The sequence below is a fragment of the Mobula birostris genome, chromosome 32, assembly GCF_030028105.1.
Source record: "Mobula birostris isolate sMobBir1 chromosome 32, sMobBir1.hap1, whole genome shotgun sequence".
NCBI lineage: Eukaryota > Metazoa > Chordata > Chondrichthyes > Myliobatiformes > Myliobatidae > Mobula > Mobula birostris.
In genome coordinates, this window is record NC_092401.1 from 18038261 (window position 1) to 18154126 (window position 115866).

Here is a 115866-nt window from a genome sequence, read left to right on the forward strand (position 1 = left end):
TTTATGCATTGAGTTGCTGCCACATGATTGGCTGAATAGATACTTGCATTAATGAGCGGGACTACTAATAAAGTGGTTGCTGAGTGTGTACATATGTAATCTGAGCTTTTCAAACGGAGACAGGGAGGAAACAAATCATGTGCAAAGGTGTGTGGTATTCTGGCAAAATAATTAGTTCACCGGGTCAGGTTTATAATGGCTGTAGTCAGTTCAGAAGTCAGGTTTATTGTGGTAGGAGTTAGTTTAGAGGTCAGGTTTAGCGATGGGAAGGTAAAAAATCCAAACTAGACAACATTTGGAGAACCGGTCAGGTCCTGCTGCATTGATTTTGAATGGATATATGGGTACCTGGGGAGATTAGGGAAACTAGAGTTCTTAGTGCAGAAGAGGATGAAGAAGAAGAAAGCCCTTAACTCCAAGTGGTGTCATTGGGACGCTGTCGTGACAGCGCTTTTTTTTAGCAGGCTTTCTTACTTTTATGAGGTCGAGTTGCTAGCCCAGCATGGATGGAAAGTGTGCAAGGGAGCCGGCTGGATTCGAACTCGGGAGCCTTCACTCCGAAGTCTGGCGCTGATGCCACTACGCCACCAGCCACCAGAAGAGGGTGAGGGAGACATTTTTAGTGTTTGAGCCATTAAACACCCAGAATCTGGTTTAACATCATTGGTGTTTGCTGTGAAATCTGTTGTTTTGTGACAGCACTATAGTGCAAGAAATTAAAAAAAGCCTATATATTACAATAAGAAATCTATGTATATAGATATAGAGGTAGATAGACGTATAAATAGTATAGGCAGAGTGAGGTAGCATTCATGTTTTTTTTTGTCTGTTCATTCTCCATGATGGAGCTGGCTGAGTATACAACTCTCTGCAGCTTTTTCCAATACTGTGCAGTGGCCACTCCCGACCAGACAATGATGCAACCAGTTAGAGTATTCTCCATGTTGACGAATTGTATTGGATTAAATAGAGGTTATATTCAGAAATCAAAGGGGCTTCGGAGTTCTGTGAAGGGTAACCTGCAGACTGGGTGAGTAGTAAGGATGACAAATGCAGTGTTAGCATTCACTTCAAGAAGACTAGAATATAAAAGCAGGGATGCCCTGCTGAGACTTTATAAGGCAATCATTAGACCACATTTGGAGTACTGTGAGCAGTTTCGGGCCCTCTATCCAAGAAAGGATCTGCTGGCATTGGAGAGGGTCCAATAGAGGTTAACGAGAATGATTCTGGGTTTGAAAATGTTAATGTATGAGGAACATTTTATGGCTTTGGGTCTGTACTCATTGGAGTTTAGAAGAGTGTGGAGGGAGGGAATCTCATTGAAACCTACCGAATATTGAAAGGCCAAGTTAGACTGGGCATAGAAGGGATTTTTCCTCTAGTGGGAGAGTCTAGGATCAGAGGGCACAGCCTCAAAATAGAAGGATATATTTTACACAGAAGGAGGAATTTCGTAATTCAGAGGGTGGTGAATCTGTGGCATTCAATGCCACAGCTGTCTGTGGAAGGCAAGTCATTGGGTATATTTGAAGCGAAGGTGGACAGGCTTGTGATTATAAAGACGTCAAAGATTATGGAGGGAAGGCAGGAGAATGGGTTTGAGAGGAATAATAAATCAGCCATGATGGAATGGTGAAACAGGCTCAATGGGCTGAATAGTCTAATTCTTCTCCTATTTCTTATGGTCTTATGATCTAGGGGTAACAAATTAATCTATCAAGTGGCAGGAAATTGGCGCACTCAGGAAACCACACAGTCACTTGATAGTCATAGTCATACTTTATTGATTCTGAGGGAAATTGGGTTTCGTTGGATGTCAGGATCAAATCAACACAATCTACTCTGGAACATGACACCTGCCCTTGCCTTTCTTGATGAGGGAGTTCACATGTTATATTGTTATAATTTAAAGAAGTTACCATTAGTTCATGTCACGTTCCTTCAGGTGTTCTATTTCTGATGAAGCCTGAAAATAAAGTCTTCACATGACTTGCTCTACGGTACAACTTAACTGGTTACAGTGATCTTCCTTATTTCCATGCTGTGCCTTCCTTTCAAAGTGGATTCCATCATCTTCAAGCGAGCAGCAACACTTCTCTGTGGTCACTGCGCTTTAACTTTTGACACTATGAAGACTTTCTGTTTTCTTTTAAAACAGGTGCTCTTGTCGGAATACAAAAAGACAGGACAATTGTTTGCCATCAAAGCCTTGAAGAAAGGAGATATTGTTGCAAGAGATGAGGTTGACAGGTGAAAATTTACTTTTCTTTTAAAACCAGAAGTACACTGTATCTTTGTAGAAAATGATATAAAGAACTCAAGTGTTAACAACTGTTATTCAGGCTGGCAGACATTTTGCTGTACTTGCTCAGTCATCTTAACCCTTCGTTTTGTTTTCCTTCATGGTTGCCCCAACTCTGGTCAAGTGAATCCATTCTCTTTGCCTCAACTAGCTTATACAGTTCAGAGTTCCCATCTTCCAAAAATTAAAACCTGTAGATACTGGAGCTCAATAATCCTTCAGATTTCTCTCTGAAACCAGTTATGTCCACAGTTCCATCCACTAGTGTATTTTCACTGTCCCTCCTGATCTTCCCCTCTCTGATCCTGAACTCATTTTTAGGAGGGAGGTCAGTTTTGCTCCCTCTTCATCCCTCCCTCACCCCAGCTCTCTTGATGAGCACTAAAATCCCAGAGCAAAGGAAGTTACAGAGCAATGTTGGTGAGCAGGAAGAGTATGAAGACAGTGGGCTGAAGGAGCTAGTTGTGTGCTGTTCATGTGTGTTCACCAAAAGATAACACATTTCATTGATGTTAGAATTCATTTGCCAATACTATGATTTTGCCACCAAAATTATTTGGACAAAAATGTAGGCCTGATTAAATTTGCAGCAATACAATAAAATGGTGGAATTATGGATAGTGAGGAAGGTTACCAACAGATGCAGCAGGGATATCGGAAATGTGGGCAGACACATGACGGATGGAATTTAATTGGGAAAATGTCTGGTGTTGCACTTCGGGTGGTCTAATGCAACAAGTACACAATCGATGGCAGGATTGCTAACAGCATGGATGTACAGAAAGATCTTGATGTACAAGTGCGTAGCTTCATGAAATGGCAAAACACGCGGGTAGGATGATGACGAGGACATAGGACGTGCTTTTCTTCAATTACTAGACGGCATGCATTTAAGGTGAGGAGGGAGAAAAAGAGTATTTTTGTTTACAAAGTGGTGAGTGCCTGGAATGCACTACCAAGCAAATTTGAAAGAAGAATTTAAGAGGCTATTAGATAGATGTGAAAGTTCAGGGAATGGAGGGATATTGATCATATGCGGGAAGATAAGAGTTCAATTCTAATAAGTGTGAGGTAAATTGTTTTGGGAGGTCTAATCAGGATAAGATAGTGCCATGACTGGTGAGGCCTAGGGGTGGCATGCACAAAAATTTTGTTTGCATATGGCATGCTGTGCAGCCCCTTGGTATCTTTTTAAACCTCACCCATAATAAACAAGTATGTGAAGAGCAAGAGGGTAAGACGTGAGAGAATAGGACCAATCGAGTGTGACAGTGGAACAGTGTGTATGGAACCCGAGGAGATAGCAGAGATACTTGATCAATATTTTGCTTCAGTATTCAGGATCTTGACGATTGTAGGGATGACTTACAGCAAATTGAAAAGCTTGAGCATATAGACATTAAGAAAGAGGACGTGCTGGAGCTTTTGGAAAGCATCAAGTTGGATAAGTCTCCAACACCAAATGAGATGTACCCCAGACTACTGTGGGAGGCGAGGGAGCCTCTGGCAATGATCTTTGCATCATCAATGGGGACGGGAGAGGTTCTGGATGATTGGAGGGTTGCAGGTACTGTTTCCTTATTCAAGAAAGGGAGTGGAGATAGCCCAGGAAATTATAGACCACTGAGTCTTACTTCAGTGGTTGGTAGGTTGATGGAGAAGATCCGGAGAGGCAGGATTTATGAACATCTGGAGAGGCATAATGTGATTGGGAATAGTCAGCATGGCTTTGTCAAAGGCAGGTTGTGCCTTATGAGCCTGATGGAATTTTTTGAGGATGTGACTAAACACGTTTGATGAAGGTAGAGCAGTAGATGTATATGGATTTAATCAAGGCATTTGATAAGCCACCCCATGCAAGGCTTATTGAGAAGGTAAGGAGGCAAGGGATCCAAGGGAACCTTGCTTTGTGGATCCAGAATTGGCTTGCCCACAAAAGGTAAAGAGCGGTTGTAGATGGGTCATATTCTGCATGGAGGTCGGTGATGAGTGGTATTGCTTAGGGATCTGTTCTGGGACCCCTTCTCTTTGTGATTTTTATAAATTACCTGGATGAGGAAGTGGAGGGATGGGTTAGTAAATTTGCTGATGACACAAAAGTTGGTGGTGTTGTGGATAGTGTGGAGGGCTGTCAGAGGTTACAACAGGACATCAATAGGATGCAAAACTAGACTGAGAAGTGGTAGATGAAGTTCAACCCAGATAAGTGTGGGGTGGTTCATTTTGGTAGGTCAAGTATGACGGCAGAATACAGTATTAATAGTAAGACTCCTGGCAGTGTGAAGAATCAGAGGGATCTTGGGGTCCAAGTCCATAGGACACTCAAAGCTGCTGCGCAGATTGACTCTGTGGTTAAGAAGGCATACGGTGTATTGCCCTTCATCAACTGTGGGATTGAGTTTAAGAGCCGAGAGGTAATGTTGCAGCTATATAGGAACCTGGTCAGACCCCACTTGGAGTACTGTGCTCAGTTCTGGTCACCTCACTGCAGGAAGGATGTGGAAACTATAGAAAGGGTGCAGAAGAGATTTACAAGGATGTTGCCTGGATTGGGGTGCATGCCTTATGAGAATAGGTTGAGTGAACTTGGTCTTTTCTCCTTGGAGCGGCGGAGGATGAGAGGTGACCTGGTAGAGATGTATAAGATGATGAGAGGCATTGATCGTGTGGATAGTCAGAGGCTTTTTCCCAGGGCTGAAATGGCTAACACGAGAGGGTACAGTTTAAAGGTGCTTGGAAGTAGGTACAGAAGGGACGTCAGGAATAGGTTTTTTATGCAGAGAGTGGTGAGTGTGGGGAATGGGCTGCCAGCAACGGATGCAATAGGGTCTTTTAAGAGACCTCCTGGATAGGTACATAGAGCTTAGAAAAGTAGAGGACTATGGGTAACTCTAGATAACTTATAAAGTAAGAACATGTTCGACACAGCATTGTAGGCCAAAGGGCCTGTATTGTGCTGTAGGTTTCCTATGTTTCTATAATAAAATAAAATACGTAATGATTATCTTGCTACCAAATGAGGTAGTAAATGATGTTCTGGAACTCGAGAGCAGTGAGATATTTTTACATGTCAGCTCATGTCAGCTTGGCATCAGCTAGACAGTTACAGAAACTTGATGTTTGCTGTTACGTTTTGAAAATATTTGCTGAGCTAGTGTAGTTAGGTAGAAAACAGTGGAGCAAAGTGTGTTTCTGGGAACAACTCGGAAGGTGCAGAATAATTACATCCCAAAGATGATGTATTCGAAAGGAAGAATGAGGTAACCGTGGCTGACAAAGGAAGTCAAAAATGACATAAAAGGAAAAGAGAGGGCATATGAGATAATAAAACTTATTGGGAAGTCAAAAGATTGAGAAGCTTTTAAAAGACAACCGAAGACAACTAAGGCGAGAACAGATGAAATATGAAGGTAAGCTAGCCAATGATATCAAAGAGAATACCAAAAGGCTTTTCAAATATATAAAGAGTAAAAGGTAGCCAAGACTAGGATCACTAGAAAATAAACCTGGAGAGGTAATAATGGCAGATGAAATGAATAACTATCTTGCATCAATCTTTACTATAGGAGATACTTGCAATATGCCAGAATTCGAGTGTCAGGGGACAGAAGAGAGTGTAGTTGCAATTACTAAGGAGAAGGTGCTTGGGAAGTTAAAAGTTCTGAAGGTAAATAAGTCACCTGGACCAGATGGACTACACCCCAGGGTTCTGAAAGAAGTAGCTGAAGAGATTTGGAGGTATTAGTAATGATTTAGATTTAGATTATGAGGACACACAGTCCTCTTTTATTGTCAATTAGTAATGCATGCATTAAGAATTGATACACTGTTTCTCCAGAATGATATCACAGAAACACATGACAAACCGACTGAAAAACTGACAAAAACCACATAATTATAACATATAGTTACAACAGTGCAAAGCAATGCCGTAATTTGATAAAGAACAGACCATGGGCACGGTAAAAAGTCTCAAAGTCTCTCGAAACTCCCATCATCTCACACAGGCGGTGAACCTCCAGCACCGCAAACTTGCTGATGCAGCATCCTGGAAGCATCTGACCATAGTCCGACTCCGAGTCCGTCCGAAAACTCCAAGCCTCCGACCAGCTCTCCAACACTGAGCACCGAGCGCCGTCTCTGCCGAGCGCTTTGACCTCGGCCCCAGCAACAGGCAATAGGCAAAGCTGAGGATTTGGGGCCTTCCCCTCCAGAGATTCTCAATCACACAGTAGCAGCGGCAGCGAAGCGGGCATTTCAGAAGTTTCTCCGGGTGTTCCTCCGTGCTTCTCATGGCTGTCTCTGTCAAATCAGGATTGTGCACGGCATCCTAGTTAACACATACGATATTCAGAACGGCCGTGCGCGCTGCATCGTGCCACCATCTTCTCCTCCCTCCTCTTTCAATGATCTTTCAAGAATCACTAAATTCTGGAATAGTTCTGGAGGACTGGGAAATTGCAAATATCACTCTACTCTTTAAGCAGGGAGGGAAGCAGAAGAAAGGAAATTATCGGTCAGTTAACCTGACTTCAGTGGTTGGAAGATGTTGGAGTCTACTATTAAGATTGAGATTTGGGTACTTGGAGCGCATGATGAAGTCGGCCAAAATCAACCTAATTTCCTTAAGGAGGGATCTTGTCTGACAAATCTTTTGGAATTCTTTGAGGAAATAACAGGCAGGATAGACAATGGAGAGTCAGTGGATGTTGTTTACTTGGATTTTCAGAAGCCTTTGATCAGGTGCCACACGTGAGGCTGCTTAATGAGATAAGAGCCCATGGTATTACAGGAAAGGTAATAGCGTAAATAGATGATGAGCTGACCGGGAGGAAGCAAAGGGTGGGAATAATGGGGTCTTATTCTGGTTGTCTGCTGGTGACTAGTGGTGTTGGACAGGGGTCTGTATTGGGATCAAAGTTGCTTTTCATATTATATGACAACAATTTGGATAATGGAATTGATAGCTTTGTGGCCAAGTTTGCAGTAGGATTTGGACAGATTGTGAGAATGGGCAAAGAAGTAGCAGATGGAATGTAGTGTAAGGAAGTGTACGGTTATGCACTTTGGTAGAAGGAATAAAGGTATAGACTATTTTCTAAATGAGGTGAAAATTCAAAATCGGATGTGCAAAGGGACTTGGGAGTTCTTGTGCAGAATTCCCTGAAGGTTAGCTTGCAGATTGAGTCAGTGGTAAGGAAGGCAAATGCAATGTTAGCATCATTTCGAGAGTACTAGAATGTAAGAGCAAGGACGTGATGCTGAGGCTTTATAGGGCATTGGTCAGCCCGCACTTAGAATACTGTGATCCGTTTTGGGCCCCTTATCCGGGAAAAGATGTGTGGGCATTAGGGAGGGTCCAGAGGAGGTTCATGAGAATGATCCCAGGAATGGAAGGGATAATACATGGTTCTGGGCGAGCAGAATAAAGGGGCGTCCATTTAGAACAGAGATGAAGAGAAATTTTATTTAGTCAGTTGGTGGTAGAATTATTACCATGGACAGCTGTGTAGGCCAAGTCATTGAGTATATTTCAAGCAGAGGTTGATGGGTTCTTAGTTAGTCAGAGTGTCAAATGTTATGGGGAGAAGACAGGAGAATGGGGTTGAGAGGGATAATAAATCAGTCATGATGGAGTGGCAGAGCAGATGGGCTGAGTGGCCTAATTTGATCCAATGCTTTTTGGTCTTATAGTCTTAAATGCTTATAATAACAATATTATTTAGAAGTGATATTATTTATCAATTGTCTTTTTAAATGATTAATATTAATAATTTTAAGCAGGCTTTCTAAAAGATTCATTTATTTCCATTTATCTTTTATAGTTTTATTAGTAAGAAAACCATGAATACATGCAAATAAGCTCTTTAAAAGTTTCTCTTTAAAATGTCCATGGTTATTGTTACTAATTTGTTAAGGAATGATAATCTCTGGCATGCAAGATTATTTTTTTCGAAGATTATTGTCAATTTGGGCTCACCCTCAAACAGTTTGCCACCCTTGCATTGTGGGGTCTTGAGGAACAAGGGATAAATTTGCAATCACAACCACTTTGCACACAATTGATGGGTGTAGAATTTAACTAGAACCTGCCACTATGTGATGTCCACTCTCAGCCAAAGTTCTCTTCCTTGATCTTCACAACCTGGTGTATAAAATTAAGGGGCACAGACAGGATGGATGCACTCAGTCTTTTTCCCAGAGGGCGTAGGTTTAAGATGAGAGGGAAAAGATTTCAAAGGATTTTGAGAGAGAACTTTCCATACACAAAGGGCAATGCCTACGTGGGATGAGCTCTAACAGAAACGGTTGAGGCAGATGCAATAACAACTTTTCAAAGACATGGATTGGAAAGTCCTAAAAGCTTATAGTCCAAATGTTAGCAAATGGATGTATCTTGGATGGGCATCTTGCTTGGCACGGACTCGCTGGGCTAAAGGGCCTATTTCTGTGCTGAAACAACTGTCTTTATGACTAATCCAAAGATCCCAGAAGTGGCAGTGGAGATAGATAGGATAGTGAAGGAGACATGTGGTTTGCTCGTCTTCATTAGCCTGGGCACAGTATATAAAAGTGGGGAAATCTTGGTACAACTTTGTGGAATGTTGATTTGGTCACAGCTGGAGTACTATGTGCAGGTTTGGTCTCCATAGTATAGGAAGAACATGAGGATACTCAAGAGGGTGCAGAGGAGATTCAGCAAGACTTTGCATGGGATGGAACTATTCAGTTATGAGGGAGACTGTTTGCTTTCCTTGGAATGGAGGAGGCCAACAGGAACCTGACGGAGGTATGTAAAATTATAAAAGGCATTAGATAGTAAGAATTTTTCCCTCATGTCAGAGATGTCTAAGGCATAAGTGTTAGGTAAGGAATGAGAAGTTCGGAAAGGATCTGAGGAATTTTTTTCCCATTGAATGATAAGAATCTGGATCATGCTGTCCAAGCCTGGTACTCATTTCAGAAGCATTAGTACTGAATCAGCAAGGCATAGTGGGTGGTGGACAAGAAGCTGATCAAATGGATTTGTAGTGATTAGTCAATTTGAACATGCTGGGTGAAGGGGCTAGTTTTTTTTTCATTGACCAGTGCAGTGGAAGATCTTTGATTTAATGATGTTGTCAGTTCAGTAGAAACTCAATGCACAGTCTGGTGACACTGATTACATTTTTTTTTTGCAGCCCAAGTGTACTGGTACCAATGCAATTTGTCAACCAACCTGTTCTCTTGCCTTCTCAGCTTAATGTGTGAAAAACGAATCTTTGAGACAGTAAACCTCTCCAATCATCCATTCCTGGTCAACCTATTTGCCTGTTTTCAAACTCCCGAGCACGTGTGCTTTGTGATGGAGTATACGGCTGGTGGTGATCTAATGATGCACATTCATGCTGATGTCTTCTCTGAACCTAGAGCTGTGTGAGTATTGGTAGTTTTCAAACATTGGTCATAAATGTTAATCTGGCACCTATTTACGACTGCTGTTTCAACTGGTATTCTCAAATTTTAGTTTAGCTTGGGCTGATTTGGTTATCTTTAAAATCAACAATAAATACAACTCATTTTGATGACTAAGTGGCATAACCATTTTTTTTTTCAATTTTAGAAAGAGGAAGGTCCAAAGGGATCTACTATTAAATGTCTTCAGAATTCTGAGTGGCTTTATGCAACAGGAGATGATAGATTGCAAACTGCGGGAAATGGAGACAGAAGCAAACCTAGTGATAAATTCAGATGGTCATTGACTTTCTGCTTTAATAAGTACAGAGCTGAGGTCAAAGAGAAGGGACTAATTTGTTATTGTCTTCTAGAACAATTTTATGCTCTTTGATTCTAATGGATATGATTGCAATAAGAAGAAAAGCTAAAAAGCTGAGTATCTGAATGTGTGCTGTTTTATATACAATATAAAAGTGTACAATAGTCTAATAGTTGTGCCAGCACAAAATGGAATATTTCTCCATGTGTTTTTATTTAGGAAGGAATAAATGCCTGCAAGGGCTTGAAATGGTCAAAAATATTTAAAAGAAAGTTGCAAAAGTTTTGACAAAGTTGAGGTTTTGTTTTAGAGAAAATAGTTTAATTATTGTAATACTTGGAGAGCATAACTTAAGGGAAATTCCATTAAAGTGTTGCATAAAAATTGATTAAGGAAGTTCAAAGAAAGACTGTGGGGTAAATTGGATGGGTGGCCACACTGAAGATGGATAAAGATGACACAATTTCAGTTGTGAACTAAGTTTGAGGAAAGGATGTTTCATAGACTGGCATGTGGTTTTGTTCTCCCAGTCTCTCACTGTGTCTATCATTCATGTGTTCATGATGAGAACTGGAATATGTAGGCTGCTGATTTAGAATTTTAAACAATGAAAACTAATAAATTTGTTGTGTAGAGGGAATTTGACCTTCTAAGATTTAAGAAACCCCAGCAAAGTATGCAGAGATTTGCTGGGATCAGACCTGCGGTATTGTATGGCTGCGAAAGGAAAAGCCTTTCTTGGCAATGGTGCAGCTGAGATTCACAAAACTTTTGGGTGAATGAAAGTTAATTCCTGTCTGGAGAGACTCAGTAAAACAACTTGAAGCTGAAAGCACAAGTTAAGTTCCAACTAAGTATTGCCCAGTTCTGGTCATGCTCTAGGATAGATGTAAAGCTGCTATGGAGGTTGTAGGAGATTCACTAGAATGGTTGCTGGGATGAGGAAGTTTTGGTTACGGGGTTAGATTGGAGAAGCTGAGGTTGATCTACTTGAAGCAACAAAAGTTGACAAGGATTTTATGGCGGTCATGGTTAGTGTGATGATATTACAACTTGGGGCATCAGAGCTTGGAGTTCAATCCCGATGTCCTCTGTAAGGAGTTTGTACGTCCTCCCTGTGGAATGTGTGGATTTTCCCCGGGAGCTCCAGTTTCTTCTCATAGTCCAAAGGTGTACCAGTTGGTAGTTTAGGTGGTCATCGTAAATTGTCCCATAGTTAGGTTAGGGTTAAATGGGGGGCTGTTGGGACATCACGGCTTGACGAGTCAGAGGAGCTTACTGCACTTGGTATCTCTAAATAAAATAAATGTGCTTAGGTAGGGTATGCATGGAGAAGGTATTCCCATTAGTGGACTTTCAAGCACCAGGGGCACAGATCTAAAGTCATGAGCAACAGGTGGTAAGGGAATATGATAAGGGTATGTGTACTGGAAGTCAGTTCTGCTAAGGGTGTTGGAAATGTAGTCAGTTGGTACCTGGAGAGTAAATAAGATACAGGACTCAAAGAGAAGTGACTGCAGACAGGACAACCAGATTGTGGTGCAGGACTGCTATCAACTCACTGGGTCCAATGTTTTCCTGCACCGTAATGATTCCATGGTTCCATAATAAATAGAAGTATTACATAGAGGGGCATTAACAGGGAGAAAACACATAGCCTTTGCCCCAGAGAGAGGGTGATGGTTTAAGATCAGAGGTGGGAGATTTAAAAGGGACATTATTGGCAGCTTCATGCGAAGGGTGGTGTGTATTTGGAATGAGCTGCCAGAAACAGTAGTTGAAGTGGGCACACTAGCAACATTTAAAAGCCATCTAGATAAGTATATTGATGAGAGATATCGAGGACAATGGACGGAATGTGGGCGGATGGGATATAATTGCTCTGTAACATATTGAGCATGGATGAATTGGGCCAAGGAGCGTGTTTCCACACCTGATGACTCAGTGACACTGCCCATGGCCTAAGGTGAAAATCCTGGTAGACATGCAGCCGAATGAGTGCAGTGATGCTCTCTTTAATGAATATTACAATTCTCATTCTCTTCTGCTTCTTCCCCTCTGATGGCTGTGATGCAGGACATATTTCCTAAGTTAGTTTCTGCAATAGCTCTCTCAACTTAGACACCAATTCTTAAACATTAGTAAGGAAATGGTAATAGTGTTTTTAGGTTGTAAGTCCTTTTTAAATGCCAGAATACAGTGTTTACGTTGATCTGTGCAGTCTACCAGGCTTTACAGTATTCTTAATGTATTATATTGTTTCGGCTTAGTCCTGTGACTTGCCAGCATTTCTAAGGACCGGTATTACTGTGTATCTAGAGTTACATCCAGGTCAGGGATAGTTTGTACCTAAAGGGAAAACGCGCCCTATCCTGTTAAGTTTACTCTTACAGGTACAGTCGATCAGTTCTGGTACCTTCATTGTGGATCTTGCATATTCTTCAGTCTCTATCATTGTACAGAACTGTAAGAACACATCGCCAAATTAAAATTAGCACAATGCTGGACACCTGGAATGAAATAGAATTCTGGAAACCTCTGCTAATCAGGAAAGGAAACACTTAACATTTAAAATCCAAGACTCCTGAGGGTTGTTATTCCTCGAAAAAAATTTGAATTTTACAGAAAACATGTCAAAAACTGCAAATGCTGGGCATTCCTGGTAAGGAAGCAGTCACAGACCTGGAATGTTAACTCTGGTTCTCTGCCCAAGTGTTTCCAGCATTTTCTGTTTTTATTTTGATATATAAGCAAAAATCACCTGACCGTTTCCATACCAGTGTAGTCTAATTTATCATCTTTACAGTTCCACACTCCTTGACGTGAAACCTGATCGTTTTCCATTTTATTTTTATTGCTGTGTTAATTCATGTGGAGATGCCACACAGGGATTTCCCCACCAAACCCAGCACTGAGAAAAGTTGGGAATATTTGAATGGCGTTAGGGGAAATGTAGCATGAGACAGTGCAAGACCTGCAAAGATAATACAGAACTGAGAGGTTTTATCTGCAGCAGAAAGATTGGGGTTCCTTTCTGCTTTATATGAAATTTCTCCCCTTACACAGCCTGACCTGTGTGCAGCTTGAGAACTTCAATCTTTTCAATGTACAGTGGAGATTGGTTGGAGCCATACATTATAGTGAAGAGTGCAGGGAGCAGTGTGTTCTCTCACTTTGTTTGATAATGGAATGTGACCCCAATTAAAGCTAATGTGCAAATGACTGTTTTCTTCTTTCCTGCAGGTTTTACTCGGCTTGTGTCGTTCTCGGGTTACAGTTTCTTCACGACAACATGATCGTGTACAGGTTAGATGGTTTCCGTGCTCCGGCTCGCAAACAAGTTTGATGCTCAGTTTAATCGTGGACATTGCTAGCTTTTAGAGATATTTGCTTCCAGTTTTAGGCTTGCTTACAAACTTAAAACGTGAATAAGAATGCCAGTAATTGCATGGGTAAAAAGATGGCCAAGAGATATAAAGCAAAGTTAGAGTAAATAACTTTCTTTTGTACTGGAGGTAGAGTTCCACAAGAATTGCTGATATTTTTCATGTGTATTAAGTGCATTCGAGGCTACAGGGGACAGCTTCAAAATTACAAATAACACAGAACCAAACTGTCAAATCTTGATAGATGGTGGAATGGGCAGTGCAGGTTCTCAAATTCAGATTAAAACATGGGAGCTCAAGGTACCAATCACTCATAAATTCATATGGAGTTAAACGGGATTGAATAGGAAAGAGTTCAGACCATCTGTACTGGACAAGGCTATTGGGTTGGACTGTCCTTAGATCATCTGTGAACCAGCATAGACTTGACAGCACGTAAACATGCCCTCTGGCTCTCCACGCCTATGAGCCCATCTATACCAACTCCATTTAACAGCATCTGGTCCATAGATGATGACTTGGCCATTCATGTTTAAATCTTTTCCAATTTGTGAGTCTCTGCCTCCAGTAGTGTGCTTCAGACTCCAACCACTCTGTGATTTTGAAGCTGCCTCTCGTAGCCCCAAGTCCAGCTAATACACTTCAAAATTCACATAATCGCTTTGGACCTCGGAAATCCCTATCCTAAATCTTTCCCCATTCAGTTTAGATGCCTCTACTAATGAAGAAACGTTTCCTAGGTATCTCATCTGTGGCCCTCAATTTTGTAGACCTCTATCCAGGTGCCATAAGCTCCCTTCACTCCTCAGAAAACAAACTCTGATACTGCATCCCTGGTTAATCTTCAGTGCAATCATGTCCTTCCTATAATCATCTTAGCAGAAAAATACAAAACACTCTAGTAATGTTTGAAACACACAATTACGGCTTAACCAATAAAGCATAGGAAGAGCATAGGAAAAGGCCCTTGGGCCCATAATGTCTCTGCTGACTGTAATGCCAATCCAAACTAATACCACCATTTTGCACATGGCTGATAATCCTCCTTTCCCTGCTTATTAATATGTCTGTCTAAACGTCTCATAAACATCGCAACTGTATCTACCTCCATTACTTACCCTGCTAACATATTCCAGGTACCTACCACTCTCCATTTAAAAAGCTGCCTTGTAAATTTTCATTAAACTTTTTCTTTCTGACCGTAAAGCTATGCTGTCTGAAATTTGACATTTTCATCCTCGTATCTATCCTGTTTATGGCCCTCATAATTTTACATACTTTAGTCAGGTTGCCCCTCAGTCTCTGAAGATCCAAGTTTGTCCAACATCATCTTATGTTTTTATCAGATTGTATCATAACCTCCCTGTGTCCCAGCTAGTGAGGGCAGAACTCGGTGTCTTTTTCACCACCTCCTTATCCAGCCATGCTGTCACCTGCAAGGACCTTTGGACCTCTATACTAAGATCCATTTGATCCTTAATACTCACAAGCATTCATTATATACATCCAATCCAAATGAATTATTTATTATCTTCACCACCTTGTTAGTCCTCTACTTAATACCTATCTCCTTTAAATTCTATCTGCCATGTCACTGATCATCCTGTCTATTGGTCAGTAGTAGCCTATGACTGTACTAATCTTCAACAGCATTGATTTTCATGATTTACTCAAGTTTTAGTAAATTGAATGATAAAGCTGTAAGTGGGATTTAAACAAAACAATTGTGAAGTGGAAGAGGATGCGAATGATTCAGTTCTGTGGAATGTTATAGAATTAGAGCGATATAATGAAGTGATATTGTAGGAATTAGTTAATGTGCATCAAAGTTGTATTGAAGAAATGTTAAATAATTAAAATTAAAGGCATAATATATCAATGTATGAAGCATCCTAGCATTAGGTGAACTTACAGTGGAAGTACAGTTAGATGTGTTTGATCAACTGCTCATTACAATGACAGTTCCGAGGTGATCTGTATTGGCAATTAGATATTCCAGGTGTTCTCACCTAGACAGAATGAAGGTGGGGTTGTAGTGCTGGTTAAGGGGAGGAATGTGGTGTAGCAGAAAGGTATGATCTAGGCTGGTACAACAGCCTAGTAATCATCACCGAATATCATCTCCCTGCTCCAGGGGGACGGATGAAGACCACAATCACTACTGCCTTCAGAACTTAGCCTCTCCATGTCGACTCTGCATTAACAAGTCTTGGACAGCAAATGACTCTGGAGATAAGAGAAGTTTGCAGTGAAGGAGTAATAGTTGGAAGGTTTAATATTTTTAATGAGGTAGATTGAATGGTCTAAAATCGATACTCAGCAGGTCAGGCAGTGGCTGTGGAGAGAGAATCTGAGTTAATACTTCAGGTTGATTACCTTCCATTGGAAAGACATTGACTGCAAGAGTCAGCGTGAAGCAACATCTGCAAGGAAGGAAACAGAGCTAAGTGCCAACCGCTGTTTCTGTTTTACAGCCTCTTGTTTATTTTTTTCCTTTGGTAAAGTTAAATAAACATTGGAGGGAGCATAGTTCAGCTGGGCTGAAGGGCGTGTTTCCAATTCTACGACTGTCAAGCCTTGTCTGTGTTCCAGAACTGCATCCACTACTGTTTCCTTTGAATATATCAGCCATGAAGAGAAACTGGACAGGCCAGCTTTATTTCCCTTGGAACCAAAAACTGGAGTCTTCAATTTAATTAAAGCCAATTGCAGAAGCGTACATGGTGAATTTTGTAAGAAAGGTTGAAAATTAGATTGAGGGATTTCAAGAGTTGATAGACCATATCAGTAACTTTGTCAGCAAGTGTGCATTACTTTGAAAACCTAACAAAAACATGTGCTATACTATAATCCATCCACAGCCAACAAAAGGATATTATATCATTAAGGATTTATAATTTTGACAAGAAAGTTTAAGCCAAAGTAAACTTGATGACCTGAATGGTCTAATTCTACTTCTTTGTGTTATGGTCTTCATAGGAAGAATTTTAGGAAAAAGCAATGGATATCCACAAAACTGATAAAGAGAAAATTGACAAGTCCAGTTGAGTTTATAGTTGTGTACGCACGTAGAGTGAGGTCCAGGTACCGTAGATAACAGGCAATACACAGGATATAAAAACGCAAACACGAGGAAATCTGCAGATGCTGGAAATTCAAGCAACACGCACAAAATGCTGGTGGAACGCAGCAGGGTCCTGACAGCATCTATAGGAAGAAGCACAATCGACGTTTCGGATCTCGGCCGGAAACGTCGACTGTGCTTCTTCCTATAGATGCTGTCTGGCCTGCTGTGTTCCACCAGCATTTTGTGTGTGTTACACAGAATATAAACTGTAATAAATTGTGCATATAGTGCTGTACAGTGGGGGGATAGACTACACAAATTAGCAAGAGATGTAAAAAAAAGTTTGTTGCAGGGCAGATGACATAAGTGTGTGTAGGGGAACACTTTGGATCTTGTGATCATAATTCTATTAGTTTCAAGGTAGCTATGGAAAAGGACAGGTCTGGTCCCCGGGTTGAGATTCTAAATCGGAGAAAAGCCAATTTTGATGGCATCAGAAGGGATCTGACGTGTGGATTGGGATAGGATGTTTTCTGGCAAAGGTGTGCTTGGTAAGTAGGATGCCTTCAAGGGTGAAGAATACAGAATTTATGTTCCTGTCAGAATGAAAGGCAAGGATAATAGGTCTAGGGAACCTTGGTATTTGAGAGATCTTGAGGTCCTGGTTAGGAAAATGAAGAAGCTACATAGCAGCTGTAGGCAGCAAGGAAGAAATGAGGTACTTGAGTATAGGAAATGCGAAAGAATACATAACGAGGGAAATCAGGAGGGCTAAAGGAAGGCATGAGGTTGCTCTAGGTGAAAGAAAATCCCAAAGGCTTGTACATGTATATTCAGAGCAAAAGGATGGCAAGGGGGAACATTGTTCCTCTTGAAGACTGAGCTGAAAGTGATGGAGGAGATCTTAAATGGATTTTTTTTGCACCTGAATTTACTCAGGAGATGGACACAGTCTTTTGAAATGAGGCAATACAGCAGTGAGGTCATGAAGCTCGTACGGTTTAAAGAGGAGGGGTTTGCTGACTTGAGATAAATTAGGGTAGATAAATCCCCAGGGCCTGAGGAGGTGTTTCCTCACACCTTGTGGGAGGCTAGTGGAGAAATTGGGATTTAGGAGAAGTATCCTTAGCCAGGGGTGAGATGCCAGAGATCAGAAGATAGCTAATATTGTTCCATTGTTTATAAAAGCCTCTCTAATGATAAGCTTGGGAATTATCGGAATGATGTCACTTGATTATCACCTTCCCCAGCCTCCCCCCCCCCCCCACCCCACACCACCCTTTCCTCTCTCCTATGGTCCACTCTCCTATCAGATTCCTTCCTCTCCAGCCCTTCATCTTTCCCATCCACCTGGCTTCACCTGTCACCTTTACAGGTATCCTCCACCTCCCCTCCACCGCCTTTTTATTCTGGCATTTCCCCCTTCCTTTCAAGCTTTGAAGAAGGGTCTCTGCCCAAAACGTGGAATTGTTTATTAATTTCCACAGATGCTGCCTGATCTGCTGAGCTCCATTAGCACTTCGTGTGTGTTGCTTTGAGTAGATTAGAACTTTATTCCCTGGAGTATAGCAGAAAAAGGAGAGATTTGATAGAGGTATATAAAATTATGAGGGATATAGATTGGGTACATGAAAGCAGGTTTTTTTCCTCTGAGGGTTGGAGAGACTAAAATTAAGTGATTGGTTAAGGGTAAAGTGCAGAGTTTAAAGGAAATCTGAGGGGGAACTTCAGAGAGTGTTGAGAATGTGGGCCAAGCTGCCAGTGGAATTGGTGAATGTGAATTTGATTTCAACATTTCAGGATCAGTTTTAATATCAGTGCCATGTAATTTGTTGTTTTGCGGTAGCAGTACAATACATAATAAAAAACTAGAAATTATAGTAAGAAATTTATTTTAAATTTTTTAATTAAATAGTGCAAAAAAAGAGCAAAAAAAAAGTGTGGGGGGGGGAGTAGAGGTGGTGTACATGGGGTCATCGTGGAGTGCGTGTCTTTAGGCTCCTGTACCCCTTCCCTGATGGTAGCAATTTGAAGACATGGCCTGGTTGATAGGGGTCTTTAATGATGGATACCAGCTTTTTTGAGGCATTATCTTTTGAGGATGTCCTCGATGGTAGGGAGGCTAGTGCCTAATGAAGAAACCGGCTAAGTTTGCAACTTTCTGCAGCTTATGAGAAGTTTGGCTAAGTGCAGGAATGGGAAGGATTTGGAGGGGTCTAGTCCAGGTACAGAATGATGGGACTAGGCTGAATAATAATTTGGCATGGATTAGATGGGCCGAAGGGTTTGTTTATGTGCTTTAGTACTCTGGCTTCAAGAAGGAGGGAAGAGGGTAAGGGGTGCAAGCCAGCAGATGATAGTGAGACCATTTGAGGAGGTAGGTGGGGAGAGGAGATGAAGTAAGAAACTGGAATATCATTTAGTGGAAGAGGTAAAGGGCTGAAAAAGGAGGAATTTAATAGGAGAGGACAATGGGCCATGGGGAAAAAAAGGGAAAGAGGAGGGGAACAAGAGGAAGGAAATAGGAAGGTGAGGCAAAGCTGACTGATGCACTGATGTCCTCCAGGAAGAGAAATCTGCCCTGCTTACCAGCTCTGGGCAAAATGTGACTTGAGACCCACCAATACAGAGTTTGGATGAATTGGACGTCCTCACTGAGACATGAGTATTTCTGTAAGAGGCTGACAGACTCTCCAACTGGAAAACCCAACATTGAGGACAAAGGCTGACCATCTAAATCAGAGGAAAAATTGCCTTACTCTGGGGCTATATAAATGCATAGCCTTGCCTATTGTATTTTTAATAATGACAATTATTCTATTATGTTTTGCTTAATAGATTATTTGCAAATTATTTCCATTTGATAGAAGTAATGTGTTTGTTGTTTCTGCAGAGACTTGAAGCTGGACAATTTGCTTCTGGATACACAGGGTTATGTGAAAATTGCTGACTTTGGACTCTGCAAGGAAGGTTGGTTGGTGTCACTTCTGCTAATGCAGGGTGACCTCTCTCTTTGGACCTGGTTCTGTATTCACCATTTATTTAGCACTGAGTTATTATGGCACCATATTCACACCTGTTAGTTCTGCCCCATCTGTCAGTCCTTGCCAGAATTAATCCTTTATTTAGACTTGGATAACCACAGGTATTCTCTCAAGGATCTTTTCTCCTGTTGGGTAAGTATCAAACTATTATTTGGAAGGATACTTTCTGAGCATTAAGGTCTTCCTATTCTGTGCACATCAGACCTGGAATAATCAGCTTTAGTCACCGCCTCGTTCCCGGAGCATTGAAGATCCTTGGAATAAAATATTTTCTCACCTTTGTTGTTTGGTCTAAAACGTGAAACTGGAACTACAACAAATTATTCTTTCTAAAAGGCAGCATCACTAGGGTTTCATTGTTATGAATTAGGTCAATACAGTTATATTCTTTAATATGGGAGTTATGTTCAGTGCTGTAATTCTGACTTTAGTCAGTACAATTCCTTTATTGAACCCTGAGTAATTGTCAGATCCAGTCAGTCTGCCTCGGAGGACTGTCCCTTTCTTTATCCCAACCAAGTGAATGCACTTCTTTATACTTCTCAAGTCTGTCCCCATGAACTCAGTTGAAGTCCCTGCTAAACATGCAGTCTTACTGCTGCTGAGATGGTCTCCTTAATGAATATTCCAATGCCCCATCTCTCATACTTCCTCCCCTGTTATTCTTGGAGATGTGGACATGTATACTAGGCACTTCCTTGGTTTGTCTGTGGATCATCATCACCATCATCAGGTGCCGTGCCCAGTTTGAGCTTTGACTGCCATGGCCCACACATTCCTGCTTCAGGTCAAGTGGATCAATTCATTGGTATTTATTTCCAGTTCTCTGGCTGCTGTCTCCATTGTCATTTGTCTTTGTCTTCCTCTTGCTTTCTTCCCTTCAATCTTTCCCATAATTACCGTGCATTCTAATCACATGTCCAATGAAGTTACATTGCCTTTTCATGATCTCATATATTATTTCTCTTTTTGTGTTTGCTCTGTTCATGACATCCTTATTAGATATTAGTTTCGTCCGTGATATTCTTTCCATCCTCCTCAAAAACCACATCTCTGCTGCTACAATTCGTTTCCTCATGTTACTAGATATTGTTCAACGTTCTGTGCCATATAACATAACTGAATAAACGTAACATTTCAGTACTCTGAGGCGGGTTGTCATGCCTAGTTTAGTATTGGTCAGTATACTCTTCATTCTCATAAAGGTGTCTTTTGCCATCCCTATTCTTCTTTTGATGTCCAAGTCACACCTGCCATCTGATGGCACCCAGCTTCCTTAGTAGCAAAAGTTCTGTACTTGTTTTATGTCTTCCCCGTTTATTCTCAGCCTGCAGATAGAATTCTTCTTTTTGGATATCACTATATATTCTGTCTTTTTGCAATTGATAGATAGACCCATCTTTGCACTTTATTCAACAACTATATCAATTAAGTTTTGTAGTTCTTCCTCCGTACTTGCAACTAACAGTGTCATCCACATATCTGAAATTATTGATGTTTTCACTGCCAACTTTGATTCCCAAGATCTCTCATTTCTTGTAATACTGTTTCACTGTACACATTAAATAAATCAGCGGAGAAAACACACCCTTGTCTAACGCCTCTCTTGATTTTTGTAAACTGACTCACTTCTCCATCTATTCTTACAGCAGCAGTTTGTTCCCAGTACAGATTTCTGATTAGGCGGAGGTCTTTCGAATCTAGATCTAGAGTTTTTTGTAATATTTCAAATAACTTATTGTGCTTCACTTTATCAAATGCTTTTGTGTAGTCGATAAAACAAACAAACAAATCTTTTTGCACTTGAATAGCTGGTTCTGATAGTATCCTTAGTAACAATATTGCATTTCTTGTACCTTTGTCTTTCACAAAACCACATTGTTCTTTACCTATTTCAGCTTGTATCTTACTTTTAGCTCTCTCTCAACTAAGACACTGATTCTTACATACCTTTAAGGAGACATTATCCAGGCTTATTTGGTTATGTGAGCTTTTGTAGCATTAGGATCCAGTTTTTAGTATGACGTGATAGGTCTGTCAGGCTGAATTATTGGTCCTACTGAATGGCTTGCCAGTGCTTTCAGGGGCCAGTCAAAGGTTATCAGCTTTTCTGTGTGTCTGGAGTCATATCCTGGCTGGGGGAAAGGAAAGGGAAGAGAGACAGAGGGAATGTTTGTATGTCTGGAGTCATATCCTGGCTGGGGGAAGGGAAAGGGAAGAGAGACAGAGGGAATGTTTGTATGTCTGGAGTCATATCCTGGCTGGGGGAAGGGAAAGGGAGGAGAGAGGGAATAGTGGTAACACAAGCAGATAAGGTGGTAAAGAAGGTGTACAGCAAAGTTCAAAGTAAATTTATTATCAAAGTACGTATCTGTCACCATATACTACCCTGAGATTCATTTTCTTGCGGGCATTCACAGTAAATGCAAGAAATGCAATAGAATCAATGAAAGACCACACCCAACAGGACAGACAAATAACCAATGTGCAAAAGACAACAAACTCAATGTTTTTCATGACATACTGAATCTTTGCAATCTTCTAAAAAAGCAGAGGTGCAGCTGTGCTTTCTTCATAATGACACTTGCGTGCTGGTCCCAGGACAGATTGACGAGCTCCACACGGGTGCAGAAAGCGGTGTTGTGGAGCGAGATGGAGAGCAGTGCCAGGGTAGATTTGATTCAAAGAACTCTATGTAGCCAACAAAAATGCTGTATTCATGTTGTACCTCTCTTTAGAAAGACGGGCATAACTGAGACCCAATGTAAATGTCCATGACTCCATCTTTGACTTGTAAGAAGCAGGAGGATTCAAAGTAGAAGTTGTTCAGGGTAAGAAAAAGTTCTGCTGGGTGAAGGGGGGAACTGGTTGGATCTGTGTTGCAGAAAGAAACAGAGAGATCCAAGGCCTTCCTGATGGGGTCTAGAAGTGCACAGGGGCCAGATATCCATGGTAAAGATGTGATGGTGGGTGCAGGAGTTGGAAGTTGTCAAAACCGGAGAGTATGTAAAGTGTCTCAGATGTCCTACCATCTGCCCCCACCTCTTTATTGTGGCTGTCTTCCCTCTTGAGTTTCAGCAATCTTCTCCTTTGCCTTCCCAGAGCAGCCTTTCAGATTTATCCACTGTCAAGACCAGTGAGGCATCTCCTTTCTCCAGCTTTTTATTGACAAATCTTGCTCCCATAACCGGCTAATGATATTTTGTATATTTCTGTTGCTTATTGTGAATTCTTCATTAAGTTCATCTTAAACTGTGCAACAGCATAGGCTCATAGCACCTATTTTTTTTTATCACTATAGGTATGGGCTATGGAGAACGGACAAGCACTTTCTGTGGTACTCCTGAGTTCCTTGCTCCTGAGGTTCTGACAGACACATCCTACACACGGGCCGTGGATTGGTGGGGACTTGGCGTTCTTATCTATGAGATGTTGGTTGGAGAGGTGAGAGGTTCAAAGATTATTATTACGTGGAATAAATTTTAAAACGTTTACATTTATGAGGGGAACAAAGAAATTATTACCGAGCTTCTTCCTCACCAAGAGTCTATTCCAAATACTTGTTCATTACACCATGAGCAAAGATGTCAACTGCACATAATCACAGGTGTTCCACCATCCCGATGCTGAGTGGGTTGAGGCAAGGATAGATCGAAAGTGATATGGAACCGTGGACCTCAACCCTCCATAACCTTGGCACAACATCTTCTGGGGCAGGAAGCCTAGTGAATTGTGGTCTGGCGGCTGGAGCCAGAAATAGGTCAAAGATGTAGTTCAGGATGTAGTTGCTTGAATTCACTAATAGAGCCCCCTTAGCTTAACCATTTCCTTCAGCAATCTCCTTAAATAAAGGTAAAAGTGCCCAGTAACATATCACCAAGTTAGCCATGGTTTGGATTAACTGACACTTCTGAATATCAACAAATTATTGAACAATAATTCTCTAACTCAATTATTTTGCAACATTATATGATTACATACCATTGACATCTGTAACAATGTTAAAATGTAGTCACTGAGCAGCAACAAGCACAGATACAGATATAGGCCCTTTGGCCGAACAACTGCATGCTGACAGTGTTGCCCACTCAGCTTGCCCCACTTTCCAGTGTTTGGCCCATATCCCTTGAGCTCCCTTCCCTCCATGTATCTATTTAAGTGTTTACTATCACCTACCTCAACCACTTCGTTGGGACCCCATTCTATATACTCACCTCCCTCTCCTTGGGAAAAGTTGCCCTTTAGGCCCTTTTTAAATCCTTCCCATCTCACCCTAAAACTGTGCCCCATAGTTTTGGACTCCCCTGCCTTGGGGAAAAGACCATTATCATCCACTTTATCTATTTTAAACAGTTTGATAAGGTCATCCCTTCTTTTCCTAGGTTCAAAGAAATAAAGACCTAGCCCGGCCATAAATTAGGCTCTCTAGTCCTGGCAAATCATTTCTGTACTCTTTGCAGTTTAACCACGTCTTTACTATAATAGGGTGATCAAAACTGAACACAGTGCTTGCAAGTGCAGTCTCACCAATGACTTGCAGCATATTCGTCCCAACTGCTGTACTCAGTGCCTTGACTAATGAAGGCCAGCTTGTTAAATGTCTTTTTCATCAGCCTGTCTACCTGTGATGCTGATTTCAATGAACTGTGCACTTGTACTCCTGGGTTCCTCTGTTCCATTACACTCTCTGGTACCCTACTATTCATAGTACAAGTCCTACACTGGTTTGACTTTACAAAATGCATCACCTCACTCTATCCACACAGTCCTCTGCCTACTTTCCTAACTGATCAAGATCCCGTTGTAATCTGTGATGATCTTCAATTAACAATACCTCCTAATATTGTGTCAACCACAAACTTAGTGATCAAGCCTGGTGCATTCACGTTCAAACCATTGATATAAATGAGAGCCCCAACACTGATCCCTGTGACACAGCATGACTTGCTGGTTTACGTTCTGAGTTGCAACCTTCAGCCACCACCCTCTGATTCTTCCACTGATCCACCTTTGACCAGCATCTTGTGCGGAAGCTTGTCAAAGGCCTTGTAGAAGTCAAAATTGTTGCATCTGCTGCCCTGACCTCATTTAGCTTTTTGGTTACCTCTTCAACAAACACTTAAAGGTTTGTCAAGCATGAATGTCCCCACATAAAGCCATTCTGACTCCTCCAAATTAGACCCTGTCTATCAAAATGCTTTTAGATCCTGTCTTTCAGAGTTCCCTGTAGTAACTGCCCCATGACTGATGTCTGGTCTGTGGTTCCCCGGCTTGTCTTTGCCATCCTTCTTCAAGATGGAGCAACAATGGAGGATGCCGGAGTAGCTGGGTATCTTGTATAGTCACAGAAAGAATTTGTAATGTTCAAGTGCATCTTGCTTCATGGAGCTGTGAGACAGCTATTCCTGCGCTGCTCCACTTTGAGGATGACAGATGCAATTTTCAAACCTCTCTCCCTTATTATATATATGTGTTGGCGCGTGGCCAAGTGGTTAAGGCGTTCGTCTAGTGATCTGAAGGTCGCTAGTTTGAACCTTGGCTGAGGCAGCGTGTGTGTCCTTGAGCAAGGCACTTAACCACACATTGCTCTGTGATGACACCAGTGCCAAGCTGTCCCGGCCCTAGTGCCCTTCCCTTGGACAACATCGGTGGCGTGGAGAGGGGAGACTTGCAGCATGAGCAACCGCTGGTCTTCCATACAACCTTGCCCAGGCCTGCTCCCTGGAAACCTTGATCTCATGAGACTAACGGATGCCGATATATACACATGGACAATTGTGAAGTTTTCTTGATTTTATCTACCAATTTCTCCCCCGCCCACCACCACAAACGTCCTTTTTGCTTTTCCATTTGCTTGATTTCACTCTTGCATCATCTGACCTTGCTTGGGGTTGGTATCTGTCAGATTTCCTGTTTCACTTTAACCTGTATCTGGAGGCTTTGCAATTAGAAGATTCCCTCTTTTTATTGTAACAGTTATCCTATTGTCCCGAGCATTCACCTCACTGAATGCCACCCATTGTTCAGAAAAACTTATTTTCAACTGGACTTTGCTAAATCAATGTTTATCCCTGTAAAAGCTGAAAATAGAAACCATAGAAACTACAGCACAGAAACAGGCCCTTTGGCCCTTCTTGGCTGTGCCGAACCATTTTCTGCCTAGTCCCACTGACCTGCACACGGACCATATCCCTCCATACACCTCCCATCCATGTATCTGTCCAATTTATTCTTAAATGTTAAAAAAGAACCCGCATTTACCACCTCGTCTGGCAGCTCATTCCATACTCCCACCACTCTCTGTGTGAAGAAGCCCCCCCTAATGTTCCCTTTAAATTTTTCCCCCCTCACCCTTAACCCATGTCCTCTGGTTTTTTTCTCCCCTTGCCTCAGTGGAAAAAGCCTGCTTGCATTCACTCTATCTATACCCATCATAATTTTATATACCTCCATCAAATCTCCCCTCATTCTTCTACGCTCCAGGGAATAAAGTCCTAACCTATTCAACCTTTCTCTGTAACTGAGTTTCTCAAGTCCCGGCAACATCCTTGTAAACCTTCTCTGCACTCTTTCAACCTTATTTATATCCTTCCTGTAATTTGGTGACCAAAACTGAACACAATACTCCAGATTCGGCCTCACCAATGCCTTATACAACCTCATCATAACATTCCAGCTCTTATACTCAATACTTTGATTAATAAAGGCCAATGTACCAAAAGCTCTCTTTACGACCCTATCTACCTGTGACGACACTTTTAGGGAATTTTGTATCTGTATTCCCAGATCCCTCTGTTCCTCTGCGCTCCTCAGTGCCTTACCATTAACCCTGTATGTTCTACGTTGGTTTGTCCTTCCAACATGCAATACCTCACACTTGTCAGTATTAAACTCCATCTGCCATTTTTCAGCCCATTTTTCCAGCTGGTCCAAGTCCCTCTGCAGGCTCTGAAAACCTTCCGCCCTGTCTACTACACCTCCAATCTTTGTATCATCAGCAAACTTGCTGATCCAATTTACCACATTATCATCCAGATCATTGATATAGATGACAAATAACAATGGACCCAGCACTGATCCCTGTGGCACACCACTAGTCACAGGCCTCCACGCAGAGAAGCAATTCTCTACCACCACTCTCTGGCTTCTTCCATCGAGCCAATGTCTGATCCAATTTACCACCTCTCCATGTATACCTAGCGACTGAATTTTCCTAACTAACCTCCCATGCGGGACCTTGTCAAAGGCCTTACTGAAGTCCATGTAGACAATATCCACTGCCTTCCCTTCATCCACTTTCCTGGTAACCTCCTCAAAAAACTCCCAACAGATTGGTCAAACATGACCTACCACGCACAAAGCCACGTTGACTCTCCCTAATAAGCCCCTGTCTATCCAAATGCTTGTAGATTCTGTCTCTTAGTACTCCCTCCAATAATTTACTTACTACTGACGTTAAACTCACTGGCCTATAATTTTCCGGATTACTTTTCGATCCTTTTTTAAACAACGGAACAACATGAGCCACTCTCCAATCCTCCGGCACCTCACCCGTAGACAGCGACATTTTAAATATTTCTGCCAGAGCCCCTGCAATTTCAACACTAGTCTCCTTCAAGGTCCGAGGGAACACCCTGTCAGGTCCCGGGGATTTATCCACTTTAATTTTCCTCAAGACAGCAAGCACCTCCTCCTTTTCAATCTGTACAGTTTCCATGGTCTCACTACTTGATTCCCTTAATTCCATAGATTTCATGCCAGCTTCCTTAGTAAATACAGACGCAAAAAACTTATTTAAGATCTCCCCCATTTCCTTTGGTTCCGCACAAAGCCGACCACTCTGATCTTCAAGAGGACCAATTTTATCCCTTACAATCCTTTTGCTCTTAATATACTTGTAAAAGCTCTTTGGATTCTCCTTCACTTTGACTGCCAAGGCAACCTCATGTCTTCTTTTAGCCCTCCTGATTTCTTTCTTAAGTATTTTCTTGCACTTCTTATACTCCTCAAGCACCTGATTTACCCCGTTTCCTATACACTTCATACAACTCCCTCTTCTTCTTTATCAGAGTTGCAATATCCCTTGAGAACCAAGGTTCCTTATTCCTATTCAATTTGCCTTTAATCCTGACAGAAACATACAAACCCTGCAGTCTCAAAATTTCCCCTTTGAAGGCTTCCCACCTACCAATCACATCTTTGCCAGAGAACAACCTGTCCCAATCCATGCTTTTTAGATCCTGGAAATACTGGAAATATTCGCCAGGTTAGCTAATGTGTTAGGGTGAGAAGCAGTAAGTAATTCTTCATAAGTTTCATGGACATGGAAGTAGAAATTGGTAATAAGAAAGTACCACCAGAGATGGTGCTAGCAGTGGCATTGAGGAAGTGATCTCTCTTGACCGTTTGACCACTCCATCTCAGAAGTGTGCCCACTTCATCTGTTGAACATTGTTGCTTCAACAGAAGATTGTTCATAGTGTCATGGAGACCACCCATCCACACTTAGTCTAACTAATCTCATATTCTTCCCACCACCTTCCGCCAGATTCTACCTCTCACCCACACAGTGGCCATTCCTTCTCCCAAGCTGCAGTTCTTTGGGAGGTGGGAGGAAGCCTGAGCCTCTGGAGAAACCCACCAAGTCACAGGGGAAAAACCTGCAAACACCACACAGACAGCACCTGAAAGCAAGATTGAGCCTGGGCCTCTGGTACAATAAGACAGTTGTTTGACCACCTGTGCCCTTGTACCACTCATAGGCATCCCTTTCCCAAGCATCAAAGACTGCAGACTTCACATCACGTTTTTGATTCTAATCCTGCTCTCCTCCCCAGTGTTCTCCTCCACCCTGTCTGTATTTTCACCGTAAATCTTCTCTGAACTCTCTCCAACATCCCTTCTAAGGTCAGGCCCAAAACTGCATACAGTATTCCAAATGAGGTCTCACTAGTGCCCCATAGAGCCTCATCAACACCTTCTTACTCTCATACACTATTCCTCTTGAAATGAATGCCAACATAGCTTTCGCTTTTCTTACTGCCGATCCAACCTGGTGGTTAACCGTTAGGATATCCTGCACGAGGACCCCCAAGTCCCTTTGCACTTCTGATTTTTGAATTTTCTCCCCATCTAAATAATAACCTACCTGATTATTTCTTCTTCCCAAAATGTACAACTGTACATTTCTCAACATTGTATCTCATCTGCCATTTCTTTGCCCACTCTCCTAAACTGATCAAGTCTCTCTGCAACCTTTCCATCTCTTCAACACTTACTGCTCCTCCACCTATCTTGGTGTCATCCACAAACTTAGCCACAAAACCATTTAATCCATAATCTAAATCATCGATGTACTTTGTAAAAAGAAGCTGCCCCAACACCGACCCCTGTGGAACACCTCTAGTAACCGGCAACCAATCAGAATAGGATCCCTTTATTCCCACCCTTTGCTTTCTGCCTATCATCCAATGCTCCACCCATTCCAATATCTTTCCTGTAATTCCATGGGCTCTCATCTTATTAAGCAGCCTCTTATGCGGCACCTTATCAAAGGCCTTTTGAAAATCCAAATACACAACATCCACAGCCTCTCCCTTGTCAATCTTATTTGAGATTACCTCAAAAAAAATTCCAATAGGTTGGTGAGGCAGGATCTTCCCTTCATGAAACCATGCTGCCTTGGGCCTATCTTGTCATGCACCTTGAGGTATTTCATAACCTCGTCCTTGAGGATCGACTCCAATAACTTTCCAACTACCGATGTCAGACTAATAGGTCTGTAATTTTCTTTTTGCTGTCTCCCTCCTTTCTTAAACAGCGGAGCTACATTTGCGACCTTCCAGTCCTCTGGAACTATGCCAGAGTCTATTGATTCCCGGAAGATCATTTCCAATTTCTCCACAACCTTCAAAGCCACCTCTTTCTTGCATCAACTTCCCCTCCCACTGTCCTGGGACTAAAGGACCACCTTCCAACTGAAGCAGTTGTATGTTTCCCTTTCTGCCAATTTAATGCTTTGCACTTGATGCTCATAATGTGATCTCTCTCCAGTGGAGAAACCACAAAACAGGTTGGCTGACTGCTTTGCAGAAAGCTCAATTGGATACTCATGTGTGACATTGACCTTTCAGCTTTCTGTTACTTTAACTCTCTGTTCCATTTCCACCCTGACCTTTCTCACCTTTGACCTACTCAAGCTTCAGCACTGATATCAAAATTGTGGCTAACAGAATTACCAGCTAATGTAGAACGGGACGGTTTCTATCAATATGCTGGAGGAACTCAGCAGGCCAGGCAGCATCAATGGAAGAGAGTAAACAGTCGACGTTTTGGGCCGAGACTTTTCATCAGGGCTGAAGGTGGGGGGAGTGGAGGAAGAAGTACAAGGTGGCAGGGGATGGGTGGGAAATTGATAAGTGAAAGAGACAAAGGGCTAGAGAAGGGGAAATCTGACTGGAGAAGACAGAAGACCATGGAAGAAAGGGAGCACCATAGGGAGGTGATGGCCAGGTAAGGAGATGAGCTGAGAGAGGGAAATAAGAATACGGAATGGTGAAGGAGAGGAGGGAGTTGCAATTACTAGAAGTTCAAGAACTCTATGTTCATGCCATCAGGTTGGAGGCTACACAGATGGAATATAAGGTGTTGCTCCTCCGACCTGAGTGTGGCTTCATCGAGGCAGTAGAGGAGGTCAGGGACTGTCATGTCAGAATATGAATAGGTAGTAGAATTGAAATGGGTGGCCACCCGGCGATCTTGTTTTTTGTGTCAGATGGAGAGATGGTGCTCGACAAAGCGGTCTCCCAATTTACGTCGGGTCTCAGTAATGTACAGGAGGCCCCAATGGGAGCACCGAATACAGTGGATGACCTCCAACAGACTTGCAGGTGAAGTGTCGCCTCACCTGGAAGGACAGTTTGGGACCCTGAATGGTAGTGAGGGAGGAGGTGTAGGGGCAGGTGTGGCACCTGTTTGGCTTGCAAGAATAAGTACCGGGAGGGAGATCAATAGGGAGAGATGAGTGGACAAGGGAGTTGCATAGGTGGCGATCCCGGTGGAAAGTGGGGAGGGAAAGATGTGATTGACTGTGGGATCCCAGTGGAGATGGCGGAAGTAGGTCACATGATCAGGGATTGTACATAGGTGAGCTCGTAGCTGTAAAGGTGTAAAGGTGGGTAAATGGATGAGGCTAGATGAGATGAAGTATCCAAGGCTGCTAAAGGGCAGGCATGGGGCTCTGGTGGAGATGTTTAAATGGTTATAGAGCACAGTTTAAGGGTCAGATGGTAAAGCATTGCAAATGTGGTAACTTTATTTAAGAAGGACAGCAAGGACAAGACAGGGTACTGAGACTAGTATCAAGGCTTAGGGAGAGTCCAGGATACTGCCTGGATTAGAGGGCATGTGCTATAAGCAGACATTGGACAAATTTGGGTGCCTTTCTCTGGAGTGGCATAGGCTCAGGGGAAATGTGCTGGAAAATTTTTTAAGACTGAGGAGTATAAAAGGGTAGACAGCAGGTATCTTTCTCCCGGGGCTGAAATATCTAATACTGGATGGGATGCAGGTTTGCAATTTGATCAAAAATGTGTGTTTTTAATGGAAGGCAAGGTGATGGTGGGTTGTTTTCCTGGTACCACAGGGAACATTGCTGGGGTCCTAACGTTAACGATGGAGTAAGTGTGACCAGTAACTCTGCAGATCGCACAAAAAATTTTAGTGCTATTAAAAGTGGGGAGTGTAGTCAGAGACCACGGGATGATACAGGATACAGTAGGCAGGATGAAGCGGTGTTAGATTGAGTTTAACCCTGGCATGTGCCCTGATGTATTTTGGGAGAGGACTGAAACAGTATTGGGAGGGACTGAGGAACAGGTGGACCTCAGTGTCCGTGTCTAAAGATCCCTGAATGTGACAGCACAAGTGTGCATACAGAACAGTTAGCTTCATATGACAGGACAAAGAATATATGAGTTAGAAAGTTATAAATCAAGTTTAGAAAACATCTATGAAGGACTGCGGAAGGACATGGTTTTATTACTATTTATTATTTATGGAGCAACTGTAACGAAAACCAATTTCCCACGGGATCAATAAAGTATGACTATGACTATGGGAACTCCAGTTCCCAGGTAGGCATTGAATATTGGAGTTGGGACATTTTGCTGCAGTTGTACGTCATTGGTGAGGCCACTCTTGGAGCACTGTGTTCAGTTTTGATCACCCTGTTTTAGTAAAGATGTGCTTAAACTGCAAAGATCGCAGAAAAGATTTACGAGGATCTTGCTAGGACTAGAGACCTCAAGCTTTAGAGAGAGGCTGGCCAGCTTGAACATTGGAGAATAAGGGGTGACTGCTACAGGTCGTATTCAGGAAACGGGAATGGAAGTGGTTAGGCATCCAGTGACCAGCTGGTGTGTCCAAGGGCCTGTTTCCTTGCTCTGTGACTCTATAACTCAGTAATTATGAATTCCTTTGATAGTGTTATGGTTCAAAGTACTGTGTTTGGCTCTGTTTTGTAGTCACCGTTCCCTGGAGATGATGAAGAGGAAGTTTTTGACAGCATTGTCAATGATGAGGTTCGATATCCACGATTCCTGTCTTCAGAAGCCATTGCAATAATGAGAAGGGTATGTGACCAATTTGTTTCATTGTTCTTTGAATTTTTAACTTTAGCACCTGAGCCAGTTCAGTGAGGGAAAAGTAGTTGATAACCTTGCTTATAAAGGTGGAGATTCATAGATTCACAGTTATGCATCACAGAATCAGACTTTTTGACCCAAGTCATCACCGAGATACATATCTAAGTTAATCCTATTCCCATTTATATACTTGTCCAAATGTTTTTATTTTGTATGTTATAATTGTACGCACCTCTGCCACTTCCCCAGCAGCTTGTTCCACAAACCCATCACCCTCTACGCACAAAGCTTGTCCCTCAGGTTCTCTTTCAATCTTTTCCAGCTCACTTTAGCCCATTCATTTTTAACGCATTTAAGCCCACTCATATTTGATGGATTTTCAGCCTGCTTGTTTGAACCCTCTAGAGCCTCGCTCATTTGAACCCACTTGAGCCTTGCTCGTTTGAACCCATGTCTGCTCTCCAGTTATCTTTGTATCCTCTCTGCAACCTCTTCATGACTTGCTGTCCTCGATGTTTAAGCATTTGAAAGCATCGGCGTACAAAACCGAGTAAGAATGAAGAGGTTTAACCATGGAGTATGTGGATTTGTATTAACTTACACAGCCTGTAGTGAATGTCTGAGTAATGACAAAGGTTGTGTTCGTGCCCAGCTATTACGGAGGAATCCAGAGCGGCGGCTAGGATCCAGTGAGCGAGACGCAGAGGAAGTGAAGAAACAGCCATTCTTCAGAGTGAGTAGAGAGCTAACAAGCTTTGTCTCACAACCGTCGCTTGCTGTGTTGCTGTATATCTGTATCGTTTGTAATCTTCAAACAAGCCTAAGTCACACCTTTGAAAGAGTAACACATAGAAAATGCTGGAGGAACTCCGCAGGTCAGTCATCATCGATGGAAGTTAATCAATAGTCGATGTCTTGGCCCGAGACCTTCATCAGTATCTTGATTTCATGTGATGAAGCCAGGGGAGAGGTGAGGTTGAGAGTTTGATTCATGATGCTTTGTCATTTTATCTGTCCCTGAGCTTGTCAACCTCCTGCAGGTTGGCTGAGGCCCTCCATTGGTTGGATTTGACCGTGGATATTTTGTCCCAGCTGTCTATGTGATGTGCAAGCCAGGACAGTAGGATATGGAGAGCAAGCCGTTACCATGCAGCAGGCTCCTCCTCTCCATGCAGAGACAGATATAGCTTGGCACCTGGCACAGGAGTTGCCAGACAGCGTTAAACTCAGTGCAGGATCTCTGCTCTGGATATTTCCTCGGGGTTTACTCCCAAAGCCTTCCCCGTGAGTGAGTGTAGCCACAAGCAAGCGGAAGTTTGAGATCAGAGTTTTCCTTTTGCCTAGTTGAGCTGCTAACCACAGCTGATGAGCGAAAGGCTATAAGGTGCCAGTAACCTGCCTTTTCCCCTTCTCCTGTCAGTAGAAACGGTTCAGCTGGGCATAATAGCTAAGCCACGTGTGAAGTCCAGGAGTTGGACTAGGTTGTCAGAGGCTATTTGAGGCGCAGGCCATTGAGTGCATTGGTAAGGTAGCGAGAGCTTGTCCCCACTACCACCCCCAACCCCCGGCTATGACAACCTTAAGGAACCAAACTGGTGTTTAGGGCACGGAGCCAAGGACTATCCTGTGGTGCTCTTTGAGTGATTCTCAATAAGCTTATACCAGGGTTTTCCACTCAAGAAACTGGGAAGATAATTTCTACATTTTGCCACGAAGAGGCATTTCAGCCCATAAAGTCTATACCAGCCCATAGTCCAATTCCAATCCCCATAAATTTTATTCCCCTTATTATTATCAGGTCTCCCCAGATTCTAACACTCACCTGCACATTGGGGGAATTAACCTACTATCGCCAACGCAGAGTGGAGCACTGGGAAGACCCACATGCTCACAGAGAGAACATGCAAACTCCACACAGACAGCACTGGAAGTCAGGGTTGAACTTGGGTTCCTGGAACTGTGTGTCAGTGGTTCTTCCCATTGTGCCATTGGTCTGTCTTCTAAAGATAAAAAGATGAGGCTTATTTTTCACATGTATATCGAAACATACAGATTGCGTTAAGTCAAATCAGCAAGGGTACCCGGTCCCTTAGAATACCTTCCTGTATCTTTCCCACTACAGATGCCAAGCTCAATAGCCAATAATTTCCTGGCTTATTCTTAGACAACAGAACAACATTAACTACCCTCCAATCCTCCGGCACCTAACCCATGGCTAAAGATGTTTTAAATATCTTAGCCTCTCACGGGGTCCGACGGAGCACCTTGTCAGGGCTGGAGGATTTATTTGTCACCCTTCTGTCAGCTTGATCCAATCTGCTCGTTCTCCTCTGACCTCTCTCATTAACAAGGTGTTTTCACCCACAGAACTGCCACTTACTTGTAAATTTACAGATCATGCCAACAACATAGTCATTCAGATTGTTAATACAAATGATGAGAGTGGACCCAGCAACAATCCCTGTAGTGTCACAGACCTCCAAAGGGAATAGCAGTCCTCCACAACAACCCTCTGCCTCCTTGCAAAATCCCCTCCATGGTTGTGATGTTAGGCTCACCACACTGTAGTTCCCTGGCTTTTTCTTGTAATAATTCTTAAATGCACAACCTCCAGTCTTTGGGTACCTCATCTATGGCTAAAGATCTCTGCAAGGGCTCCCCTCCCAGTGTCTTCCACACTGTAGTTCCCTGGCTTGTAATAATTCTTAAATGCATAACCTCCATGTTGCCAGTTTCCTTTCATAATTCATCTTTTCCTTCCTAATGACCTTCTTAGTTTCCTCTGCAAGTTTTTAAAAACTTCCCAATCCTCTAGCTTCCCACTTTGGGTACCTCGTCTCTGGGTAAAGATGGTGCAAGCATCTCTGCAAGAGCCTCCCTCCCAGTGTCTTCCCAGTCCTGGAATAAGTTTAGTCCATTTAAGTGCCTGCCAAAATGCCTCAAATTTTACCACTTCCTCTAGCAGCTTATTACCCTCTCTCCGTCTCAAAATAAAGCTTACAGCCCAGGTCCCCTTTAGAACTACTTCCTCTCACCTTGAAACTATGCCCTCTTGTTTTTGTTATTCCTACTACTGGGGAGAAAATGACTTTCTACCTTACCTGTGTCTCTCATAGTCATATAGACGTCTATCAGATCAACCCTGAGTCTCCCTTTGCTGCTGGGAAAACAAGCCCAGTCTTCTAATCTCTTCTGATAAGTAAAGACTTCCAGTCCAGGCATCCTCCTGCATCATCTCCAGTGGAATCTCATCCTTTCTCTCACATATCCTTCCTAGGAATTAGATACTTCATTCTGAAACATCTGAGATATCCTTCTTTCAAAGAAGAGTGTTTCCCTTCTGCCACTGTCAGTACTGCCCTCATCCACATCTCCATTTCCCACACATCTGCCCTTATCCCTCCCGCCTTCACTCTCCACTTTCCATAGGGATCACTCTCTACGCCACTCCCTTGTCCAGCTGGCCCTCCCCACTGATCTCCTCCTTGCCATTTATCTCTGCCAGTGGGACAAGTGCTATGCCTGCTTGTACACGTCTTCCTTCACCACCTTTCAGGGCTCCAAACAGTCCTTCCAGGTGAGGTGGCACTACGTGCGATTCTGACAGGGTCATCTACCGTATCCGGTGCTACCAGTGTGGCTTCCTCTACGTTGTTGAAACCCGACCCAGATTGACTGACCACTTCATCGATCATCTTCACTCTGTGTGCCACAGAAAACGGGGTTTCTCAGTAGCCACCCATTTTAATTTGACTTCCCATTCCCATTCTGACTTGTCGTTCCATGGTCTCCTCTACTGCTGTGATGAGGTCACTCTCGGGTTGAAGAAGCAACTCTTCATATTCCCTCTGAGTAGCCTCCAACCTGTTGGCGTGAACATAGAATTCTCTAGTTTATGATACTTTCTTACCCCTCCCCCCTCCCCTCTCTTTCCATTTCCTTTTCTGGCTCTCCTCTCACTGCTTCTCTTCTCAACTGCCTATCACCTCCCTCTGGTGCCCCTCCATCTTTCCCTTTTCCAATGGTCCACTCTTTGCTCCTATCATATTTCTTCTTCAGCCCTCTACCTTTTCCACCTAACATCTCCCAGCTTCTCACTGTATTTCTCCTTTCCAGCCACCTACCATCCCCCTTAACTGTCCTCAGCTTATTTTGGCTTCTTCACCTTTCCAGTCCTGATGAAGGCTCTCAATTCAAAACGTCGACCTTATTCCTTTCCATTGATGCTGTCTGACCTGCTGTGTTCCTCTGACACTTTGTATACATTCTATCCTGTCTGACTTCCCACAATGCATCAGCTTGCACATTGGGATTAAATTCCATCTCCTCACACTGTGCCCAGCTTCCCACCTGATCCGTATCCTGCTCTGGCTGTGGATATCATTCCACTATCCGCAATGGCACCAACTTTTGTGTTGTCCACAGACGTGGTAATCAGCCCTCAGACATTCACATCGAAGTTGTTAATATCTATCGCACATTGCTGCTTCCTTTCCCTGAGAAACCATTTCTCCTTCGGTACGGAAGGTGGCATGTCTGCTGGAGATGTGATCCCGTCACTATCACAGCTGCCCCTACCAACCTGGCCATGACCCACTACATGTCAGGCTGTATCTCATTCACGGACATGTAAACATTGTAGGATCTCCAGGGTGAGTCTGTAAGGTGGTTAACCAGTGTCTCAGGCTGACACACTGCACAGGTTTCCATTGGTACTGTCTTTGGTCAGAGGTCACGTAGGTCAAACCAGGTATTTGTGGCAAGTGCTTGACTCTGAACCACAGGTGCAAAGCCGGCTGCCTTCTACAAACATTCACTAGTTTTGAGGTCACCACAACTGAAGCTAGCTCCTTTATTTTTAAACTAAATTATTTGGTCATTTTAATTGAATTTAATTTCAGGGGTGCTGTGGTGGGATTTGAAGTCGTATCTCTGAATTTAGAAAGTTCTGTAACAACTTTTTAAGGAAGGTAGTTCCAGGGGTTTCCTGCAATGCGCTGTTCAGAACTGTTTGTAACATTTTAAAACTCTGTGCGGATCTTAAATCAACTTATATCCCAGCTTGCCTGTGGTATGGCTCACTTTCAATGTTTAATGTTGGCCTTATGAGAGATGTATGTAAAGTTGAAAGACCGTTGTTTTGTTATAAATACTTTGTATATTTACCTGTATATGATCCTCTGATTATAATTTGTATATGCCTGCTGTCACCTCAGTTGTAACTGCTGTCTTACCACTGCTCCTTCCTGAATCTAAAATGTAGACTATATTCACACACTACAGACCATTCAGCCCAAATGTTGAGCCGAACCATATACAGTGCTTTGTAAAAGTATTAAGCCCCCAACCTTTTGTTCACATAATGAGTATAACAACTAAGGATTTTGATTAATTTAACTGAGAGTTTTTATTTCTGAACCTCACATGTTCCTTTTTTCACAGTAGAGCCAACAAAAGGACACAAGAAAAATTGTAAAGCATGAAAAACTTAAAAATTCAAAAACTGAAATGTCAGCAGTTCAAAAGTATTCATCCCCCTTCACTCACAGCTATGACAACCTGGAGTCTTTGTGCAAAGCTGATAGAGACTTGTCTAAAATATGATGGAGCAAGATTTGCCCATTCCTTCTTGCAAATTGTTCAAGCTGTGCCAAGTTAGTTGGGGAGCGGCAGTGGGCAGCAGTCTTGAGATCTTGCCAGAGATGTTTGATTGGATTAAGGCCATGAATTTGACTGGGTCACTCAAGGACATAAATTTTCTTCATTTGAAGCCACTCCATGGTTGCTTTGACAGTGTGCTTTGGGTTGTTGACCTGCTGAAAGACGAACTTCCTCTGCAGTTTAAGCTTTCTGGCAGAGACTAACAGATTTTTATCTAGGATCTCACTGTATTTAGCAGTTTTCATTATTTTCCCATCAGTCCTGACCAGATTTCCAGTCCCTGCTGCTGAAAAGCATCCCCATAGTATGATGCTACCTCCACCATACTTAGGAAGGGTGGTGTTACCTGACTGAAGTGCAGTATGAGATTTATGCCACATGTACCACTTAGTGTTGAGGCTGAAACATTCCACTTTAGTCACATCCAACCACAAGACCTTCTTTCCTATCTTTGCAGCATCTTCTAAGTGATGCTTTACAAAATCTTTACAGACAAGTGTGTGCTCTTTTTTTAGCCAGGGCTTCTTCCTTGCCATTCTTCCATAAATAGCCTTTTTATGCAAGGCCTTGGCGATTGTGGAGCCATGAACTTCATCCCCAGATATAGCCACTGACTTCTGCAGCTTACTGAGTGTAACTTTTGTCACCGCAGCAGCCTCTTGCAAGTGTCATTCTTCCCCAGTGGCTTAAGTTCTGAGGGGTGGCCTGACCTGGGCACTGTGGCTGTGGTTTCATATTTTTTCCACTTTTTCATGATGGACTGCACTGAGCTCTGAGGTTTGTTCAGTGCCTTTACTCTTTGGTCCTATACTCTTCCCTGGATCTGTGCTTCACCATTTTCATTTCCCCGACCTGCCTTGAATGGTCTTTTCTATTCATTTTGGTTTGGTCTGTTGAAAGTCTACCATGCTGTTGGACCTTGCAGGGAGAGGCGGTGAACCTCCAATTTTCTACTTGAAAGAATTGGGTGAGTTGGTAAGATAATATACAGCATTGCACCTGAGGAAATAGTAATTATGAAGGAGGTGAATACTTTTTCAACCTCACCATTTAGGTTTTTAATTTTTAGTAAATTGTTGACAGGTTTTGGAATTTTTCTTTTGATTTTACCTGATGCACATTGTTTTGTGGGTTAATTCAAAAAAATCCTACTTCAATATATTTTATATTTAGAAAATCAGGCAATGAAATGTGAAAATAGTTGAATACTTTTTCAAGGCACTGTAAACCACGATCAATCTAACCCTTCCCTCTTACACAGCCTATAATCCTTCAGTGTTTATACTATATAACCTTTCTCAGAAATCCTTCACTTTGGTTTAAAACTCTGTAATAAAACTTCCTTGGCGGTGCATGTAGTTATGCAGTGGTGGTTAATTTCTCAGTCATTTTAGGGAAATTTTGCTTACCCCCTCTTCTCCAAATTTTTGAAATGAATGTTCATTTTTCACTTTATTTCCAATGTTGAACTCTTAACATCTTAAAATTCTCAGGAAATAGATTGGGAAGCCTTACTGGCAAAGAAAGTGAAGCCACCTTTCGTACCTACCATTAAAGATTCGGAAGATGTCAGCAACTTTGATGAGGAATTTACGGCAGAAGAAGCAAAACTGACACCCCCAAGGGAGCCTCGCATTCTCAGTGAGAAGGAACAAATCATGTTCAAGGAGTTTGATTATGTCTCTGATAACAATTCATGTTAAGTGACCTCTTTGTTCAAACAATTCTTGAGACTGGTTTCATATTAACAGAATGTTAAGCCTTAAAAGCAGTGGATATGCGATCAGTGCTCTGGATGCAATTATTTGCCTTCTTTTTAAAAAAGTTTTTATTTATAAATATATATACATAGGTGTGTATTTCTTAGTACACTGTATACTTTTCAAGGCTTTACGAATCAAGATCTTGTAATCAAACTGACCAGATGTATCAGGAACCTGGACCATTTTGTCCCTCCACCCTCTGTTTTGAAGGACTCCCACAGCCCATGCATCCCATGAGCAAATTGCACTCTCCCTTTCCCAGAGCAAAGGTCCTTGGTTTCTGTGACACACCTTTTTGCACTGTCCCAAAGTGTCAAGCATTCCACCTACCTCGGTCAGTTCGCGAACAACACAACAGTAACACTGTCTTCCCTCTCCTCATCCACCCCGCCGCCCGACCTCTGCTTACTTCTCATCTGTCACACTACAGTCCTTCTGGCAAATCGAACTGTGTGAAGATGGATGTTGAAGGAAAATATGAATGGATGAGCCTTGGGGAGTACTGAGGAACAGAGGATCTGTACAAGCCCAAGAATTTATGTAATGCAGGTCAATGGTGAAGAAGGCACTTTGGACGCTTGTTTTCACTACTCAGGTCCTGAAGCACAAGCAGGGAGGTTGGATACACCTTTATATAGCGCTGGTCAGGCCTGCATTTCACTGTGGAATGGTTATTCGGTGCAGTTCTTATGGCTGTCCCACGGGAAGGAGCTGATTACACTGGAGAGATTTAGCAGGGAAGTAATCGGGCTGGAATGTTTCATTGAGAGTTACAGCAGGAAACAGGCCCTTCAGCCCACCCAGTCTGTGCCAACCGTCGATCACTCATTGAAACTAATCCTACATTTACCTTGAGTGTGATTCTTCCCACTTTCCTTCCCTTCACGCTCCCTCGAGGTTCTGCCACACACCTATACACGAGGGGCAGATTGCAGAGGCCAGTAGTGTGGGATGTGGGAGGAGACTGGAGCACCGAGGGGAAAAGCCACACAGGTCCAGGGACCACCTGAGGTTACGGCTGAACTCAGGTCACAGGGGTTGAGAGACAGTGGCACCACTATCCCACCTGTTTCATTCACCGGGAGAGGATGGGATGCTGAGGGATGACTTCCTGATAAGAGGTTCACAAAATTTCAGGCTAAAGGATTGGAAAGATGGTGGGAAACTTCAATATCAGAAGTAAAACTAAGTAGCACTTGTTTAGCGTGAAGGGTCAGGGGTTTGAGGGGATCTAAGGAAGAAAGTCCCCTCTCTGAGGGGTGTTGGAATTGAACACACAACCTGAAGGTGTGCAGGCAGAGAGACTCGCTGCGTTTCAGAAGGACCTAGAGATGCTATTGCATCCCAGGGCAGTAAACAATACAGACTGGATGCTGGTAAATGATCTTGCGATGGCTACTGGATGAGTCGTGTAGACTGTCTCACCTGCACAGAGTTACTGCTCACTCGCCATTCACATCATGACCCTCCTGCACGTAACTCTCTATCTCTCACCTTTCAGACTGGGACCCTCCTGCACTGAGCCTTCTGTCTCTCACTGTCATTGCTGTGGTCTGCCTGCACTGAGCTCCCCATCCCTCACTCACATCGCATGCTGTGGTCTGCCTGTAACGAGCTCCCCATCCCTCACTGCTCATGCTGCGTATGGCTTGTGTGCCTTATTAGTCGAGACACTGAGTTCAAAAGTCAGGAAGTTATGTTGCAGCTTTATAAAACTCTGGTTAGGATGCATCTGCAGTATTGCATTCAATATGATCACCCCATTATAGGAAGGGTGTTGGAGGCTTTGGATATGGTGCAGCAGAGGTATACCATGATGCTCTCTAATAAGAATGCATGTCCTCGAAGGAGATGTTGGACAACATTTGTATTGTTTTCTCTTAGCTTTGGAGGCTAATGGAAGACCTGATAAAAGTTTATAAGATTATGAGAGGGTTAGATAGGTGAGATGCTGATATATTTTGGCCGTGGTCAAAATGCTTAATACTAAAGGGCCTACATTTAAGGTGTGAAGGGGTAAATTTAAAGGAGGTGAGCTACACAATTTTTTTTTAACAAAATGGCATGTGTTGGAAGGCACTGCCAAGGTTGGTAGTGAAGGCAAATACCGTAGTGGCAATTAAGAGGCTGTTAGATAAGACATATGAATGTGCGGAGAATGGAGAGAAATGGACATGTAGGTAGCACGGACTAATGTGATTAGGCATCATTAGTTCAATTAGTTTACATATTTTCATGAGCCAGAAGGCCTGTTCCTGTCCTGTACTGTTCTGTTTTAATTCTTTCACTCAGAAGGGGCTTGGAACCTGAAACTCACCGCCTGAGGGGTTGTGGAAGCAGGGCCTCTCACATTTAAATAGTGTCTAATTGAGTACTCAAATTATCATAGAATAAATAGCTCTGGACTTAATGTAGAAGTGAAGTTAGTGTAGATGGTTACAATGGGGTGAAGGACCTCTTTATGCACTGTGCAACATCAAACACGGCCCCACAATGTCCATGGTCCCGGAAGCTCCCTTCAGCCACTCTGCTATAACTAAATGCCTGGTACCTCAGTAGTCAGCTTAAAGTTTTGGCATCTTGTCAGTCACATGGTTGTTTTGCCTAGTCAGTGCTTCTCCCTGAGCTCCCAGTGCTCAGTGCACCCTGACACTTTCCCCTGTATGCGATTGTACTCACTGGGTGAGTTCTCGGCTGCGAGCCATTGTGCTGGGTGGAGAAGCTGTAGGTGTGACTGCGTGTGTGAAGATGCCCTAGTGCCAGACCGGGGGGGCAACAGTGTTCATAACAGTCTGGTGGTTTTGAGCTCACGGTATCAGACGGAGGCATTGTGCTGTAGCTGACACATTAACAAGGCTCGGGACCAAATGCAGGTAAATGGGTCTGGTATTGACGGGGATTTTATACAATGTGTGACAGTGTGTTTCTGTGCTGTGTACCCTGTAATTGCCGCCACTGTGCAGTCACAGCAGAATAGCGCTGTGGACCCGAGTCACCACGGGCATGGAGGTCTTCAACGTGTCGGGGTATCACCTCATACACAGGTCCACCACCACTCCCATTCACACCTCAGGTACCTTGTTACAGTCCCACTGTGGCCTAAAAGAAATGCTGATCTATGGGAGTGTTCTGGCTGCTGGGACTTCCATTTTTCTCTCTCTAAACACTGCTGCCTTACTAACGCCAGGTGGAGAACACAGCCGGATGTTGGTATAGTCAGATATCTACCTGGTTCCAACTCTACCCGGCTGTTGCACTGTGAGAACTGAGCAGTCAGTTGTGGCTTTTCCTGTGGTGCCCAGCTCCAGGAGTGCATGAAGAGCTATCTGATGTCCCTACTGGATTTCCAGAGCCTGAAGACCCCTGTCACCGAATGGGTAGTGTGATGGCGAAAGGCCATTCTGTCCACCCAGACACTGTCACCTATAAGAGATGGATTTCATTAGTTCCACTGGCTGAGCCTTGTACCCCTCCTGCAGATTATTTCCTCTCCACCCTGATGGGCCCAGTGTCTACAACCTCACCAAGTTTTCAGTCCCAGGCCACACTGCCTATGGCAGACAATTCCTCATGCTATAGTCACACTGGCCCACTGAGTCTGCGCCAGCCATTACCCATCTACGTATGGAAATCCTATCCTCATCCCATTTTTCTCCTGATATGCACCTCAACTTCACCCTCTCCCACTACCCCCAGACTCTACCACTCTCCTCCACATGAGGGGCAAGGTAAAACAGCCAGCTTACCAATCTACAAATCTCTGGGAACGTGGGAGGAACCCTAAATAGTCAGAGAGAGAACGTAACGTATCAGCTATACCACTTGTATTAGATGGCCTAAATATTAAATCTGGGCCCCTGGTTGTTGAACCTTCTGCAAATCTGAACTGCCTCTTTCTTATGTATTTTATAAACTTGTCTTGATTTTGTCAAAACTTTCACTTTATTGCAAGATGAACAATCATAGTTTCTGCAGACTAACCTTGCAACAAGATTCAAATCCTTGAATCTCACCATGCCCTGCCAGTTGCAAGGATTAGTTCACGTCTGCATTCGAATCCCTCTACTCCTGACTTCTTTTATACCTGTGCCATATCGTCAATATTACCTCTTTTTATGCCAAACTCATTGCAAATTTTACTCTGCACTTTAGTGTCCAATTACTTGCATACGTCAAAGAGTTTGGTACTAGCATTAACCCTGGGATCACCACTGTTTTCCACTACTGTCTCTTTAACTCCACTGTGTTTAGTTTTGCTGATAAAACCTTTATATAGAACTTTGAGGTATCTCACGTAAACCACAGTTGTTTTTCCTGCGGCAACTTCCATCAGGCAACCAAACACAATTTGCCTTTTAACACCTTTGTGCTGAATCTTTATCATCAACAAACATCTCCAAGTGCCTGATACTGTTTCTCTGGTTATTATTTCTGACAGTTTCCCCCACGCCTGGTGTTAAATTACCTGGCATATCCTTACTAAAGTTCTCACTTTCCAGCTCTGTATCACAGGAGATAGAAAGGTTTTGCAGGCCCTCTTGTAGCTTTCACCAGACCTTCCTTGTGTCCCACACAAACCTGGTCACCTGGTTGCACAAAGCCAACCTTTCTAAATCTAATCACTCTCACCCCATTCACATTTTTTCTCCTGAGGTTCTGACACAGCATATTCCAGCTATGCCTTCTGTCTCTGCATTTTCATTATTTTCAGATTTCTCAGTCCCAGCCTCTTTACGGTACATTTTCTTCACCTATACCAATAGGAGACTCAGGTTTTGCTCTCAGTTCACTGCTCGTTCCCATTCTCTTTGTTTATTTGTTGTTCTATGTCCCCTCATATGGCTGTGAGCTACTCTCTCCTTTGTGAGCCCAGGGGCTTGGGCTTTAGCTTTGGTGTGCTCCCTCTTCTCCCCCCCCCCCCCCCCACCAAACCTTTGAATGTATTCAGCTTGTGCCTAATGTGTTTGTCATTAAAGGTCAACCACTCTTCCTCCATACTTTTACCTGTCTATTTTTGGTTCCATAATATCCGAGATAGATCTGTTCTCACCCCCTCTGATGTTAGAAATCTTTTAATTTACAAGTTCCTTTCTTGACCCTCAGCGTTTTTAGCCTAAACTTTATGATCTCATGCTCACTGCTCCCCAAGTGTTCCTTACTGACAATTTTTTCACGGGCCCTCAAGAACCAGAACCAATAACGCCTCTTTCCTAATTAAGTTAATAAAAGTTTTGTCAGTGCTCTTCTTCTATACTACTGTAACCATTCCACTGTAGAGTTTATTGTGGCAAGACTAGGCTGCTTTATTGCTCCAGTCTGCTCCAATGTCACCCTGTGAATATATCACTAATTATTATAGATGTTACTTTGAAATGAGCCAAAGGGTAGCAGCTGGTGTATATTAATGATCCTTCTTAAATTCTGTACATTAAGTGGTCAGATGACCATCCCAGATCCAGCTAACGGCCTATGTGTTTCCATCAAATGTACCCTTGCTTACTTAGCCAACAAAGACAACATTAAATGAAAGGTTATCGGAGGAACAGATGTGAGTGAAGGGTGTAAGGCTGAACATGCTACTCAACTCAGAGCTGTTAGTATTATGTTTCACTTCATGGGGTTTCCCGCCTCGTTTGTAACAATAGCACAGCCTGTTTAGGAAACTTAACTATTTTGTATGCATAGAGGTGTATTTTTTAAAAAAAGTCATTTTGTTATAAATAGCCTTTTGTCCTACATTTATTAAGCCTGATGTTTAATGTGTCTGAATAATATGCTTTAGCCCACAGTACGGTCTGGTGTCCGTTTATTGAAATCTCACTTGCAGTCAACTTCACTGCAAAATACCAAGGTAACAGGTTGTCTAATGATCTGAAAATCAAAATCAGGTTTAATATCACTGGCATGTGTCGTGAAATTTGTTTTGCAGCGGTACATTGCAATACGTAATAAAAACTATAAATTACGAGAAGCATATTAAATAAGTAGCGCAAAGGGAGAGGATAAAAATAGTGAGGTGTTAAACGTGGGTTCATTGTCCATTCGGAAATCTGAAGGCAGAGGGGAAGAAACTGTTCCTGAAACATTGAGAGTGTACCACCACCTTAACCAGGGCATGTCTTGGGTGATGGCATCCACGGTGTGTGTAAGCAGCAGCTTGCTAGGCGTAACTGGAGACACGGATCACTTTCCAGGCAGTCATAAACAACAGAGATCCTGCAGATGCTGGAAATACAGAGTAACAGATACGAAATGCTGGAGAAACTCAGCAGGTCAGGCAGCATCTAGGAACAAAGGAATAACCAGCTGACGTTCCGCGCAGAGACCTTTCATCAGAACTGGAAAGGAAGGAGGACAAGCTGGACAGGACGGATGGAGAAGCCAGCTGGGTGAGGGAGGTGCAATGAATTGAAAAGGATGAAGGTAAAAGGCGGAAAAGCTAAAGAACTGAAGAAGGAGTCTGATAGGAGAGCTCCATGGACCAAAGGAGAAAAGGAAGGAGGAGGTGAAACTTGGGTGAGGAAAAGCCAGAGGGGGGAAATGGAAAAAAAGAGAGAAAGGGAGTGGGTGGAAAAGTACTAGACGTTGGAGAAATCTATACTCATGCCATCAGTTTGGAGGCTATCCAGATGGAATAAGAGGTATTGCTCCTCCAACCTGAGAGTGGCCTCGTTGTGGCAATAGAGGAGGCCATGAACTGCCGTGCTAGAATGGGAGTGGGGATTGGACTTAAAATAGTTGGGAAAAAGCCACTGGGAAATCCTGCTTGTTGCAGAGCCTCCAACCTGTTGGCATGAACACTGATTTCTCTAACTTACGGTAACTTTTCCCCTCCCCTCCTTCTCTCTTCCATTCCCCACTCTGGCTCCCCCTTGCCTCTTCTCATCTGCCAACCACTTTCCCTAATGCCTCCCTCCCTCATTCCCTTTCTCCATTGGTCCAGTCAGCTACTCTCTTCATCCCCCTCCTCCAACAACCTGACTTAACCTAACACCTTCTAACTGGTACTCCTCCCCCTCCCTCCACCTTCTTATTCTGGCTTCTTTGCCCTTGCCTTCCAGTCCTGATGAAAAGTCTCGGCTCAAAATGTCGACTGTTTATTCCTCTCCACAGGGCCTGACCTGCTGAGTCTCTCCAGCATTTTGTGTGTGTAGTTCAGTTCCAGGCAATGATCAACCAGGAAATTCAAAGCAAAGCCCAGCAATTGTGTGCTGGGACACAGACCAGTATGTAGGGTGTGTGCTGGCAACAGACCAGTGTGTACGGGTCAACAGATCGGTGTGCTGGTTGTGTACGGGACAACAGATCGGCGTGCTAGTTGTGTACGGGACAACAGATCGGCGTGCTGGTTGTGTACGGGACGAAGGATCGGCATGCTGGCTGTGTACGGGACAAAGGATTGCCATGCTGGCTGAGTATGGGATATGGACCGGTGTGCTGGCTGAGTATGGGATATGGACCGGTGTGCTGGCTGAGTATGGGATATGGACCGGTGTGCTGGCTGAGTATGGGATATGGACCGGTGTGCTGGCTGAGTATGGGATATGGACCGGTGTGCTAGGTGAGTATGGGATATGGACCGGTGTGCTGGCTGAGTATGGGATATGGACCGGTGTGCTGGCTGAGTATGGGATATGGACCGGTGTGCTAGGTGTGTATGGGATATGGACCGGTGTGCTGGCTGAGTATGGGATATGGACCGGTGTGCTGGCTGAGTATGGGATATGGACCGGTGTGCTGGCTGAGTATGGGATATGGACCGGTGTGCTGGCTGAGTATGGGATATGGACCGGTGTGCTGGCTGAGTATGGGATATGGACCGGTGTGCTGGCTGAGTATGGGATATGGACCGGTGTGCTGGCTGAGTATGGGATATGGACCGGTGTGCTGGCTGAGTATGGGATATGGACCGGTGTGCTGGCTGAGTATGGGATATGGACCGGTGTGCTGGCTGAGTATGGGATATGGACCGGTGTGCTGGCTGAGTATGGGATATGGACCGGTGTGCTGGCTGAGTATGGGATATGGACCGGTGTGCTGGCTGAGTATGGGATATGGACCGGTGTGCTGGCTGAGTATGGGATATGGACCGGTGTGCTAGGTGTGTATGGGATATGGACCGGTGTGCTAGGTGTGTATGGGATATGGACCGGTGTGCTGGCTGAGTATGGGATATGGACCGGTGTGCTGGCTGAGTATGGGATATGGACCGGTGTGCTAGGTGTGTATGGGATATGGACCGGTGTTTGGCTGAGTATGGGATATGGACCGGTGTGCTGGCTGAGTATGGGATATGGACCGGTGTGCTGGCTGAGTATGGGATATGGACCGGTGTGCTGGCTGAGTATGGGATATGGACCGGTGTGCTGGCTGAGTATGGGATATGGACCGGTGTGCTGGCTGAGTATGGGATATGGACCGGTGTGCTAGGTGTGTATGGGATATGGACCGGTGTGCTGGCTGAGTATGGGATATGGACCGGTGTGCTGGCTGAGTATGGGATATGGACCGGTGTGCTGGCTGAGTATGGGATATGGACCGGTGTGCTAGGTGTGTATGGGATATGGACCGGTGTGCTGGCTGAGTATGGGATATGGACCGGTGTGCTGGCTGAGTATGGGATATGGACCGGTGTGCTGGCTGAGTATGGGATATGGACCGGTGTGCTGGCTGAGTATGGGATATGGACCGGTGTGCTGGCTGAGTATGGGATATGGACCGGTGTGCTAGGTGTGTATGGGATATGGACCGGTGTGCTGGCTGAGTATGGGATATGGACCGGTGTGCTGGCTGAGTATGGGATATGGACCGGTGTGCTAGGTGTGTATGGGATATGGACCGGTGTGCTAGGTGTGTATGGGACTCCTACATCCCTCTGTTCCATTACACTGCTTAGTGCCCTACATGTGCAGTATAAGTTCTGCGCTGGTTTGACTTTCCAAATTGGATCACCTCACAGTTTTCTGTATTAAAAACCATTTGCCACCCCTTGGCCTTTTGTTCTTGCACCTTTCTTCCGTAGGTGGGCATCAGGGGTTTGAACTGATGGCCCAGACCACCATGGTCTGTCTAGGATCGACACCAGATATCTGTATACCGATGGACAAAATTCTCCTGTCCACTTCTCCAACTGCTTCTCTCCCTTCTCTTGCTTGTCACGCCCTCATATCATTTCACTCTCGTTATTGCTCTTCCTCACTCCCCTCTCCTTCCTCTTTCCCTCCCTCTCCTTTTCATCCACCCTTTCAAACTGTCAGCCTCACTCCCTCCTCCTCACTTTCTCCTGCTTGTTCACTGTCTCTCTGCCTGCCTCTCCCTCTGCCATATCTCCTTCAGTCTCGTCCTTTTCTACTTCTCATTCTCTCCTCCTCCATTTTCTTCCCTCTAGCTCCCAACCTCACCACCACTTCATCCCTCCTCTATATTAATCTCTCTCACCCTATTAGTCTTGCCCATTCCCCACCACTATTTTCCTGATACATCCCTTTCTCACCTCCATCCCCTCAATGCCTGCTCCCCCCTTCTTTCACCATCCATTCCCTCTCACTGACCCATCCCTCCTTCTCTCACCCTCTTGTTTTGCATGGTCCTTCACTTCCCCTGTTCTACCTTTCCACCTCCCCCAACGTCTTCCCTTCTCCCTCCCCATTTCTCTATTCCCTACCCTCTTTCCTCCATTTTATCCACTTCCAATCTCCCATTCCCTTCTCACTCTCCTCTCCCTGTCCAGCCCTTCCCTGTCTTTTTCCATCTCACTCGTTCTTACCTGTCACATCGCCTCCCACCCACTTTATCTTTCTCCTCTCCTCCTCAGTTTTCAATTCCATTCTCTTCTCAACATCCATCAGTTCCTTTCCCTTCCCCTTGAAACTGTCTCTCCTCCCACCCCATGCTCCTTCTTCTCCTTCCTGCTCGCTCTCCTCCATTGTTTTTGCCCACTGTTACTCATCCTCATCTTCCCCTCTCTCTTCTACTCCCAATCACCTCCCTGTCTCCTCTCCACTGATGCTCTCCCCACCTCTCTCACACTCATCCTCCACCAACCTTCTCCTTATTCATCTCTCCTGCATTCCTTTCTCCCCATCATCTTTCTCTTCCCACTCTCACTTTATCCCATTCTGACCCCCCAGCCTCTTCTTAGCTCTGCCTTTTGACCTACTCCCTTCCGTCACTCCCTCTCTTTTCCATTATCACCCTTCCACTCTCCCTCTCTCTTTTTCATACTTTTTCTACTTCTCTATGCTTTTCCTTCCTTTCGGGCTCTCTTTGTTCATTACATTGCTTTGGCATCTATATCAATAAGTTAGGTGAGAATGCATCAGACATGGTTAATAAATTTGCAGATGACACTAAATTTGGTGATATAAGCATTGAGGATGGTTAGCAGGAATTACAGAGGGAAAGCTTGGGTAAGTAAGGAATTGCAAGTGGTTTAAATTGGATATAAATGCAAGATGTTGCACTTTAGGAAAACAAAGAATGGTAGGACAGTGAACAGTAGGACCCTGGGGAGTGTTGTAGAACAGAGAGACCCAGGAGAGATGTACTTGGTTTCCTGAAGTTGGCGTCACAGGTAGACAGTGATGAAGAAAGCTTTTGGTACGCTGGCCTTCGTCAGTCATGGCATTCGATATAGAAGTTGGGATATTATGTGACAATTATACAAGATGTTGGTAGGCCACATTTGGAATACTGCGACCGATTTTGGTAACCCCGCCAAAGGCAAGATGTCATTAGGCTGAAAAAGTGCAGATTTTTGAAGAGGGATTTACAAGGAAGTTCTGCAAGTTGGGTCTTTGTTCATTGGTACATAGGAAAGTGTGGGGTGATTTTATAGAGATGTATAAAATCACGAGGGGCAGAGATAGGGTGAATGCACCATCTTTTTTCCAGGGGAGGCAAGAACTCTAGTGGACAGGTTTAAACTGAGAGGGGAGAACTTAATAGAAATCTGAAGGGCAAACATTTTCTCCCCAAGGATGGTCTGTATATGGAATGAGCTGCCAGAGGAAGTGGTTGAGGCAGGTTCATTAACATTTAAAAGATATCTAATAGGAAAGGTTTAGAGAGATATGGGTCAGGTATGGGCAAGTGGGATTCAGTTAAAAGGGAATCTTGACCATGATGGAACAGTTGGGCCTGTTTTTATGCTCTATCATTCCTGCTCACCTTTCCTCTCACCTCTCCCTCTGACCGGCTCCTTTCCCCACCCTCTCCCTTCTCCCTTTGTTCCAAATCCACTTTCTCCCCTCACTCCCTTGCCTCTCTTCTTCAACTCTCCCTCCTCGCATTATCCCCCTAATGTTTGTCTTCACCTCTTTATCTCCCTCCTGCCTTCACATGGTCTTTCTCCTCTACTCTCCCCATTCCCCAAATCTCTCTCCCTCATTACTGTTCTCTCTGTCCCGTCCATACTTATTCTTTCCTTTCTCTCCCTTCTCTTCCTCCTTCCTCTTTCCCTCTCACTCCACCTTTCCACTCTGCCTTCCCTTTCCTGCTCCTCCACACACCTTCATCTTCTCACACTAATCCACCCCAGCCTTGGGAGGCTAAAGGAATTTGGCACATTCCATTGAACCTCAACAATTTTTACAAATGCACCATAGAAAGCATCTGATATGGAGGCATCTCAGTTTGGTATGACAATCATTCTGCATGGGACCACAAGAAACAGCAGAAAATTGTGCACACATCTCAGAAAATCAAGGAAAAAGCCTCTTCTCCGTGGACTCTAACTACAGATCCTACCACCTTAGTAAAGCAGCCAGCACAAAGACCACACCCTTCCCTGACATTCTTTCTTCTCCCCCTCACCTCAGGCAGAAAATGGAAAACTCTGAAAGCAAGCACTGTGAGGCTCAAGAACAGCCATTATAAAATAACTGAGTGATGCTATAGCTCAATTGTTCAAAAGAACATGGTAAGTATATTATCAAATAACATGTATGTCACCATATACTACCCTGAGATACATTTTTGCAGGCATTCACAGTAAATACAAAGAAATACGATGGAATCGATGAAAAACTACACACAAAGACGGACAAACAACTGATGTGCCAAAGATAACAGCTCGTGCAAATACGAAAAGAAAAGCAAAATAATAGATACAATAAATAAGTGCAATGCCCTGGTTCGTTTTTTTTTTACTGTTATGCTGTATGAATTTCATTTTGTGTTCTGTGAGAGCTGCTTGTTTTCAGCTTATGTTTGGGTTACTGTTGAAGATAAGAGATGAAGAGAAATGTTAGGATGGTGGAATTGAAGGGGAGGTTTCTCTGGCGAGGGACACTAAGGTTGGGCCTGGGGCTCTTGTGCGAGAGGAGATGAAGAGAGAAGATGCTGGGGAGAACCGGTTGTAGCTTACGATCCAGCGGGAGACCCGTTTGTTCGAGATGGATAGCGAGCGACGTTTGGAAGGTGGTGTGTGGTTTCGCGTTGACTGAGGTGCCCAGTGCATGAGTGACCGCGAAGTTCAAGTTGAGCTCCAACTTGTGCACATTTGACTGTTTAATTAGAATGGGCCATTTTTCTTTCTGTTATTCTTTACTAACCCTTTAGTTAAGATTCATAATTATAATTCCTTTAATCAGTGCAGTGCCTGTTATTTCATGGCATTAATTTGTAACAGGGTGGTAAATGACACAGCATCCACACAAACGGGTTTGGGGTGGGATCGAGTGCGCCTCAATCTTACTAGTCTGGCGAGGCCAGAGGTTGTCTTCCCTACGCTTAAGCGGCCCAGGAAACTGGGGTGTTTCACAAGTTATAAACTACATTTAGAATATGAGTTGTAGAGTCCTTGACAGTGAGTCCATAGGTTGTGGGAACAGTTCAGTGATGGGGCAAATAAAGCTGAACATAGAATAGTACAGCACAGTACAGGCCCTTCGGCCCACAATGTTGTGCTGACCCTCAAACCCTGCCTCCCATATAAGCCCCCACCTTAAGTTCCTCCATATAGCTGTCTGGTAGTCTCTTAAATTTCACTAGTGTATCTGCCTCCACCACTGACTCAGGCAGTGCATTCCACACACCAACCACTCTGAGTAAAAAACCTTCCTCTAATATCCCCCTCGAACTTCCCACCCCTTACCTTAAAGCCACGTCCTCTTGTATTGAGCAGTGGTGCCCTGGGGAAGAGGCACAGGCTATCCACTCTGTCTATTCCTCTTATTATCTTGTACAACTCTATCATGTCTCCTCTCATCCTCCTTCTCTCCAAAGAGTAAAGCCCTAGCTCCCTTAATCTCTGATCATAATGCATACTCTCTAAACCAGGCAGCATCCTGGTAAATCTCCTCTGTACCCTTTCCAATGCTTCCACATCCTTCCTATAGTGAGGCAACCATAACTGGACACAGTACGCCAAGTGCGGCCTAACCAGGGTTTTATAGAGCTGCATCATTACATTGCGACTCTTAAACTCTATCCCTTGACTTATGAAAGCTAACACCCCATAAGCTTTCTTAACTACCCTAGGTGTGAAGTAATCTCCCTGGTTTAGGAGCCTGGTGCATGAGGCATAATGATTTCCTGAACCTGGTGGTATGGGTCCTGAGGGTCCTGTCCCTCCTTCCTGATGGCAGCAGTGTGAAGACAGCGTGGCCTGGATGGTGGGGGTTCTTGACGATGGCTGCTACTTCCCTGGGCTCACTGGTGGGAAGGGCCTTCACCTGCGATGTACTGGGCTGTATACACTATTTTTGTAGGCTTTTCCATTCAAGTGCATTGGTGTCTCAATAGCAGGCTGTGATGCAACCAGTTAGTATACTCTCCACCTTGTATCTTTAGAAGCTTATCAAAGTTTTAGATGTCATGCCAAATTTTTGCAAACTTCTAAGAAATCAGAGGTGCTGCTGTGCCTTCTTTGTAAGGGCACTTACTTAGGAGCTGGACCCAGGACAGATCCTTTGAAATGACAATGCCAAGGAATTTAAAGTCTAACTCCACATTTCTTCCCCATTCTGATGTTTGGTCTGAGTAACAGTGACCCTCTTAACCATATCTGCAGGCTTTTATGCATTGAGTTGCTGCCACATGATTGGCTGATTAGATATTTGCGTTAACAAGCAGGTGTACGAATAAAGTGGCAATTGAGTGTATATCACAAACAGCAAAAATCCCAGTACCGATTCCCGTGGAACACCACTCCAGCCAGAGAAAGTCTCACTGATCATCACCTTCTGCTTCTATGGGGAAGCCGGTTCTGAATCTAAACAGTCAAGTCACTGTTGATCTTTATCATGCATGAGGAACCTGGTCAAATGCTTCACTGATGTAGACAACATCCATTGCAATATGCTTACCTTTGTCACTTTTTCAAAAAAAAACTCAATTCAACTTTGTGAGAAAGGATCTCCCCTGCATAAAACTAGGCTGACTTTTTCTAACAAGTTCACGCTTTTTCAAATGTTATTAAATCCTGTCCATATGTATCTTCAATAATTTCCCTACAGTTCACTAGTCTCTCGTTTCCAGTTCTCTCCCTCTCCCCCCCAACCCCAGGAATATCATTGACTGTTCTCCTACTGTCTCGAACCATGTCTGTGGTTGAAGAGGATACATGGATCTCTTTTGAGGGAGGCTGTATATAGTGTATACAGCCTCCCTCAATATCTTGCAATGAATCTCAACAGACCATCACAAAGTACGTACCTCATGTTTTCAACAGACTGAATGAACACCTGCTCTTCCTCAATATTGACGTGCCTCTCCTAGATTGCACTATCCTCCATGTCCTTCTCCTTGGTGAACATTGTCAAATTTATGAGAGGTTTATGAGGGAGGGGTATGCTGATATTCCAGAGCATGTCAATATTTAGGAGGAGGTGCTGGGTCTCTCAAAATAAAAACTTTAAAGTGGATAAGGTCCATGGATAAAACTGATGCAAAGCACTTGCTTAGTACCTTGACCACTACATCTGGCTCTAAGCGTAATTTTTTTGTCTTTAAGTTGTGCTATCCTTTCCCGAGTGACCCCCTTGTTTTTGTTGTATTTATAAAATGCCTTAGGATCTTCTTCATTCTTCGGGCAACTTTAGCTATCAGAATTCCCTGCCTGAGTTCTTTCCTACTTTCTTTCCATTTCTGAAGGGCCCTGTCTGATTCCAGTTTCTTCACCCTCCCATGTGCTCCCGTCTTTTTCACTAAATTTACATCTCTCATCACTTGATGGCATGAACATCAATTTCTCCAACTTCTGGAAATTTTTCCCCTCCCCTCTCCTTTATTACTCCACTCTGACTCACTTTCAGGATCTCTGCAGTTATCGTTATTTGTTCACTTTTTATTGTTTGCATGATATATTCTTTTTTCTCACATTGGGTTTTTGATGGTCTTGTGTGGGGTTTTTCTTTAAACAGTTTCTATTGTGTTTCTTTGTTTTTGAGGCTGTCTGCAAGAAGATAAATCTTAAGGTTCCATAATGTAAACATACTTTGAAAATAGATGCACTTTGAACTTTGGCCTCTTTTCTCTTCACCTGCCTATCATCTGCTCCTGGTGTCTTTCCTCCTTCCCTTTTTCCCATGATCCAGTTTTCTCTCTTAATCAGATTCCTCCTTCTCCAGCCCTTTGCCTCCCTTCTTACTTCATCTCCCTCCCTCCCCAGCTGGTACACCTATCACCTTCTAGCTGGTACAACTTTCCCTCCCACCACCTTCTTATTCTGACATCTTTCTCCTTCCTTTCCAATTCTGATGAAGGGTCTTGGCTCAAAATGTTTACTGTTTAATCTTTTCCATAGATGTTGCCTGAACTGCTGAGTTCCACCAGTACTTTGTGTACGTGTGTTGCTCAACATCTCTCATCATCCAAGTTTCCTGAACCTTGCCATCATTGTCTTTCTTCCTCACAGGAACCTGTTGGTCTCGATTTCTGACCAGTTGACCTTTAAATTACTCCCAACTACTTTAACCTACTGTTTCTGACACCATCAGTGCTCTCATCAACTTCGGAGAACTGCCACCTAACTCATAGTTCCCTTACCCCACACTGCTTGCTTCTACCTCTTACTGAAGGTCCACTAGCCTGACTGTCCAGGTTTCTCCCTGCTCCTCATATCTTGACTCAATTCAATTCCATTCCACCTTGGTTCAGTCCCTTCCCACCTACATCATACTCTTGACCTTCTCATTAACTTTTTATTCCCTGGCCCTGACTGCCTCATTTTTACCATGCATGTTCAGTCCCTGTACACTTCTTTCCCCTATCAAGAATGCCTCAAAGCTCTCTGCTTTTTCATAAAAGAACCAACCAGCTCCCCTCCGCCAATACACTCATCTGTCTGACAGAACTGTCCCTCACCATCAACAATTTTCCCTTTGGTTCCTACTGATTTCTTTAGACTTGAGGGCTAGCCATGGAGACCTTCCTGTGCCCCAGCAATGCTTACACCTTCATTGGTAATGTAGAACATTCCATGTTCTAAGCCTTCCCTGGTAATGCTGCCAACTCTTCCTCTGCAACATTCACGACTGCACTGGTGCTGCTTCACGTAGCCATGCAGAGCTCGTCAGTTTAATCAATTTTGCTTCTAACTTCTACCCTGCCCTTAAGTTCACTTGGCCCTTCTCTGACACCTCCCTCCCTTTCTCGATCTCTCTGCTTCCATCTTTGGAGACAAACTGTCAACTGACATTTTTTATAAACCTACCGATTCCCATGGGTATCTTGACTATACCTCTTCCCACCCTATCTCCTGTAAAAAAAAATGCTAATCCCTTTTCTCAGTTCCTTTTCCTCTATCGCACCTGTTCTCAGGATGCAGCATTCCATTCTGAGACATCGGAGATGTCCTCCTGCTTCAAAGAAAGGTGTTTCTTTTCCTCCACTATTTATACAGCCCTCACCCCTCCACTGTTTCCGAACATCTGCAATTACCCCATCTTCCTGCCACTTTAACAGTGATAAAGTTCCTCTTGTCCTTACCTGCTATCCCATGAGCCTCTGCATCCGACACATTATCCTCCGTACCTTCCGCCATCACCAAAGAGATCCTACCACTAAACATAACTTTAACTCCCTCTTTGCTTTCCACAGGAATCACTCGCTCTGTGATTCCCTTGTTTGTTCATCCTTCCCCACTATTCTCCCTCCAGGCACTTATCCCTGCAGGTGGCCTATGTGCTACACCTACCCATTCACCTCCTCCCTCACCTCCATTCAGAACCCCAAACAGTCCTTCCAGATGAAGCAACACTTCTCCTGGAAATCTGCTGGGTCATCTACTGTGTCCAGCGGTCCCGATGTGGTGAGACTTGTCGCAAATTGGAGACCACTTCATTTTGCACCTCTGTTCCATCTGCCAACAGCAGAACTTCTCGGTGGCCAAACTTTTTAATTCTGATTCTGACATGTCGGTCCTAGATGAGGCCACCCTCAGGGTGGAGAAGCAGCACCTTTTATTCCATCTGGATATATCCAACCTGATGACGTGAATACTGATTTCCCCTTAGTAAATATTTCCCTCCCCCTGCCCTCTTCTTCTATTCCCCATTCTCGCCTCTTTTACCTGTTCTGCTCGTCTGCCTAACACCTCACCCTGGACCCCCTCTCCCTTTCCTTTCTCCTATAGTCCACTCTGCTCTCCTATCAGATTGCTTCCTCTCCAGGCCTTTATCTTTCCAACTCACTTGGTTTCTCCTATCATCTTCCAGCTAGCCTCCTTCCCTTCTGCCTGCCTTTTTTTACATCAACTGTTTATTCATTTTCTTAGATGCTGTGAGACCTGCTGAGTTCCTCCAGCATTTTCTGTGTGTGTTGCTTTGGATTTCCAGCATCTGCAGAATTTCTTGCATTGATACTTTAACCTATTGTCTTATATTATTGTAATTAGTCCTTGTCCCAATAGCCAGTCTTATCCTTATATCTATCTGTAAACTTACAGAGTTATGATTACTCTACCCAAGAAACTCTCCCGCTGAAACTCTGATCACTTGGCCAGGCTCATTTCCCACTACAAGGTTTCTTATGACCCCTTCCCTGGTGGGATTATCTACATATGGCATTAAAAAACCCTCCCAGATGCATCTACTAAATTCAGCCCCGTCTCATTCTCCGGCACTAAGGGAGTCCCAGTTAATAGTGGGGAATTAAAGTCATCCACTGCAAGAACCTGTTGTTTTTACAGCCTCCCATAATCGGTCAACATTTCTGTCCTTTTATCTTCCTCAGACCACTGGGAGATCTATATGGGAGGTCCCATTATAGCGACTGCATCTCTCTGACTACTGAGCTTTATCCACACTATCTCACCAGACGAGCCCACCATGTGCTCTTTAAGTGCCGCTGTGAAATTGTCCCTAATCTAATGCAACTCCACCTCTTTTAAAAACCCTGTCATATTTGAAGCATCTAAATCCCACAGAAAAATACATCACAGGGATAGTGTCACAATGATATTGAGTGGAATTGTATATCAAGAATAGTGTCACAGGATTGTTGAGTGGAATTGCTAATCAGGGATAATGTCACAGGGATGTTGAGTGGAATTGGGAATCCGGGATAGTGTCACAGGGATGTTAAGTGGAATTGTATATCAGGAATAGTATCACAGGGATGTTAAGTGGAATTGCTAATCAGGAATACTGTCACAATGATGTTGAGTGGAATTGCTAATCAGGGATAGTGTCACAGCTGTAGAAAGGAAGACATTGTGGAAGGGTTGTCGACTGAGTCAGTGTGGTTGGAAGTCAGAAACAGAAATGGAGCAATCAGTCAATTGGGGGAATTCTATAGATTCCCCTCTAATAGAAACAGAGGCACCTGTACTTTATTTCAGTGTTCACCAGAGAGATGGACAGCTTAAAAGAGGCTGATGTGCTTGAACACATTGATGTTAAGACAGGGAATGTGCTCGAGCATTTGAAAACATTGGGATAGATATGTCTTCATTTCTTATTGAAATGCACCGCAGAGTAGTCCCTTCTGGCCCTTTGAACTGCGCAAACCAGCAATCTCCCAATTCAATCCTAGCCTGATTATGGGGCAATTTATAATGACCACTTAATTTACCAACCGCTACATCTCTGGAGTGTGGGAGGAAACTGGAGCACCCGGAGAAAACCCATGCGGTTACGGGAAGAACATACAAACTCCTTACAGACAGCAGCAAGGATATATCCATGTCGCTGGTACTGTATAGGGTTGTGCTGACAACTGTGTTACCGTGCCACCCCAGGTATACACCAGGTTACCACTGGGAGAAAGGAAAGGAATTGTTGTGCCTTTGGTGATGATTTGTGTGTCTTTGCTGGCCACTGGAGTAGAGGTTACAGGGTGGAAAATGTTATTCCCTTGTTCAAAAAAGGGAGTAGGGATGACCCTGGGATAGTCCAGTGAGTCTTACTTCAGAAGTGGGCAAATTATTGGAGAAGATTCTTAGAGACAGGATTTATGTGTATTTGGATAAGTATAGTCTGATTAGGGATTGTCTGCAAAGCTTTGTGAGGGGTAGGTCATGCTTCACAAGCCAGATTGAATTCCTTGACAATGTGACAAAGCCCATGGATGAAGGAGAATGAGAGGTGACTTGATAGAGATATACAAGATAAGAAGAGGCATGGATTGAGTAGATAGTTGGAGACTTTTTCCCAAGGCAGAAATGGCTCAGACAAGGGGACAGAATTTTAAAGTGATTAGAGGAAAGAATAAGGGGCAAAAAGTCTTTATACAGAGAATGGTGGGTGAATGGAACATCTAGCCAGGAGTAGTGGTAGAAGCAGATACATTAAAGGCATTTAAGAAACTTTTAGATAGATGCGTAGATGATAGAAAAATTGAGAAATGTGTAGGACAGAAAGGTTAGATGGATCTTAGAGTAGATTTAAAGGTCGGCACAAGATTATGGGCTGATAGGTCTGTGCCTTGCTGTAATGTTTTATCTGAGATTTTAGGAGAGACTGGATAGGATTGGGGCTTTTTCTCCTAGAGCTAAGAGGTTTATAAAATCATAACCAAGCTGGATTATCACAGTATTTTTCCTAGAGTAGTTGAGTCTGAAACTATGAGGCATGGAGTTGTGAGAGGGGAGAGATTTAAGGAGAACCCGCAGGAAAAGTTTTCCACATACGTGGGATCTGCTGCCAGAAAAGGTGGTGGGTTAAAAAAGATACGTGGATAGGAGAGATACAGGACAAACACAGGTAAATGAGAACAGTTTAGTCATAGTCATACTTTATTGATCCTGGGGAAAATTGGTTTTCGTTACAGTTGCACCATAAATAATTAAATATACTAAAACCATAAATCGTTAAATAGTAATATGTAAATTATGCCAGGAAATAAGTCCAGGACCAGCCTATTGACTCAGGGTGTCTGATCCTCCAAGGGAGGAGTTGTAAAGTTTGATGGCCACAGGCAGGAATGACTTCCTATGACGCTCTGTGTTGCATCTCGGTGGAATGAGTCTCTGGCTGAATGTACTCCTGTGCCCACCCAGTACATTATGTAGTGGATGGGAGACATTGTCCAAGATGGCATGCAACTTGGACAGCATCCTCTTTTCAGACACCACCGTCAGAGAGTCCAGTTCCATCCCCACAACAGCACTGGCCTTACGAATGAGTTTGTTGATTCTGTTGGTGTCTGCCACCCTCAGCCTGCTGCCCCAGCACACAACAGCAAACATGATAGCACTGACCACCTCAGACTCGTAGAACATCCTCAGCATCGTCCAGCAGATGTTAAAGGAAGGCACCTTGGTCAGCATGGACGAGTTAGGCCGAACGGCCTGCTTCTGCGCTGTCTAACTGCACAACTCTGAGGGTAAATCCCCGTCCAATGTGTGGGAGTCTGTTAGATAAGGAGTGGGTTAGATAAAAGTGCTAGTTGGTTAGGATTCGGGACCAGCATGTTCCTGTGAGGGTGACTAAGTTGGAGAAACTTGAATGAGAAGAAATCTGTACGTTTACAAACATGACAAGATGTCCTGCCGAAGGGAAACGTCGACTGTACTTTTTCCCCATAGATGCTGCTTTGCCTGCTGAGTTCCTCCAGCATTTTGAATGAGCTAGTTTACAAACGTGGCTGTTTCCATGGCAACAGCTGGTCCGCGCTGAGTATCTTCCCCGGAGCACTCGCTGTCGTTGCCATGGCCCAGCCGGTCCGCATTGACTGGTCCCCGGAGCACTCGCCGTCGTTGCCATGGCCACAGCCGGTCCGCACTGATTATTTTCCCCGGAGCACTCGCTGTCGTTGCCATGGCCCAGCCGGTCCGCATTGACTGGTCCCCGGAGCACTCGTTGCCGTTGCCATGGCCACAGCCGGTCCGGCCCCGGGGGTTCCCGCCGCCATGTCTCTGAGCAGGAATCTGGTTCTGTCGCGGGCGAAGGCCTCGGACCTGGACACTGTTAGAAAGCTAAACTGTTGGTGAGTGCCACCTCAGGCCGCTACTGAGGCCGGAACAGATCACAGAGAAGGATGTGGGTGACCCCCTAATGGAAGTGAATCTCACCCGCCGGCGGCCCTCTGCTCCGGTGGAGGAACGAGCTGCGGCCGCCGCCGCCGCCGCCGCCGCTCCAATGTTCAGGTGGCACCGTGGCTGAGAGCCCTGTGCACCTTCCGTTGGAGCAGGAGTTTGGCTCGTTTCATCACAAGGGCCATGTGGCTCCCCGTGCGAGGCCTTGAGGTTCCCAATACCTTTTCCATTTTCAGTTGTGAAGGGCCAGGGATTCACAGGAGGCAGTGACGTTCCCATCCTTAACATTTTCCCACTGCTGCTTTATAACCTTCGCCCATGATGGAGCAAAATAGAGTATCTGTTTTGAGAATCTCGCATCAGGCAAATCTAACCAACATATCTGCCGGAGATTAGGTAGGACTTCGATGCTGAGGTATTTAACGGTATTTAGGTAGTGCCTGTAGGAGAACAGGTTATAACCAGTTAAAGTTTTAAACTGAAGGAAGGCTGATTTCGAAAGTGCAGGTAAAAATGTAGCGGGCGTAGATGCTTGCGGTAAAACAACACTTGACATTTGGGAATCATCTAAAAGCGTCTCAGAGACGGATGAACAAAATGGCAAGATTAGAGATAATCGGATGACAAAGCTTTGATCAGGGAAAAAGAAGAAAATATATGATAATTGTATGCGTCCTTCATTAGATGAAGGGTTTTGTACTGAAATGCTGATTATCCAATTATTTGCATAGATGTTGTCTGACCGGAATTTCTCCAGTACTTCGTGTGTTGCTCTAGGTTTTAGCATCTGCAGTTTCTTGTCTCCTGATTGATAGGAAGCAGAGGGTGATGGTAGAAGGTTGATTTTCGGACTGAAGGCCCATGTGTGACTAGTGATGTACCCCAGGGGTTGGTGCCTAAGCCATTGCCATTTGTTATGTATGTCAAGGATTTGGATGATTTGTACAAGACATGACTGGTACCATGTTTGTCAGGAATTCTGGGTAAGTGTGCCAAGGAGTAGCAAATGGAGTTTAATTTAGGTTTGGGGTATTGCATTTTGGGAGGACAAATGAGGGTAGGACTTTCACAGTGAACTGTAGGGAGTGTTGTAGAACAGAGGGACCGAGGGATACGAGTACATGATCCTCTGAAAGCGGTGGCAGAGATGGACGGGATGCTAGAAAAGGTTTTTGCATGCTGGCCCTAATCAGTCAAAAGTTGGGATGAGAATAGACGTCAGGATGTTATGTTGCAGTTATACATGTTTTAATAAATGTGAATATATATTAAGTTTCATTTGGAATAACTTTTGGTTACTGTGCTAAAGGATAGATGCCACGATGCTGAAAAGAGTGCAGATGAGATACATGAGGATGTTTTTGGGACTTGAGAGACTAAGTTAAGGAGAGAGGTTGAGCAGGTTGGGATGTTATTATTGGAGCATAGGAGAATGAGGGGTGATGTGATAGGAGTGAATAAAATCAGAATCTGGTTTGTATTACTGACATATGTCATGAAATTCAAAGTATTATGGCACCAGTACAGTGTAAGACATAAAAATTCTAATTATTACAAGATAAATAGTTTGAAAGATGAATAATGAGGTAATGTGTTCAGAAATATAATGGTGGAGGAGAAGAGGCGGTTATTAAAACAGTGAGTGTGAAACTTCAGGCTTCTTTACCACCTCCCTGGTGGTAGTAGTGCAACAAGGGCATGTCAGTTTGTTGAGGTTCTTTTATAATGGCAGCCACCTTCATGATGCACTGCCTCTTGAAGAGGGAATTGTTGCACCATGATGGAGCTGTGGTGAAATTACAAACTTCTTTAGTTCCTTATGATCAGCTGCACTGGGGCCGCCATACCAGATAGTGATACATCCAGTCAGAATGCTTTCTCCACTGCACATCTATAAAAATTTGTAAGAGACCCTGTATCTGGCAGCTCATTCTAAATATGCATGATCCTACATGTGATGAAGCTACTACTAATGTTTTTCTCACGCCCTCCCTGGAAAATGACTGTGTGCTATGTCTCCCGTGATCTGATACTGTATATCTCTATCAGGTTACCCCCTCAATCTCCTACACTCTACAAAATAAAGCCCTAGCCTGTCTAACCTCTCTTTGAAACTTGGGCCCCCAGGTCCAGAAAATATTCTATTAAATCTGTCTCATTTAGTAATATCCTTTCTCTAGGAGGGTGACCAGTACTGCACACAACACTCCCAGTTGTGGCCTCACCAACTGCTTGCATAACTGCAACTAACTTCCCAACTCCTGTAGTCAGTGTATGAAACATCTTCACTACCCTATCTACCTGTGATGCTACTTTCAGTGAACTATTCACCAGTATTCTTAGGCCTCCCTGTCCCTAACACTCTCCAGAGCCCCACCATTCACTGTAAGTCCTACCCTGATTTGATCTACCGAAATGCAATACCTCACATTGATCTGAATTGAAAGCTATTTGCCAGTCCTTGGCTTACGTTCCTAGCTGAACAAGATCTCCCTGTAATTTTTCATAATCTTCCACATTGTCTGCAACTCCACCTGTTTTAATATCAGAATTTGGGAATTTATTCACCTTAATGTACTTTAAGGAGTCTAATGCTCCTCCCTGCTAACTTGTATGTTGTCCAGGACATCACCACTCATTTCTCCTATTTCCTTAGCTTCTATCGTTTTCCCAACCATTCTGTCCAGTTCATGCCTTCTAATCAGGCAGCATCCTGGTAAATCTCTTTTGCTGTCTTTCCAAAGACACCACATCCTTTCTATAATGCAGTGACCAGAACCACATACAGTAGTCTGAGTGTAACCAAAACAAAGGTTTACATAACTGCTAGATGCACCAGCTATTGAAGGCGAGCATACCATAGGCCTTCTTTAGCTCTCAATTTCCTGTGTAGTTACTTTCAGGGAACCAGGGTATTTAGGACTGAGGTGAGAAGTTTCTTCATGCAGAGGATTATGAACCTTTGGAATTCTCTACCCTAGATGTTTGTAGATGATCGTTCTGTGTTCTTTCGAGACAAAGATTTCTGGGCATGAAGGGAGTTGCAACAGTAAAGGAGCTGGGCTAGTTGATCAGCCATAATCTTAATAAATGGCAGAGCATATCTGAAAGGCTGAATGACTTACTGTTCCTTTTATATAGAGTCATAAAGTGATAACAGCACTGAAACAGCCTGTTAGGCCCAACTTGTCTATGTCGGCCAAGATGCCCACCTAAACTAGTCTTATTTTCCTGTGTTTGACCTGTATTCCAACAAACTTCCTATTTCTATACTTATCCAAATGTTTTTAAAATGCTGATTTTGCACCCACCTCAACCACTTTTTCTGGCACCTTATACCATATACTCACCACCCTCTGTGTGAAGAAGTTGCCCTTCAAATCTTTCCCCACTGATTTTAAACCTATGAACTCTATTTTTGGTTCTTTTTACCGTGGGGGAAAATACTGTGTGTACTCACCTTGTCGAGTTCCACACATGATTTTATATATCTCTGTAAAATCACCCCTCTGTCTCCTGTGCTCTGAGGACTAAAGTCCCAACTTGCCCAACCTCTCCCTGTAACTCAGGCATTTGAGTCCCGGTGACACTCTCAGAAATTGTCATTGCTCTCTTTCTAGTGTGATAATGTCCTTCCTGTAACAAGGTGACCGAAATTGTATGCAGTATTCCAAGAGTGCCCTCACCAACATCTTGTACAATTGCAACATAACATCCCAACCTCTATACTGACTAATAAGGGAAGCCCGGTGTGCCAAATGCCCTCTTCACCACCCTGTCCATCTGTAACACCAGTTTCATGAAACTATGTACTTGCACTCCACAACACTTCCCAGGGCCTTTCCATTCACTGTGCAAGTTAAGTTTGACTTACAAAAGGCAACACTTCACACTTATCTGACTTCAAAGCCATCTGCCAGTCTTCAGCCTACTTAACTACCTCATCAAGATTTCCTGTAATTTTTCTTTGGTGAACTGGATGATTACATTTCTTCACATTCTATTCTGTTTGCCATGTCCTCTCCCATTCACTTACCCTGACAATATTCTCTTAATGCCTACCTGCATCCACTTACAATTCACACTCTCACCTTGCTTTTCGTTGCCCTCATTCAGATCAGTGATATAGGTTGTGAGCAGCTAGCATCCCGGCATTGAGCCCTTTTGCACCCCACCGGTCATACCCTCTCAAGCCAAAATTACCTTTTTATTTGTGCTCTGCTTTTTGTCTATAAACCAATCTTCAGACCATGGAGTCGTAGAGTTGTGCAGCAGAAGAAAAAGGCCTTTCAGCCCATCTTATCCACTATGCCTATCTATGCTAATCCATTTGCCTGTGTTGCTGGTGCTTAATATTTCCAACATTTTCTGTTTCATTGCAGAATACCAGCATCTACATTCTTTGATTTTTAATAACATTTTATATTTGCTTTGTACCTTTAACATTGCAGTAATGTTTTAAGGCTCTTAATATGAGTATTTCCAATTAGCATTCTGACACCAAGTTACTTAAAGAAATCAGGGTACATACTAAGGAACGGCTTAAGGATGGAGAGGGAAGTAGAAAGGTTCACAAATGAATTCCAAGCCTGGAGCTTTGTATCTGTAGATACAGCTACCAAATCAGGAGCAATGTAAACTTGAAAGTGGTAAAGAGGACTGAATCTGAGGAATACAAATATCTTCAAAGTTCAAAGTAAATTTATAATTGGAGGTGATATACATTACCATATATTCTATCTTAAGATTCATTTTCCTGCAGGCATTTACGGCGAAAAATAGAAATACAATAGAATTCATGGAAAACTATACATTAACAAAGATTGACAAACAACCAACATACAAAAGAAAACCAACTCTGCAAGTAAAAATAGTACTGAGAACATGAGTTGTAAACAGTCCTTGGAAGTGAGCTTGTAGCTCATAGAATCAGTTCAGAGTAGTGGTGATTGACTTTATCCATGCTAGTTTTTTGCTCCTGACGTTGATAATCAACTCTTTGACATTGAGTAAAGTTTGTTGTTTTTAAGGCCTTGGCATGCCAAACTATTTCTCTCTTCTATCCCCTGCACTGATACGTGCAGCTCTCCCTTTTTTGGCAGTCCAGCTCCCTCCCACTCAGCACCCACCTACCTACTGCATTCCTGTCCCAGCCACGTACATACACAATGTCCTGCCTGCCCATGTGTACCCCACCTCCTCAATCTCCGCAGCTGTTGGATAGTTGGATGAAATGTCATCAGTCTGAAAGATTAAGTTAATTTTTCACTGCACAGACAGTGTTTGATCTGCTGAATACTTCCAAGGTTTTCTACCTTTATTTCAGATGTATAGCGTTTGCAGTATTTTGCTTAAGTGTAATTTAAATGCCTTTTCAGAAGGCAATTGGCAGAGCCTCAAAGTAATTTGTGATAAGTCTCAATTCCTTGCATATTTCTTTAGTATGGATATACTGAAGAATATATTAATTTTAAATGATTAACTGTTGTTGACATGCAGATATTCAGAAATTCAACCTTAAACTTGTGTTATATGGGAGAGAACTTAATCTGTTTCTTTGAATCCCATGAGATGCTATTCAAAAACTGCTAATCCATTGGTAATCTTTCTTACTTAAGCCCATTATCCCTATTGGGCATAGGTCGCCAACGGAACCCATAAGAATAGAAGAGATAGAAGCAGAATTAAGTCATTTGACTCATCAAGTCTGCTCTGCCATTTCATCATGGCTGATCCATTTTCCCTATTAACCCCCTTCTCCTGCCTTCTCCCTGTTATCTTTCACACCCTGACTAATCAAGGACCTGTCTACATTTTTTTTGCCATGGAGCCTTACCATTAACCCAGGTTGGGAACCCCTGTCCTAATTTGTCTGAATTCTTCTTCAGCCTCCATGTTTCCTCAACACTACCTGCCCCTCCACCTATCTTTATATCGTCCGCAAACTGGGCCATAAAGCATCAACTCCGTCATCCAAATCCTTGACATATGACGTAAAAAGAAGCTACCCAACACAGACCCCTGCGGAACACCACTACTTACCTGCAACCAGCCAGAAAAGGCTCCCCTTATTCCCACTCTTTGCTTCTTGCCAATCAGCTTCCTGTCTCTATCCAGGTTAGTATCTTTCCTGTGATACTGTGGGCTGTTGTCTTGTTAAGCAGCTTTAAGTACAGCACCTTGTCAAAGGCCTTCTGACAATCTATGTACCCAACATCCCCTGATTCTTTGTCTTATTATTTCCTCAATGAATTCCAACTGATTTGTCAGGCAAGATCTTTTTTTAAGGAAACCATGCTGACTTTGGCCTATTCTATCATGTGCCTCTAAGTACCCTGAGACCTCATCCTTAACAATCGACTTCGACATCTTTCGAACCGCTGAGGTCAGGCTAAATGCCCTATAATTTCCTTTTCTGCCTCACTCCCTTCTTGAAGAGTGGGGTGGCATTTGCAGTTTTCCAGTTCTTGGTAATCATGTCAGAATCTAGTGATTCTTGAAAGATCATTACTAAAGCCTCCACAATCTCTTTAGCCACTTCTTTCAGGATCCTAGGATGTACACCATCTGGTCAAGGTGACTTATCTATCTTAAAATCTTTCAGTTTCCCACGCACCTTCTGCCTATTAATAGCAATTGCACTCACTTCTGACCCCTGACATTCAGGCATACTACGAGTATCTTCCACAGTGGAGATGGATGCAACATACCTATTTAGTATGCCTTCTGTTTTCTTGTTCCACATTACTATTTATCCAACGCCATTTTCCAGCAGTTGGTGCGTGGCCAAGTGGTTAAGGCGTTCGTCTAGTGATCTGAAGGTCACTACTTCGAGCCTCAGCTGAGGCAGCATGTTGTGTCCTTGAGCAAGGCACTTAACCACACATTGCTCTGTGACGACACCGGTGCCAAGCTGTATGGGTCCTAATGCCCTTGGACAACGTCGGTGTCATGGAGAGGGGAGACTTGCAGCATGGGCAACTGCCGGTCTTCCATACAACCTTGCCCAGGCCTGCGCTCTGGAAACCTTCCAAGGCGCAAATCCATGGTCTCACGAGACTAACGGATGCCTATTTCCAGCAGTCTGGTATCAACTTTTGCCTCTCTTTTACACTTTATATATCTGGAAATTGTTTTGGTATCCTCTTTGGCTAGCTTACCTTCATATTTCATTTCACCTCACCTCCCCATGGCTTTTGTAGTTGCCTTATGCTGATTTTTAAAAGTTTCCCAATCCTCTAACTTGCCACTAATTTTTGCTCTGTTATATGCCCTCTGATTTTCTATGTTGTTTTTGACTTCCCTTGTCAGCTGTACATTAGGGTTAGGGGTGCATCATCCTGCCTTTAGAACACTACTTCTTCTTTGGGATGTATCAATCCTGCCCCTTCTGAATTTCTCCCAGAAACTTCAGCCATTGTTTTTCTGCTGTCTTCCCTTCTAGTGTCCCCTTCTGATCAACCTTGGCTAGCTTCTCTCTCATGCCTCTATAATTCCCTTTACTCCACTGTAATGCTGATACATTTGACTTTAGCTTCTCCTCTCAAATTTCAGGTTGAAGTCTATCATATTGCGATCACTGCCTGTTAAGGTCTCCTTTACCTTTTGCTCCCTAATCAAATCTGATTCATTACACAACACCCAATCCAGAATAGCCCTACTAGTGGGCTCAACCACAAACTGTTCTAAAAAGTCATCTTGTAGGTATCCAACACCAAACTGATTTTCCCAGTCTACCTGCATATTGAAATCCACAATGACTATTGTAACTTCGCCCTTTTGACATGTGTTTTCTATCTCCCATTGTAATTTGCAGTGCGCTTCCTGCTGTTTGGAGGCCTGTATATCAAGGTCTTTTTTTCCCTTGTAGTTTCTTAACTCTACCCACAAGGATCTATATATTCCAATCCTATGTCACCACTTTCTAAGAATTTGATTTCAATTTTTAGCAACAGAACCACCCCACTCTCTCTGCCTACTTGCCTGTCCTTTCAATACGATGTGGTATCCTTTTTTGTTAAGCTCCCAACTATGATCTTTCAGCATGACTCAGTGATGCCCACAACGTCATACCTGTCAACCTCTAATTGCGCTGCAAGATCATCTACCTTTTTCATGTACTGCGTGCATTCAAGTATAACACCTTCGGTCCTGTATTTGTCACCCTTTTCGATTTTGGCCCCGTGTTACATTGTGTTACGAACTGTAACGTTTTAGAAACGAACCAGCAGCAATAGATTACACATGGAGTCTGGTTTTGATGGTAGAACCACTACCTTTATTAGTAACTACTTATAATATAGTAACTCAACCAAGATAAACAAAAGTTAACAGTGTTATGTGTGTATATGTGTGTAAATATAACTCTCAAACTATTGAGCTTGGGGGAATGAGGCTTAGAGTCTTGAGATGGTAATGTAGGAAAGTTCAGTAATTCACGAGATAAATGATGGGAGAGAGATATTTGTAATCCAAGGTGAAACGTAGAGAAAAGGTAAGTATGAAGTATTCCACAGATTCCACGATGGTAAAACGAGATAACAGTCGCTGTAGGTCTTGTCCGACGTGTTGTTCCAAATCCACGTACGAGTTATCACCGAAAGTGACCTGTCACAGGAATATCATCTTCCAGGAATATCATCTTCCCAGGCAAGGGCTACAAAAGTGGTCCCACAAGATACCCCAAAATCCACTCCTATCGATTGTACGAAGAGACAGTCACACATTCGTTATGCACTCTGTGCTAATGTTTAACCCACCCTAAGAGAGTTCCAAGCCCCAGCTGCGACAAGCTGAAGCTACCGGCTTCCCCTGCCTCTCTCTCCTCTCCCCCCTCTCCCCCTTCTGAAGGTCGCTCTCTGTATATGAGTTTTAACTTTGCAGCAGCCTGTAACTGACATCATAGTCCCGCCTCACTCAGGTGTTTTGAAGAAACAGTCTCAATAAACGAAACCTGTGGGTTCGTAACACATTACAACTCGTACTGCAAATTTGTCCTATGATTTGCTTGTCCTTTCTGGCAGCTTCACTTCACACTGCATCTAGTTGTATACCAACTGCAGCATCCTCAGTCCTATCACTATTATTCCCATTACCCTGCCAAATGATTTTAAACCCTCCCAAATGTCTGGCAAACCTGCCTGCAAGGATATTGGTTCCCTCGGGTTCAGATGTAACCTGTCCTTTTTGTACAGGTTTCACCTTCCCCAGAAAAGATTCCAATGATGAATTTTCTGTCCTGGGGTCAGTCTTTCACATTATCTCCAGTTGTAGCCTATCCTAGTGTATCCCTTTTCTCCCAGGGATGAGGCCTTTGGAGCTTCTGTTGGCATTTCTGTAGCACTAGGCTTTTACAGGATGTGGCTGCTGGCCCCATGCCTGACCCTCTTCCTTTTGCAGGTGGGCATGGGACCATCTATGGTGGAGTTATTGGTAATCTGGTGTTATTGAATTTTAGTGGAGACATAATTTAACAGGATTGTTGTTACAGTTAATGTACAGAAAGTGTCTATAAAACTCATTTTGGAATTAATCATTTTCCTTTTTCTTGTTCCAGGGGTAGTAATCTGAAAGATGTAAGTATGCCATTCTATGCTATTTTCCAGGTTCTGTTCTCTGTCATGTGCTTGGTATTATATGTGAAGTGATATCTGTCTTACAAGATCATTGACTTTGTGGAGGGGGATATGTCAATTCCCTTCCAAGGAAATTGAAACAGAGCAGGAAAATGACCTCTGACTCCAACTTGCTCTTTAAATTCAGATACTACTAAAGCACACCTTTGGAATCTTGTAGTAATGCAAAACAGCTCTTTAATTTAATTAATAAATGTACCTCTAACATATTTTAGGAATTAGGTTGAGGAATAATCTTTCATTCAAAAATGTGCTGCAAACGACAATGAATATGTCAGCGTGATGAAAATACTGAGTGTTGTTGAGGGATATTTTAAGAGAGTGGCATTGTGGAACAGTATTAGGATGGAAGGTGTGAGTGAAGCTGGGATGGGGAGGGAACGTCAAAGGAGTGAAAATGGTGAGTCTGAGGGAAATAATGTGAAGTAGTGTGTTCACACGCTCAAGAAATGCATGAGAAGTTTGGATGGAAGGTACTAGCATAGGTGGATGGAAGGTGCCTATCTAAGCCAGTCTCATTTGGCCCTATCCCTATAAACCTTTTGTATTCTGTCTTTTAAATGTTGCTAATGTATCTGCCTCAACCCCTTCCTCTAGTAGCTCATTCCATGTACTGACGTTCGACATTATTATTGGTACTAACTCACAAGCTTCAATACCTCTACCCCCCGTGCACATTCACCAGATCTATGCTTCTCTTGATATTATATGCCTTTATAATATCACTCCTGTTTCACTGTAATCTTGTGCATCTTAATCTTCTGGATGAGCCTACCATGAGGGACCTTATCAAACATCTTAATAAGATCCATCTGGACAACATTCCATATCTCGACCCTCATCTGTCACTTTTGTCATCTTCTCAAAAAAAAACTCAATCCTGTTGGTCAAACATGACTTGTCCCACACAAAGTCATTCTAACAGTCCTTAATGAGATCGTGGTTTTCCAAATTTTCATCAATCCTATCCTTAAGAATCCTCTTCAATAGCTTCTCAACCACTGATGTGAGATTTACTGGTCTATAGTTTCCAGGATTATCCCTATTTCCTTTTTTGAATAATGGAACAATATTAGCTGCTTGCCAATTCTCCAGAATCTTGCCAGTGGCTAGAAGTAACACAAAGATGTCAAGGCCCCCAGCAATCTCAACTCTTGACTTAATAACCTGTGGTGTATCTCATCAGCCCTTGTGGCTTATCTACCTTAATGTTCTTTAAGAGACTCAACACTACTCCCTTTTTATTCTCGCAATGCCCTAGCATACCAGAAAACTCAACAGTGATCCTCCACGTCCTTCTTAGTAATACTGGTGCAAAGTAATAATTTAGGACCTCACCCACATCCTCCACCTCCAAGCACGTTCCCTCCTTTATTCTTGAGTGGTCCTACCTGCTCTCTACTTATCCTTTTGCTCTTGATGTATTTATCAGAGCAATATGGATGTGAGGAAAATCAAAAGAGATTTTGTAAATGCATTGTATGGAACCAGCACTATGGCAGATAGAAAGGCTCTACAATGGGTAGTCAAAACTGCCTAATGTATTACTGGCACCAGCCTACCAAATATCAAGGACACGTATACAGAAAACTGCTGGAAGAGGGCCAATAACATCATGAAGGGTCCCACCCACCCTGCTCATGGACTGTTTATCTCACTCCATCAGGGAAGAGGCTATCCACGGCAGGACCACCAGACTGAAAAACAGTTACTTTCCTCAAGCAGTAAGGTTGATCAACACCTCTACCTACTAACCTACCCCTCTACACTCCACTCCCACCACCACTACTTTATAATTTCCTGTCGGATTCACCTTGTGTATTGACACTCCTCTACCAAGTGTCACTTAATGGACATAAAATCAATTTACATATATAAGCTAGCTCGTGTATTTATTTATCGTGTTCTTCCTTTTTTTTTGTGCTCCATCGGATCGGGAATAACAATTGTTTCCTTCTCATTCACACTTGTGTGCTGGAGATGACATTGAATAGTCTTGATTATTAAGGGAAATAACTTGAGAACGAATAGAGTCTTTCAAAGACCAAAGTGGACATCTTCATGTGAAGCTGGGACTCAAGGGACTGAACTATCAAGAAAGCTTCAGCAGTTGGGACTTTTTCCATTGGAGCATTTGCGAAACAGGTTTGATGCTATAAAGGGTATAAAATCATGAGGGGCATAGTTAGGGCGAATATACACGGTTGTCTCCAGCGCTGGCAAATTAAAAATAGAGGTCATAGGTTTACGGAAAGAGGGGAGAGATTTAATAGGAATAGAACCAATTTCCCCCGGGATCAATAAAGTATGTCTATATGAGGACATCCCTTTCACTGGTCAGTATCGGAAAAGAACTGTCAGAAGAAGTAGTTGAGGCAGGTACATTAACATCTAAAAGGCACTTGGACAGGTAACTGGACAGGAAAGATTTAGAGAGATGTGGACCAAACGTAGGTAAGTGGGACTAACTGAGGTGAAAACATAGACTGCATGGACCAGGTGGCCTGCAACATCTGCTTCTACAATGTGAAAATTGGTGGAGTTGATAAGGTTGTTTTAGTCTACAAAATGATATTGATCAGGTGGTAAATTAGGCAGGCAATGGCCGAAGAAATATAATATTAATGCAGGAGGAAATGCACTTTAGGGATAGTGTTTAATATAGGTAGCTCATATATCATAAATGGTAGGATCTCAGTGGGTAATGGGGAGCTTAGACAAGTCCAAAGATCTGGGTAGATGCAGCACGTGTAGATAAGTAGTGAAGCAGACCTACAAAATGCTTGCCTTCATTAGCTGAGACATAGGATGTAAAAAAGTGATGCTAAAAAGTTTGTGAACCTTGTAGAACTTTCTCTATTTCTGTATAGATATGGCCAAAAATGGGATCAGATCTTCACATAAGTCCTAATGACCAATATTGGATCAAATAAGTAAACAAACAAGTGTAATGTCTTTCTGTTCTGTACTTAACTGGGTTTTCTTTATCTAGTTTTAGGACTTGTGTGAAGATCTGATCACATTTTAGATCATACTTATACAGAAATAGAGAAAATTCTACGAGGTTCACAAACTTTCTAGCACCAATGTAAGTAAAATGCATGGCGGTCCTGGTACAACTTTATAAAGCTGCTCAAAATGAGGGAACAGATTAATCTGACAATATGTATCTGTAAAAAAAAATATAAAAATTTCTTTCCAGATCATTTTATTGTTGACTGACAATGAATTCCGCAGTGCTCAGCTGTGGAATATAGTAGATTCCGGTTAATTGGGACACCAGGAATGGTACATTTAGGCCCAATTAGCTGAAGTTTCATGGAAATAGTTAAAAGGTATAAAAAGACAAACTACCGTTTAACTGAGGAACAATTTATGTATTTAAATGTAATACAGGACAAATAAGTACACCAGCAATACATCTGCAATACTATAACACTGTATTAGTTATCAGTGGAGGAATTCATCTGTCGTGTTCTTATGATTGAATCTAAATGAACAAAATCAGTGCAGACACCTAGTGCAGATAATAGACTGCCTTCACACAAAGCTTTAGACGATTGCATCCTCCAAATCATTGTAACATTCAAGATGCTAGTCTCTGTACCTTCACATTCTTCGTAATTCTAACTTGTTGAAGTGATGATATTGTTTCATTTTCACTCCTAGATGTTTCTGGCATCTTCAAGCCTGAATGCTTGAAAGCATGATGAGCCAAATAGTTCTGAATTGTCTTGCTGCTTATTTCTCACCAAATATTGGTGACAAAAATCACTGCTTTTTGAACACAAACACAAGCAACTGACGCTATTTAAATTTTTTTCACTCTAAGCATGGTGTACTGTCTAACAGCCATGCAAGTGCACATGACTGACATCAGTTAGAAACTGTTTATCAACAGTTTCCTGCCCCAATTAAGCAGCATAATGTCCGAAATAATTGAATGGAATCCTAGCTATTTTCTTGATTTAGGTTTTGTCTCAAATAAGTGACTGCCCAATTAACCAATGGCCCAGTTAACCGGAATCCACTGTATTTGAAACAGAAGTTTATAGTGGCCATTAATATTGGGCATATATTTTTATTCTACAGCTGTCTGTATTAAGGGACATGCCCAACATAGAGGTGATTACCTTAAGGTAAGAATAACTGGATGTGCAGTAGATAAGTTGGATCTGATCATATAGTGAAGAATACTTGCAAATGATTAAATCCCGTCAGAAGGATTGCAACTTTGTTTAATAGTATTACCTTGTTATCTGGAGTAAATCTGGGGACTCAAAAGAGTAAAATCTAATTGTCTTGTTCTTATCTTGTACCTCCTGTAAGTAGGATTGTGATTTTAAAAAAAAAATTGCCTAGTCAGAATTGTGGCAAAAGTAAACTAATTACTTATAAAATGGTGCAGGCTTGCACCACAGGGATCAATGGTTTGTCTTCTTTAGTTCTTTAGCATTCTTTCTTCCATAGCCCCGCAAGTTTCAATCAATTTTCAGTATCATTTATAGTGACAAGAATAAACTTCAATTTGAACTTAAATTAAAATGGTTCATGGCAACTAGGAAAGTGTTTATTTTTACCTTCCTGTAGATCTTTAGGCAGTGATTTAATTTATCATTTCTGATTTTGAACTCATTTGCAAGAGATAATAATTTTCTCTATCCATTTTATCAATACATCTTGAAAGTGTCTGATCTTCTCTTAACCAGAAGTGTTAACTTTTCAAAGTATTTGTTTTCATAACTGAACTCCCTTCTTTCCTAATAACTTCTTGGTAGACTGCCTCTGTAATTCTTATTGTAGTGTAATATCCAGAATGTATAGTAGTTGCTGAGGCGTTACTGTTGACACAGAAAGTTCACTAGCTTTCATTTCTACACCTATATTTTACAATGCAAGTACTGTAGTCTATATTACTTTATAACCTCCTTAACAAGTTTGCAGATGGAAATTAGTAGCATTGCTGATAGTGGTGAGAATAGTAGTGCGGTGCAAGATCATATTTTTCAGTCACTTCGATTGGTAGAGCAATGAGACGTGGAATTTAGTTCTGACAAGTGCAAGGTGATACACTTTGGGAGGACTAATAGAGTTAGGACATTGACAATAGATGAAAAATAGATCTGAGGAAGTATTGACGGACAGTGTATAATTCCAAATAATTCTTAAGGCGGCAAGAAAGGTGCAAAAGATATGTAGGATACTTGCCTTTATTATCTGAGAAATAGAATGTAAGAACAAGAAGGTTTTGATAATATTTATTAGGTCATGGTTTAAGTATTTAGTAAATTTCTGATTACACACCATAAGAAGAATGTGATTGTACTAGTCCAGAGGTGATTCATCGTATGTTAACTGGCTTGGAGCATCTCAGATATGAGGAGAAACCGGGTAGACTATGTTTCTTGGAGTAGGAGGCTGAAGGAAGACCTTATGGTGGTATACTGAATTGTGAGGGAAAACTTTCCCCATTGAAAATTAGAGAAGCTTTTTCTTATAAGGAATTATTGGAATGTGGAATGCACTGCCTGAGATGATGGTGAATGTATTTATCAGAATCAGGTTTAATAACACTGTTGTGATATTTGTTGTTTTGTGGCAGCAGTACATTGTGATATATAATAATTTAAAAATACCTATAAATTACAATAAGAAATATACACTACTGTGCAAAAGTCTTAGGCACATTTTTAGCTAGGGTGCCTAAGATGTTTGCACAGTAGTGTATTTGACAACGCAGAGCGAAGAGCAAGTTTGTAAATCTGGCGGAAGCAAAGGATGTTGGGAATGGCGAGGGTGGAGCACCACTGGAGGGGTGTGGGACAGGTGGCAGAAAAGAATGACTGGGGCTGAGGGGTGCCACAGGTGCAGACACACCCAGCTCTGAGTCACCAGGGAAGGTCATTTGATTCCAAACAATTTATTGATCATTACAGAATTTCTCTCTAGTGCTTCTCACTCCCACCCTTGTCCCTTCCCCTTTTCCCAACCATGATTCTCCTCTCCCTACCTCCTTCCCACTCTCATTCCACAATAGAGACCCATATCAGAATTAGGTTTATCATCACTCACATGTCATGAATTTTTTTTGTGGCAGCAGTACAGTGCAGTACATAAAATTATTACAGTACTATGCAAAGTCTTATGACACCACTGAATCAACTAATCTATCCCACTCCTGTACACCACCTTGTCACCATCTGAAATTCTGCCAACAATGGTTGTGTTATCAGTAAACTTATAGATAGCATTTGAGCTGTGCCTAGCCATACAGTAAGTGTACTCTCAAAATTGAACAAATACCTCAATGTTCACAGAATTGCCAATGCATAAACATCTACAGGCCAGGTACTGGTAAATGGAATTAGTGTAAGCTTGATAGTCAACATGGACACTTTGGTGGAAGGGGTTAGGACGGGAAGCGAGGGGAGAGATTGCTGTGACATTGGTGGTGATCTTTCTAACCTCGCTGGTCACAGGAGAGATGTACCAGAAGACTGGAGGATGGCAAATGTTATTCCTTTGTTCAAGAAAGCTTATAGGGAAAATCTTTGGAATTAGACCAAATGAGTCTTACATCAGTGGTGGGTAAACTGTTGGAGAGGATTCCTAGAGGGGGATTTATGAGCATTTGGAGAAGCATAGTCTGATTAGGGATAATCAGTATGGCTTTGTGAGGGGCAGGTAGTGCCTCACGGGCCTGGTTGACTTGTTTGGAAGTGATTAAGATAAATTGAAGGTAGAGCAGTGGATGTGTGTATCTGGATTTTAGTAAGGCAATCAATAAAGTTACCCATGGAAGGCTCATTTGGAAAGTCAGTAGGCAAGAGATCCAGGGAAACTTACTGTGCCCACAGAATCCAGAGTGTGGTAGAAGATGTTGTGCAAGTTGATAGGGTGGCTAAAAAGGCATATGGTGTGTTGACCTTCAGGGGCTTGAGTTCAAGACCTGGTTAGACCACATTTGGAATAAGGTGTTCTGGTTGTTTCATTGTAGGAAGGATGTGGAAGCTTTAGAGAGGATCCAGAAGGGATTTGCCAGGATTAGAGTGTGTGTCTTACGAGGAAAGGTTCAGCAACCTAAGGTTTCTCTCTTCATAGTGAAGGAGGATGAAAGGTGACTTGATAGAGATGTATAAGATGATAAGAGGCCAGCCAGTGCCTTTTTCCCACTAATACAAGGGGACATATTTTTAAGGTGACTGGAGAAAAATACAGGGGAGATGTCAGAGTTAGGCTTTTAACACAGAGAGTGGTAACTGCATGGAATTCACAGCAAGGGGTGGTGGTAGAGGCAGATACAACAGTGGCATTTAAGAGATTCTTAGATAGGTACATGGATGAAAGCAAACTAGAGGGCTATGTGGTAGATTAATCTTGGAGTAGGTTAAAAGGTGGGAGGAAGGACCTGTACTGTGCTGTAATGTTCTTTATTCTAAGCAACATAACTTTGACTATAATTTAGTATCCTGGACATGCCCTCTGCCGCTTCTCTGATCAACTCTACGCCTCCAGTGGATGACACTCTAATTTCTTTCAGTGTGAATGGGGTCAAAGTTCACCATATGCTACCCTGAGATTCACAGTAAATACAAAGAAACACAATAATATCAGTGAAAAAAATGCGCATGACAGATGGACAAGCAACCAAGGTGCAAAAGACAAACTGTCCAAGTACAAAAATAAAAGTAATAATAATAATAAAGCAATGAATGTCAAGAAGATGAGCTTTAGAATCCTTAAAATTGAGTCCATATGGGTTGAGTGAAATTATCCCCTCTGGTTCAAGAGCTTCATGGTTGAGGGGTAATAACTGTTCCTCAACCTGACAGTGCAGGTCCTGAGGCTCCTGTACCTCTTCCCTATAGCAGCAGCAAGAAGGGAGCATGGCCTAGATAGTGGGAGGGGGCAGCCTTATTGATGGACATACTTTCCTGGGAAGGTGCTCCTTGTCAATGGTAGGGAGGGCTTTATCTGTGATGTACTGGACTGTATCCAGTAGTTTCTGTAGGTGTTTCCATTCAGGGGCACTGGTGTTCCCATACCAGGCCATGATGCAAGCAGTCAGCACACGCTCCACCTCGCAACTTCAGAAATCTGTCAGCGTTTTAGGTGACATGCCGAATCTGCACAAATGTCCAAGAAAGCAGAGGTGCTGCCATGCCTTCTTTGTAATGGCACAATTGTGCTGGACCCAGGCAGATCCTCTGAAATGTTAACACTGAAGAATTTAAAGATGGTTGGTTGATGGTCAGTTCATACTCATGTCTCTATTACTGAGACAAGATCTCCCATCAATAAAACAGCACTATCTCTAAACAATCCCTTACTGTCCAAGAGTAGATTAATCCTATCTGTCAGAATTCTTTTTCATTAACTTCCCCACTTGGATTCACTGTGCTTTTTCATGAGCTGATTTCAGCTCATCATCTTCTGCTGGCTTCCACTAATTTTAAGTGAACTGTTCTCCCCATGTTCCTGTCAAAACCCTCCAGATTTCACAACTCACCCACACATTGGGCAGAATTTACAGCAGCCAGTTAACCTACAATGGCTTGTTATGGCAACTGCTCTGACTGCAAGAAATACAGAGAGCTGTGGAAACAGCTCAGCACATCACAAAAACTAGCCTCCCTGCTCTGGACTCTGTTTGCACTTCTCGCTGCCTCAAAGATTCAAAGTACACATACAGAATACAACTCTGAGATTCATCTTCCCGCAAGCATACACGAAACAAACTCATGGAACCTGTTCAAAGAAAGTATCACCCACCACGTGACAAATGAACAAACTGCACAAAAAGCAAGTGAAGAACACGTAGAATATCAAACTCCAATCCAGGTGTCCAGGAGCATTCAGTTTAGTTTTGTTAGCACTGCTAGCCAACTGAAAGCCACAGAGCCAGTCATACCAGAATCTCAAAAACACATGCAACATGAACCCCAAAGTCCCCCAAAACAAGTCTACAGCCATGAGCTTCGCTGATTAATCTTTGTAACATGAAACCCAAGGCTCCTACACTTTCCTCCGACAGCAGCTTGTGAGAGGGCAAGGAGGACCAGTCAAATGCAGACAGACTGCGCCGAACCCCCTCCTGCACTCTGCTCTCATCTTCATCGACTTCAGCCTGGCTCAGTGCCTCAATCAGAGGAAAGCAATAAAGTCGATCATAGGCTCATGCCTTGCGTCCAAGCCTTCAAACCACCAGGCTGCACATTCTACTCCAAACCTCACTGAACTCCCTTGGAGACAACAAAGCACCGGATTGCTCAATCAGCCCAAAAATACACCATCAAAATGTAAATTCAATTGCGCGCAGCTTACTAGTAGAATCATATTTGAAGGAAGTAGTTTCGTGAACCGTCTGCAGGACATCACCGTTGGTCGTGTCGTTTGTTGGTGCCATCTTGAATATGTGTTTGCCCCCACCATCCCAGACACTCTCTTCTCCTCTCTCTCTTGAGGTAGAGGATATAAAAGCTTGAAAGTACATACACCAGACTCAACATCAACTTCCACCCTACTGTAATAAGACTATTAAATGGTTCCCTTGTATGATAAAATGGATTCTTGACTTCATAATCTAACTTGTTATGATCTTGCACTTTATTGTTTACCTGCACTGCACTTTTTCTATAGCTGTTACACTTTATTCTGTATTGTTATTGTTTTACCTTGTTCTATCACAATGCACTGTGTAATTATGTGATCTGTATAAAATGCATGCAGGATTAGCTTTTCACTGTATCTGGGTGCATGTGACAAGACTAAACCAATACCAATACCAACCCATGACTCTGAGACGTGGGAGGAAACTAGAGCACCCAAAAGAAACTCAAGACAGTGATAAAGTCCATCTACACAGACAACACTGGAGGTCAGGTTGGTGCAGCCATGAGGCAGCGGCTCCATTAACTGTGCCAACTGTACCACGCTGAGTCTAACTTGGATCCATATTGCCAATTATATTGACAGCCTGCTTGTTGCCCTATCAAAGAAATCACCTATAACTATGAGTGGTATAGATAAAGTCACAGTATTTTTCCTGGGGTAAGTGTCTAAAACTAGAAGGCATAAGATTAAGATGAAAGGGAAATGATTTAAAAGACACCGGAGGGACAAGCTTTTCTGTCTATTGGCTACTTAGTAAAGAGCGATTACCTCCTGACACATGCTATCCATGTAGATCCTAGCTTACATATGCGCTTCACTGATGATAGATGAATTTTAGCTATAACAAAAAGGCCCTCAGTACAGTAGTGCTTTATCTTGACTTAAGTTGGCAATCAAAGCATTCAACTAGATAAACCTTGAGTAATCGTGGCAATCAAGTTGGATTGAAATGTCTCACCTTCACAGTTATTATTAGTAGCCACGTTTACAGTGCCTATAAAAAGTATTCACCACCCTTTGGAAGTTTTCATGTTTTATTATTTTACAACATTGAATCACAGTGAATTTAATTTGGCTTTTTTGACACCGATCAACAGAAAAAGTCTTTTGTGTCAAGGTGAAAATGGATCTCTGCAAAGTGATTTAAATTAATTACAAATATAAAACAAAATAATTGATTCCATATTATTCACCCCCTTTAATATGACACACCAAATCATCAGTGGTGCAGCCAATTGGTTTTAGAAGTCACATAATGAGTTAAATGGAGATCTGCTCTTGGAGACCTGTGTGTAGCCAAGGTGTTTCAATTGATTGTAGTAAAAATACACCTGTATCTGGAAGGCCCAACTGCTGGTGAGTCAGTATCCAGGCAAAAACTACACCATGAAGACAAAAGAACACTCCAAGCAACTCCGCAAAGAGGTTATTGAAAAGCACAAGTCAGGAGATGGGTACAAAAACATTTCCAAGACACTGAATATCCCTTGGAGTACAGCTAAGTCAATCAGGAAATGGAAGGAATATGGCACAGCAGCAAACCTGCCAAGAGCAGGCCACATTCAAAACCTGAGTGACTGTGCAAGAATGGGACTAGTGAGAAAGACCACAAAAAGACCTCTGACAATTCTGGAGGAGTTACAAGCTTCAGAGGCTGAGATGGAAGAGACTGTGCATACAACTGTTGCCCAGGTACTTCACCAGTCACAGGCTTATGGGAGAGTGGCAAAGAGGAGGCCACTGTTGAAAAAAAAACTCACTTGAAATTTCAGCTAGAGTTTGCCAGAAGGCATGTGGGAGATTCTGGAGGTCAGCTGGAAGAAGGTTCTATGGTTTGATGAAACCAAAATTGAGCTTTTTGGCCATCAGACTAAATACTATGTTTGGTGTAAGCCAAGCACCTCACATCATTAGACACTAGAATACTACAGCACAGTACAGGCCCTTCGGCCCTTGATTTTGTTCCAACCCATATATTCCTTAAAAAAAAGTACTAAGCCCACACTACCCCATAACCCCCTATTTTTCTTTCATCCATGTGCCTGTCCAACAATGTTTTAGCCTCCACCACCATTCCTGGAAGTCATTCTAGGCACCCACAACCCTCTGAGTAAAAAAACTTACCCCGATGTCTTCCCTAAACTTCCCTCCCTTAACTTTGTACATATGCCCTCTGGTGTTTGCTATTTGTGCCCTGGGAAACAGGTACTGGCTGTCCACCCTATCTATGCATCTCATAATTTTGTAGACCTCTGTCAAGTCCCCTCTCATCCTTCTATGCTCCAAAGAGAAAAGTCCCAGCTCTGCTAACCTTGCCTCTTAAGACTTGTTTTCCAATCCAGGCAAAATCCTGGTAAATCTCCTCTGCACCCTCTTCATAGCTTCCACATCCTTCCTATAATGAGGTGACCAGAACTGAACACAATATAATTCCCAGGATTCTCCCTATTAACTTTTTTAAACAAGGGAACTACATTTGCCATTCTCCAATCCTCTGGCACCTCCCCTGCAGCCAAAGAGGATTCAAAGATCATAACTACTGCTCCAGCGATCTCTTCTCTCACTTCCCACAGCAACCTGGGGTATATCACGTCCGGCCCTGGGGACTTATCAATCTTGATGTTTTTAAGAAGATCCAACACTTCTTCTTCCTTAATCTCCACATTGTCCAGCACACAGGCCTGTTCTATTTCGACCTCACCCTGATCAAGGTCCTTTTCACTTGTGAATACTGAAGCAAAGTATTCATTTAGGACCTCCCCGACCTCCTCCGCCTCCAAGCACATGTTGCCTTCTTTATCCTTTAGTGGCCCCACCTTCATCCTTGTCATCCTTCTGTTCTTCACATACACATAGAACACCTTGGAGTTCTCTTAATCCTACTTGCCAAGGCCTTCTCATGCCCCCTTCGAGATCTCCTAAGTCCTTTCTTAAGCTCCTTCCTAGCTACCCTATATTTCTCATGAGCCCCTCCTGCTTCCTGCTTCTTATTTCTAACATATGCTTCCTTCTTCCTCTTGACAAGTTGCCTCACATGTTTTGTCAGCCACGGTTCCCTTTTCCTACCATTTTTTTCTTTGTCTCAGTGGGACAAACGTATCCTGAACCCAGCACAACTGGTCACTAAACTTCCTCCACATTACTTCTGTGCTTTCACCCTTGAACATCTGTTTCCAATTTACTCTCGCTAATTCCTGCCTCATCCCTTCATAGTTAGCCCTTCCCCAGTTAAGCACTTCCCCATTTTGTCTGTTTTTATCCTTTTCCATAGCTATGCTGCAGCGAAGTAGTCACTCTCACCAAAATGCTTCCCCACCAAGAGGTCCCCACCAGGTTCATTACCCAGAACTAGATCCAGTATGGCCTCTCCTCTTGTTGGCCAGTCCACATACTGTGTCAGGAATCCTTCTTGAACACACCTGACAAATTCAGCCCCATCTATCTCCCTTGCAGTTAGGAGGTGCCAGTCAATATGAGGGAAGTTGAAATCACCCATAACTACAACCCTGTATTTCCTGCACCATTCTATAATCTGCCTTTGGGGGCCTATAGACTACTCCCAGCACAATGATTGATCCCTTCCTATTTCTGACTTCCATCCACACTGACTCAGTGGACACTCCCTCTGTAGCGTCCTCCCTTTCTATAGCCGTGATACTATTCCTGACAGTAATGCTACTCCCCCTCCTTTTCTATCTCCCATCCTAGTCCTTTTAAAACGCCTAAACCCTGGTACCTGTGTCAGCCAATCCTGCCCTTCCTGCAGCCAAGTCTCAGTAACGGCCACAACATCATAGTTCCACGTACTGATCATCAAAAACACACACATGAAGCATGGCGGTGGCTGCATCACGCCGTGGGGATGCTTCACTGCAGCAGGCCCTGGAAGACTTGTGAAGGTGGAGGGTAAAATGAATGCAGCAAAATACAGGGAGATCCTGGAGGAAAACCTGATGCAGTCTGCAAGAGAATTGTGACTTGTGAGAAGATTTGTTTTCCAGCAAGACAATGACCCCAAGCATAAAGCCAAAACTACACAGGAATGGCTTAAATACAACAAAATTCATATCGTGGTGTGGCCAAGTCAGGTCCAGACCTCAATCCAGTTGGGAATTTGTGGCTGGACTTGAAGGAGGCTGTTCACTCACAATCACTATGCAATCTGTCAGAGCTTGAACAGTTTTGTAAAGAAGAATGGGGAAAAATTGCTTTGTCCAGAGTACAAAGCTGATAGAGACACATCCTCACAGACTGAAGGCTATAATTGTTGCCAAAGATGCATCGACTAAATAATAACTTGAAAGGGGTGAATACTTGTGCAATCAACTATTTTTTGTTTTGTATTTGTAATTAATTTAGAGCAATTTGTAGAGATCTGTTTTCACTTTGACACAAAAGAGTCTTTTTCTGTTGATCATTGCCAAAAAAGCCAAATTAAATCCACTGAATCTTAATGTTGTAAAACAATAAAACGTGAAAACTTACGGAGGGTGCTAAATACTCATTATAGGCAGTGTATTGTGAGGTTCATGGCAGAAACCATCTGGTTGAGGTATTTAATAGCTGTTGGAACTATTGTAACATTGTACTTAGTGAGAGTTGATAGACAAGAGGCTGCATGGTAGATTGGAAATTTCTGTGAATTTTCATTTTTGGTGCGGTGGATTGAAATGTGTTCTTTCTGTTGTACTTTTTTGTAAAGTGTGAACAATATCTCATCTTTGGTGGATTTCCAGTACTGTCAGAATATCAGTGAACTTTACCTCAGGAAGAACAATATACAAAATCTGACAGAAATCTGCTATCTAAAAGGACTACACCGCCTAAGAGTATTGTGGTTGTCAGAAAATCCTTGCTGTGGGACAGATCTCCACAAATATAGAATGACTGTGCTCCGGAACTTGCCACAACTGCAGAAGTTGGATAACCAAGGTAAGGAGTCATCAGTTCTAGTGCTACTAAGTTGAGTGTAAAAATAACGCAATTGCTTGTCAAAACTTGATTCAGGACATCAGTGTTATTCACTGTTGAGAGCTTCTGCTAATAATGCTGTCTACACACTTTAAAAATACTTTATGATTGTCTATAAACTGTTGTTGAAACTATTAAAAAACCTGGTATCAAATTCCTTGTAGTATTTAATTACTGTACATCCTCAGAATGTGCCAAACTAACAAACAGCTATCCCTTCACTGAAATACTATCCATCCTTTGTAAATGCTCTCAGTGTCTGGGTGGATGATATTATAGGTGAATGTGTTAAACCTAATTTTAATAAGCACAATTAACAGGTCCATTAGCCCACTGAGCCCATGTTGATTATTAACCACGCAATTACATTCACCTTACATTGGTTATTGTTATTCTCCACACATTCTCTCAACTTTTCTCAGATTCTATCATTTACCTATATAGTGGGGCAATCTTCAGTGGCCAGTTAACCTATTAACTCGCATGTTGAAAGGACTCAGTAGGGTGGATGTAGAGAGGATGTTTATTATGGTGGGGGAGTCTAAGACCTGAGGACACAGCCACAGAGTAGAGGGCTATCCTTTTAGAACAGAGATAAGGAATTTCTTTAGCCAGAGAGTGGTGAATATGTGGAATTCATTGTCACAGGCGGCTGTGGAGGCCAAGTCAAAGGGTATAGTTTAAGGCAGGGATTGATAGATTCTTGATTAGTCAGGGCATGAAGAGATACAGGGAGAAGGCAGGAGATCGGGGCTGAGAGGAAAATGGATCAGCCATGGTGAAACAGCAAAGCAGACTCGATGGGCCAAATGGCTTAATTCTGCTCCTATATCTTACCGTCTTGTGTCTTTGGGATATGGAAGGAAATCCACACAATTTCAGCTGTAGTTTTGAAATTTTTAGCTGATGTCCAACTCAACAGGTTTTTGGTTGAAGAATTGAGTAGAATTGGGAGGAAGAAAAAGAGTTCACTATCTTGTCGTTAATGAAACTCAGTAAGTTATTTTGTTGACAATTTCTTGTAGCGGTGACAGAGGAGGAACTGGCTCAAGCTTTAGAGGATGGAGACGAGATTGCTTCTGTGTCGGGCAAAGAACCAATGGAGTCAACAATCAGCCACTCGAGGAGAGAATCCGGCACTTCTGAACCAAGCACTGAAATAGAAAGCGACCTCTTAAGCTTCAGAATGGAGGAAACAAAGTAAGGAGTGACAGGATTAACCTCAATCAGCATTGTCAGACCAATTTCCAAAAGCCTTCATTTACCAATAAGTTTCAGATATTGGGCTGAGATTGTCCTGTTATAACGTGCTTCAAATGCTCAATCTAAGTCCTCTCTGGCAGGTGCACTACCTGGCATTCTGACTTCCTACTTTTTGACTTCCTTGTGAGCCTAACGATGAAGGCATGTGTGTGGTATGCCTCCTTTGCCCCTCTGTTTACAGTTGCAAGAAAAAGTTCTTGAGCCCTTTGGAGTTACCTGTTTTTCTGCATTAATTAGTCATAAAATATGGTCTGATCTTCATCTAAGTCAAGCACAATCTGCCTAAGCTAGTAAAACACAAACAATTGTACTTCTGGTCAGTACTGAATGCACCATTTAATCAGTCACAGTCTAGGTTCAAAAAAGTATGTAAACCTTTGGGGTAATGCCTTCCACAAAAGCTATTTTGAGTCCAGTGTTCCAATCAATGAAATGAAATTGGAGGTGTGGGTTGTCAAGGTGCCCTGCCCAATTTAAAAAAAAAAGACACACAAAGTCAGGTTACTGATAGAGTCTGCTCTTCTCAAGAAAGATCCTGTTTATGTGCAACATGCCTCGATCAAAGCAACTTTTGGAGGACCTTAGAAAAAGAATTGTAGAGATGCATGAAGCTGGAAAAGGCTACAAAAGCATTTCTAAAGACCTGAGTGTTCACAGTGTGAGAAATTGTCTACAAATGCAGGAAATTCAGTACAATTGCTACTCTCCCTAGGAGTGGACGTCCTGCAAAGATCACACCAAGAGCAAAATGTGCAATGCTGAAGGAGGTAAAAAGAACCCAAGGGTAACAGCAAAAGACCTGTAGAAATCTCTAGAACTTGCTAAAATCTCTGTTCATGTGTCCACTATAAGAGAAACACTGAACAAGAATGGTGTGCATGGAAGAACACCATGGAAGAAACCACCGCTCTCCAAAACAAAAATTGCTGTATGTCTCAAATTTGCAAAGGACCACCTGGATGTTCCACAATGCTTCTGGGACAATGTTCTGTGGACAGATGAGACAGAAGTTGAACTTTTTGGCAGAAATGCACACAGCTATGTTTGGGCACTGCACGCCAACACAAAAACCTCATCCCAACTGTGAAACATGGTGGAAGGAGCATCATGGTTTGGGGCTGCTTTGATGCCTCAGGGCCTGGACAGCTTACAGTCATTGAGGGAACAATGAATTCAAAATTGTGTCAAGACATTTTACAGAAGAATGTCAGGGTAGCGGTCTGCCACCTGAAACTTAATAGAAGTTGGATGATGCAACAAGACAATATATGAAACAGAAGAGTAAATAAACAACAGAATGGTTTAAAAGGAAGAACATTTGTGTTTTGGAATGGTCGAGTCAGAGTCCAGACCTTAACCCAATTGAAATGCTGTGGCATGACGTGAAGAAGGCTATTCATACAAAGTATCTCAGAAACACTGATGAACTGAAACAGTTTTGTGTGGAGGAATGGTCTATAATTCCTCCTTGACATTGTGCAAGTCTGATCAGCAGCTACAGGAAATGTATGGTGGAGGTTATTGCTGCTTAAGGAGGTCCTACCAGTTATTAAGTACAAAGGATCATATACTTTTTCCAGCCTGGACTTTGAATGATTAAAAAGTGTATTCTATAAAGACATGAAAATTACAACTGTTTGTGTGTTATTAGTTTAGGCAGATTGTGTTTTTCTATTATTGTGACTTTGATGAAGATCAGACCATATTTTATGAGAAATTAATGCAGAAAACCAGATAATTGCAAAGGGTCCACAAACTTTTTCTTGCAACTGTACTTGCGTTGTCATTTTCAGGACTTGGCTCCAAGATCCCTCCATATATCAATGAATCATAGAATTATACATCATGGAAAACACAGATCTCTCAAGGTTGCAGTGCGAATTGATATGGTTGTTAAGGAGCCATGTGGTGTGTCACTTAGTCAGAGAATTTGTTGGGGGATTGAGTTCAACAGCTGGGAGGTAATATTGCAGTTCTTTAAGACCTTGGTTAGTCCACACTTGGAATATTGTGTTTTTCTAGTTGCTTTATTGTAGAAAGGATGTAAAAGCTTTAGGAAGGGTCCAGAGGAAATTTACCAGGATGCTGCCTGGATTAGAATGCATGTCTTAGAGGATAGGTTGAATGAGCTAAAGGTTTTTTCTTTGGAGCGAGGGAAAATGAGAAGCAACTTGATAGAGGTGTGCAAGATGATAAGAGGCACAGATGGAGTGCATTGCCAGAGACTTTTTCCCAGATTGGAAATAGCTTGTACCAGAGGCATAATTTTAAGGTGATTGGAGAAAAATATGAAAAATATGGTGGGGTGGTGTCAAAGGTAAGTTTTTACACGGGGAGTGGATGTGTGCATGGAATGCCCTGCCAGGGGGTGCTAGCAAATGCTGATGCAGAGTCATTTAAGAGGCTCTTAAGTAGACATATGAATGATAGAAAAGTGGAGGGCCTTATAGTAAGGAAGGGTTAGATTCATCTTAGAGTGGGTTAAAGGATAGGCACAACATTGTGGGCCAAAAGGCCTGTACAGTGCTGCAGTGTTTTATGTTCAATGTTCCTTCGCCTAGCTTGTCCATGCCAAACAAATCAGCCTGAGCTAATTCTATTTGTCCATGTACAGTACCCTCTCCAAATGTCTTACAACTTCTGTTAATTGTACCCACCTGTAGCCCCTCCTATGGCAGCTTGTCCACTTAGTCACCTTCCTCTGTGAAAATCTCTCTCCTCTAACATCTAGCTTTGGATTGATTCCCTTACACTGGGAAAAATTACTATGCTAATCCCAATTACGTACTTATTAATATTTTCTGCATCCTCTCTAGCTTAATCACATTCTTTCAATATTGTGATGACCAGAACTGCACACAATATTCCAACTGCAGTCTCACTAATGCACCACCGTAACATGACCTCCCATCTCAGTGTCCCCTGATAAAGGCAAGTATGCTATATGCCTTCTGCACCACCAGGTCTTCTTCACCATCCATTTTGAGGAATGATGTACCCTAAAGTCTCTGTTCCACAACACTCCCAGGGTCCCTTAATAATCTGTGTATGCCCTGCTATAGATTAACTTTCAAAACTACATCACTTGTCGGAGTTAAATTTGACCAGCCACACTTTGTTCCACTTTCCCCAGTGCATCTAGATCTTGTAGCCTTGTGTTGAAAGGAAAATCCTTGATAAAACAGTGGAGGAGGAAAAGGCCAAGAACAGATGTGCTATGGAGTAGTCTCTGCTCAGTAAATAATTGACATTCTATATCTCTGGTGTCTGATGGAACATAAAACATGGAGGCAGAGATTGTTTTGTCTCTGTTTAAGAATATAGAATGGAGGCAGTTGTAATCCATACCTTAAAGAGAAATATCTTAAAGAAAACTAGAAGATGCTGTTAACTCTAAGCACATCAGTGTCTGTGGCTTTCCTCATTCTGATACAGAGCTCACATCAGGTAAATTAACTCCTTCCACGGGTGTTGCCTGAGCTGCTGAGTGTTTGCAACAGTTTCTGGGTTTAGTTCAGATTTCCAGTATCTGCAGACTTTTGATTTTCATCTTCTGATAATGATTGGTAAGAGATGAAACTTCAGAGTTTGCAATTGAACGTGATAGAATTTAGGACTGCTTACTCTTGGTGCTTTGTACAATTGTGGCCCTGCTGCTGTAGAGTTGACTCAGTTGCTGAGAAGCAGTCATACCCCAGTATCCAAACGTTATGTCTTCATATTCTGCTTCATTTTCTGCTCTACTTACAGTATGTCATTAACATTCAAGAGATACAACGTCTTACAAATTGGCTGCTTATAAAAGCAAGAGTATTTTTTTTTTCATTTTGTTTATCTTCTCTTGTAGACTATAGCTTTGGCATGAGGATATCATCCTGACCAATGTGACCTAACTCATTTCCTCAAATGTGAAGGTTGGAGAGTTTGAGGTTAGCGATAAAAATTGGAATAGTCTAGCTGATGGTGATAAAGACACTTGAAATAGATGGAAGGAGGACAGAGCTTTAGTTAGATTATGGAACCAAGATAGGTGAATGAAATTGAGGGAAGCATGACCTACTATGAATAGGCCTCAGAGGAGGACCTGTTTCTGTTGCTAAAACAACAATAAGCAACCTGTTATGAAGTGCCTACAGCGCAGTATAGGGTTGAGTAAAATTTGGTTCAACTTGAGACATTGATCACGTAGAGGATTGGAACTTGTGCCAAAATTAAAGTTTGTATGCTGCTTGACCTGCTGAGTATTTCCAGTATCTTATGTTTTTATTGTAGATTTCTAGAAGCTGCAATACTTTGGAAGTGTAGAGGTTTGTTGTAACCATCTGTCTCTCACTATTAAGTATTTAATTTTTTTTTCTAGTAAAATCAGAGAGGAGCTTGGAATGAAACCATTGGGAAGAGATAAATTTTCCTCCTCTGTTGTATTGAAGGAAATAAATGCAAGCAACAACAGCAGAAGGGTGAGTACAGTGTGACAGTAGAAAGCGAAGCAATGTAATCCCATGAGCACCAAGTGTTTTGATGAGCACTTTGAAGATTTCTTCAACCAAGAAAATATTGAAAATATTGCCCCCATTTCCAGGTTCTTTTTTTTGGCGTGTGCGTGCGAGTCTGTGCATCTATGTGTGCGTGCACGCGTGTCTGTGTGTCTGCATCTGCGTGTGCGTCCGTGATGATGTCTTTTTCATGGCTTTTATAAGGCACGGAGCGAGAGAGAGACTGTGTGGCGCGTCACTCCTCACACAGACATTTTTGCAGTATTTTTCTCTTTATTTTATGAGGTCGAGTTGTGATCTCGACACTCAATCCGGCACGGATGGAAAGCGTACTCGGGAGTGGATCCGACTGGTTTCGAACCCGGGAACCTCCGCTCCCAGGTCCGGCGCCAATGTCACTGCACCAGCAGCCGGCCCCATTTCCAGGTTCTTCATAAAATGACATACAACAGTACAGCACAGGAACAGGCCCACAGTGTTGTGCTGAACCAATTTACTAGTAATTAAATGCCAAACTGAACAAATTCCATCTTTGGGAACCAATGTTTATATCTCTCCACTCTCTGCACATTCATGTGCCTATCTATGGCCCTCTTAAACCCCACAATTATTTTTGTCTCCATGACCATCTTTGCCAGCATATTCCAGGTACCCACCACTGTCTGTGTAAAGAAAAAACAACTTCATATTTCCTTTGAACTTTCCCCCCTACCTTTAAATAGATGCCCACTGGTATTAGACATTTACACCCTGGGAGAAGGTTACCAACTGTCCACCCTATCTATCCCCCACATAATATTTTAAGGCTCTATCAGGTCTCCAATCAGCCTCCGTTGCTCCACAGAAAATAACCCAAGGTTTGTCCACCCTCCTTAATAGTATGTGCCGTCTAATCCATTACCATCTTGATAAATGCTTCTACATCCTCTCCAAAGCCTTGAAGTCCTTTCTTTAATGGGGAGACCAGAGCTGAATACCCTAAAATAGATTTAAGTTCAAAGTACATTTAATATCAAAGTATATATACGGTTTATCACCATATACAAACCTGAGATTTGTTTTCTTGTGGGCATGCCAAGAAACACAATAGAATCAATGAATGGCCACACCCGACAGGACAGGCAATCAGTGTGCAAAAGACTATTAACTGTGTAAATCAATAATAATAATGAATAACGAAGCAATAATATTGAGAACATGACTTGAAGAGTTGTTGAAAGTGAGTCCATAGCTTGTGGAAACAGTTCAGTAATGGGGTGAGTGAAGTTATCTAATTTGGTTCAAAAGCCTAATGGTTGAGGGGTAATAATTGTTCCCGAACATGGTGGTATGGATCCTGAGGCTCCTGTACCTCCTTCCTATGGCAGCAGAGAATGTCGCCTGGGTGGTGGAGGAGTCCTTGATTATGGATGCTGCTTTCCTGCAACAGCCCTCTGTTGCAACATAACATTCAGATTCTTGAATTCAATGCCTCAACTAATAAAGGCAAGCATGCCATATGCCTTATTTGCCACCCTATCAAACTGTATAAGCTATGGACCTGAACCCTAAGACATCGACACTGTTAAGGATTCTGTCATTAACTGTACTATCCCTTTACATTTGATCTTCCAAAGTGCAAAACTTCACACACAGATAAATTAAACTCCATCTGCCATTTCTCTACACATATCTCTAACCCAGTGATTCTCAACGGGGGCAGTGCTGCCCTCCCCAAGGGGGTGGTTACATGTCCTAATGGGGCATTAAAGCAAAATAGAAGTCATCGAGGGCGTTCCAGAATCTTGGGGTGGAGGGGGTGGTAAGCGGCACCCTAACTTGAGGCACGAGACCTGACCAACCGTGTCAACTTGCTGCCCTCGTCAACTTCCAATAGGTACTCCCAGTTTGTGTTAATTTTTGATTTTAATTTAGCGTTAATGATGGATAAATAAGTATGGCGCAACCTGGGGTATAGTTTTACTCGGTTCCCATCAGATCAGTGATGCCCCATGTATCTTATTTGTAGTACTATACTGTCTAATGAAGCCATGAAACTGTCAAGATTGCAGGAACACTTCTGTAAAAGACACCCTGAAACAGCTACTTAGGCTATTACTCAGTTCTGGAAGATGAAAGAAGCATTTGAAAAATGTTGCACACTTGAGTCATTTGCCGAGAAAGCTAAAAGTGACCTTGATTGTGGTCTCATTGCTTCTTATAGCATTTCCAAAATGATAACAAAGTGTGGAAAATCTCATACAGTTGGTGAAAGAGTAATAATGCCTGTTGTATCAGACGTGCTCACCACTGTTCTCAAAATGGATACTAGTATTGTAAAATCAATTCCTCTGGAGTAATAACTCTGTCGCTTGTTGTATTGATGAGATGAGTGAAGACATTGAGTATCAACTATGCACAGCTACAAAAAACAGAATTTGGGATACAACTGGATGAGTCAACTGTGTGAGACAACGAGGCATTGCTAGTGGCATATGTACGGTTTATCAAAAATGGAAAAGTTAAGAATCTCATTCGTAAAAGGTTAAAAACAAATATCAACGGAGAATCAATCCATGACAAGCTCAAGATGTATACTGAGGATAAAAGTATTCTGATTAAGAACATGATTTCTTGTGCAACAGATGGAGCACCATATATGACAAGTTGCGAGTCTAGTTCAGTGGCATTATGAAAAAACAAATTCCAAGTCTGTTTGCAATTCATTGTGTAGTTCATCGTTAACATCTCACAGCCAAAAACCTCAGCCAGCAACTTTTTTCAAGCATAACTGTTGTAATGTCTTCTGCCAACAAAATTAAAGCTCATCCATTAAACAGCAAAATATTTCGTCATTTATGTAAAGATAACAATGAAGAATTTGAACACTGGCTTCTTCACACTGAAGTGCATTGGCTGTCAAAAGACTGCTGCTTAAAATGTTTCTTTGATCTTTTTGACACTGATTGTATTTTTGCTCAAAGTTGATAAGAGCTTGGGAAACAAGATTGAACCTCAACGTGGAGATGTGGCATACCTAGCTGATCTGTATGACAAAATGAACATTCTAAATATAAAATTGTAGGGTGAGAGTTTCAACTTTAATCCAGGCAAAGAGTGCAGTGTCCACTTTTATTTGAAAATTGGAAATATATAAGCAAAACATTGGGAAAAGAATTTTTCCACAGTCTCTCTGCATGGAAAGTATGGCATTCTCTTTCACAGACGGTGATTTCCAAGAGTACTGCTTACACATGCAGTCACTGAAAAAGGAATTTCAGAATCTATTCAAGGATTTGAATGATCTGGAAATTCCAGACTAGGTAATTAGCCTATTTCTTTGCAAGTTGGAAGAACAGGAAGACAGCTTGCTTGAAGAAGTTATTGACACTCAGAATGATGAAGAAGCAAAAATGCTTTTCAAGAAATGTTGGCTTTTGTGGTATGTGGCTACACTGTCATGCAAAGTTTCCTGGTTTTTGGAGAAGAGCATTTCCGTCCTCCTAACTTGTTGAATGAGGTTTCAGTGCAGTGAACCACATAACTCATAAAAATAGAAACTGCTTGGCCACTGTTACACGTGGGGACTTGAGGCTTTTGCTGTCATAACTTGAACCAGATATTTCAAGTCTTGCTAAAAACCACCAAGCTCAAGGATCACAGGGCACAGGCACTGTGTGTATTAGGTTTAAAGACAAATTTAAAAAAAATTAAAATAGAATACTTTTTTCTCATGTTAGCATATGGTAGATATGTTTTTACACTATGGGGGCACTGGGAAGTATATTGTTCCTAAGGGGGTGTTGGCAAGTATGAAGATGCTTGGGGGGGTGCTTTGGGCTGAAAAAGGTTGAGAAACACTGCTCTAACCGATCTATATCCCATTTGTATCCTTTGGCAATTTTCTACACTATCTGCAATGCTACCAAACTTCTTATTACCTGAAGACCTACTAACCCATCCACCCACATTTTCATCCAGGTCATTAACAGTTGAAGTCAGAAGTTTACATACACCTTAGCCAAATACATTTAAACTCAGTTTTTCACAATTCTTGACATTTAATCCAAGAAAACCGAGATGGCCAGTTTCCATGCTGTAATTGTTATATGGTTATAAAACATTCCCTGTCGTAGGTCAGTTAGGATCACTACTTTATTTTAAGAATGTGAAATGTCAGAATAATAGTAGAGAGAATGATTTATTTCAGCTTTTATTTCTTTCATCACTTTCCCAGTGGGTCAGAAGTTTACATACACTTTGTTAGTATTTGGTAGCATTGTCTTTAAATTGTTTAAGTTGGGTCAAATGTTTTGGGTAGCCTTCCACAAGCTTCTCACAGTAAGTTGCTGGAATTTTGTTCCATTCCTCCAGACAGAACTGGTGTAACTGAGTCAGGTTCGTAGGCCTCCTTGCTCGCACACGCTTTTTCAGTTCTGCCCACAAATTTTCTATCCGATTGAGGTCAGAAAATGATGTCAAGTCTGGTTCATCATTGGGTGCAATTTCCAAACGCCTGAAGCTACCATGTTCATCTTCACAAACAATAGTACGCAAGTATAAACACCATGGGACCACGCAGCCGTCATACCACTCAAGAAGGAGACACATTCTGTCTCCTAGAGATGAATGTACTTTGGCGCGAAAAGTGCAAATCAATCCCAGAACGACAGCAAAGGACCTTGTGAAGATGCTGGAGGAAACAGGTAGACAAGTATCTATATCCACAGTAAAACGAGTCCTATATCGACATAACCTGAAAGGCTGCTCAGCAAGGAAGAAGCCACTGCTCCAAAACCGCCATAAAGAAGCCAGACTACAGTTTGCAAGTGTACATGGGGACAAAGATCTTACTTTTTGGAGAAATGTCCTCTGGTCTGATGAAACAAATATTGAACTGTTTGGCCATAATGACCATTGTTATGTTTGGAGGGAAAAGGGTGAGGCTTGCAAGCCGAAGAACACCATCGGAACTGTGAAGCATGGGGGTGGCAGCATCATGTTGTGGAGGGGGTTTGCAGCAGGAGGGACTGGTGCACTTCACAAAATAGATGGCATCATGAGGAAGGAAAATTATGTGGATATATTGAAGCAACATCTCAAGACATCAGCCAGGAAGTTAAAGCTCGGTTGCATGTGGGTCTTCCAAATGGACAATGACCCCAAGCATACCTCCAAAGTTGTGGCAAAATTGCTTAAGGACAACAAAGTCAAGGTATTGGAGTGGCCATCACAAAGCCCTGACCTCAAACCGATAGAAAATTTGTGGGCAGAACTGAAAAAGCGTGTGCGAGCAAGGAGGCCTACAAACCTGACTCAGTTACACCAGTTCTGTCTGGAGGAATGGAACAAAATTCCAGCAATGTATTGTGAGAAGGTTGTGGAAGGCTACCTAAAATGTTTGACCCAAGTTAAGCAATTTAAAGGCAATGCTACCAAATACTAACAAAGTGTATGTAAACTTCTGACCCACTGGGAAAGTGATGAAAGAAATAAAAGCTGAAATAAATCATTCTCTCTACTACTATTTAGACATTTCACATTCTTAAAATAAAGTAGTGATCCTAACTGACCTAAGACAGAGAATGTTTTCTAGGATTAAACATCAGGAATTGTAAAAAACTGAGTTTAAATTTATTTGGCTAAGGTGTATGTAAACTTCTGACTTCAACTGTATATATATCATGCACAGCAGAGGTTCCAGTACAGAAGTTTGTAGACCACCACTAGTCACAGATCTCCAGTTAGAATAAGTCTCATTGACCACAACCTTTTGTCTTCAATGTGGAAGCCAGTTCTGAATCCAAATGGCCAAGTCACCATAGATCCCATGCATCTTAACCTTCTGTATCTGCCTTACATAAGGGACCCTGTCAAGTGCCTGACTAATATCCATGTAGACAGCATCCATATGTCTGGCTTCACCAATAAGCTTTGTAACCTCCTCAAAAAACAATCAAGAGTTGTATGACACGACTTGCCGTGCACAAAGCCATGATGACTGCTCCTAATTAGGCCATGGATTTCCAAATGCTCCTAGATCCTATTCCTAAGAATCCACTCCAATAGTGTCCCTACCTCTGACATGATAGTCAACAATCTATAGTTTGCAGACTTTCCCTAGTTCACTTCTTGAATAATAGAACAACATAAGGTACTCGGCAATCCTCTGGGATCTCACCTGAGGCTCGAAAAAACTTGAAGATCACGGTCAAGTCCCAGCTTGCCTCTCTCAGTAACCTGGTGTGTATCTCTGGGGGCTTATCCACCTTAATGTTCTTTGAGACTCAACACTGCCTCCTTCTTTATCTCAAAATATTCTACCATACTGTCACACTCCACGCTAATCTATTCCCCATGTCCTTTTCCTTAGTAAATGCACTTATTTAGGGCCTCACCCACAGCCTCTGCCTCCAAGCACATGTTCCTTCCTTTAACTTTGAGTGATCCTACCCTTCCATTAGTTATCTTCTTGCTCTTGATGTATGTATAGAATGCCTTGGGATTCTCTTTAACCCTAGTTGTCAAGCACTTTTTATGACCCCTTCTGGCTCTCCTAATTTCCTCCCTGAATTATTTGCTAGCAACTTCATAACACTCGAGCTGTTTGATTTTAGCTTCATAAACATTTCATTTTCTTTTTCTTCTTGACTAAATTCATCACCTTGCTTGACATCCAAGTTTCTCTTAGCTTTGAGGAGAATTCAAAGTGATTTTCTAAGTATATTAAGGGATATAAATATATTAAGGTCTTTAAACATCTTACACCTGTCAGATATGGTCAAAAACAGCTGTTCCCAATTAACTTTCCCTAGTTCCGTTTAAATATTGTCTTAATTTACTCTGCTCAAATTTAATATTCTCCCTCAAGGTTCATATTTTCCTTATTTGTAGCCATCTTAAAACTTAAGGAGTTGTGATCACTGTTTCCTAACTGCTCACCCACCTGGCCAGGCTGATTTCCCAACACCAGGTTCAGTAAAGCCCCTCGTTTAGTTGGTTATCCACATACTAATTTAAGAAACCCTGCTGGATGCACCTAATAAATTCTGCCCTACTAAACCTCTTACACTAACGATGTCCAGCTCTGAATTTGGGAACTTGAAGCTTCCCATGTCAACAACCTTATTGTTTCTGCATCTGATCTGTCTGCATATCTGTGCCTCAGCTATTGATGGTCTGAAGTATAATCCCAGCAGAGTGACTGAACCTTTCTTATTTTTGAGTTCTACCCATGTAAGCTCTGAATGAGCCCTCCATTGTTTCCCAATCTGAGTGCAGCTGTGTTATTGTTTCTAATTAAAAGTGCAACTCCATCCCCTCTCTCCTCTATATTTTCTATAACATCAAAACCCTGGAACATCAAACATTCAGTTCTGTCCCTCTCTCATCCACATCCGTCATAGTTCATAATTCCATGTATGGTCTGTGTTCTAAGTACATCTCACTTATCCTTAAAACTCATAGCTTTAAAATAAACATCCTTCAACCCTTCTTTCCTATTGTGAAAATATCTTGATGCTGCTTGTTCTTCCTTACAGACTTAATGGTTGTGAAATGGGAAGGCGTTTTCAGCAGCTTCCTTCTCAATCCCCCTCGGAATATCACATATTATATATTTTGCACCGGACACTAATGTGGACCCAGTGTTGTTTTTCATTTATGTAAACAATTGGATGTTAATATACGAGGTATGATTAGTAAGTTTGCAGATGACATTTAAATAGGTAGCATCTTTGACAGTGAAGATTACCAAAAATTAGTGACGTACCTTGATCAGATTAGTAAGAATGGCAAATAATCTAAATGGGTAATTTGGCAGGGCAAGCAGCATCCATGAGAGGAAAGGAATTATCAATGTTTCAGGTCAAAACTAAGGGTCAACAGATGTTGCTCAACCTGCTGAGTTTCTCGAGGAGATTGTTTGTTCCCCCAGATTCCAGCATTTTATATCTCCAAGAATGTCAAATGGCATTTAATTGAGATAACTGTGAAGTGTTACATTTTGGGAAGCCAAACCAGGGAAGGACAGGGTGGTGAAGAATTTATTTAGTGTGTAGGCCTTTACCATTCATTGCACAGGATGTTATGTTGTAGTTGTAGAAGATGTGGTTAGACCACAAATGAAGCATTGTGTTCAGTTTTGTTGACGCTGCATGTCATTAAGATGCAAAGCAGATTTACAAGAATCTAAGAATACAAGCTAAGACTTGAAGGACTGGGTTATAGGCAGAGGTTTACTTCATTACTTTACTTCATTAATATTTCCAAAATGCATCTTCTCATTTTTTTTGCTGGAATACACTCAACCTGCTATTTCTTATTTCATTTCACCAATACATCAATATTACCCTGTAGCCAAAGTCTCCTTTGTATAATTCTCGACTCCACTAATCTTTGTGTCATCTATGAACTTACTGATTCACATTCAGATCATTCATGTATAATACAAATATCAAAGGTCCCAGCACTGATCCCTGTGGAACACTGCTTCTCATAGAGATCCAGTCACAAAAACAACCTTTACCACGCCAATGTTGGATCGAATTTACCACCTCACCTTGAATCCCATTGTCCTTATTCTTCTGGACTAATTTTCTATATGGGACCTTGTCAAAGTTCTTGTAAAGCACGCCTAATACACACGTCTGATCAATTTGTTACCTCTTCAATAATAATTGGTCAAATTGGCCGGACAGGATCTGCCCTTGAAAAACTATCTCTGACCAGTCCCTGCCTTTCCAATGCTTCAAGGATATCTGCAAACTCATTAAACATAATCCACTCCAACTCCAGGGAATCCTTGACCCAAAAAAAATCTTGGTTGTTAAGAGGCATCCAGGAAATCTGGATTGGAGGGTTTGAGTTATCAGGAAAGAATGGATAGACTGGGTCTGTTTTCCCTTGAGCGAAGGAGGCTGGGAAATAAAAAGACAGAGGTGTATAAAATTATGAAAGGTTATTTTCCAGTGGCTGTTTCTCAGGGTTGTGATGTGTAGTGTAAAAACTAGAGGGTTCAGATTTGAGGTGAGAAGAAGGTGGCATAAAGGAAATTGAAGGTAAGTTTTTTCACATAAAGAGCACTTGGTATCTAGTATGAGCTACCAGAGGAGGTAGGTAGTGGAGGTATGAACAATAACAACATTAAGAGGCATCTGGACAGATACCTGAATTAGCAGAGCACAGAGGGATATGGAATGAATGCAGGCAAGTGGAATTAGTACTCTCAGGCAGTGTCCTCCATGTACTCAATACTTCTTCCTTAAAACAGTAGCCCTCAGATCCCCTCTTTCTCTTTAATCTAAATCTACCGTACAGGCACAGTGAGCCAGCATGATTGATTTATTTATAACCTAGAGGGGAACACCAAAGGAAAGGTTTTTTGGCCCACAATGTCTGTGAAAACACAATGCCAAATTAAACTAATTTTTTCTGGCCATACATGGCCCATGTCCCTGCATATTCATGTGTCTATCTAAAACCCTCTTAAATGCCACTATCGTAGCTGCTTCCACTGCTACCCAACCGCATATTCCAGGCATTCACCACTCTGTGTGTTTTTTAAAAACAGGCACCCAGCACATCATCTTTAAGCTTTCCCCATCTTGACTTAAATGCATGCCCTTTAGTTTTGACATTTAAACCCTGGAGAAAGGACTACCCGATCTATGTCTCTCATCATTTTATAAATGTATGTCAGGTCACCCCTCAGCTTCTCCCGATCCAGCGAAAACACCCAAGTTTGTCCAACTTTTATAGCACATTCCCTCTAGTCCAAGTAGCATTCTGGTAAATCTCTTCTGCACCCCTTAAAAAGCTCACACATGCACACTATACTCTAACCAAAGTTTTAGACGGCTGCTGTATGACTTCCTGACTCTTATACTCAATGCTGTGACAGCAAATATAACATTCTTTGCCACCCTATTTACTTGTGTAGCCACCTTCAGGGTGCTGTGGACTTGGACCCGAAGATCAGATGCTGTGTTCTACCATGCTTTACAACTTCTGCACTTTGAGTGTCTCTGATAACCAAATGCCGTGCATTCCCTACTGTACTGCAGCTCAATCAACCTGCCCTTCAGACTCCATCTCTGCCTGTATCTGTGGATCCCAGTTGGAATTTAGATAGATTTTTGATGCTTTTATCAACTTTGATTGTGGATATGAGGTCACTTTCTTCAGCCTGCTGTCTAAGTTTGGGTCATTGAGTCTTAGAGTTAATCCAGCTGGTGACTTTGTCCCATTCAGGCTTCATCTGTGTTTATGAGGAACCAAGATTCCTTCCTGGTTCATTGACCTTCTCCTACCTTTTCATCTCTTCCCTGACAGGGCTGATATGAAAATTAGGATTTTCACTCCTTACTGTGTTCTCCTGCATTCCTCTGCTGGTAAAAAATTAAGTTCTGTTAACTGAGTAAATTTAGAAGTAGAGAGCTTGATTTCAGTGGAAGCAAATACATAGTTAATGATTTATTGAAATAAAGTCAGTGTCAACCCTTCTGTCAATGTAAGGAATGCAAGCCCAGGCGTTTAATGACCTGAAGAATTGGAGTCTGAGAGTTGCATCATTTATGAATCACTAGGAAGGAATGAGAGGCTGCAAATTGTGAGATGTGCGTCAGAATCTAGGTTGAGAAGTGCCAGGAGCGGAGGCTGTGTGAGGATTTCGAGGGGTCTGACATCCGAATTTTAAGCTGACTTGCCGCTCCTAGATATGAAATTGTAGTTATTTATAACTGTTTTCCTTTTTCCAGCGCACCTCAAATGTGTTGAACGCTGTCCTGCTGCTGTTGAAAGAGCTCGATGCTGACGGACTGGAGATTGTGCACAGAACAGCAGAACATAAACTCAGAACATTACACAGGAAAGAGGCTGAACAGGAGAGATGAATGCAAGTGACCTGGGCAATTTGAGTTCCATCTTTGTGAACATGGTTTCAAAATTCACTAGTCATATCGCAGGAGTTTATACAGAAAATATATAAGATCAAGTACCTGCAAATTATCTATCTGCATCAACCCCTGTGGAGACACTGCCCTCTGTAATCACCAAGCTTGGCCTGATGGGAGAATCGGGACTCACCAGTCGCATGTGCAGGGATGGAGTTTAGGTGGGAGAGTTAACTTCACAATACGAAAGAGTGGGTACAGGGAAAAAAAAACAACAGAGTGCTATTTAATCTAAATTAACACCTGAGAGAGAGAATTAATGAACAGAACCTGTCACAGTACATATATTGGGCATGGGGAGGTGGAAGAAAGTAGTGACTTAAAATTCAAGTTTTCTACAAGAGGTTAAATCTACACTAGTGGAACTTTGCCATCCAACAGGTAGTGATCTGAATTGAGCATAGAAATTGTAAGCTCAGATATGATATACTGTTTACCTGGTTACTGATAGCACTATACTGCAGATTCTCGTTCAGATCGTATCAGCAAATAAGTTCTTTAGATCACACCAGCCGACATTGCATGAAGCTTTATCATTATCTGATCAAAATAAAATTATTCTAGAATCATATTTAATCGTAATCTTCATGTTTGACTGCTAAATTGAACAACTGTTTCAAAGCTATGATTTTCATGTGCTGAGGTTTCTGGATTTTCTGCCAATGCTACTGAACCTTTACAGAAATACTAATGAAATTCTGAGGAAGATTTATTCAGTGAACTTACTACTTTGAATTCAAAGGTATGAAGATAAACCAACTGGGGAATCACAACTACTTTAGAGAATGTAAAGATTTATTAATGAAATTGAAATGACCAGTCTTCTGTAAATTCTTCTAAATCTCTGTTAGTCCAATGTTAGTTTACAGTTTATATATTATGGTTCTTCCCAGATGTTCTACATATTTTTTCCTTTTCAATTTTACAACCTTTTCAATGTATTTCACCTTAATGAAAAGCACTCAACTGAGGCCTTGAGGGAATATGGTGGTTATAGTCTAGAATGAGAAATTGCAGTTAAAACTTGACTTATCATTCTTCTAACAGAAGAAATCCTTTTGGCCCATCAAATTCATGGCAATCTGGAGTCATCCCATCACTCTATTACCTTACTTATTGTATGGTAAACTATTCTCTCAACTGGCATAAACTCCACCCTGAATCTCTTGTATTCACCTAAACTAGACATTTACAAAAGATGATTCATCTACCAACCAAATTTACTGAACCCTCATTTTATTCTCTTGGATGAATTTGTACTCTGATGGTCAAGATGGCGCCAAGCTGTGATGTCTGTCGATATTCTGGCTCAACTTAGTTGGTTTTGTTTAGGTTTGCAGAATGGTTTTAGGGACAGTGTGGGGAGTTCAGGGACAGGAATGAGAGAGAATGAAGAGTCAGGGGCAGGAGCCGGTCTTTGAATGCACAGCCAGGTTTGAATGCACCATGGTTAGTCAGTAATCCTGCAGGTCAGGTCAACAGGCAGTGAGGAGACCAGCAATTATAATCTTATACACTTCTATAAAGTTACCTCTCATCTCCGTTGCTCCAAAGAGAAAAGACCTACTCATTTAACTTGTCCTCATAGACGTGCTCTCTAATCCAGGCAGCATGGTAGTCTCCTCTGCACCCTTTCTAAAGCTTACATATCTTTCCTATAAAGAGGTGATCACAACTGTACACGATACTCCAAGTATAGTTTAACTAGAGCAGCACACACAACATGCTGGAGGAACAAAACAAATCAGGCAGCATCCAAGGAAAGCAATAAAGAGTCTATGTTTTGGGCTGACCTTCAAGAAGACCACAACCTTGTTACAGGGTTTGGAGGTTTGCGTGCCTCAATGACCCAGAGAGCTACGTTGGCTGGAGTCAGGGCCTTGTGCTTTGGCTCTTGTTAGGGTCACCCATGCCAAACAGGTCAAAGGGTAGATACTGGACTAAGAGTGGTCCACCAATCCTCTAACAACCTTGACTGGTCAAAAAATAATTGTTATGGAAACAGCAGCGAAAATCCTTCTATACAGACAGATAGAGGAGCTTCATTGCTGCCCTAAGTGCCAACGCCGTAATGGGCAGTAAATAGGTAAATAAATTTCAACTGAGACCCTTCATCAGGATTAACCAGAATTTACAGAACATTACCTTGCAGCTCTTGAACTCAATCCAGCTACTAATGAAGACTAACACACCATGTGCCGCCTTAACTATTCCATCAACTTGCATCACGGCTTTAAGGGATTGATGGACTTTGACACCAAGCTGTCCCTTGTTCCTCCACCTTGCTAAGATTCTTGCCATTAACTTTGTACTCTGCCTTCACGACTATCACCTTCAAGTCTATCACTTCACACTTTTCTGGGTTGAATTTTACCTGCCACTTCTCAATCCAGTTCTGCATCCTGTCAATGTTCTGTTATAACCTACAATCTTCTACACTATCTACAACAATACCAACCTTCCTGTCATCTGTAAACTTACTAACTCACCCTTGCATCTCCTTATCTAAGTCATTTATAAAAATCACAAAGAGCAAGAACGGATTACCGGCCTCCAGGCAGAATATGTTCTATCCACTAATTCTAAATCTGCTCAACCAAGTCTCACTGGATCCCATGCCTCCTGAATTTCTGAATGACTCTATCATACAGAACCTTGTCGAATGTCTTACTAAAACCTACCAGGTTACCTGCATCAATCAGGTTTGTCACCTCCTTGAAAATGTCAATCAAGCTCATAAGGCACAGCCTGTCCATCACAAAGCCTAATCGGAGCAGGCTCCACCAAATACTTGTAAATCCTGTCTCTAAGAATCCTCTCCAATTGTTTACCCACCACTCATGTAAGACTGAAGTCAGAATTCTCAGGATTATCCGTGTTACCTTTCTCAACAAAAGGAATAACATTCCCCATCCTCAATTTTAGTAAGATGTTTGACAAGGTTTCTCATGGTAGGTTAATCCAGAGGTTAAAATGCATGGGATCCATAGTGACTTGGCGTTTGGATTCAGAATTGGCTTGTCAAAATCTTGTAGACCCTTTATCCATCATCCTCCTCACAATCTACATGTTAAGTCAGTTTCTTTCCAGTAAAATTATCTTCAGCTTGAAAAAAAAATACTGTTTTGCTCTGTAGATGCTGCCTGACCTGCTGAGAGTTTCCAGCATTTTCTGCTTTCATTATAAATAATTACAGGAGTTGGCACACTTTGGTGTTGGGGAGATTATTAAGAATTTGTGATATTTGGACAAAATTGTAGGTGGACTGATTAGTACATTTGTAGACGGCACAAAAATTGGCAGTTGTTCACAATGAGGACGGTCAAAGGATGCAGCAGGGTATAGGTCAGTTGCAGATATGGGCGGAGAACTGGTGGATGAAGTTTAATCCAATTAAGTATGAGATGTTGCACTTTGGGAGGTCAAATGTTAGAGGAAAATATACAGAAAATGACAGGACCCTGAAGAGTATTGATAAACAGAGTGACATTAGTGATAACACAAGTAAATATGGCGATAAAGACAGTGAATGGTATACTTGCCTTTATCAGTTGCGGCAATTAGTGTGAGAACCAGGAAGTCATGCTACCGTTGTATAAAACTTTGATTAGGCTATATTTGGAGTACTGTGTGCAGTTCCAGATAAATGTGTAAGTTATGGAGAGGATTGTAAACTTGTATTTAAAATGGTACTTGATCAAACCCAATACAGGGGTTTGATCTTTTGAGAAAGTAACAAGAAAGGTAAATGAGAGCTGTGCACGTCAGTGTTATTTGAACAGATTTTAACCAAACCTCTAGCAATACACACAATGTGCTGGAAGAACCCAGCAGGTCACTTTCAGGCAGCATCGAGAAATGGAAATCAACGTCTTGGGCTGAGATCTTTAATCAGGACTGTTTATTCTCATCCATTGATGCTGCCTGACCTGCTGAGCTCCTCCAGCACATTGTGAGTATTGCACTAGATTTCCAGCATCTGCAGTATCTCTTGTGTCTATGATTAACTAAACCTTGACATGGTAACATAGTAGGCTGGTGAAAAAGAGTCCAAAAGGCAGTGGCAAGTTATCTATAAAGCTAACAATGGCAGCGAGCAGATTAATGGTTGATGGTGCTGTTGTAACAGAGGGTGTTAATACAAAAGTTCCACAGAGAGCCACAGCTTGTGGTTTGCAGTTCACTTGAATAGTTTTAACTGGTGAGTAAGTTTTTACATCATAGAAAAATAGCAGTGTAGGTGACAGTAATGAGGAAAGCCATTGATTGAAGATATTCACAGTCTGGACAAGTTGTGCAGAAAACAGGCATGTAGACTGTAAGATGATACAGGAGAACACACATTTAGTGGCAGGATATTGAGTGATGTTGAAGAATAAAGGGGCCTTGGGGTTTATCCAGACAGGATTAAAATATCAGGACAGTTCTATAAGTCATAGATTTATGAAGAGATACCACATAGACAGAGGCCCGTTAGTCCACACACTATGTGTTGACCACCAACCATCTATTTACACTAATCCAATTTTGTTCTCCCACAGCTTACCTGGGGTAAGCAACAGTGGCCGTGCCTCTGGCACAGAGTCCGGCCCTGTAGCTCAGAAGGGTAGGGAAAGGAAGAGGAGGGCAGTAGTAATAGGGGACTCGATAGTTAGGGGGTCAGATAGGCGATTCTATGCATGCAGTCAGGAGACCCGGATGGTAGTTTGCCTCCCTGGTGCCAGGGTCCAGGATGTTTCTGATCGCGTCCAAGATATCCTGAAGTGGGAGGGTGAGGAGCCAGAGGTCGTAGTACATATAGGTACCAATGACATAGGTAGGAAAAGGGAAGAGGTCCTGAAAGGAGAATATAGGGAGTTAGGAAGGGAGTTGAGAAGAAGGACTGCTAAGGTAGTACTGTAATCTCGGGATTACTGCCTGTGCCACACGACAGTGAGAGTAGGAATGGAATGAGGTGGAGGATAAATGTGTGGCTGAGGGATTGGAGCGGGGGCAGGGATTCAAGTTTCTGGATCATTGGGACCTCTTTTGGCGCTGGTGTGACCTGTACAAAAAGGACGGGTTGCACTTGAATCCTAGGGGGACCAATATCCTGGTGGGGAGATTTGTGAAGGCTACTGGGGAGACTTTAAACTGAAATGGTAGCGGGGTGGGAATCAAATTGAAGAGACTAGGAGAGAGGAGGTTAGTTCACAAATAGAGAAAACTAGTAGACAGTGTTTGAGGGAGGATAGGTAGGGGACAGAGAATGGGAGCACTCAGACTGAAGATGTAGGGGAGAAGGAAGAAAAAGATAACAAAGTTGTTTGCATCATTAGGGATAAACAGAGAGTAAGAGGTGGAGAGTTTCTTAAATGCATCTATTTTAATGCTAGGAGCATTGTAAGGAAGGTGGATGAGCTTAGAGCATGGATTGATACCTGGAAATATGATGATGTAGCTATTAGTGAAACATGGTTGCAGGAGGGGTGTGATTGGCAAATAAATATTTCTGGATTTCATTGCTTCAGGTGTGATAGAATTGGAGGGGCAAGAGGGAGAGGTGTTGCATTGCTTGTCAGAGAAAATATTACAATGGTGCTTTGGCAGGATAGATTAGAGGACTTGTCCAGGGAGGCTATTTGGGTGGAATTGAGGAATGGGAAAGGTGTAGTAATGTTTATAGGGATATATTGTAGACCACCTAATGGGGAGCGAGAATTGGAGGAGCAAATTTGTAAGGAGATAGCAGATATTTGTAGTAAGCAATTTGTGTGATTGTGGGAGATTTTAATTTTCCACACATAGACTGGGAAGCCCATTCAGTAAAAGGGCTGGATGGTTTGGAGTTTGTAAAATGTGTGTAAGATAGTTTTTTGCAGCAATACATAGAGGTACCAACTAGAGAAGGGGCAGTGTTGGATCTCCTGTTAGGGAATGAGATAGGTCAGGTGACGGAGGTATGTGTTGGGGAGCACTTTGGGTCCAATGATCACAATGCCATTAGTTTCAATATAATTATGGAGAAGGAGAGGACTGGACCCAGGGTTGAGATTTCTGATTGGAGAAAGGCTAACCTTGAGGAGATGCGAAAGGATTTAGAAGGAGTGGATTGGGACAATTTGTGTTATGGGAAGGATGTAATAGAGAAATGGAGGTCATTTAAAGGTGAAATTTTGAGGGTACAGAATCTTAATGTTCCTATTAGGTTGAAAGGAAAGGTTAAAAGTTTGAGACAGCCATGGTTTTCAAGGGATATTGGAAACTTGGTTCAGAAAAAGAGAGAGATCTACAATAAATATAGGCAGCTTGGAGTAATTGAGGTGCTCGAGGAATATAAAGAATGTAAAAAGAATCTTAAGAAAAAAATGAGAAAAGCTAAAAGAAGATATGAGGTTGCTTTGGCAAGCAAGGTGAAAATAAATCCCAAGGGTTTCTACAGTTATATTAATAGCAAAAGGATAGTGAGGGATAAAATTGGTCCCTTAGAGAATCAGAGTGGACGGCTATGTGCGGAGCCAAAAGAGATGGGGGAGGTTTTGAACAACTTCTTTTCTTCAGTATTCACTAAGGAGAAGGATATTGAATTGTGTAAGGTAAGGGAAGCAAGTAGGGTAGTTATGGAAACTATGATGATTAAAGAAGGCGAAGTACTGGAGCTTTTAAGGAATATAAAAGTGGGTAAGTCTCTGGGTCCTGACAGGATATTCCCTAGGACCTTGAGGGAAGTTAGTGTAGAAATAGCAGGGGCCTGTGAGTTTGACGTCAGTGGTGGGTAAATTGACGGAAAGTATTCTTAGAGATGGTATATATAATTACCTGGATAGACAGGGTCTGTTTAGGAACAGTCAACATGGATTTGTGCGTGGAAGGTCATGTTTGACAAATCTTACTGAATTTTTTTGAAGAGGTTACTAGGAAAGTTGGCGAGGGTAAAGCGGTGGATGTTGTCTATGTGGATTGCAGTAAGGCCTTTGACAATGCTCCACACGGAAGGTTAGTTAGGAAGTTTCAATCATTAGGTATTAATATTGAAGTAGTAAAATGGATTCAGCAGTGGCTGAATGGGAGACGCCAGAGAGTAGTGGTGGATAACTGTTTGTCAGATTGAAGGCCTGTGTCTAGTGGTGTGCCTCAGGGATCTGTACTAGGTCCAATGTTGTTTGTCATATACATTAATGATCTGGATGATGGGGTGGTAAATTGGATGAGTAAGTATGCAGATGATACTAAGATAGGTGGAGTTGTGGATAATGAAGTAGGTTTTCAAAGCTGCAGAGAGATTTAGGCCAGTTAGAAGAGTGGGCTGAAAGATGGCAGATGGAGTTTAATGCTGATAAATGTGAGGTGCTACATTTTGGTAGGACTGATCAAAATAGGACATACGTGGTAAATGGTAGGGCATTGAAGAATGCAGTAGAACAGAGGGATCTAGGAATAATGGTGCATAGTTCCCTGAAGGTGGAATCTCATGTGGTTAGGGTGGTGAAGAAAGCTTTTGGTATCCTGGCCTTTATAAATCAGAGCATTGAGTATAGGAGTTGGGATGTAATGTTAAAATTGTACAAGGCATTGGTGAGGCCAAATTTGGAGTATTGTGTACGGTTCTGGTCACCGAATTATAGGAAAGATGTCAACAAAATTGAGAGATTACAGAGAAGATTTACTAGAATGTTACCTGGGTTTCATCTCCTAAGTTACAGAGAAAGGTTGAACAAGTTGGGTCTTTATTCTTTGGAGCGTAGAAGGTTGAAGGGGGACTTGATAGAGGTATTTAAAATTATGAAGGGGATAGAGTTGATGTGGATAGGCTTTTTCCATTGAGAGTGGGGGAGATTCAAACAAGAGGACATAAGTTGAGAGTTAAAGGGCAAAAGTTTAGGGGTAACATGAGGGGGAACTTCTTTACTCAGAGTGGTAGCTGTGTGGAACGAGCTTCCAGCAGAAGTGGCTGAGGCAGGTTTGATGTTGTCATTTAAAGTTAAATTGGATAGCTATGTGGACAGGAAAGGAATGGAGGGTTATGGGCTGAGTGCAGGTCGGTGGGACTAGGTGAGAGTAAGAGTTCGGCACGGACTAGAAGGACCGAGATGGCCTGTTTCCGTGCTGTAATTGTTATATAGTTATTCTCATCAACTGGTCCCAGATTTCATCACTCTCCTAAACACTCAGGCAACCTACCACGGCCAGTTAATTTACCAATCCACATATCTTAGGAGGTGGGAGAAAACCCATCTTGTTATAGGGAGAATCTGCAAATTCCACAGAGCACCAGATATTGGCATTGGACCTGTGGAGTGAGACAGTGGCTCTATCAGCTGCATCTCTGTGGTGTTTCAATAAGGTTGTAAAAATCATTGATATGCTTTCTGTTATTGCTGGAGCCATAAAACATAAAAATGGAGGTGATGCTGGAACTTCAACATTAATCAGAGACACGAAGGACTGCGGATGCTGGGATCTGGAGCAACACACAAAGCTGATGGAGGAACTCAGCGGGCCAGGCAGCATCTCTGGAAGAAAATAAACAATGTTTTGGGTGGTAGACCACCGCATGAACATTAGACCCAGATTTTATAAGATCATAGAGTCATACCGCGCAGAAACGGGCTCTTCAGCCTTTCCATCCCAACCACCCGAGGAGTGTAAATTGAGAACTGATGTACTCAGGGAAATACACGACAGAAATGTGGAGGTTGTTTAGGGCGCACCTGCATGGAATTTTGGATAGGTTTGCCCAATTGAAGTGGGGCAAAGATGGACAAGAAGGCACCACGATTGACAAGAGATGTGGAAAACATAGCCAAGAGAAAGAAAAGCTTACTTAATGTTTAGGGAAGCAAGGATCAGACAGGGCTCTGGAAAGCTACATGGGAGCCAAGAAGGAGCCGGAGGATGTGTGTGAAGAATGGGATGACCAGAGTGATGGATAACAGAAGAAGCATATGCCTGGAATCAGAGGAGGTAGGGGAGGTCTCTAATGAATACTTGGCTTCAGTATTTAGCAGTGAGAGAGATAGTCCTTGATGTTTGTGAGGACAGTGTAAAACAGTGTCAGAGTTTAACAACGTTAAGAAAGAGGGTGTGCTGGAATTTTTGAAAACATTAAGGTAGACAGGTTCATCACCTTTGCTCCTGATACTTCTTGCATTAAAATGGACACTTCAACCCATCCAACTAACTGCAATTTTGCCCTATCAACTGCCTACCTTTCCTTACAGATTCTACGTGCTGCATCCATCTTTGCACCAACTGCCCCATCCTCTGACAAATCACTCAGCTCCCACCCCACTGCCAAACTAATTTAGACACTCCCCAACAGCTCTAGCAAACTGCCCACTAGTTCAGATGTAATCCATTCTTTTTGTACAAGTCATACCTTAGAACTTAGAACATAGAACAGTACAGCACCGGAATAGGCCCTTTGGCCCACAATGTTATGCTGAACCAGCTAAAAAGCAAATCAAAAACACCCAAATACTAATCCCTCTTATCTACACAATGTCCATATCCTTCCATCTTCTCATCCATGTGCCTATCCAAACATCTCTTAAAAACCTCCAATGTATTTGCCTGGATTACACATACCAGACAGCACATCCACCACTTTCTGAGTAAGAAAACTTACCCTCATATCTCCTTTGAACCTATCCTCCCACCTTCAATGCATGCCCTCTGATATTAGACATTTCAACCCTGGGAAAAAGACACTCCCTGTCCACTCTATGCCTCTCATAATCTTATAAACCTCCATCAGATCTCCCCTCAACCTCTGCCGCTGTAGAGAAAACAACCCGAGTTTATCTAGCCTCTCTAGAATCCACAAACTAGGTGTTGGTATTACGCCCATTGCTGTTTTTGTCACCTATACCAATCCATTTGGATGAGAGAGGAGAGATTTAATAGAAACTTGAGGAGTAATGTTTTCACCCTGAGAGTGACCAGCATATGGAATGAGTTAACACAGGAAACAGTTGAGGCAGGTAAATTAACTACATTTAAAATATTTGGACAGGTACTGTGGTGATATGACGTGTAAGAACATGATTGGAGAGAGTTCTGAGCATGCGTAGGAATGATAGAAAGATTGAGAAAACATGGCATTGCATGACACGTGTGGTTGTTGTTAAATAAGTTCTGTTCTTCCAGAAAATGTTTCTTTATTAGTAACCCACGGTACATATAAATATAAAGAACACAACATGGTGTCAGAAGTCGGTCTGGAAGAATAATATGTTTCCTAACACGGGAGAATCGAAAAAAAGAGTTTGAACTGTTTTAATGTTTGCTAACAGTTTTTCAAATGGAAGGGCTGCAGCCTCCACCGACACTTCAATTGTCTGGGAACGTAGCTGAGAACTGGAGAAAATTTAAGTGTTTTGAAATGTATTTATCGGCGATCGAAGTGGATAGAAAACCAGAAAAAACGAAAGCTGCACTCCTACTTCACGTAATAGGTGAAGACGCAATTGGGTTATATTATCAGCTAATTTTTGAAGATGGAAATAATTTAAATTTAAAATCGATAATGGACAAATTTGAAGCATTTTGTATACCGAAGCGTAATGTGACATATGAGCGGTACAAGTTTTTTACATGTGTGCAGAGAGCTGCTGAAACTATTAATCAGTATGTTACTGAGTTGAGACACGCGAGTTTGGAGAACTGACAGACTCTCTCATTAGAGACAGAATTGTTTGTGACATTCTGGATAATGGTTTAAGAGAAACACTGTTAAGAGAACAAGACTTAGACTTGGATAAAGCTTTGATGCTTTGCAAAGCTTCGGAAACCGTGATGTCACAGGCTAAAGAACTTTTCATTGAGAGCAACGTAGACGCCGTGAGGAAGCATGAATATGTTAGAAAAAATAATAAAACGACAACAAAACTGACAGAGAGCAAGATGTCATCAGAGAGAAAAAAGCTATGTGGTCGCTGTGGCGGCAGCATCAACCAAAACAGTGTCCAGCGTATGGGAAAATGTGCAACGACTGTGGTAAGAGAAATCATTTTTCACGCTGTTGCAGAAGCAGAAAGAAAATAAAACAAGTAAATGCAGTGCTTGAAAATGAACTTGAGGAGTTTTATATAGATGTACTTTGTGAAAACAGACAAAGTAAGAATGATTGGACTATTCCATTTCAAGTGAACCAAAACAATATTCTGTTTCAAATTGATACTGGAGCACAAGTAAACGTTCTTGCAGAATCTGAGTTTAATGCATTAATGCCAAGACCAAAGTTACAAAGCTTGACAGAATGGAACAGTTAGGAGCCATAAAAAAAAATTGATGAACCGACTGAATGGGTCAATTCGCTTGTCATTGTTGATAAGAAAAATGGAAAACTGAAGATTTTCTTAGATCCAAGAGACTTGAATTGGGCCATTAAAAGAGAGCATTTCAAATTGCCTACTCGTGAAGAAATTATGTCAGTCTGCTAATGCAAAGTACTTTAGTAAATTAGATGCATCCTCTGGATTCTGGCAACTTAAACTAGATCAAGGGTGTCAAACTCATTTTAGGTCGCGGGCCGGATTGGACAAAGTGCGACTGCATGCGGGCTGGATCAGTTGTGCATGCGCGCGTGCTCCCACAGCTTTTGTTGCCTTCATTTCTTCAACCTGCTCTCATGTGTCTCAGTCTCTGCTATAACTAAAGTGTTTCACTTTAAAAATTTCATTTCTTATGAAGAAGATTGCCTAGCAAGCATTATTTTTATGATTGGTATTAACTTACAGTGTCACGTGACCGGCAACAATGAATATAGAATTGAGTCAGGTTTTATAAAAACAAACAAACATTTATTAAACTCGGCTCAAAAATAGTGAAATGTATTTAAACAACTAACTTAACTGGAAGTTAACTGCTATACGGCAACTCTGGAACAGTTCTTAAAAGGGTAAATGCGAAAACAGTTCTTAAAGTGGTAAATTCAAACACAGTTCTTAGAATAGTAAATTCGAAAGTCCAAGAGATTTATACAGTCAATTAGGAGAGACTGTCCTGAAGTAAAGAATTCCTCGAAGACGTGACGTTACTGCTGATCCCAGCCGGCACCTGCCTTGTCCGCAGGATTCACAACGACGGAAATAAAACGGTTTAAAGGAACTGACCTTTTCCTCTGGAGATTAGATACTGTGCAATCCTTCCTGCTTTAGCAGAAGATATCTCAGATGCAGGTCACTTTTTCTTGAACGTAGATTCAATAAAGGTCAATCCTCTCCAAAACCACCAAACAATATCAGCAATATCAGGCGGCGAATTCCTGTACTTTGGTAAGGTCTTCACTCTCCAATACTACTTACAATAGAAGGTAGAACTCCACTTTAAAATGAAACTGCATCATAAGACGAATACACAGCATAACGGAGTATCTGACGAATTAAATAACAAACTAAACTTAAAACTAACTGCGTCACTCCAGGGGTCTCCCTTTTATACCCGTGGTGAACTTGTCATCACGTGACCTCACACTGGCGGGAAAATTACATCACCCCACCATCACATGACCATTACCTCATGCTCATAAGATACTCAATTACATCATGGTCATAATACAGTCACAAGATATCCATGAGGTATGTAATAACAGGCTACAAGGAAGTTGTGATGAGAGAGAGAAAAAACTATGCTCTTTTGGCTAAGTTTGTTTTGGGAGCCACACCCTTTATTAATAAACGTTGAAATTGAACATTAGCAGACACAAATGTAGACCTCATGAAACAAATTGTAAATGTAGGCTACACAACTGCACCTAATTATTATTAGCCTGCTTCCAGCAATCAAACTCAGACAATGAACACAGTTAGCCTCTAAGTTTTATTGAAGTGATCACATTTACAACAATAGTCAGAAAATGAATGAATCACAATATTACCACAATATTTCATAATGCATTTTGCTTACATGTCGCAGTGCATCGAACAGTGTCACTCATTTTTCACTTGCTGCTTCCAGACACCTGACATCTCTCGGCTTTAACCAGCCTGTCAACATCAGGGACCGGTTTCTGGGCAGTTGTGATTTGCATAATGTCACTTAGATGTCTGTGTGTCAGCTGCGAGTGCAGTTTGGACTTGTTGATGTTCATTATGGAGAACGCCTGCTCACAGAGATGTATTGTCCCGAACATGCAAAGGATCTTTGAGGCAAAGTCTGTCATCTTGGGGTACATCGGTCCCAGATATTGGTAGAATGAGTCCAGACCCACAATCTCAAATTTATATTTCAAAGCCCAGTTACACTGAATTTCAATTAGTTCCGTTTGGAGTTCCTCCGGCACATCTGATGCTGTGTTGACGCAAACGGTGAGCAAAATAGTGAGAATTCCTTCTCGAGCTGAGTGAAGACTTGGAAACGATTCTGAAACTCACTTTTCAGCCATGATATTTTGTCCTTGTACCTGTCCATGTTGTCATTATTCGCATGAGCAACATGCACAGACTGCAAAGAGGAGAAATGAGCTGGGTTGCTCCGGGATAGTTGTATCTCCCACAGGCCTAATTTAATTTGAAAGGCATGAATGCTGTTGAAGTATTTCGTAACAAGTTTGTTGCGGCCTTGCATGTTAACATTAAGTACATTTAAGTGCTCTATGTTATATCCACCAAAAATGCAAGATCATGAAACCAGTCTGGGTCATCCAACTCTGCCACTGGCTTCCCTTTCTCGTTCACGAATAGTCCAATTTCCGCAGGTAATTGAAAAAAACGTTTGAGCACAACCCCTCTGCTCAACCAGCGGACTTCAGTGTGGTAAGGTAGGCCATGTCCAATATTATTTTCGGACAAAAGAATGTCAAATTGCCGATGGTTGAGTCCCTTGGCTCTAATAAAATGAACCGTTTTGATTACTACATCCATGACATTGTCCATTTTCAGGCTCCTGCTGCATAATGCCTCTTGGTGTGTAATACAATGAAAATTCCAGAATTTCTGCTCTGGATTCTCTCTCTGAACGTTCTCTCTGAGTTTCACAACAACACCTGCCTCTTCCCTGACCATGGACGGTGCACTATCTGTTGCCACGCTGACAGCGTGACTCCAGTCAACCCCCAATCTGTCCAAGGCCTCAACGAGGCTGTAGAAAACGTTGTTCGCCGTTGTGGTGTTCGTCATGGGCACCATCTCCACAAACTCCTCAGTGACA

General features: G+C 42.4%; 2 protein-coding genes across 7 annotated transcripts in view; both read left to right on the top strand.

Moving 5' to 3' along the window:
* LOC140191269 (serine/threonine-protein kinase N2-like) overlaps positions 1–45554 on the top strand; it is a 155123-nt gene extending 109569 nt beyond the window's left edge. For both annotated transcript variants that reach the window (XM_072248527.1, XM_072248528.1), the window contains exons 15-22: positions 2162–2253; positions 9545–9721; positions 13305–13367; positions 19408–19484; positions 22860–23002; positions 32083–32190; positions 32855–32935; positions 39357–45554. In XM_072248527.1, the coding sequence (XP_072104628.1) occupies positions 2162–2253; positions 9545–9721; positions 13305–13367; positions 19408–19484; positions 22860–23002; positions 32083–32190; positions 32855–32935; positions 39357–39566 (951 nt within the window). In that variant the 3' untranslated portion in view covers positions 39567–45554. The remainder of the gene's footprint in view (positions 1–2161; positions 2254–9544; positions 9722–13304; positions 13368–19407; positions 19485–22859; positions 23003–32082; positions 32191–32854; positions 32936–39356) is intronic.
* Positions 45555–60758: 15204 nt separating this feature from the next.
* cfap410 (cilia and flagella associated protein 410) lies at positions 60759–102301 on the top strand. Of its 5 annotated transcripts, XM_072248080.1 has the most exons (8): positions 60930–60998; positions 70604–70622; positions 73675–73770; positions 74775–74821; positions 84778–85007; positions 86072–86246; positions 90670–90769; positions 101542–102301. In XM_072248080.1, exons 4-8 carry the CDS (start codon positions 74793–74795, stop codon positions 101674–101676), a joined length of 669 nt encoding a protein of 222 aa, XP_072104181.1. In that variant the 5' UTR covers positions 60930–60998; positions 70604–70622; positions 73675–73770; positions 74775–74792; the 3' UTR covers positions 101677–102301. The 5 variants fall into 5 exon arrangements, with proteins under 5 accessions (XP_072104179.1, XP_072104178.1, XP_072104181.1 ...); XM_072248077.1 differs by lacking the exon at positions 73675–73770 and having other exon boundaries at positions 60760–60998; XM_072248081.1 differs by lacking the exons at positions 60930–60998; positions 73675–73770 and adding an exon at positions 72663–72827 and having other exon boundaries at positions 70605–70622.
* The last annotated feature ends 13565 nt before the right edge of the window (positions 102302–115866 follow it).

Excerpts from the sequence above, each read along its gene's own strand:
- cfap410 (XM_072248077.1), top strand. The coding sequence starts at position 60,883 with ATGGCCACAGCCGGTCCGGCCCCGGGGGTTCCCGCCGCCATGTCTCTG. Across the intron at positions 74,822-84,777 it reads ATAGAGGTGATTACCTTAAG|TGTGAACAATATCTCATCTT; the intron begins GTAAGAATAACT and ends TTTTTTGTAAAG. Across the intron at positions 90,770-101,541 it reads CAAGCAACAACAGCAGAAGG|CGCACCTCAAATGTGTTGAA; the intron begins GTGAGTACAGTG and ends TCCTTTTTCCAG.